Source organism: Amblyraja radiata, chromosome 4, assembly GCF_010909765.2.
Source record: "Amblyraja radiata isolate CabotCenter1 chromosome 4, sAmbRad1.1.pri, whole genome shotgun sequence".
Taxonomy (NCBI): domain Eukaryota; kingdom Metazoa; phylum Chordata; class Chondrichthyes; order Rajiformes; family Rajidae; genus Amblyraja; species Amblyraja radiata.
This window is the reverse complement of record NC_045959.1, coordinates 106,612,266-106,756,444: the sequence shown is the minus strand read 5'-3', so window position 1 is coordinate 106,756,444 and position 144,179 is coordinate 106,612,266. Positions and strand designations below refer to the sequence as shown.

General features: G+C 44.2%; 1 protein-coding gene across 1 annotated transcript; it reads left to right on the top strand.

Moving 5' to 3' along the window:
• Window positions 1-64,592: 64,592 nt before the first annotated feature.
• Window positions 64,593-122,111, top strand: pskh2 (protein serine kinase H2). The gene is made up of 3 exons (XM_033020190.1): window positions 64,593-64,934; window positions 73,929-74,595; window positions 121,545-122,111. The coding sequence occupies exons 1-3, from the start codon at window positions 64,705-64,707 to the stop codon at window positions 121,854-121,856; spliced, it is 1,209 nt and encodes a 402-aa protein (XP_032876081.1). The 5' UTR covers window positions 64,593-64,704; the 3' UTR covers window positions 121,857-122,111.
• Window positions 122,112-144,179: the final 22,068 nt, after the last annotated feature.

The following is a 144,179-nucleotide window of genomic DNA, read 5'->3' as shown; positions in this document are numbered from 1 at the left end:
GTGATGGCTGACGCCAGGAGCCTGAGGATCCGCTGCAGTTTTCTAAGGCCTTATTGACCACCTCTCCTGTAGGGGCCTGTTGGAGAGGTGGTTAATGCTGGCCGCTGGTTTGGCCTTTAACAACCTCCTGCACGTGGGGTAGCCACCTAGCGGTCCACCACACCTAGCAGCTCTTCCTGTTCCTGCACCCCTTGCATACTCCCGAGATCTTCAGCCATCATCCCCTCTTCTTGACCAGCCCAGTCCTGGTCACCAAAGCTACCCTCGGGTAAGGAGGAAGCAATGGACAGTGCACAAGGCACTGTGGGGGGAGTGCCTGAACTCCCCCTGCGAGAGCGCCCCTCACGAAGCGCGTCTCGCTGGAGCTCCTGCTCCAGGAGCCGCTCCATGCGGCTCAGGCGGCTGTCTCTCCCCCGGGCGGGTGGAGAGACGTCCCCGTCCGACAAGTCGGAAGCCACCGGCCGGACGCCTCTTCCGTGGCTTTACTTCCAGCCCGCTGCTCAGGCGCTAGCGGGCTGGGCTCGGCACGGTGTCGTGGAATAGCGGAGCGCCCGGTAAGCGGTCCTCCCGCCTTGTTGCTGCCCCCCCCCCAGATGGAACGCTTCTCCGTGGAGTCGAGCGGGGAACAGGTTTGTCCAAGAGCCTTTCTTCTCTGCCTGAAAGCAGAAGGCTCCCTGTGAAAGAAAACCCGACCTCAGAGCTTACCTGACGGCCCGTTCTTTCACCTGTAGCGGGAGCGCCTGGCTCCCGATGCGGCCGCTGTTGCACTGCTGAACGTAATGCCGCGCATGCGTGCTGAGCGGGCTCTTCACGTAGTCACTCACGTGACTCCGAAGTAAAACAGTAATTCTACTGCTGCGCCACCGTGCTGCCCGAGTTGTTGAGTACTAGTTGTAGAAGTACACTGCACCCGAGGCAAACATGGGCATCAAAATCCAATTTCAAGGTGCTATCTGTGCTTTCTATTACTATCCTAATGGTTATGCAGGACAATTTCAAAGATAGGACATTACAGTCAGGAACTAAAGCTGGAAATATTGTCTTTTTTGTCCAGAAATGAATGGCAATAATTAAAATGGTGCAGATGCCTGCAGGTCATAGATTAAGTTCATGTATTACCAGTTTACAATTTACCACTTAATTGGCTTTCTTTAAACTGCCAAAGATAAAGGAGTTAATACATGTTGCACGATTAGCCGCATATAACATCAGGTTTTCAAATCAACTTAGTGGAACAGTATTTTTTTTTTACATTATGCAGCATGTATCTTAGTTTGAGGAATGAACAATTATCCCAAGAAGTGACAAATGTTGCATTAATATTGCTTAATATCACAAGAAATATTGTGTACATTACATTGAAACTCATGAAAACATCATCCTAAACTGGTTATTACAAACCCAGCTTCTCTGTGTCAGTAAAGGTCTCTGCATAGCTGGAGTTTAAAGACAAATCAAATGTCTTAGAAAATTGCCTTGTAAACTAAGTGGATGCAATATGTAGCAATAACTGAGCAGAGTAAACACAAAATGAGCAGATGCCAGGAATACCCTTCGATCACTAGTGGTTGTAAATTCACAACTAAACTTTGGTAATCAGGTGGCATTGTATCTTTCCGTGGATGGAGACAAAATGCTGGAGTAACTCAGCAGGACAGGCAGCATCTCTGGAGAGAAGGAATGGGTAATGTTTTTGGGACGAGGCCCTTTAGTTTAGTTTAGAGATACAGCGCAGAAGCAGGCCCTTTGGCCCAGCGTATCTGCGCCGACCAGCAATCCCCGCACGCATCAACACTATTTTCTACACACATTAACGCTATTCTAGGGACAATTTACTGATACACCAAGCCAATTAACCTACGTACCTGTAAGTCTTTGGAGTGTTACGTTATTGCATCCACTTAGTTTACAAGGCAGTCTGAAGGGTCTCATCCGAAAACCCCCGAAGAAGGGTCTCGACCACCCCCCCCCCCAATTTGTGCAAAGTGTACGGAGACAGTCCACGTGCAAGATAGACCGCGTGCAAAAGTTGCAAGGTTTTGGCGCGATTTTCAAAGTGCAGTCCAGCCCTTGGGCCCCGTCTTCTGGAGCGGCGCCCGATCCAGGCGAGCCCCAGGCTGCTGTAGGGCCTCCAGACGACACCTCCACCTAGATCGTTCAGCGAACTGTCGTCCCTCTCATCGCCCGGCCACCTTCAGCCTTGGTGTCCCAGGAACGTCTCCCTTTGGGCGCGGAAGGTGAGACCCCGGCTCACTCTCTTACCGGCTCTTGCTCTTGCATCTGCCATCGCTGGCTCCTTCCTTCCTCCTCACCGTCACAGCTTGGCGGCACAATGGTGCAGTAGTAGTTTCTGACTTACAGTACCAGAGACATGGGTTCAATCCTGACTATGGAGTTTGAATTCTCTCTAGCCTGTAGGATAGAACTACTGCACAGGGGATCGATGGACAGCATGGACTTGGTGGGCCGAAGAGTCTGTTTTCACACAGAATCTCTTCACTAAACTAAAATAAACTAAGCAGATGGCTTGGAAAGGACATTGCAGTCACCTTCCATGGTATGAACATGGCATTCCAGTCTACTTCTAGTTCATCACAAGTTTCACACATTTTCCAATTGAATGTAAATCTGTGCAACAGTACACGTCAATCAATCCAACGAATTAGATGCTTCAAGTTTACCAAGGTGCAGCCACAGTGGTGCAGCGGTAGAGTTGCTGCCTTACAGCGCTTGCAGCGCCTGAGACCCAGGTTCGATCCTGACTATGGGTGCTGTCTGTACGGGGTTTGTACATTCTCCCAGTGACTGCATGGGTTTTCTCCAAGATCTTCGGTTTTCTGCCACATTCCGAAGACATACAAGTTTGTAGGTTAATTGGCTTGGTGTATGTGTAAAATTGTCCCTAGTGTGTGTAGGATAGTGCTAAGGGCCTGTCCCACTGTACGATGTAATTCAAGAGCTCTCCCGAGTTTAAAAAAAGATCAAACTCGTGGTAAGCACGTAGAATGTACGTAGCGGATACGTCAGAGCTCCAGATGTCTCTTAGCGGCTCATAACGCTAACGACAGGTACTCGGGAAACGCAGTAAGCTCGTGAAGACTCGTGAAGATTTTTCAACATGTTGAAAAATGTCCACAAGAACCCCGAGTGCCTACGAGTGGCTATTACCGTAATTCTCTGAGTTCGAATCAGGGGAAACTCGGGAGAAACTCTTGAATTAGCTCGTACAGTGGGACAGGCCCTTTAATGTGCGGGGATCGCTGGTCGGTGCGGACTCGGTGAGCCAAAAGGCCTGTTTCTGAGCTGTATCTCTAAACGAACGCCTCGTTGCACCATAACAACAGATTTATAAAATTAACATTATAAATAATCCTTTCAATAATTCGAACAAGAAGAAATAAATTTGCTGCCTGCTTTTGTACTTTGTCCATACGAGGTTGAACAAAAGACACAAGCAGATGTGCAGACACCTCATGGTTTATACGATACGATACAACAGAACTTTATTTATCCCAGGAGGGAAATTGGTCTGCTAACAGTCATACTGTAAAACACAACAAGATACATGATACATGAAAACAAGTGGAAAGTCCAGGATTGGGGATGTGGGGATTGGGGAGGGGCCGGAGAAGGGGGTGGGGGGTGGGGGAAGGGGGAGTCGGTCTACCCCACGACAGAAGGGGGAAGAGTTGTACAGTTTGATAGCCACGGGGAAGAAGGGCCTCCTGTGGTGTTCTGTGCTGCATCTTGGTGGAACCAGTCTGTTGCTGAAGGTGCTCCTCAGGTTGACCAGTGTGTCATGGAGGGAGTGAGCTGTATTGTCCAAGATGCTCCACAGTTTGAGGAGCATCCTCCCCTCCATGACCACCTCCCATGAAATTCAACTCCGCCAGGGGGGGATGCGAGGGTTACGTCATGAAAACCGGTACGCAATTCAAAAATGCGTAAAGTAAACATCTACCCGTCTACGCTGCCAGGTGTAAGTTCGAGCATGTTATTCCAAAAACATGGGTGCGTAAATTATGCTTTCGTATTAAATGAACAAGCGTTTTATTTTAAAAATGCATCAATCAAATATGCGTACAATGCAAGGTGCCTGTACTGTACCGTACGCTAACGTGCCGTATCCAATATATGAAGAAACTTTCATGGATCCACACGGAAACTTCTGATTGTATCTGATGATATTCGTCAAAAAAAATGTTGCAATTTGTAAAAGGGTTTTACTTTCACAAGTCAACCCAAATTATCGAAACGTCTTTTCATTCACTCTGTGGAAACAAAGAACTGCAGGTGCTGATTTATACCAAAGGTAGACACAAAGTGCTGGAGTAACTCTGTGGGTTAGCCAGCATCTCAGGAGAAAAAAGGATTGTTGACGTTTCTGGCTGAGGACCTTTTCTTCTTCAGGGATGCTGCCTGGCCCGCTGAGTTACTCCAGCACCTTTTGTCTATCTTTTCACTCTCTCTGTTGCACTCAAAATTTATAGGTGGGAAAGAACGTCTAAAATTAAATCTGTTTTTTGTTTGATTCAAGTCAATTGTGTTAAATATATAGACAAAATGAACTGCATGTGTAGGATGGGACTGCTGATGCTGATTTAAACCAAAGATAGACACAAAAAGCTTGAGTAACTCAGCATCTCTGGTGAGAAGGAATGGCTGACGTTTCTGGTCGAGACCCTTACAAGGAACTGCAAATGTTGAAATTTTGCACAGAACACAAAGTGCTGGAGTACCTCAATGAGCCAGGGAGCATCTCTGGAGGACATGGATAGGCAATGTTTCAACCCAAAATGTCACCTATGCATGTCCTCCAGAGATGCTGTCTTTTTATATCAGATATGTAGTTATAATAGACCTGGCGGTGATTGTATTTGAAAGGAAAATATCTGAAGAAAATTGTACTTCACAGAAATAAAGTTGCAGCTTAATGACTAGAAAGGTTCAAGTGTAAAAACACAATAAATAGTAATTACTAGTTAATTGACAAGTTCATCATCTGCACTCAAAATATCTTACTTTTACCTTTTTGCTCAATGCTGGCTAATTCAATTTAACCAATTGGATACAATATTCACGCTTCACTTCATTCTTTACAATATCCAAATTTCAAGGACATTTTGCAGGATTAATGTATTAATTTCTCATCCGTGCATTTTGTGAACTCAGCTTTTACGATATTATTAAGGAAATTTACAACCAAATCCAGCATGTGTTGAATGAAGCAGAATTTCATTGAAATCTGACTGAGGTGGTGTCAAGGGCAACTAAATATGTTCAGCATCGTTTTTTTGCACCCCAAAAACGTAGCTATTCCAGCTTTCTACAGAAGCTGAAGATGAATTTAGATAATAACTGAATAATATAATATATAATAATATTCTTATAATAATATTCTTCAGGGGCACCATGGTGGTGCAGCAGTAGAGCTACTGTCTTATAGCGCCAGAGACCCGGGTTCGATCCTGACCAGGGGTGCTTGTCTGTACGGAGTTTGTACGTTCTCCCCGTGACCTGCATAGGTTTTCTCAGAGATCTTCGGTTTCCTCCCACACTCCAAAGACGTACAGATTTGTAGGTGTAAATGTGAAAAAAATAGGTCCTAGTGTGTTTAGGGTAATGTTAATGTGCAGGGATCGCCGGTCAGTACGGACTCGATGGGCCGAAGGGCCTGTTTCCACGTTGCATCTCTAAACTAAACTAAATAATATAAGGTGAATTTCGCTTTTTGGTTTTAATTCCTCTTCCAGATGCCATAAATAACTCTACGAGCAAAGAACAATTTAGCAGATATTCCAAGTTAAATTAAAGAAAGAGCAAAATGCTAGGGCAACAGTGTCCCAGTTGTACAAAGTACCATTAAGCAAGGGCTTATGAATGAGCTTCAAGAAAGTGCAATAAAAACAAGGGCAGAGGTATAAATATCACAGAATATTTTTTTATAATAATTCACTTCCAAGTGAACAAACCCAGAGTTTAGACATGAACAAACAATGGTAACTCCCCGTTGGATAGCAACCTTGTCGTGGTCGGGGAGCTTGTGTGTCTCAGTGACCCCTAGAGCTATGCCAGCGGGAGATTCGTCTCCTGTTAGGGTCGCCCATGCTGGACAGGTCGAAGGGTAGAGGCCAGACGAAGAGCGATCCACTGGTCCTCCAGGTTGGAGGTTGAGCACAGGGCTAACAACCCTGTCTCGTAAAACAAATATGTCACGGAAACAGCAACCGAAGGAATCAACACTACTGTGCATGCCCAGAACAGACAGGAGTGGAGGACCTTCGTTGCTGCCCTACATGCCTGGAGGCCTAATAGGCAGTAAGTAAGTAAGTAAGTAAGTAAGTAAGTAAGTAAGTAAGTAAGTAAGTAAGTAAGTAAGTAAGTAAGTAAGTAAGTAAGTAAGTAAGTAAGTAAGTAAGTAAGTAAGTAAGTAAGTAAGTAAGTAAGTAAGTAAGTAAGTAAGTAAGTAAACAATGGTAAGAAAGATAGTGACAGAGGGCATAGCTTTAATGTGAAAGATGCAAAGTTTAAAGGAGATGTGTGGGCAAGTTTTGTGTGCAGAGGGTGGTGGGTGCCTGGTACATGCTGCCAGGGGTGGTTGTAGAGATTCATACGATAGAGGCATTAAAGGGGCTATCAGATAAGCACATGGATATGTTTAGTTTAGTTTAGAGAAACAGCATGGAAGCAGGCCCTTTGGCCTACTATAGTTGCATGCCATATCTCTAAAGCTAAATTAGAGAGAGGCAATTAAAGCCTGCAAATCCCACATCCCATGTTCAAGGCAAGGCAAGGCAAGGCAACTTTATTTATATAGCACATTTCATACACGAGGCAGACTCAAAGTGCTTCACATAAAAACATGTCATACAATAAAATGAAATAATAAAATGAAATAAAATAGAAGAATTAGAAGAAAAGAAAAGCAAAATTAAAAATGCATTATAAAAAGTGCAAAAGTTAAAAGTGCAATGTAGTTAAGATTTAGCTGAAAGCTAAAGTAAACATAAAAGTTTTCAGTCTTGTTTTAAAAGTGGTCAAAGTTGAGGCAAGGTCTTAAATCTTCAGGAAGTTTATTCCAGCTATTTGTTGCATAGTAACTAAATCCTGCTTTCCCATGTTTTGTATTTACTCTGGGAATCACTAACAGATTGGCTTCAGAAGATCTTAGCGGTCTAGAAGGCTTAAATAGTGGAAGCATGTCAGCGATATACTTTGGTCCTAAACCATGTAGTGATTTATAGGTGAGCAGCAGGATTTTGAAATCAATTCTCTGACATACAGGGAGCCAATGTAAGGATTTAAGAATTGGTGTAATGTGTTCAAATTTTTTGGTCTTTGTTAGAACTCTAGCAACAGCGTTCTGAACAAGCTGTAGCTGCCTGACAGTTTTTTTCGGAAGACCTGCAAGGAGACCGTTACAATAATCTAGCCTACTAGTAATAAAGGCATGTACAAATGTACATCAAATACACCTTGTAGATGGGACACACTCTAGCTGCAGTATACCGGTTTTGGAAGGTGTACAAATCAAGCAGGTTACTATCCTGAAATCTTTACATGTTAGTGGAACGGCTCCCATCCGGAAATTAAGAATATTTCAATCACGTTTCCAACCTGTACTTTAACATAGAACATAGGCCATAGAACTGCACAGTGCAGGAACAGGCCCTTCAGCCCACAATGTCCATGACAAACATGATGCCAAGTTAAACTACTCTCCTGATCCATATCCCACCATTCCCTACATGTCCATGTGCCTATTCAATCACTTCTTAAATGTCGCTATCCTATCTGCCTCCATCACCACCCCTATCAGTACATTCCTGGCACCCACCACTCCCTGTCTAAACTTGCCCCAAGAGTCTTCTTTCAACTTTACCCCCCATCATCTTAAAGGTATGCATTCTACTCTTTAACATTTGCACCTTGGGATAAAATTTGTCTACCCTATTTATAACCTCTCATCATTTTATATACATCTCAAAGATCTCTGACATTCCACTTGGTTGGGGGGTTTTTGGGAAGACAGGAGATTACACACTCGAGAGCAGAATATGTAACACCTGATGCCCTTGTAGGATGTTATTTGGACTTTAGACCTTAGAGATATAGCATGGAAAACAGGCCCTTGGGTCCACGTCGACCAATGATCACCCCATACACTAGCACTACCCGACACACCAGGGACAACTTAAACCCCTGTCCCACTTTCCCGAGTTACACACGAATTCTCCCGAGTTTTCCCCTTGATTCAAACTCGGAGAAGCCAGCCGTAGGTACTCGGGGCTATTTTCTTTACTCGTGGACATTTTTCAACATGCTGAAAAAACGTCCCGACTTACCTGATGCCCCGAGTACCTACAGCTGGCATTACGAGCCGCCACGAAATATCTACGGACTCCTACGGCCACCAACGGACTCGCTACGGACATTCTCCGAGTTTGAATCAAGGAGAAAACTCGGGAGAATTTGTGGGGGCTTTACAATTTTACCGAAGCCAATTAACCTACAAACCTGTATATCTTTGGAGTAAGGGGGGGGAACTGGAGCACCGGGAGAAAACCCACGTGGTCACAGGGAGAATGTATTAGCTCCATACAGATAGCACCGGTAGTCAAGATCAAAACACTCTTGACTCCTCATAATAAATATCAGTTCTTAGAAAACAAAAGGTTTTCTACTAACTTTCTAAAGAAATTCTAAACTGGAGGCTAACCACCTCTAACCATAATTAATTAGACTGCAAATAACCTCCAGATGTATCCAATTATGTACCTCACCAAAGTGAGAGAATGGACAGACAGATTTCCGGCATTAGCTCATATATCTTTTGATTCCCCTAAATTCCAAAAATCTATCTTGATTATTTTTATTGAATACCCTCCGCAACTGAGGCTCCACCACACAAAAATTTATTGTCATCTGTGACCTGAATGTCCAACCACTTATTTTGGATCTTGATCGGTTGGGCAGGTGGACTTAGGAATGGTTGATAGAATTTAATACAGAGAAATGTGAGGTTTGGGAAGACAAACATGGGCAGGACCTACACAGTGAACGGTGGAGGTCTAGGAAATGTTGTCGATCGAGGAGTACAAGTGCATGGTTCCTTGAATGTGGCGTTGCAGGTAGATAAGGTCAAAAAAGGTTTTGGTACATTGGCCTTCATCAGTCAGAGTCTGGAGTACAGAAGTTAGGAGGTCATGTTGCGGTTGTGTAAGAAATTGATGAGGCCAGATTTAGGTATTGTGTTCAGTTCTGATCACCATGTTATAGGAAAGCATTTACAAGGATGTTCTCAGGACTCGAGGGCATGTGGGTACGGGATTAGTGAACTATACAACAAGACCTAAACAAAAAAATATCAGATCAAAAAAGAATGTCAAAATGGAAATGAATCCTACTGTTCCTTCAATAATACAGATTCTTTTTATTTTAGTTTGTTGTCACATGTACTGAGGTACAGTGAAGAGCTTTTTTGTTGTGTGCTATCCAGTCAGCGGAAAGTCTATACATGATTACAACCAAGCTGTGCATGGTGTACAGATACAGGGATAAAGGGAATAACATTTAGTGCAAGGTAAATTCTGATAAAAGATAGTCCGTGAGTCTCCAATGAGGTAGATGGTAGGTCAGGACCACTCTCTAGTTGGTGATAGGATGCTTCAGTTGCCTGATAACAGCTGGGAACAAACTTTCCCTGAATCTGGAAGTGTGCTTTTTCACAGACAGATATACTGTAGATGATGGCAATAAAGACATATGTATTAGAATATTAACAATTGTATCAGGAGGTTCGGGATACAAATGTGATGAAGTTAGACCTCGGTAGTACATTTGAGATACATTGCGTGGTTTTAGGCACTGCCTCTGGGGAGGCTTGTATTGATTTGGTATCAGAGACAATGCAGATTTATGAACACAATACCTAGCGTTAAAGTGTAAAAAATAGATTTCTCGGGTTTTTTTGCCCTTTAGTTTGGAAAGTTAAAAAGGTGCTCAATTAGTTTTTCGAAATGATAAAGAGGCAAAGAAATAATGCCACAAGTGGGAGAATTCAATAAAAGCAATCATCTTAAATATATACTAAAATAGGATACACGAATTGAGGACGTTTTGTTCCAAAAAGTCTGAAGCTTTCTGAGATTTTCAGGGCCGAGTAATAATATTTTATTAAGTAATGCCATGGAAGATTAATAAGGAAAGGTGCATAGTTGGAGTTAATGTAGATAAAAGATGAATTAGCGGCACATTTGGATAGCAGTAACAGAATCAGTCCGAGTTAGCGTGGATTTACGAAGGGGAAATCATGCTTGACTAATCTTCTGGAATTTTTTGAGGATGTAACCAGGAAAATGGACAAGGGAGAGCCAGTTGATGTAGTGTACCTGGACTTACAGAAAGCATTTGATAAGGTCCCACATAGGAGATGAGTGGGCAAAATTAGGGCACATGGTATTGGGGGTAGAGTGCTGACATGGATAGAGAAGTGGTTGGCAGACAGGAAACAAAGAGTAGGGATTAACGGGCCCCTTTCAGAATGGCAGGCAGTGACTAGTGGGGTACCGCAAGGCTCGTTGCTGGGACAGCAGCTATTTACAATATATAGTAATGATTTAAATGAAGGGATTACAAGTAACATTAGCAAATTTGCAGATGACACAAAGCCGGGTGGCAGTGTGAACTGTGAGGAGGATGCTATGGGAATGCAGGGTGACTTGGACAGGTTGGGTGAGTGGGCAGATGCATGGCAGATGCAGTTTAATGTGGATACATGGGAGGTTATCCGCTTTGGTAGCAAAACCAGGAAGGCAGATTATTATCTAAATGGTGTCAAGTTGGGAAAAGGGGAAGTACAACAGGATCCAGGTCAGGGGTCCTTGTTCATCAGTAAGCATGCAGGTACGGCAGGCAGTGAAGAAATCGAATGGCATGTTGGACTTCATAACAAGAGGAGTTGAGTATGGAGCAAAGAGGTCCTTCTGCTGTTGTATAGGGCCCTAGTGAGACCACACCTGGAGTATTGTGCTATTGAGGGAGTGCAGCGTAGGTTTAAAAGGTTAATTCCCGGGATGGCGGGACTGTCATATGCTGAGAGAATGGAACGGCTGGGCTTGTATACTCTGGAATTTAGAAGGATAAGAGGGGATCTTATTGAAACATATAAGATTATTAAAGGTTTGGACATGCTGGAGGCAGGAAACATGTTCCCAATGTTGGGGGAGTCCAGAACCAGGGGCCACTGTTTAAGAATAAGGGGTAAGCCAATTAGAAGGGAGATGAGGAACCACTTTTTCACACAGAGAGTTGTGAATCTGTGGAATTCTCTGTCGGTGGAGGCCGGTTCTCCGGACACTTTCAAGAGAGAGCTAGATAGGGCTCTTAAAGATAGCGGAGTCAGGGGATATGGGGAGAAGGCAGGAACGGGGTACTGATTGCGGATGATCAGCCATGATCACATTGAATGGCAGTGCTGGCTCGAAGGGCCGAATGGCCTACTCCTGCACCTATTGTCTATTGAGTTGGGGAACTAATAGAATAGGAAAAAAGGCTGGAGAGATCATATATTTTAGCATTTTGAAATATACTAAGGACACTGAGAGTGACTAAACACTGTAATAGCAAATTTCCTCAATTAAAATAATTTAACAAAAGACGTTCCCATTTAACTGGAGCTGCTATTTTATCTGCATCAAAGTGAGTTATGATAATCAGAACAGTTAAACCAACCTTCAGCAATATAGTGTAAAGAAGGAAGGGCTTTATCGTAAAAGGAGTTTAATGGCACAATATAGTTTTACAACTTTTCTGTAGTAAAATCTTGATTGTTCCACAATAAATCACTCTTTTAGTAGTCAAGCACATTATAGTAAGCCCTAGAGGAATCGTAACCTATAAAATTAATCTCAGAGCGAACTAAACTCGTGGGCCTAACTCAAGGAAACACCAATGAGGGGAGGTGCCCACTTGATAACCCCAATGATACAGTTGCATCTACACAATCAGTTTCTATGTGCTTGTTAATATGTAGGTAGCTGATTCTTGCATATAGATTTAGTTATTGTCCTTAGCGTAGGTTGGTATAATAAGTTTAGATAGTACTTTGCCTTTGGGCTTGGTTTTTTTTCACGATAGAGCGCGGAAACAGGCCCTTCGGCCCACCGAGTCTGTACTGACCAGTAATCCCCCGCACATTAACACTATCCTACACACAGTGGGGACAATTTACACTCATACCAAGTCAATTAACCTGCAAACCTGTACATCTTTGGAGTGTGTGAGGAAGCCGAAGATTTCAGAGAATTTCAGAGATTACATACTCCATGCAGACAGCATCCGTACTCGGGATCGAACCCAGGTCTCTGGCGCTGCAAGCACTGTAAGGCAGAAACTCTACCGCTGTGCCACCGTGCGGCCCTTTTCTTGGTTGAGCCCTTATCCTGGCACAAGTACTTTTTGTTCTAATTGTAATTCAGCGTTGTGTTCCTTGAACATGCGGTGACTGGGTGAATGGGTGGGACGGTGGTGAATATACAGCTCACATTTAATCCCTCTATCTCCATCTGCTAGGAGCATTAAACAGGAACTGTACTATAAAATCCGCTGATGACTGGTTGTTGCCAGTGAAGGTGACATTTCCCCAAAGGCCTGCAAGGACAGATATAGGAATACCATCACATAAATACACTTTATGTCTTGCTGGTGATGCCTGGCGAAAATAATTTAATAGAGATAAGCATAAACCTGTCATTTATTAAATATAGGAGTCAACTTCACTTGATCATTATGCAAATCAAGTTATTCATTTTGTGACACAGGGGATGAACACTTAAAGCAGTTTAGTCCGTTACCCTGAAGATTACTTATAAACGTCAATTGTACTGTAAGAACTAAAAAGGATTTTGCATGCATATTTTGCGTTATTGTTCCTTTCTAAAAGAACATTGTATAGAAATTGAGAAAAGCAAAATAATACAGCAGTGGAGTTGCTGCCTTACAGCACTTGCAGCACCAGAGACCTGAGTTTGATCCTGGCTACGGGCGCTTGTCTGTACGGAGTTTGTACGTTCTCCCCGTGACCTGCGTGGGTTTTCTCTGAGAACTTCAGTTTCCTCCCACACTCCAAAGAGGTACAGGTCTTGTAAGTTAATTGGATTGGTATAAATGTAAAAGTTGATCCTACTGTAGGATAGTGTTAATGTGCAGGGATCGCTGGTCGGTGTGGACTCGGTGGGCCGATGGGCCTGTTTCCGCGCTGTATCTCTAAATTAATAAAACTAAACAAAGATGGTTAATGTCTTAATTTTACTTCAATTCACATGTTTTCACATAAGCAAACTGCCATATATTATTAGCAACCAGATGGAAATTTCACTCCAATATTCAGCCTGCTGTCAAACATTTGAAGCCCCAGGGAATATTGGGCAAGGAAGACGTTTTTCTCAGAAGACATCTGTTACATTTCATGTGTAGGAAGGAACTGCAGATGCTGGTTTAAAAGTTGGAATAACTCAGCGGGTCAGGCTGGATCTTTGGAGAAAAGGAATAGATAACGTTTCAAGTCGAGACCCTTCTTTAGACTGCAAGTCAGGGGAGAGGGAGTCTAGAGATATGGAAGGGTAAGGTGTGAAAACGCCAGATCAAAGCAGTTCAGACAAGATCCAGAAGAATCAAATGCTATCAGAAAAAGTATTCCATGCAAAATGTAGGTGGGCAGCGAAATCTTTTTTTAAGTACTTTAATCAGGTATCATCAGATCCTGACCTTTGCATTAATAGTGAACTCTCCATCTGGTAAACTTGTAAAAGATGTGGCCAATCAAAGAAATATTTATTTTCTGGGACACGGAAGAGATTGTTTACCCATTGTTTATATACTCAATACCCGAAACGTCGCCCATTCCTTCTCTCCAGAGATGCTGCTTATCTTGCTGAGTTACTCCAGCTTTTTGTGTCTATCTTTGGTTTAAACTAGCATCTGCAGTTCCTTCCTATGCACTTCTACTTAAATTAATTGAAGGCTTATATATCTTGTACAGAGTAGAAACAAAGAACTATGGATTCTGGTTAATGCAGAAAAGGACACAAAGTGCTGGCGATAATCAGTAGGTCAGGCAGCATCCCTGCAGAACCTGAATAGCTGACATTTCGGACCGGGTCGGAAGAAGGGTCTCGACCCAAAACTTCACCTACCCATGTCCTTCTGAGTTGCTCCAGCACTTTGTGGCCTTTTCTGCATTAACCAGAATCCACAGTTCTTGTATGAATTTTTGTTTTTAATGATTTTAAGTGATTAGAACTTTTAGCGGTGCTTTTTTGTGACAGTACAGGCAATCTAGTTAACAACTAGATTTTCAAATATTTCAAATATTAAAGAACGATTACTCAAGTTTAAAAAGTAAAATGTATTCATTCAATTAAGCGGTCATGCCCTTAAACAGATTAAGCAGATTATAGGAAGACAATCCAGCATAAACACCAAGAACAAGGAATGATAGGTGTAGCAGCACCTTTATGTCCACCAAAAGAAGCATTACCATTTTCGTATAATTCGGTATCACAAACATCATTAGGTTTCGTGAATTTTTTGAGATGTTTGCAGAGAGGACTTGGCTTTGGGAATTGCTGTGGATGAGTGGGAGCTGAATGCATTGTGTTTGGCTGAGTCAGCCTGCAGGTGGAGCAAGGTGCTATGAGCAGACTCAGTCACTTTGTGATGAGTAGAGTCAAGGAAGGATATAGTCTGACGTTCTGCTTCGCAGACCGCACAGGGTGGGGTTTACCTTCAACGTGGACGTGACTATCAATTGTGCATCAAACTTGACGGCCATCAAGGACGCAGCTGCATTGACACCGTTGCCCGTCACAGCAACATCTCTCATACACAGATAGGACAGGTTTAGAGGGATATGGGCCAGGTGCAGGGAGGTGGGACTACTGTAGATGGGACATGTTGGTCGGTGTAGGCAAGTTGGGCTGAAAGGCCTGTTCCCATGCTGTAAGACTCTATGACTCTATGACATAGATATACCACAAAGTCTTGAAAGATAAAATGTATAAATGTAAAAAGATAATGCAGTTATTTCTCATACAGATGAGAAAATTCAGGTGTTAATAAGGCTCAGTCACTAAAATCATAAGACCATAAGACATAGAAGTAGAATTAGGCCATTCGGCCCATCGAGTCTGCTCCGCTATTCAATCATGACTGATCTATCTTTACCTCTCAACCCCATTCTCCTGCCTTCTCCCTGTAACCTTTGACACCCTTACTAATCAAGAACCTATTAATCACTGCCTTGAAAATATCCATTGACTTGGCCTCCACAGCCTTATGTGGCAATGAATTCCACAGATTCACCACCCTCTGACTAAAGAAATTCCTCCTCATCTCCTTTCCAATGGTACATCCTTTTATTTTGAGGCAAAACAGAAAAAACGCTGACAGAATCAGTCGCTCAAGCAGCATTTGTGAAAGAGAAACAAGTTAATGTTTCAGGTCAAGGAAGAACAACAGACTTAAGCCCCAATTCCCTCCTTTTATAGAATCATACAGCATGGAGACAGGCCCTTTGGCCCAACTTGCCCACACGGGCCAACATGTCCCATCTACACTAGCCCCACCTAACTGCGTTTGGCCCATATCCCTCTAATCCTGTCCTATAAATGTACCTGTCTAAATGTTTCTTCAACATTGCGATAGTACCTGCCTCAACCTCTTCTGGCAGGTACGACTCTGGAAATGTTTATCATCAACATTCCCAAGCATCCTTGAATTCCCAAAAGGCATTCCCTCCAGAAGAAATTCCATCTGCCAACACTCCATGTGAATTTCAATTTGATCAATGTCCTGCCATTCTGCAATCTTCCTCACTTACCATTATACCACCATTTTCGTCTCATGCAAAGGATCAGACACATTTTCAATGGCTAAAAAGTTATAATAACAGGCAACAATGGCTCATGAAAAAGTGGGTCAAGGATGAAATGAGAAAAGAGGAACAAGTTTGCAATGACATTTTGAGTTTAATCTGCCATTAAACTGCAGATATAGTTGCATGCACAGATGACTAATGGCCGATTAACCCAATAATCTTCGCATTGTATTTGATCTGAGGTTTTATTGGGTGAATGTACAGCTAATTTGCAAATTCACAAGTAGGTTAAAGCAGTCTGAAATATTTTCAATGCACCATCATAGCATCACTGTCTATGTTCATACATTCATGTGATCGGAGCAGAATTAGGCCATTCACTCATAGATCAAACAGAAGTAGATCCGGTAGTTGTACAGAGTCCCTTGCCCAGAGTAGGTGAATCGAGCACCAGAAGGCATAGGTTTATGGTGAAGGGGAAAAGATTTAATAGGAATCTGAGGGGTAACTTTTTCATGCTAAGGGTGGTGGGTGTATGGAACAAGCTGCCAGAGGAGGCAGTTGTGGCAGGAATTATACCAATAAACAGTTACACAGGTACATGGATAGGACAGGTTTGGAGGGATACGGGCAAAATGCGGGCAGATGGGACTAGTGTAGCTGCGACATGTGGCCAGTGTGGGCAAGTTGGGCTGAAGAGCTGGTTCCTCGCTGTATCTCTAAACTATATTGAAACCTAATGTATATAGACCCTATATACATTCATATATATTGGAGGCCAATGTATAGTGGGATTGTCACTAAACTGTATGCAAAAGGTGAATTTTACTCTACTTAGGTATACCTGATAATAAAGTGCCATTGAACCATTGAGATATTAACTATCAAGTCTATTAAATATCACTACCATCTCTCATCCTTTCATCTGTACCCTGCAAGTTATTCACTGCAAGTTAACTCTGTGAACTCACTTTCCCACAGCAGTTATGAGCAGGGTCTACATATTATTTTATCCTCACCCTCCCACGCAACCAGATGCGGCAACACAGTGGTGCAGCATAGAGTTGCTGCCTTACAGCGCCAGAGAGTCGGGTTCGATCCTGACTACATGGAGTTTTAATGTTCACCCTGTGAACACGTGGGTTTTCTCTGCGTGCTCCAGTTTCGATCCACATTCCAAGGATGTGCTGGTTTGTAGGTTAATTGGCTTCTATAAATTATCCCTATTTTTTAGTTTAGTTTAGTTTAGAGATACAATGGGGAAACGGGCCCTTCAGGCCCACCGAGTCCGCATCGACCAGCGATCCACGCACATTAATACTATCCTACACACTCTAGGGACAATTTACACATGTGCCAACCCCATTAATCTACAAACTGTATGTCTTTGGAATGTGGGAGGAAACCGAAGACCTCGGAGAAAACCCACGTGGTCACAGGAACAACGTACAAACTCCGTACAGACAGCACCCATAGTCAGGATAGAACCCGGGTCTCAGGCACTGCAAGCACTCCAAGGCAGCAACTCTACAGCGATGCCACCGTGACGCCCATTTCGTGTAGAACTAGTGTCCAGGTGATCGATGAACGGCGCGGACTTGGTAGGCCATGTTTCCACGCTGTACCCCTGAACTAAACCAAAAATAGACACAAAATGCTGAAGTAAACTCAGCGAGTCAGGCAGCAACTCTGGAGAAAAAGGATGGGTGACGTTTCGGGTCGGGCCCTACTTCAGACTAAACCAGACTGATCAACCAGGAAACCTGCTCATGTAAGGGGTTTATGATTTATCCTTTTTGCTCAGACTTGATTCATGGTCCATAACTCATGTTATGGGCTAATGAAACTGTTTCTCAGAAGAGGTGTCAATTATGGGTTGCATAAGGATTGACATCACCATCACCCCACCCCACCCTGAGCATGATGTGAAAGTCACTGCATGATCAAAGGTCACATTATGCACCCTATAAGATTTTGCTCACATTTTAGCAAGCTACTTAATGCTGCAATTGAAAGCTGCAGTATGATGGATTATAAATGTCCTATTCCATTGTACATCTAGTCCAAATGTTTCCAATTAAATGATTGTAGCTCAGTTACATTTTTACCCCATTAGGTGCAGTAAATGTCAAACTCATTATCAGAACGATTTTTGTAAACTAGCTACTTCTCTCACCAAAAATACCCTTCCAGAACAACCGCTTTTCATGCTTCATTCCAGCTTTGATGACAATGAGACCTTTTATCAAACAGCATGAATTTCTCAGGATTTTACATAGTTTGGTGAATTTAACTTGTCAGCAGGTAACATGCAGTTCAGAATCTAAACGTGCAGAGACCCATTTGGTTAAGAAAACTGTAGTGACTACAGATATTCCAAATTTTGAAGGAAAAAAAAGAATGTAGACACAAAATGATTAGAACGGGTGTCAAGGGTTATGGGGAGAAGGCAGGAAAATGGGATTAGGAGGCAGGGATCAGCCATGATTGAATGACGGAGTACATTCGATGGACCGGATGGCCCAATTCTACTCCTCATAACTTGCACAAATGCTGGAGTAACTCAGCGGGACAAGCAGCATCTCTGGATAGACGGAATGAGTGACATTTCGGGTCGAGTCCCTTCTTCTGACCGAGAGTCAGGGGAGAGGGAGGCATGTAGATAAGGAAGTGCAAGGCATGAAAACGAGACATTAAAGGGGATGCGGATCCAGGAAAATGTAGAATAGATCAGGAGAAGCTAACAACGAAGCATACAGAGATAACATTTAATCAGGGGGACAGGCAGACTGGTCAGAAAACCAGGAAGGGGTGTTTACAGACAATGCATTAATAAAGTATTTATCTATCTATCTATCTATCTATCTATCTTATTAATGATGAATCAGGTTCTGAAAATTCTTTGACATTGCACTCTACCTAGCTTAGCAAAAGAGTAAACCACAAAGGAGTTCTCATTGTTGTGATTAATTAGTTGTACTGCAGCTAATGACTTAATATTTACAAATAGGTCTGAAAATACCCCTCGAGATCAACACTCACTAAGATAAATAAGATTGGATTAAAGTAGTGATAAACCCTTTGGAGGATCAGTGGGCCAATAAACCCATATAAACTCCATTGCACTTATACCTTTGATAGCATGTAGTTTTAAAATCATGTTGGAAAGTGTTAAAATGCAGATAATTTAAAAAAAAGAAGAAGATTAATCCCATTAATCTAACAGCCACAGAGGTTCCACAAGCAATAAAGAAACATGCAGAAAGAAAGGGCAAATGGTCCAAAGAAATAACAATGAGATGGAATTAACCATTCTAAGTGCAAACAGACAATGCATTAGGGATGAGACTCCAAACAGTAATGATGTCATCATTTTTCTGATACAGTGAATCCCTCCGTTCAGTGAATACTGGGCGGACAGAGTATTGAATATAAATTTGAGCTCTCTATGCTCATTCCCCAATTGTGTAACGTTTAACAATGATATAATCCCTTGGTTGCTCAGGCAACCTGGTGGCAGAAACCTACAAATCAGAGATCGGAACAGGAGTAGGTCACTCAGCCTTTCACGCCCACTCTGGAAAGCAATGCCATCTATACTCCAGTGCCAGTTTTCCCGAGCCAACCACATTTACTCATAGACTCATAGAGCAACATGCAGCAAATTGACCCAACTTGCCCACGACGACAAAGATGTCCCATCTACGCTAGTCCCACCTGCCCAAGTTTGGCCCATGTCCCTCTAAACTTTTTCTATCCATGCACCTGCTAAAATATGTTTTTTGAAATGTAGTCATAGCACCTGCATCATCTACCACCCCTGGCAGCTCTGTCCATATACTCACCACCCTCTGTGTGAAAAGGTTGCCCCATAGGTTTCTATTAAATCTTTCCCTTCTCATTTTAAACCTATGTCCCCCTATCCACCCTACTTATTCCCTTTGTGTTCTTATACATGTCTATAAGATCACCCCCTCATCCTCCTGCACTCCAAGGAATAACATCTTAGCCTGCCAACCTCTCCTTATATCTCACGCTCTCAAGTTCTGGCAACATCCTCATAAATCTTCTCTGCACATTTTCTTTCCTCACTATTCAAAAACCTATTGACTGCTCTTATAGACAATAGACAATAGGTGCAGGAGTAGGCCATTCGGCCCTTCGAGCCAGCACCGCCATTCAATGTGATCATTGTTGATCATCCCTAATCAGTACCCCGTTCCTGCCTTCTCCCCATATCCCCTGCCTCCACTATCTTTAAGAGCCCTATCTAGCTCTCTCTTGAAAATATCCAGAGAACCGGCCTCCACCACCCTCTGAGACAAAGAATTCCACTCTTGAATCTAACCTGCTACTGAGCCTCCAGAACTCTTTTAGATCGAGATCTCCAAAGATTCATCGCCCTCAGCATGAGGCAACATCTCATCTCAGCCCTAAATGGCCAAGCCTCTGTTTTTTTATATTTTTGTCAAATTGGCCTTCATCTTAGACCACTGGGATCTGTTTTGGCGTTAGGGGGAACTGTACAAAAGGGACGGATTGCACCTTAACAGGTGGGGGACCGGCATTCTGGCAGTTTTGCCACTGGGACACAGGTGGTTTTAAACTAAATAAGACGGGGGGGGGGGGGGGGGGTCAAAGAGATAGTCAAGAACGGAGTTAAAGGGAAAGGGATTAAAGGGATAGTTAATGACCCCAGAATTAACGGGAAAGGAAGCTCACAAAGAGATAAGAGAGTATGGCCAAGTGTAATAGGGATCGATGTGAAAGGTGAGATGCGTAAGGAATTAAAAATATTGTATATGAATGCACAAAGTATAAGAAGTAAAGTAGATGAGCTTGAGCCTCAGTTAGAGGTTGGTAGATATGACATTGTGGGGATTACTGAGACGTGGCTGCAGGAGGATCAGGTCTGGGAACTTAATATTCAGGGTTATACATCCTATAGAAAGGACAGGCAGGTGGGCAGAGGAGGGGGGGTAGCTCTGCTGGTGAGCGATGGAATTCAGTCCCTTGCGAGGGAAGACACAGGGACTGACGAGGTAGAGTCACTGTGGATTGAGTTGAGGAATTGCAAAGGCAAGAAGACACTAATTGGTGTTATCTACAGACCCCCAAATAGTAGCCCGGATGTAGGGTGTAAGTTGCAGCAGGAGTTAAAACTGGCATGTAACAAAGGTAATGCCACTATGGTGATGGGGGATTTCAATATGCAGGCAGACTGGGAAAATCAGGTTGGTTCAGGACCCCAAGAAAGAGAGTTTGTAGAATGCCTACGAGATGGATTCTTAGAGCAGCTTGTAATGGAGCCGACCAGAGAAAAGGCAATTCTGGATTTAGTGTTGTCCAATGAACCAGATATGATAAGAGAACTCAAGGTAAAGGAACCGCTTGGAGGTAGTGATCATAATATGGTTAGTTTTAATCTGCAATTTGAGAAGGAGAAGATTAAATCAGAAGTGTCAGTGATGCAGTTGAACAAAGGGGACTATGAAGGCATGAGAGGGGAGCTGGCCAAGGTAGACTGGAAAGGGATCCTAGCAGGAATGACGGTGGAACAGCAATGGCAGGAATTTCTGGGCATAATCCGGAAGACACAGGATCATTTCATTCCAAAAAGGAAGAAGGATTCTAAGGGGAGTAGGAGGCAACTGTGGCTGACAAGAGAAGTTAGGGATAGAATAAAACTAAAAGAAAAGAAATATAACACAGCAAAGAGTAGCCGGAAGCCAGAGGATTGGGAAACTTTCATAGGACAACAGAAGGAAACAAAACGGGCAATACGGGCTGAAAAGATGAAGTACGAGGGGAAGCTGGCCAGGAATATAAAGGACAGTAATAGCTTATTTAGATATGTTAAGGGAAAAAGAGTAGCAAAGTCAAATGTGGGTCCCTTGAAGGCAGACACAGGTGAAATTATTATGGGCAACAAGGAAATGGCAGGAGAGTTGAACATGTACTTTGGATCTGTCTTCACTAAGGACGACACAAACAATCTCCCAGGTGTACAGGAGGACAGAGGATCTAAAGGGGTAGAGGTACTGAAATAAATTTTCATTAGGCGAGAAATAGTATTGGTTAGGCTAATGGGACTGAAGGATGAAACATCCCCTGGACCTGATGGTCTGCATCCCAGGGTCCTCAGGGAGGTGGCTCGAGAAATAGTGGACGCATTGGTGATCATTTTCCAATGTTCAATAGATTCAGGATCAGCTCCTGTGGATTGGAGGATAGCTAATGTTATCCCACTTTTCAAGAAAGGAGCGAGAGAGAAAGTGGGGAATTACAGACCAGTTAGCCTGACTTCGGTGGTGGGAAAGATGCTTGAGTCAATTATTAAAGAGGTAATAATGGGGCATTTGGATAGCAGTAAAAGGATTAGTCCAAGTCAGCATGGATTTATGAAAGAGAAATTATGCTTGATAATCTGGAATTATTTGAGGATGTGACAAGTAAAATGGATGAAGGGGAGTCAGTGGATGTAGTGTATCTAGACTTTCAGAAAGCCTTTGATAAGGTCCCGTACGGGAGACTGATGACTAAAATTAGAGCACATTGTTTTGGGGATAGGGTGTTGACATGGATAGAAAATTGGTTGGCAGACAGGCAGCAAAGAGTAGGGGTGAACGGGTCCTTTTCAGAATGGCAGGCAGTGGCGAGTGGAGTGCCGCAAGGCTCGGTGTGGGGGCCGCAAATGTTTACCATACATATTAATGATTTGGAAGAGGGAATTAGGAGCAACACTCACAAGTTTGCGGATGACACAAAGCTGGGTGGCAGTGTGAACTGTGAAGAGGATGTTAGGAGGTTGCAGGGTGACCTGGACAGGTTGAGTGAGTGGGCAGATGCGTGGCAGATGCAGTATAATATAGATAAATGTGAGGTTATCCACTTTGGTGGCAAAAACAAGGGGGCAGATTATGAGAGGAATTGATCTGGTAGATGCACAGTGTCTCTTGCCCAGAGTGGGGGAATCAAAGACCGGAGGACAAAGGTTTGTGAAAGGGGAAAGAGTTTATAGGAATCTGAGGGGTAACTTGTTCACATAAAAGTTGGAGAGTGTATGGAACGAGCTGCCAGAGGAGGTAGTTGAAGCAGGGATTTTTGCAACCTTTCAGAAGCATTTAGACAAGTGCATGGATAGGACAGGTTTGGGAGGATATGGGCCAAATGCAAGCAAGTGGGACTAGTGTAGCTGGGACATGTTGGTCAGCGTGGACAAGTTGGGCCACAGGACCTGGTTCCACACTGTATCACTCTGTGACTCCAACAAGGGAATTCATCACCCCAACATTTTGCTGTCAACATCCATAAGATTTTTTATGTTTCAATGAGTTGATCTGTCATTTTTTTTAAACAAAGGCAATCTCCCCTTCCCAATGAAAAATCGGATGACCATTTGTTGCCCTCTCTTTATTACAAGAATAATATGCTTTGCTCAAGATTCCAGCATCTGCAGATCCATGTGGCTCCAATAATTATGTTCTAAGTTTCCTGACACCATTTCATTAATGATGAAGATAGACACAAAATGCTGGATAGGCAGCATCTCTGAAGAGAAGGAATGGGTGAAGTTTCAGGTCGAGACCCTTCTATAGACACATTTCCTCTCTCTAGAGATGCTGCCTGACCCGCTGAGTTACCCAAGCATTTTATGTCTATCTTTGGTGTAAAGCAGCATCTGCAGTCCCTTCCTACAATTTCATTATTAACAGGTTTTTAGCAACTTCTCCCTTATTGCTATCTATTGTTCCCATTTCCTTGTTCCCTTCATTCTTAGATAGTGTAGCTGGGACATGTTGGTCGGTGTGGACAAGTTGGGCCACAGGACCTGGTTCCCATCATTTGCTCCCATCCACATTTGCTCCCATCCATTCTATGGGAATCTTTCCAAAACTTATGGAAGTTTGAAAGATGATAACCTATGGATCCATTATTTCCAAAGTCGACTCGTTCATAATCTTGATGGAGGTTATAAGATTTAGCCATTTTAACTACTATTAATTTCTCCACCATATTTATTCCATCGTTGTCAATTTCTTTCACTTCCTACTCTCTCTGAAGCCTCGAGTCCTTTCTGACGTATCATTTAAATAGAACAAAAATGCAGTTTTAAGATCTTACTGGGTAACGGGGCTGCCATGAATACTGCACTCAGTTAAATGCAATGAAGACACAGCAGGAATCGGCAAGGTTATCCTGAAGTTTATTTTTAATGGGTGTCAGGGGAAACAGAAAAAATGAGTTGTATCTCACTGCCCATTTCTCTTATCGCGTATCCAATACCAGTCTTGTAACCTTCCAGCTGCATGAATCTTCACAAATCCTGAGTAGGCAGCTGTTTCCACCCATTCATATTTTGGCTGGACATTTAGCAATGAGGAAAATGTTTACTAAACTACTGAAATGGACGAAAGTGCCAACTGCAGGTCCCAGGATGGTTATTAGAATTACATTAGACAATAGACAATGGGTGCAGGAGTAGGCGATTCGGCCCTTCGAGCCAGCACCGCCATTCAACGTGATCATGGCCGATCATCCACAATAAGTACCCCGTTCCTGCCTTCTCTCCATATCCCTTAACTCCGCTATCAATAAGAGCTCTATCTAACTCTCTCTTGAAAGCATCCAGAGAACCAGCCTCCACCACCCACTGAGGCAGAGAATTACACACACTCACAACTCTCTGTGTGAAAAAGGTTCCCCTCATCTCTGTTCTAAATGGCTTACTACTCATTCTTAAACTATGGCCCCTGGTTCTGGACTCCCCCAACATTGGAAACATGTTTACTGCCTCAAGCGTATCCAAACCCTTCATAATCTTATATGTTTCAATAAGATACCCTCTCACCCTTCTAAATTCCAGAGTATACAAGCCCAGCCGCTCCATTCTCTCAGCATATGACAGTCCCGCCATCCCGGGAATTAACCTCGTGAACATACGCTGCACTCCCTCAATGCAGCACTCCCTCTGCCACTAGACATCCGGTGGGGCTGTTGCTAGCTGCCTCCGCCCACGGTCTGGCTGTCTTTTTTAATTTTGTTGTTTAGAGTGTGTCTTTTTAGTTTTTTTCGGTATTTTATGTGGGGGGAAGCGGGTAGGGTAAGGGGGAAACTGTCCTTCAGTTGCTTCCTGGTGAGGATGCGGCTATTATCCAAGTCGTGTCCTCGCACCCCTCCCCCCTCCCCCCTCGCGGCCCACCAACTGGGTTGGCGCGGCCTTTCCTGCCGGGACCGGACCAGAGCTTCAGCAGCAGCGGCAAGGCGCTGGAAACATCGTGGAGCGGGCATGGTCTTCCTGGGATCACCGCTTGGAGCTTTGGAGTGCTGGGCCGCTCTCCAACATCGTGGAGCTGTGGGTGCGGAGCTCCCAATACGGGCGGCGCTGACTTTAACATCGCGGAGTCCTGGGACCCTTTGCCGGGGGTCACCAGCGCGAAAGCCAACCTCATTACACAGGATCCCACCCACCCCCTGCACAAGTCCTTCCAACTTCTGCCATCAGGCCGCCGATATAAAGTCCCCCTATCCAAGAAAAACATCCACAAAAACTCATACATACTCATTGCCATAAACAGCTTAAATAAAAAATGAACAAGGGACAAATTAACCCTGACGCACTGTCACTTTACACGTATCCACAACTTTTATCTTGTCTATTTTTACAGTTTCTAATCTTTATACTTGCTTTTAAGATCTATACACACTGTGTGTGCTCGCAGAAATCGGTGTTGTATGACTGCTTATCAGTACATTGTCCTGGTTGTATGTTGAGCCACTCAAAGAAGATTTTCTGTTACGACAGACAATAAAGTTTTCTGAATCTGAATCTGAATCTGAATCTGAATCTGAATCTGAATCTCCGCCCAGCGTGGCTTGTGGATATCGGGAGCCGCGGACTCCGGCGGAAGGTGGCCGACGAGAGGTTCCCGGCGAGAGGGCCTGTACATTGGGCCGCCTGTAGCAGCGACTACGGGGTGCTCGGGAGGACCCGACCACAGGTGAACATTGGGGAACGTCAGCGAGGAGGTTGACTGGACTTTGGCTCCTTCCCTCACAGTGGGGAACTTTGGTGCCGCTGTGGGGATGTTTGTGTTGTGGACTTCTGTGTTTTGTGGGGTTTTTTATTTTATTTTTTTTATATGACTGTAGGGGAAATATAATGTGGTTGTCTCTTCATTGAAGACAATGACAATAAATTAAATCAAATCAAAACCAAAAAAATCAAATAGCAAGGATGTCCTTCCTCAAATTGGGAGACCAAAACTGAACACAATATTGAATGTGGTCTCACTAGGGCCCTGTATAACTGCAGGAGAACCTCTTCGCTCCTATACTCAATTCCTCTTGTTATGCAGGCCAACATGCCATTCGCTTTCTTCACTGCATGCTTACTTTCAGTGACTGATGAACAAGGACCCCCAGATCCCGTTGTACTTCCCCTTTTCCCAACTTGACACTATTACATTGCCCTTTTGTTACCTGGCAATGGAGGGACACTAGACATTGAAATAAATATAGGAAGGAGTTTAGTTTAGTTGAGATTAGTGATACAGGGTGGAAACAGGCCCTTTGTCCGACCGAGTCGTGCCAACCAGCAATCCCCGCACACTAACGGGATTTACACATACTGGGGACCATCTTACAATTATACCAAGTCATTATCCGACAAACCTTGGAGTGTGGGAGGAAACCAGAGATCCCAGAGAAACTCCACGCGGAGAATATACAAACTACGTACAGGCAGCATCCATAGTCCGGATCGAACCCGGGTCTCTGGCGCTGTAAGGCAGAAACTCTACCGCTGCGCCATTGTGCCGCAGAACAGGGCAGCATTATTAACCAAGAAATAATTACATTAGTAAAAGCAGATATTAGGAAAGGCAGTGCTCAGAATGAGTTACCCGCCATTGAATTTGGAGAAGAATGGAGAGCACGAATAACAAATGATTTGAACAGTCCTTTGTGTTGATCTTTTCACAGATGAACCAATAATTGTGGGTCTACATTACTCCATGCAGCCACTGCTCTCACTATTCACAAAAAGCACACAGCTCTGATTGTATTGATCCTAGTACAGTGAAACAAGCATATTCCCTATTAACATTGAATATCATAGAACTAAATGAGACTAAATAATAGAGTAAGTGCTTACGTATAGTAGCAACAGTGGAAAGACGAAAAAAGAGCAGTGACGAAGAATTTTTTTGCCCCTTTTATTTGTCTTTAATTAAAGGATACAACATGGGAACAGGGCCTTTGGCCCACTGAGTCCATGCCAACCATCGATTATGTTATTCCACTTTTGCATCCACTTTTTAATTTTACTGCAGATCACCACGTACATAAGCATAGTCCTACACACTAGGGACAGTTTACAATTTTACGGAAGCCTAGTAACTTACAAACCTGTATGTCTTTAAAGTGTGGGAGGAAACCAGAGCGTGGTCACAGGGAGAACGTACAAATTCCATACAGACAGCACCCGTAGTCAGGATCGAACGAGGGTCTCTGGTGTTGCGACACTTGAAAAAACATCGCGCGTCAATACGTCGTCACGCTGCGTCACGCCACGTCATGCCCCATCATGCCATAATCACGCCACGTCACGCCGTATCACACTGCAAATTTTCAGTGACCTGATACGTCAGTCAATAATGCCGGCAATCGAGCAGGCCCTTAAGTCAAACAGGAATGTCATTGATTATGCGTGTGCCCTATCATTGTAACAGAAATTTGGATCTACTGTTAACGAATTTAGACTTGTGGACAATCATCCCATTCTGTTTATGACCTAGCTAAGAGCTTCTGAGTTCCATTCTGTAAGTAAAACTGTGTTGTATTGTTAATCGAGTCTCTGCAAACTCTCGTTACTGTTAATTGAGTTTCTGAGTAACCTCGTCATCTGAGCATATAAAAAATGTACCAAAGTCATACTTGGCCGGTCAGCTTTGGCAGGCCTCCTTGTTTAATAAATCATCATAATCATACTCAACTAGCCAAGTATGTTTTGCAACAGATGAGGAATTTAATTTGTCATACCAATAAAAGGCAACAGAACACACAAATACATTTTAAGATAAACATCCTCCACAGTGACTCCTCCACACTCCTCACTGTGGTGGAAGATGAAAAAAAGTTCAATCTCTTCCCTTCTTTGTTCTCCCATGGTCGGGGGCCTCGAGCCTTCTTTCTGACAGGGCGATCTTGGCTCCCGTAGCCGTTGGCGTTTGGGCTTTCGCGCCGGGGCAATCAAGCTCCTGCATCAGGTGGGGGAATCTCAGCTCCCCCGCGCCGGGCGATCTGACCCTGGGTCGGGGCTGGTCTAAACTTTCTGCGTCGTTTGGAGCTTCCCGACATCGGTCTCCACCTGAGACTGCGAGCTCCTCCACGGTGAGATCCGCAGGCCGCGGTTGGAGCATCGATCCCAGGCAAGGGATCGGCTCCGATGGTAAGTCCACTTACCCCCGGTGGGGCTCAAAGTCAGTCCGAAGCAAGGCCGCCAGCTCCATGATGTTAGGCCGCAGAGCGACCGGAGATACGATCCGGACAACAATCGCATCTCCGGCAAGGTAAGAGATTGAAAAAAAGTTTCCCCCGACTCCCTACATAAAACAAACCAGAGATCATTAACACAAACTTTTAAAACACACTAAAAATAACAAAAAATGTCAAAAAGACAGAGAGACTATCGGCGAGCACCAGCACCAGTTTAATAAATCGCCTGTTATTTTGAACATTAACCCTGCATGACCTTTCCATTTTGCTCCTACACTCTCCTTGACTCCCCGGTTTGCTCATCCATCTCTACCCATCTCTTCCCCTCCCCAGGAGAGCTCCCCGACAAGCATCCACTATTGCAGGGTAGTATCCTGGGAATAGGGAGGATTGGGTGCGGATGGATGAGAAAGAGGTCATCTGGAGGGTCCACTTGGGTCAGATCTATTCCAACATCTGACCCAGGTGGCTCTTCAAGGTGAGGCATATTTGAGCCTCATGTATTGACCTCAATGTTGCCTCTGCTGCCTCACAGTGCCAGGGACCCAGGTTCAATCCTGAGCTTGGGCACTGCCTGTGTGGAGTTTGCCTGTTTTCCCTGTGACCACATGAGTTTCCACCAGTTTCAAGTGGAATGGAGATGGGAGGATGGGGGTCATTTTCCCACACAAGCCATAGGTGACTGGGCACTCTGAACCCAAGCACCAAGTTGTAAGCGGCCAAAGGAGCGCATCCCTCGGGACAGCCCCCACTCTCCCACAACCACGGCCTCCCAACGCCTCGACAATCCACATCCCTATTCACTATTCTGCCCTCACAATTATTTACACTGATTAATAATAGCAGTTCCAACAGATGAGTCCTTTGAAAATGTATTTCTTTATTTGTTAAATATTGATGTTGTTTCACTCAGTTTAGTTCAGTTTAGTTTAGTTTAGAGACACAGCACTGAAACAGGTCCACCGACTCCATGCCGTCCAGCGATCACCCATACACTAGTTCTATCCTACACTCTTGGGACAATTTACAGAAGCCAATTAACCTACAAACCTGCTCGTCTTTGGAGTGTAGGAAGAAACTGGAGCACCTGGAGAAAACTAGACATACGAACTCCTTCTAGGCAGCACCCATGGTCAGGATTGAACCCGGATCACTGGAGCTGTAAGGCAGCAAAACTACCACTGCGCCACTGTGCTGCTCCATTTATTGCAGTAGTATTTGATTTTATTGATCATTGTTCACTCAGCTGTAAGGATCAAACATTCATAAAACAATCTATTTCTAATTAGTAAGCATGCACTTTACATACTTACCTTTGAATGATCAACTCATGTTTAGTAGACAAAAATGCTGGAGAAACTCGGCGGGTGAGGCAGCTATTCCTTCGCCCCATAGATGCTGCCTCACCCACTGAGTTACTCCAGCATTTTTGTCTACCTTCGATTTCTCCAGCATCTGCAGTTCTTTCTTAAACAACTCAAACAACTTAGTTATCAGAGACAGATGAAAAATGATTTTCCTTGATGTTTCACATGCAGAAAATACTTTAACTCTTGTGTGCATGCCAATTAGAGCTTAATTGGCCTGATGTTTATATAATCGGCTTTATTGTGAGCCATATTGGATGATGATAACACTTTAATGGAAGCCCATACATCTATGTCCCTTTCATTGTCATATTTATCATGGGTCAAGAATAGCAATTGTGCTGGAGAATAGTTTTTACTGATTAGTTCCGTGATATAAAGCCCAAAGGAGGCTGGGACTATCCCAACATTTAAGAAACAGTTGGACAGGTACATGGATAGGACAGGTTTGGAGTGATCTGGACCAAACGCAGGCAAGTAGGACTAGTGTAGCTGGGACATGTTGGGTGGTGTGGGCAAGTTTGGCCGAAGGACCCGTATCCACACTGTATCACTCTATGACTCTATGACAGTTCAGTTTAGTTTAGAGACACAGCGCGGAACCAAGCACGCAACGACCAATGATCCCCTGTATACTAGTTCTATCCTACACACTAGGGATAATTTACAAAGGCCAATTAACCTACAAACCTGCACGCCTTTAGTATGTGAGATGAAACCGGAGCTCCCGGAGAACACCAACATACTCAAGGGGAGAACGTACAAACTCAGTATAGTCAGCACCCGAGGTCAGGATTGAACCCGGGTCTCTGGTGCAGTATGGCAGCAACTCTAACGCTGTGTCACTGTGACCATTATTTATCAATCTATGTAAGGTGGTCGATGTATTGCTATCCAAATCTAGGTTCAGGATCAGTTCTTGTGGATTGGAGGGTAACTAAAGTTATCGCACTCTTTAAGAAAGGAGTGAGAGAGAAAGCAGGGAAGTTTACTTCGGAGTCACGTGAGTGACTACGTGATGAACCCGCTCAGCGCGCATGCGCGGCATTGCATTCAGCAGTGCAACAGTGGCCGCATCGGGAGTCAGGCGCTCCCGCTACAGATTGAAAGACGGACCGTCAGGTAAGTACCCTGAGGTCGGGTTTCTTTCACAGGAGAGCCTTCTGCTTTGTTCTACAGGCAGAGAACAAAAAGGATCTTGAACAAACCTGTCCCCCGCTCGACTCCAACGGAGGAGCGTTCCATCTGGGGGGGCAGCAACAGGCGGTAGGACCACTTACCGGGTGCTCCAGCGAGACGCGCTGCGTGAGGGGCGCTCTCGCAGGGGGAGTTCAGGCACTCCCTCCACAGTGCCTTGTGCACTGCCCATCGCTTCCTCCTTACCCGAGGGTAGCTTTGGTGACCAGGACTGGGCTGGTCAGGAAGAGGGTTGAAGAAGTCAGGAGTATGGCAGGGGTGCAGGACCAGGAAGAGCTGCTGGGTGTGGTGGACCGCTACGTGGCAGCCCCACGTGCAAGAAGGCCATTAGAGCCTAAACTAGCGGCCAGCATCAACCACCTCTCCACCAGGCCCCTACAGGAGCAGGTGGTTAATGAGGCCTTAAAAATGTACACAGCTCCAGAAAATTGTGAGTCCCTCAAAGTGCCGGCTGTCAACAGCCAAATCTGGGGGCACGTCGGGACAAATATTCTGAACCAGGAGCTGATACTGCAGCGGATCCTCAGGCTCCTGACGTCAGCCATCACATCATTGCTCATTCTGTGGACAATACGGAGATGACCACAAACCAACAAAACACTCTCGCACTGTTGTACAAACACGCAGTTCGAGATAAATAACCTCCATAAAGAAATCATAAGACCTGCCCTAAATCCAAAATTCACGGGGTTGTGCAAAACCCCAGCCACTGAGCCAGACACACTGCTCTTTGGCAAAGACCTCACGAAAAAAGTAAAAGATATGGAAGAGGCCTCTAAAACTTTCTGTCTCATGAGGGCAGGCCCCGGGACGAGCAAACCTAAAACAACAATACCCAAGCGGCAGCACCCCATCGCGTCCACCAGTCGACGTCTACCATATGGGTGAAAGCTCGGGGTCCGCATTTTATCACCGGAAGACTTTTTTAGACCAAGGCCCAGAGCGGACCCCATGGAAAATGTGCCAACCCCCCAACATCACCGCCACGTCAGACAACGCGCAAGACTCGCTGGTCTGGGAAGAGACAGAAGAAACACCCATAACCATGGAGGTAGGTGGGTCTGGTTCCTACCAGCATATAGAAAGTAGGGGCTCAATACTAACAGGGGGGAGATTACACCTGTTTAAGGGAGCATGGGAGTCTATCACGAGTGACAAGTATATACTCAATAGCATTAGTGGATACAAAATACAATTTATACTAGAAAAATTGCCACCAGTTCAACGTTCACCCCAGATGGTCTTTTCCCTCTCAGTTAAATAAAAACGAGAGGGACAAGTTGAACTGGTGACACTAATCACAAAGGGTATCATCGAAAAAAACAAAACATGAACCCTTGGAATTTGTATCAAATATATTCACAAAAACCAAAAGAGATGGTGGATGTCGCATCATCATTGACTTAACTTCACTAAATATGTTTGTTAAGTATGTACATTTCAAAATGGAAACGTTTGTTACTGCCAAACAACTAATTTCCAAATGATACTTCATGGCAAGCATTGACCTCAAAGATGCTTACTATTCAGTACCCATTCACAAGGATCATCGCAGATACCTGAAATTTACCTGGATGGGGCAATTATGGCAGTTTAAAGTGTTACCCAATGGATTAACATCAGCCCAAGATTATTCACCAAGATACTAAAACCAGCCTTGGCAATTTTAAGAAGACAAAAACATATTGTCACAGCATATCTTGATGATATATTAATAGTAGACAAGACCATGGAATTGGCTATATCAGCTGTATCAGCTACCAAACAGTGTTCGAAACCCTGGGATTTGTCTTACATCCAGATAAATCTAAGTTGAAGCCATCCACAACCATGGACTACTTGGGCTTCACAATTAATTCAGTCCACATGTCTGTAACTTTGCCAAAAGACAAAACAACTGAATTGGCACAATCCTGCAACAATTTAATGGTCAACGAGCGACCAACTATTCGACAAGTAGCAAGAGTAATTGGGGAAATGGTAGCAGCATTTCCGGCTACACAATTTGGACCTTTGCACTATCAAAACTTACAAAGAGCAAAGGTACAGGCACTAAAACGACATGCAGGTCATTATGATCGTATCATGAAATTATCCACTGAAGCAATATCAGAACTACAGTGGTGGGCAGAAAACGTTTGGCATAGTTTCAGCCCTATCATCATCATTAACCCTACTTTAGTTATCCAAACATATGTCAGCGCTCAAGGCTGGGGAGCGACTAACTCCATATCCAGCACAGGTGGTAGATGGACTAACCTAGAGTCATCATTAATACTTACACTGGGCATTAACTATCTAGAGATGTTGGGTGCCTTTTATGGTTTAAAAGCATATGCATCCAATATGCATCACTTGCATGTACGGTTACAAATAGACAATACTACGGTGGTGGCCTACATTAATCATATGGGCGGCATTAAATCGATATCATGCAACAAATTGGTCAACACAATTTGGCAATGGTGTGTCGAAAGACATATTTGGCTATCAGCAACTTACCTGCCAGGTAAGCTAAATACAGTGGCAGACACCAGGTCACGCAAATTTAATGACAACACCCCAAAGTGTTTGCAAAGATTATTAAGCAATATGGCACGCCAGATATCGACTTATTTGCATCAAGGCTAAATCACCAGGTAACTATGTATGTCGCTTGGGAACCAGACCCTGAGGCAGCAGCGGTAGATGCGTTCGCGCTGGATTGGGGAAATTTCTTCTTCTATGCATTTCCTCCCTTCTGCCTCATCAGCCGTGTACTACACAAAATACAAATGTACTCTGCTTCAGGTATTTTGATAGTACCCGACTGGCCTACACAGCCATGGTTCCCATTACACTATGACATCCCTCCGAACATCCACAAGAAAACAGTACTTGTCCAGCATCAAAAAGTGGTAGAAGTACTGCTTGGATACAGGGACCACCTACTCAACCGCTACAGTTACCAACGTACTGGAATTCCTGGCGAACCTTCACCACGATGAAGGACTCAGCTACAGTGCCATCAACACAGCTAGAAGTGCCCTGTCTGTCTATTTAAAACAAGCTCCAGGACAACAGGCCATGGGGTCCCACCCGCTGGTGGTCAAACTAATGAAGGGTATTTACAACTCTAACCCCCCTAGACCAAGGTACACCCATATATGGGATGTCAGTGTGGTCCTGACATACCTCAGGGGATGGCCACCAGCCAGATCCCTCAACCTGGAACAATCTACGCTCAAAACACTCATGTTGATGGCACTTGTATCTGCACAGAGGGTCCAGTCACTACACCTATTGCGACTGGACAACATGATCACAGCTCCAGACCAATCTCTTTCATTATCCAGGGACTGATCAAACAGAGCAGACCAGGAACACCTAATCCAGTTGTGGAATTCCGGGCTTACCCGCCAGAACCACGGTTATGTGCCATGACCCACCTACTGTCCTACATAGACACAACCAAAAATATTCGAGGGAGTGAAAAAGCCTTATGGGTCAGTCATAAAAAACCTTATGGTCGGGTGACGAGCCAAACCATTTCGAGATTGCTCAAGCAGGTACTAAAAGCTGCCGGGATTGACACTAACATGTACAAATCTCACTCCACCAGGGCAGCATCCACATCAACGGCCGAAAGAATGGACGTGTCGATAGACCACATCCTGGCTACAGCAGGATGGTCGAGGGAAACAACGTTCAGAACTTTTTATAACAAGCCGTTGGCAAAACCTGTTTTATTTGCAGTAAAGATTTTACAGACTGCAAATATTTAATTTAAGCCCAGGGGAACAGTTTAATTCTTGTTGTTATTGTTAACAAATACCTTTGTTTTCTACAAACAGATTCATTGGTTGATTACGATAACACACTTCCTCCCTCAAGGACTTCGGCAGTGAGTGAAGTAATAACTGTTACACGGTTTGAAATCACAGAGCTTTAAAATCTTCACGTAGTCACTCACGTGACTCCGAAGTAAAATAGTAAGATTAAACGAGAACTTACCAGTTTGAAGTTTGATCTGTATTTTATGAGGAGTTACGATGAGGGATTACGTGCCCTCCGCTCCCACCCTCAATAATATGGGTCAAACTGATAACTGATGTCTCCTTTTCTTTACTATGTTTATTTCAATAACTGTGTCTATCTGTAATTCCACACCGCTGCTTTGAAGTATGCCGCGCATGCGCGCTGAGCGGGTTCTTCACGTAATCCCTCATCGTAAATCCTCATAAAATACAGATCAAACTTCAAAGTGGTAAGTTCTCGTTTATTCTTACTATTATAGACCAGTTAGCCTGACATCGGTGGTGGGGAAGATGCTGGAGTCAATTATTAAAGATGTAATAGCGGCGCATTTGAATTTTTGAATTGAATCCTTTATTTGTCATTCAGACCTTTCGGTCTGAACGAAATGTCGTTGCCTGCAGCCATACATGTAATAATAACAACACACAATAAACACAAATTAACATCCACCACAGTGAGTTCACCAAACACCTCCTCACTGTGATGGAGGCAAAAGTCTTAGAGTTACTGTCTCTTCCCTCCTCATCTCCCTCTGCGCCGAGGCGATACCCCACCGGGCGATGGTAAGTCAGTCCCGCGGTTCAAGCTCCGCGGCCCGGGGGTGGTCGAAGCTGCCGCCCTCCAGTCCAGCGGATGCAGCTGTTGCAACGGGTGCTCCGGAAAACAGGCACCAGCCTGTGCCCTGCGAGCTCCCGACATTGTCATCCACTGGCCCGCGGCCGAGCCCCGGATCCAGGTCGCCGCCGCCAGAACGCCGCCTCAGCCGCCGGAGCACCGTCTCCGCCCCGCACCGGGCCGCCCACACGGCAGCGTCTCAGCCCCGCACCGGGCTGCCCCCACGGGAGCACCTTCCAGCCGGGAGCCGGTCCGCCCTCACCGGAGCGCCTTCCAGCCGGGAGCTGGGCCACCCACACAGCAGCGTCTCAGCCCCGCACCGGGCTGCCCCCATGGGAGCGCCTTCCAGCCGGGACCCAGACCGCTCACACGGGAGCGCCTTCCAGCCGGTTGCCGTGCCGCCCGCATGGGAGTGTCTCAGCCCCGCGCCGTCCGCCCTCACCAGAGCGCCGAGTCGTGCCACTGCCCGGACATCGCCACAGCTCAAACACGGCCAGCCTCGCGTTGGTGAGTCCTGGCTGGCTCTACCTCCGGACCCTCGAGGTCGGTCGCAGGCCGCCAGCTCCGCCATTAGGCCTCAGCACAGACGGGGGAAGAGAAGGGGGATACGACAAAAGAGTCGCATTCCCCCGAAGGGAGACAGAAAGCCCTGTTTCACCCCCCCCCCCCACACACATAACACCACCTAATAACCAAAAAACTTACTAAACTAGACAAAAAAAACAACACAAAAAAGTAAAAACAGACAGACTGCAGGCGAGCCGCAGCCGTATCACAGCGGCACCACTATCCCTTTGGATAGCAGTAACAGGATCGGTCCAAGTCAGCATGGATTTACGAAGGGGAAATCATGCTTGACTAATCTTCTGGAATTTTTGAGGATGTAACAAGTAAAATGGATAAGGGCGAGCCAGTGGATGTAGTGTATCTGGACTTTCAGAAAGTCTTAGTTAAGTTCCCAAACAGGAGATTAGTGGGCAAAATTAGAGCATACGGTATTGTGGGTAGGTTATCGACATGGATAAAAATTGGTTGGCAGACAGGAAACAAATAGTAGGAATTAATGGATCCCTTTCAGAATGGCAGGCAGTGACTAGTGGAGTGCCACAAGGCTTGGTGCTTGGTCCGCAGTTATTTACAATATATATTAATGATTTTGATGAAGGAATTAAAAATAACATTAGCAAATTTGCAGATGACACAAAGCTGGGTGGCAGTGTGAACTGTGAGGAGGATGCTATGAGGATGCAGGGTGACTTGGATAGGTTGGGTGAGTGGGCAGATGCATGGCAGGTGCAGTTTAATGTGGATAAATGTGCGGTTATCCACTTTGGTGGCAAGAACAAAAGGCAGATTATTAGCTGAATGGTGTCAGATTAGGAAAGGGAAGTGCAACAAGACCTGGGTGTCCTTGTACATCAGTCACTGAAGGTAAACATGCAGGTACAGCAGGCAGTGCAGAAAGCTAATGGCATGTTGGCCTTCAAAACAAGAGGATTTGAGTATAGGAGCAAAGAGGTCCTTCTGCAGTTGTTCAGGGCCATGGTGAGACCACACCTGGAGTATTGTGTTCAGTTTTGATCTCCCAATTTGAGGAAGGACATTCTTGCTATTGAGGGAGTGCAGCGTAGGTTCACCAGGTTAATTCCTGGGATGGCGGAACTGTCGTATGATGAAAGAATGGAATGACTAGGCTTGTTTTCACTGGAATTTAGAAGGATGAGATGGTATCTTATAGAGAGATATAAAATTATTGAGTGATTGAGCTAGATGCAGGAAACATGTTCCTGATGTAGGGGGAGTCCAGAACCAGCGGCCACAGTTTAAGAATAAGGCGTAGGTCATTTGGAACTGAGATGAGGAAAAACGTTTTCACCTAGAGTTGTGAATTTGTGGAATTCTCTCTCAGATATCATATTTCTGTATTTTTCATGTTTTTCGTAGACTTGGGTTGAATAGCATGGAAACAGGCCAAGACTCTACGAAAACAGGATAAAGGAAATATTGTTCAGTGCAAGATGAAGTCCAGTAAAGTCCAATTAAAGATAGTTTGAGGGTTTCCAATGTGATAGATGGTAGCTCAGGACCACTCTCTGGTTGGTGATAGGATGGCAACCATTGAAATTCAGAGTTGTCTATTGTCTATTGTCAGTAATATGAATGAATGAATGAGTTATTGTCACATGAGACAAGACAGAGTAAAATTATTTGCTAACCTACCCAAGGTATGCAAATATTCACCACATAAAGGGCGCTGACAAAGTTCCAAAGTATCCCGCGCCAAGTCCTCCTCTGTTTGCCTGTATTTACAGTGGTCCCTCTTGGGGGTCTCCCTCCACCCTCAATAAATGTAGCACTTATCATTTGCAATTTCCACATTCAGTCCAGTTAACCAGGTGATCTCAGTTGTTATGTGATTATGTCCCTTCATGAAAGTGAACGTCACCCAGGATTGGCGTAGAGTGAGAGCCATGATATGTATGTTGAAGCAATGTTATCTCCAACTAGGATACTCTAACCTTCTGTTATAAATTCTTGCCCTATATCCGTTCCTCAAATTTAGCTCCCTCAAAGATTCATGCACAGAGTAAATAAATGAGCAATGCCCCACTGGATGCACGCGCGCGCGCGGCGTGAGTACCCAGGAAAGCTGTGGCCCGCAGACGGAGGAAACCGCATCGCAGACGGGAACCCACCCACAGTGCCCAGCTCATCTGCCGCGGATTGGGGACTCGTCCACCTGGAAGCCTGGCTCGCCCGCCCAGTGTAGAAGGAGTTGCACGGAGGGCCGGTAAGCAGACCGGCTGCGGGAGGGAGTGCGGTGCCTTGACAGTGGAGTGGGCCGCTGGAGGCCCAGCAGCAACCTGGGGCTCAGCCGGACTGGGCGCCGCTCCAAGAGGCCCTTCTTCAGACTTGAAGAAGCGGTCTTCAAGAGAGAGTTAGATTTAGCTCTTAGGGCTACTGGAATCAAGGGATATGGGGAGAAGGCAGGAACGGGGTACTGATTTTGGATGAACAGCCATGATCATATTGAAAGGCGGTGCTGGCTCGAAGGGCCGAATGGCCTACTCCTGCACCTATTTTCCATGTTTCTAAGAGGCAGAGTGTGTGGACCGAACGCGATCTATAACGGCGGAGTACACCACGGCTACGCTTGGCCAGGCCGAGACTGTGAACTTGGTGAAATGGAGCCAAACATTATATGTTAAATGAATTTCACTCCGCAATCTTTAATTGCATATGTGGCAATAAACATCCATAGAACCATTAGTCACAGGGTTGCCGGCATTTCTTCGTGGAAGCATGCTACATATGTAACAGAAACAAGCTAGAAAGGGTGCGGAGAAGATTTACAAGGATGTTGCCAGGACTCAAGGGCCTGAGCTATAGGGAGAGGTCTGGCCAACTATTCCTTGGAGCACAGGATGATGAGGGGTGATCTTATGGAGGTGTACACAATTGTGAGTGGTGAAATAATCCTGACCAAAGGTTGTGGTGCAGCCATTCACTTAACAGGGTATCAGCCATAAGGCACGAGGTGGGAGATTGCAACCTTCACGTGGTCCACCCTGTTGCAACAAATGCAATCAACCTGGCGTGCACAAACAGAAGATCAAACAGCACAAGTTGTCTTACAACTTTAGGCTGTGCACGCCATATGCAAGAAGAAGAGAAGCCATGAGACAACATCACTATACATGTGGACTCCTCTTAGAGCCCAACAAAGCTGCATGAACTGCAGAGGTGGAATAGACGAACTGCAATCATTATATTTGTCTGAAGAAGGGTCTCGACCCGAAACGTCACCCATTCCTTCTCTCCAGAGATGCTGCCTGTCCCGCTGAGTTACTGCAGCATTTTGTGTCTATCTTCGGTTTAAACCAGCATCTGCAGTTCCTTCCTGCACTGCAACCATCATGTAACATGTTTAGCATCACCAACTCTTCCTTGCCTTGTTTTAACATACATCCCTGTTGCGTAATGTTGCCTAAAAATGTCCTGTTTTGGTCTCATCCTTTTGTGCTATCAAGTCTTTATCCTTGTGTGCTTTAAACATGAACCATAAGCTTGGACAAAATGTTTTCCATCGCTTTTGACAATGTAAATGGTTGTCGATAATTGTAGCAGTTTAGCCACGAATAAAAATAATTTACAATCGGACTTTTATTACAGTGCAGCAAGTTCTCTTGCGTGTTGCCTGTTCCCAGAAGGTACATAAACGGTTTTATAGAGGGGTCTGGGTTATACAAGTAATATAGATTCTGCTTCAACAACCAAGTGCGTTACAATCTCTGTGAGATACTAAAGGATAATTTCGGCTGTACGCCTCCCCAGGTGCTTCGGATTTCAGCGCTCACTTTCTCTGACTGTCACTCTTCCCAATCCCCAGTGGAGAAATCACATGAAACAGTCAGTCCTCGGTGTTAAATTATTCCTCTTAGGACATGGCAGGGTTCATGGTCAAAATAAAAAATCAAATACAATTTCAGAATTGTAAATTATATAATACCCACCAAGACATTGATTGGCGAAGATAGGCGGAGGTAGGAGGCGGCCGCTCCAGACATTCCAGAAATTTAAAGCCGCTGAGAAATGTTCACCCGACGCCGGAGCGCCATCTTCCCGGCAAGATGGCCTGAAGCATCGAGCTGCCGTAGCGGCAACTGCCGAGGCCACAATGGGCCCGACTATGGGTGAACAGGGGACGGGACTGGACTTTGCTGCCTTCCCCCACAGTGGGAACTATTGTGGGGGGATGTTTTTATGTTTGTTGTTAAATTCTTTAATGTTGTGTCTTACCTTTATTCGTGTGCTGCAATGGCAAATCAAATTTCACTAAACCAATTGGTGTACGTGGTAATAAATGTCCTTTGTATCCTTTGTAGACACAAAATGCTGGAGTAACTCAGCGGGGCAGGCAGCATCTCTGGAGAGAAGGAATCGGTGACGCTTCAGGTCGAGACCCTTCTTCAGACCACTTCTTCAAGTCTGAAGAAGGGTCTTGACCCGAAATGTCATCCACTCCTTCTCTCCAGAGGTGCCGTCTGTCCCACTGAGTTACTCCAGCATATTGTGTTTATCTTCGGTGTAAACCAGCATCTGCAGTCCCTTCCAAGACATTGATTGTACTGGCAAAGCATCTGTGTATCTTTATTTAATTAAACGTTTTTCTTTTCAAAATCAAAAGAGGTCTACCGCATTGATAAACATGCTTCAATACATCTATTACAGGTGCTCCTCAACTTACGATGGGGTTACGTTCCGATAAACCCATCGTAAATCGAAAATATCGTAAGTCGAAAATGCATTTAATACACCTAACCTACCAAACATTCTCTCTCTTCTGTGTTCAAAAAGGAACTGCAGATGCTGGAAGATGGAAGGTACACAAAGCAATTTTGTGTACCATTCTCTCTCTTCTGATGAGGCTGGAGAATAGTGGGAGAAGGTGCTGGGGCATCAACTGGATCTGCCTGTCAGTTTTTGTGAATCTCTCATAATTGACGTCCATTTCGTAATTGACGCTATACGTAATTGACGTGGTCACGAGTGTAAATGGTTGTTTACACATGTGATCGCGTGGCTGACTGGGACCTGCGGCTCGCTGCCGTAGCCCAGCATCACGAGAGAGTATCGTAACGCATATCGCTAGCCCGGGAAAAGATCAAAATTCAAAATTCGAAGTATGGTTTCTGCTGAATGTGTATCGCTTTTGCACCATCGTAAAGTCAAAGTATCGTAAGTCGAGGGACATCTGTCCATCTTTGCATTAGACAACAACATCAATTTCCTCCCTTTTCTCGTCCTCCAATGCATTGATCTTGCTGCAGGTGGAGGACACCGTGTGACTTTACCTATATGATTTATTTGTTATTTATTCCGTCTGAAGAAGGGTCTCGACCCGAAACGTCACCCATTCCTTCTCTCCAGAGATGCTGCCTGTCCCGCTGAGTTACTCCAGCATTTTGCGTCTACCTTCGAATTAAACCAGCACCTGCAGTTCTTTCCTACACATGATTTATTTGTTATTTAAGTTTTATATGGCTGTTTTCTAATAGCTAACATTGTTTATAATCTATGTAATGCTGATGTTAATGATTCAACCATGGTGCAGCATTGGAGTTGCAGAGTTGTTGCCTAATTACAGCACCAGGGAGCCGGGTTCGATCCTGACTGCGATTGCTATCTGCTCGCCGTTCGTACGTTCTCCGCGTGACCGCATGGGTTTTCTCCAGGTGCTCCAGTTTCCTCACACAATCCAAAGACATGCAGGTTTGTAGGCTAATTGGCTTCGGTACAATTGTAATTTGTCCCTAATGTATAGGATAGTGCAAGTGTATGGGGATCGCGGGTTGGCACGGACCCGGTGGGCCGAAGGGCCTGTTTCCATGCTGTATCTCTAAACTAAACGAAGCATTTTCCCAGTGAAACATACTATCTGATGGCATACAAACTGGCTCAATATTTATTTTAATTGGCTTATTTTCAAGAAACCTCTCAAATTTGATCAGATTTTCAAGGCTTCTACAGACGTGACATTATTTTTATCTCTGGAGTTATGGTGGATATTCATGAGGATGAGACTGTCAGGAGGATTCAGCTAAAGAGGTCAGCACGTAACTGAGATAGCTCAGGATTGTTCCGTGAAACTCATTAAGAATCACCTCTCATTGGAAAATGTGTTTCTCTACAGCAGGTTCACTTAGCCTAGAACATGCACAGATGCTTTCTTACAACAGGTGGTTGAAGCACACTTTTCATCAAATGTGTCTTCAGGGAATATCTTCCTTCCATATCCTGAAGTCTACGAAACAATCAGTTTGATGTTTGTTTTTCCTGCATTTGTGAAGCTGGGCAAGGTAAGAAAAATAAGATGTCACCAAGTCAAAGAACAATTGGGAGTGGGTGATACACAAGCCCTCTTTTAAGTAAGTAAGTTTATTGGCCAAGTATTCACATACAAGGAATTTGCCTTGGTGCTCCGCCCACAAGTAACAACATGACATACCGTGACAGTTCCGAATGACTCAGAAAACACTAAACATTAATAATAATAAAACATTAATGATAAAACACCATTGACCAAGCATGTGAACCAACAAAATACCATTGATTTTTGGCTGTTGAGTAGAGCAGCTACTCGTGGATAAAAACTGTTTTCATGTCTGGCTGTGGCAGCTTTGACAGTCCGGAGTCGCCTTCCAGAGGGAAGTGATTCAAAGAGGATGTGGCCAGGGTGAGAGGGGTCAGAGATGATCATGCCCACTCACTTCCTGGCCCTTGCAGTGTACAGTTCATCAATGGAGGGACGTTTGCAGCCTTTTAGATTACGTTCTTCCCTGCTTCTTGGGTGGAATAAGGCCATAGCATGATGACAATTAGAACGAAGAATTACAACTTGAAGCAAGAGAGTGCCTATTATGGTCTTTGAATATTCATTTTTGGTAGATGTCACATTGGAATTATAATAATAATAATAAGAAGAAGAAGAAGAACAACAACAACAAAAACAACAAAAGTAATAATAATCATTTTGCTCCTATCACATGAATTATTATTATTATTATTATTATTAATTCTTAAGTCATAGGAGCAGAATTAGGCCATTTGGACCATCAGGCCATTCAATCATGGCTGATCTATCTCTCCCTCCTAACCCCATTATCCTACCTTCTCCCCATAACCCCGGACACCCGTAATAATCAATACATGATTATTGAAATTCTGAAATTGTATATTTTTTCTTTTGCTATGAAGCCTGGAACATGTTAAGAGAAATATTTTAATAAATGCAAAATTAATTTCACTGTGCAATTTGCATATGTGACAAATACCTGTATATCCTCTGGTCCTCGGTTCCTCTACCCTGGGCAAGAGACTCTGTGCATTTACCCAATCTATTCCTCCCACGATTTTTACACCTCTATAAGATCACCCCTCATCCTCCTGCACTCCAATGAATAGAGACCCGACCTACTCAACCTCTCCCTATAGCTCAGACCATCTAATCCTGGCTAACATCTCGTAAATCTTCTCTGAACCCTTTCAAGCTTGGCAATATTGTTCCTATATTTTAACACAATATTTTAAATGTGGTCTCACCAACATCTTATACTGTATTTATTTCAGATTTCCAGCATCTACCAAATATTTAATTATTATTGATTCTCTCTTGCGTTGTTTAGGACTATCACCTGAGCCCACCCAGAAATGCAGGATAATACTTGATCGGAAAGAAATAGTTCCAGCAATATAGAAAGGAGTGCTCACCTGGTCAAATTTAAATGACGCATGTAGTTAATGAGCAACATACAGGTAATTTTTGGGTGCATTACTTTGTTTTGGTTGCAACTGAACAATCTTCGAGGTCTGAAGAACGGTCTTGACTCGGAACGTCACCCATTCCTTCTCTCCACAGATGCAGCCTGTCCCGCTGAGTTACTCCAGCATGTTGTGTCTGTCTTCGGTTTAAACCAGCATCTGCAGTTCCTTCCTACAATCTTCGGGAAGCTTGGGGTTGATGAATATCTTCTGAAACTAGGAATTCTGAGGCTTGTTCAATCTAAGTTAAGAAGAGAAAGCCGCAAGACAAAAGCCAAATGGAGCTTTGGGAAAGTAAAAGTTTAATTGCCAGGATCAACGCCACTTGTCAAGAGTCAAGAATCAAAAGTGTTTTATTGTCATATGTCCCGAAATGGAACTATGAAATTCTTACTTGCAGCGGCACAACTCATGTGCAAACATAGTACTCATAGGCAACATAATAAATGACAAAAATAAGTTAAATATGTAAAAACAACAAACAATATAGTGCAAAGTCAATAGCCATGTGCCCCATGTCCCCAGTGCAGACAAGGCAGTTTGTAGGTCGGAGATGAGCTGTAGTTCGTATTGTTCACTAGCCTGATAGTTGTTGGGAAGAAGCTGTTCCTTAGCCTGGATGTTACAGTGTTCAGGCTCCGATACCTTCTTCCCGATGGCAGGAGTGCGTGGATAGGGTGGTGTGCACGTGGCCAGGCTCGTGATGCTTTCTTTTTGAGGCAGCGCCTTCTATAGATCCCTTCGATGGTGGGAAGGCCAGTACAGTGATGGATCGGGCAATGTTCACCACTCTTTGCAATCTTCTTCAGTCCTGGACGTTCGAGTTACTGACCCTGGCCGTAATGCAACCAGTCAATATGCTCTCTGCTGTAAATCTGTTGGAGTTCAAGAGAGTATTCGTTGAGATACCAAATCTCCCTAATCTTCTAAGGAAGTGGAGGCTTTCTTCATGATTGCATCAATGTGCTGAGTCCAAGACAGATCCTCAGAGATATGCACGGCCAGGAACATGAAGCTTTTGACACTTTCCAACACTAACACAGGTGTCAGGGGTTATGGGGAGAAGGCAGGAGAATGGGGTTGGGAGGGAGAGATAGATCTGCCATGATTGACCTTATGGCCCATCAATGAGGACAAGTTTGTGGATCCTTGGCCTTCTGCATGTGTTTGATGTAAATGTGGGGAAAGTTTGCAGATTCCCCAATGCTGGGAAGTGTGGTGGAAGGTGAGGGGGAGAGTGATAAGCTGCAAAAAGACTTAGCTAGACAGACAGGCAGCAGGTGAAAATTAATATAGATTAGGGTTGAAGTAATATATAAACCAAAGGGCAGCGAACAAACGTATGTACAGGATTCAAGGAGCCTGGGTGAGTATGTGCATGAACCTTTGAAAATGGCAGGGCAGGAGCGCTTAATAATGGATCCTGTGATTCATAAATATTAATACAGAACACAAGCACGGAAGTTATGTTGAAGCTGTACGTAAGACTGGCTAGGTCATGACTAGAGAGTTGTATTGAGTTCTGTTTACTGCATTTTCGTAAAGTGGGGATGCGAGCAGTTGTGGTTTACCAATGTGATCCCATGGATAGGGAGCTTCATCCACGATGTTACAAAACAAAAGGCTGGGGAAGTTGCCCTTGGAAAAAAAGAAAGCTGCGAAGAGACTCGATATAAAATTCTGACGGGTTCAGATGTAAAGTAAATATAAGAAAGAGGTGTGCAGGAAAGAACTGGTTTAAATCGAAGGTAGACACAAAATGCTGGATTAACTCAACGGGACGGGCAGCATCTCTGGAGGGACAGATGAAAGATGAGAGAGAGAGAGATATTAGAAAGATGTTCTGTTTGGTGGATAGCTCAAAGATCAGGGACATGTTTATAATCTGAAGCAAATACAAGGAGGATGGGAAGAAAGGTTTCATTTTTAAACCGCATTATTGATTCCATTCACTCTTGTTTGCTACTAGCTCATGTTATACAAATCCTGGCACAACCGTTAAAGTCATACTGAATGCTGGAGTGAGCTTCATATCCATTTTGTTCTCATTAGCGTTTCCGTTGTTCCCACCTTCCGTTGCTCAAACCTGTACCTTTTCTTCCCACCCCTGCAAAACCTGCTACTGTTGAACGTAGAACAGTACATCACAGGAACAGGCCCCACAGCCCACAAAGTCTACGCCAAACAGGATGCCTAGCCAAACTCCTTTGTTTTTCCTCAGCAGTGAAACAATCCATCCTGGGCAACACGACGCCTTCCAGAGGTGCCGCTGCGGCAGACGCTTTCTGAAGGTGCCGCTGAGAAGCTGGGGCTGGTGCCTCGCTGGCCAGCATTGGAGCCTCGCGGGTCGGAGGTAGAGCCTGGCTGGTGCCACGGAGGAGTCCGGGAGAGGACCCGGCAGCAATACTGGAGAGGTCGGTGCCACGGTCGATGATGGCGCCGACCGACGGACGAGGACGGGCCACGTGGGAGTGAGGACGCCGCTGCCGAGGGAAGGAACAAAGTAGGACCTGGCGTGGGGGGACCGCGTGAGGGAAGGGGAAGAGCAATGGACAATGGAGGACCCGGCGGGAGGAGGGGGGGGGAGGGGGAAGAAAAAGGGGAAACTGGCGCGGGAGGGTGGGAATTTGTAATTTTGTCAACGCCCTTTATGGGCCACTATTTGTATACCTTGGGTAGGCAAGCAATGAATTTCACTGTGCCGTCACATGTGACAATAAAGCATTCAATTCAATTCAATTCCTCTGCCTGGACATGATCCATATTCTTCCATTCCCTGCATGTTCATTCGCTAAAAGTCTCTTTAATGCTACGATTGGTTCTGCCTCCACTACCAACCCTAAAGGGCCTGTTCCACTTACGCAACTTTTCAGCAAAATGTCTATGACATTCATGCTCGGGGGCACTCGCCTGAAAAACTGCGAGCTGGATCAACCGTCAGCGTTGAACACACACACACAAACACATCGCAAAGGCGGGGGCAGGGAAAGCGGGGGAGCGCTGTCTGAAATTCACACGGTGCAGAGCCAAGGTGATACCTGCAATGAACAGGAAGGTTAAAGACGGCTGGCACAGTGTACGGTAAGTCCTTTAAAAGAGCGGGGAGGGTGGGGGGGGAGAAGGGGGGAGAAGGGGGGAGGGTGGGAGAAGGGGAGAGGCGTAGGATGTTGCTGTGTGAGCGGATTGGTGTGCTTGTTTGGGCATCGGGGGGTTCGTGTTGGGGCAAGTGTGTTTTGCTTTTTTTTTCTCTTCTTTTGTTTCTCTTTTGTTGTTACTTTTTTGAGCCTGATGTTGTTGATCCCCTTTAAAAGCCAGACAACTTTTAATAAGCCAGACAACTTTTAATAAGCCAGAGATAAACAGCTGTGAAGTTTAGCGGGCATTTAACATTACCGTTCGATTTTCCTTGGTTCTGAATACTCGTGCTTACGTTTTTTTTTCCCCAATGAGCCAATTAAAATGCCCGGTCAGCAAAGGACATTTCCAACAGCTACCTCGACTACCTGCAATGACATGGCGACCCCATTACCACTGCACTACAAGTTCAAAAGTATCGATTTTCTCCATGCCGTCCAATTTTTACTCGCAGAAAATGTTCCAGCTTGTTGAAAAATATTCCTCGACCAAATTGTGCGGGAACTCCTCTTGACCATGAAGGAGACTTACCAGTGACCACCTACCACCATGTGTCGACCATGCTGCGAGCTTGTGGCGAGCGCAAACTCTCCTAAACTCGCAAATAAGGTCGCCATAGTGGGACAGGCCCTTAACAGTGTGCAATCCAGGCACTACCACTCTCTATGTACAAAAATCTTGTCCCACACATCGCTGGTAGCATTTATCATATTTCGAACAGTAAAATCTTGCTTTGCCTGGTATTTAAGGCAGAGAGAGATAGATTCTTGATTAGTACGGGCGTCAGAGGTTATGGGGAGAAGGCAGGAGAATGGGGTTAGGAGGGAGTGATAGATCAGCCATGATTGAATGGCAGAGACTTGATGGATCGAATGGCCTAGTTCTGCTCCTATTACTTATGATCTTATGATTTGATTTGTTGCTGAATGGCTGCAGCTGCAGGAGCTTGAAACGTTTTACAATATTTCGTGACCTCACATTCAGTTTTAGAAAGTCAAATGTTTTGGTCAATTTCGAAATCTGTTTTCAACCTCTGAACCGAAGACCGAACTCTATGGAATGCACCAAATGATGGCAACCTGTAAGGAAATAAAACTAAAACAAAAAACACATTCCGTTCATTTTTATTTGTTGCCAACTCTTTCCCAAACTAATAACATGAGTTATGATCAACTGACCAAGAAGTTCTGCCCAGGTAAAAACTTGTCTAAATTTGTTGCATTGCTGAGTTTGTGAATCCATTGAGAAACTACAGCGTCCCAAAGTGCCACAAATGCAGCTTTTAAAGCTAAATACTGCCATCTACTGATTCATCTAACTCCTCTGCTGATCTGGGAAATTCTTTCTCTCGATAACTGGCAAGGAATCACACAGGAAATAGACAATAGACAACAGACAATAGGTGCAGGAGTAGGCCATTCGGCCCTTCGAGCCAGCACCGCCATTCAATGTGATCATGGCTGATCATCCCCAATCAGTACCCTGTTCTTGCCTGCTCCCCATATCCCCTGACGCCACTATTTTTAAGAGCCCTATCGAGCTCTCTCTTGAAAGTATCCAGAGAACCTGGCCTCCACCGCCCTCTGCGGCAGAGAATTCCACAGACTCACAACTCTCTGTGTGAAAATGTGTTTCCTCGTCTCCGTTCTAAATGGCTTACCCCTTATACTTATACTGTGGCCCCTGGTTGTGGATGCCCCCAACATCGGGAACATGTATCCTGCCTCTAGCGTGTCCAAATCCTTAATAATCTTATATGCTTCAATAAGATGCCCTCTCATCCTTCTAAACGCCAGAGTGTACACGCCCAGCCGCACCATTCTCTCAGCATATGACAGTCCCGCCATCCGCGGGAACTAACCTTGTTAATAGCTCAGACGCGCGTAAATTCTTCCACATTGCAAGTGATTCAGGGAGAAGAAAAAAATAGTTTTTGTTCAATCTTGTTATATAAACCGATTTCAAACTTGGCTAAGTCATTTCACTTCTTTATACTTTATCCATTAATGGAGTGAATCAAATCAAGTATCCACCAATGCATTCACTGTAAAGGAGCCACCTGTTAGTTTAGTTCAGGGATACAGTGCGGAATCAGGCTCTTCGGCCCACCAAGTCCATGGGACAATTTACAGAAGCCAGTTAACCTACAAATCTACATGTCTTTGTATATGTATAAAGTAACTTATTTGCAGATGTCCATGACAAGCTGTCTGATGGAAGGAAACCCAGTTAAACTGATCTTCATGCCTGTACATGATCCATATTCCTCTATTCCCTGTACTACCATGGGCCTATCTAAAAGCCTCTTAAACCCCACTAGTGTATGTGTCTCCACCACTGCCCTCTGGCAGTGTGTTCCATGGCCCCACCACCACTCTGTGTAAAAAACATGTCCCCAACGTGTCCATTAAACTTCCTCCTCTCACCTTATAGCTCTGCCCTCTACTGTTGGATATTTCCACCCTGGGAAAAAAGCCGGATGAATTTCAAAAACCCAAATTAATATATCTATGCTTATGAAATTCACACAGCATCTACCAGAAAATACGAATCTCGAAAGAAAATATAACTGGTTTGCTGGAACTTTAATACATTACTGGATTAAAGTTTGGACAGCTTGTGATGAGCATTTGCAATGAAGTTTAATTCGACACGGCTATATAAATTGGCATTTCATCCTCTTTTCATTTCCCCCTTCTGAGTCCTTCTCCCCCATCACTCCCAAACTGTGCACAGCTTCTCAGAGCTGCAGTGCTTTGAAGATGTTGGAAAAATAGATCCCTTCAGCAACGCCAACTCAAGAGAACCATAATGTTACTCTTGGTGGAGAAGGAGAAGGAGAGCTTGACGCAGAATCTCATCCGGTGTTTATTTGATCATCGCTGATGCCGAGTCTGGCTTCAAAGTTAAGAAACCATTGTTTTCACCAGCGCTCAGAGAAGGTTTGCAGGAAGAAATAATGAGTTGGAAATTCTGCAGGATTTGCAAAAACTGTACGTGTCCCTGTCCTTGGCTGTTCTCTTCCTGAGATATGCCTTGCTTCCTGTCCAACCGAGTGCATTCCTGTGTCCACTCCCTGTGAACTGCCATTTGGTAAAGGTCGTACAAAGGGAAGAATAACACGGATGGATGGTGAACAATACATTCGCAGAGCGAAAGCACAAAAGGATCGCTAAATTTGGAGTAAGGGCGGCGATTGATTTAAAAAAAACAAATACAGGTATCTTTGGCGTAATGTGCACAGATTTGAAACAATACTGGATATAATACAATAATGAGTCATCGTGAGAAAGCAGACATGCTGTGGATAGTGGAAGCACGGCTCAATGAGGATCTAGGCCGATGGTTAAATAATGTTGGATAGAAGAGGGGCTAAATTCGATAAATCATTAAAACAGGCGTGTGGATTGCAGTCTGCAAGGGCGGCAAGGTGACACAGCGGTAGAGTTGCTGCCTTGCAGCACCAGGCAGAGACATATATCCCGACTGTGGCTGCTGTCTGTACAGAGTTTGTACGTTCTCCACGTGACCACTTAGGTTTTCCCCAGGTGCTCCGGTTTCCTACCACACTCCAAAGACGTACAGGTTTGTAGGGTAATTGGCTTTGGCAAAAATTGTAAAATTGTCCCCAGTGTGTAGGATAGTGTTAGTGTACGGGGTGATCACAGGATAGCACAGACTCGGTGGGCCAAAGGGCCTGTTTCCGCACTGTATCTCTAAAGTCCAAAGTCTGGAATTAAGTTTGGAGTCAAGTCGAGAGTATTTACTTGTCCTATGGACATTGTCATATGTACCAACAATGGAACAATGACATTCTTATTTGTAGCAGCATAACAGGCTTGCAAACACAATACACACAGACCATAGATAAAAAACACAAATTCAATAAATTAATAACCCCAAAATTTGTGCTAAAAAACCCTCAAAGTCCTTTGTTCTACCAAAGGCAGACCCTAGTTAGGGAAGTTAATGATCCCCTTAGTAGTAAATACAACTGCAAGCAACAATGAACAGGAGAAGACACAAGTGCTGGAGTAACTCAGCGGGTCAGGCAAGATCAAAGCAATCTTTCATTCATTTGTTCTATATTTCTCTACATCACCGCCTCGTTTTCCATTCCCCGGACTCTCAGTCTGACGAAGGGTCTCGACCCGAAACGTCACCTATTCCTTTTCTCCAGAGATGTTGTCTGACCCGCTGAGTTACTCCAGCTTTTTGTGACTATCCCTGGAGAACATGGATAGGTGACTTTTCAGGTCAGGACCCTTGTTCAGACTCTTCGAAAAGCCGTGTCTACTTGTGATGCCAATTTCTAAAAAGACTGAAGGGAAAATGGTGTGTGATCTAATGAACCAAAGTAGTTTGGTGCAGCTAAATACTGCAGATTCACAGATTGACTCCCTCCATAGTTGAGTAATCTTCCGAGGGCCAAAACAAATATGTCTGAACAACCCAACATAATAAAGGCAAGGAGAATGATATTTTGAAAATTCCTGCACAAAGCCTAGTCAAACTGTGCCCCAATTTCACAAAGATTAGTTGATACAATCAACCTGCTCTGTTTCTTACCATACCTCTAGTTTCCCCCTCCCCCTCAGACTCTCAGTCTGACGAAGGGTCTCGACCCGAGACGTCTTCTGCTCCTGTTCTCCAGAGATGCTGCTACATCTGCTGAGTTACTCCAGCTTTTTACATCTATCACTGGTCGATACACAGACAGGCTCCAAAAAAATATTCATAAGCCATCGTGAAATATCTGGAAATTATTATAGCCGGGAGATTAAAAGATTTTCTATTAATTCTTTGAGCCCTCACTTGGCTCTGACTACTCCCTGCTTCCGGAAATAGAAAGATTTGGAACAGAAGTAAATCTGAGCCAGCGCTCTATGTAGGGTCACACGCTGTGGGAGAGAGCACCCAGAGTAAACAGCACGTGGTCACTGGGAGAATGTGCTGATTCGTCACAAACGTGACTGGAGGTCAGGAATGAGCTTTTGGTCACCAGAGCTGTGAAGCACCGACCCTTTCAGCTGTGTCAATATCCCACCCTTTACAGCCACGGCAAGTATGCCTTTAAAGGTTGACACCCTGATTAGGGCAGCATTGTGGCGCAGCGGTAGAGTTGCTGCCTTACTGCACCAGAGACCCAGGTTCGATCCTGACTACGGGTGCTGCCGGTACGGAGTTTGTATTAACCATATAACCATATAACAATTACAGCACGGAAACAGGCCATCTCGGCCCTACAAGTCCGTGCCGAACAACTTTTTTCCCTTAGTCCCACCTGCCTGCAATCATACCATAACCCTCCATTCCCTTCTCATCCATATGCCTATCCAATTTATTTTTAAATGATACCAACGAACCTGCCGCCACCACTTCCACTGGAAGCTCATTCCACACCGCTACCACTCTCTGAGTAAAGAAGTTCCCCCTCATGTTACCCCTAAACTTCTGTCCCTTAATTCTCAAGTCATGTCCTCTTGTTTGAATCTTCCCTATTCTCAAAGGGAAAAGCTTGATCACATCAACTCTGTCTATCCCTCTCATCATTTTAAAGACCTCTATCAAGTCCCCCCTTAACCTTCTGCGCTCCAGAGAATAAATACCTAACATTCAACCTTTCTCTGTAACTTAGTTGTTGAAACCCAGGCAACATTCTAGTAAATCTCCTCTGTACTCTCTCTATTTTGTTGGCATCCTTCCTATAATTGGGCGACCAAAATTGTACACCATACTCCAGATTTGGTCTCACCAATGCCTTATACAATTTTAACATTACATCCCAGCTTCTATACTCAGATTATACTCAGATATATTGTTCTCATAGAAACATAAAAACATAGGAAATAGGTGCAGGAGGAGGCCATTTGGCCCTTAGAGCCTGCAACGCCATTCATTGTGATCATCCACAACGCTGATCATCCGCAACGCATGCTTACCTTCTCCCCATACCCTTTGATTCCGCTAACGCCAAAAGCTCTATCTAACTCACTTCTAAATTCATCCAGTGGCAGAGAATTCCACAAATTCACAACTCTGCGTGAAAAGGTTTTTTCTCATCTCAGTTTTAAATGGCCTCCCCTTTATTCTTAGATTGTGGCCGTTGGTTCTGGACTCCCCGAACATTGGGAAATTTTTTCCTGCAGCTACCTTGTCCTGTCCTTTTATAGTTTTATATGTTTCCATAAGATTCTACATTCCAGTGAATACAAGCACAGTCTTTCCAATCTTTCCTCATATGACAGTCACGCCATCCCAAGGATCAACCTCGTGAACCTACGCGGCACTCGCTCGACAGCAAGGATGCCCTTCCTCAGCCGCTGAGTCAGCACGGATTTACGAAGGGGAAATCATGCTTGACTAATCTTCTGGAAATTTTTTGAGGATGTAACATAGAAACATAGAAATATAGAAATTAGGTGCAGGAGTAGGCCATTCGGCCCTTCGAGCCTGCACCGCCATTCAATATGATCATGGCTGATCATCTAACTCAGTATCCCGTACCTGCCTTCTCTCCATACCCTCTGATCCCCTTAGCCACAAGGGCCACATCTAACTCCCTCTTAAATATAGCCAATGAACTGGCCTCAACTACCCTCTGTGGCAGAGAGTTCCAGAGATTCACCACTCTCTGTGTGAAAAACGTTCTTCTCATCTCGGTTTTAAAGGATTTCCCCCTTATCCTTAAGCTGTGACCCCTTGTCCTGGACTTCCCCAACATCGGGAGCAATCTTCCTGCATCTAGCCTGTCCAACCCCTTAAGAATTTTGTAAGTTTCTATAAGATCCCCTCTCAATCTCCTAAATTCTAGAGAGTATAAACCAAGTCTATCCAGTCTTTCTTCATAAGACAGTCCTGACATCCCAGGAATCAGTCTGGTGAACCTTCTCTGCACTCCCTCTATGGCAATCATGTCCTTCCTCAGATTTGGAGACCAAAACTGTACGCAATACTCCAGGTGTGGTCTCACCAATACCCTGTACAACTGCAGTAGAACCTCCCTGCTCCTATACTCAAATCCTTTTGCTATGAAAGCTAACATACCATTCGCTTTCTTCACTGCCTGCTGCACCTGCATGCCTACTTTCAGTGACTGGTGTACCATGACACCCAGGTCGCGCTGCATCTCCCCTTTTCCTAGTCGGCTAGGAAAATGGACATGGGAGAGCCAGTGGATGTAGTGTACCTGGACTTTCAGAAAGCATTTAATAAGGTCTCACATAGGAGATTAATGGGCAAAATTAGAGCACATGGTATTGGGGGTAGGGTGCTGACATGGATAGAAAATTGGTTGGCAGACAGGAAACAAAGCGTAGGGATTAACGGGTCCCTTTCAGAATAGCAGGCAGTGACTAGTGGGGCACCACAAGGCTCGATGCTGGGACCCCAGCTATTAACAATATATATTAATGGTTTAGATGAAGGGATTAAAAGTAACATTAGCAAATTTGCAGAGTGAACTGTGAGGAGGATGCTATGAGGATGCAGGGTGAATTGGACAGGTTGGGTGAGTGGGCAGATGCATGGCAGATGCAGTTTAATGTGGATAAATGTGACGTTATCCACTTCGGTGGCAAAAACAGGAAGGCAGGCTAATATCTGAATGGTATCAAGTTGGGAAAGGGGAAGTACAACGAGATCTTGGGATCCTTGTTCATCAGTCACTGAAAGTAAGCATGCAGGTACAGCAGGCAGTGTAGAAAGCAAATGGCATGTTGGCCTTCACAACAAGAGGAGTTGAGTGTAGGGGCAAAGAGGTCCTTCTGCATTTGTACAGGTACAGGTACCTAGTGAGACCACACCTGGAGTATTTTGTGCAGTTTTGAGGAAGGACATTCTTGCTATTGAGGGCGTGCAGCGATGGTTGACAAGGTTAATTCCCGTGCTGACGGAACTATCATATGCTGAGAGAATGGAGCGGCTGGGCTTGTATACTCTGGAATTTAGAAGGATGAGAGGAGATCTTATTGAAACATACAAGATTATTAAGGGTTTGGACACGCTAGAGGCAGGAAGAATGTTCCCGATGTTGGGGAAGTCCAGAACCAGGGGCCACAGTTTAAGAATAAGGGTAAGCCATTTAGAACGGTGATGAGGAAAAACTTTTTCACACAGAGGGTTGTGAATCTGTGGAATTCTCTGCCTCAGAAGGCAGTGGAGGCCAATTCTCAGGATGCTTTCAAGAGAGAGTTAGATAGAGCTCTTAAAGATAGCAGAGTCAGGGGATATGGGAAGAAGGCGGGAATGGGCTATTGATAGTGGATGATCAGCCATGATCACAGTGAATGGCAGTGCTGGCTCGAAGGACGAATGGCCTACTCCTGCACCTATTGTCTATTGTCTATTGTCAAATTAGGAGAACAAAACTGCACACAATACTCCAAATGTGGTCTCACCATGGCCCTGTGCAACTGCAGAAAGACCTCTTTACTCCTATACACATATCCTGTCATTATGAAGGCCAACATGCCATTCGCTTTCTTCACTGCCTGCTGTACCTACATGTTTACTTTCAGTGACTGGTGTGCAAGAACATCCAGGTCTCGTTACACTTCCCTTTTTCCTAATCTGACACCATTCAGATAATAATGGTGTCTGCCTACTTGTTCTTGCCACCAAAGTGGAAAACCTTACATTTATATACATTATACTGCATCTGCCATGCATCTGCCCACTCACTCAACCTGCCCAAGTCAACCTGCAACCTCCTAGCATACTCTTTGCAGTTCACACTGCCATCCAGCTTTGTGTCAACGGCAAATTTGCCAGTGTTACTTTTAATTCCATCATCTAAATAATTAACATATATTGTAAATAGTTGTGGCCCCAGAACTGAGCCTTGCGGCACTCCATTCGTCACTGCCTGACATTCTGAAAGGGACCCGTTTATTCCTACTCTTTGTTTCAAGTCTGCCAAACAATTTTCTATCCATGTCAGCACTCTACCCCCAATAGCATCTGCTCTGATTTTGCCCACTAATCTCCTGTGTGGGACCTTATCAAAGGCTTTCTGAAAGTCCAGATACACTACATACAGTGGCTCTCCATCATCCATTTTACTTGTCACATCCTCAAAAAATTCCAGAAGATTAGTCAAGCAGGATTTCCCCTTCATAAATCCATGCTGACTTGGACCAATCCTTTTACTGCTATCCAAATGTGCCATTATTACTTCTTTAATAATTGACTCCAGCATCTTCCCCACCACCGATGTCAGGCTAACTGGTCTGTAATTCCCCACTTTCTCTCTCACTCCTTTCTTGAAAAGTGGGATAACATTAGCTACTCTCCAATCCACAGGAGCTGATCCTGAATCTATAGAACATTGCAGAATCACCAATGCGTCCACGATTTCTAAAGCTAACTCGTTGAGTACCCTGGGATGCAGACCATCAGGCCCTGGGGATTTATCAGCCTTCAGTCCCATCAGTTTACCCAATACTATTTCCCACCTAATGCAGCTTTCTTTCAGTTCCTCTGTCCCCCTAAGCCCTCTGTCCTCTAGTACATCTGGGAGATTGTTTATGTCTTCCTTAGTGAAGACAGAACCAAAGTACCTGTTCAACTCTTCTGCCATTTCCTTTTTCCCGATAATAATTTCACCTGTTTCTGCCTTCAAGGGACCCTGTGTCCTGTGTGGGTTTTCTCTGTGTGCTTCAGGTGTGTATAAAATCATGAGAGGAATAGATCGGGCAAATACACAGAGTCTATTGTCCAGAGTAGGAGAATCGAGGACCAGAGGACATAATTTTAAGATGATGGGGAGAAAGATTGAATTGGAATGTGAGGGGTAGTTTTTTTACAGAAAGGGTGGTGGGTGTATGGAACAAGCTGCCAGAGGAGGTAGTTGAGGCAGGGACTATCCCAATATTTAAGAAACAGTTAGGCAGGTACATGGATAGAACAGGTTTGGAGGTATAGGGACCAAACGTGGTCAGGTGGGACTAGTGTAGCTGTAACATGTTGGCCGTTGTGGGCAAGTTAGGCCGAAGCCTTTTTCCACACTGTATCACTCTATGACTCTGGTTTCCTCCCACACTCCAAAGAAATGCAGGTTTGTAAGTTAATTGGCTTTGGTAACGAAAAATTGTAAATTGTTCCAAGAAAATTTGTAAATTGTCCCTGGTGTGTATAGACTAAAAAATACATTTAACAACAGACTAAAAACAACAAAAGAAGAAAAGAACAAGACAGACTGTTGGCGAGGCTGCCATCGTACAGCACGACCTGGTGGTAATGCTCTAGAAGTGTACTTCAATCGAGGTAATTGATCTAAAAAGTCGAGACTGTATACCCACAAATATGTGAAAAGCTAGAAATGGAAGATGACCAATTAGTCTTCTGAGTCCACATAGGTAGATCATTAAAATGATAAATTCAGAAAATGATCGCAAATGTTCATGAATTCCTGAAATAAAACTCAATAATGCTGGAAACGATGAACTGTGAGGAAACATGTCGAGAAAGAGGAACAGAATTGACATATCAAGTCCGAGTTCCTTGGTCAGACCTGTAATAGCCAGATGATTAAAATACAAGGCAGTGGAATGTATGTTATAAATCATACCTAGCCTTGGTTAGGTCACATCTAGGCCACTAAATGAACCACATTTTATGAAGGTTATATTAGTTTTGGGAGGAGTGAAGAAGATTACAAAAAGTGGTGAACATTGCCCAGTCCATGTGTAGGAAAGACCCGGTCAAGGTGGCGCAGCGGTAGAGTTGCTGCCTTACAGCTAATGCAGCTCCGGACTACGGGTGCTGTCTGTACGGAGTTTGTACGTTCTGTCCGTGATCCGAGTGAGTTTTCTCCGATATCTTCGGTTTCTTCCCACACTCCAAAGACGTACAGATTTGTACGTTAATTGGCTTGGTGAATGTAAAAATTGTCCCCAGTGGGTGTAGGGTACTTCCAGTATAGTCCCTGGTGGACTCTTCAGGAGTGATGTCCACAAGACAAGACAAGAACTGCAGATGCTGGTTTAAAATCGAAGGTAGACACAAAATGCTGGAGTAACCCAACGGGACAGGCAGCATCTCTGGATGCAACGTGGCGCAATGGGCTAAGTGTTCGGCTGGCAACCGGAAGGTAGCTGGTTCGAATCCCGCTTGGAGTGCATACTGTCGTTGTGTCCTTGGGCAAGACACTTCACCCATCTTTGCCTGTGTGTGTCCTTGGGCAAGACACTTCACCCACCTTTGCCTGTGTGTGTGGATGTAATTATGTGAAGCACTTTGGGGTCAATGCAAGTTGACTAAAAATGTGCTATATAAATAAAGAAATTTAATTTATATTTAATTTAAGGAATGGGTGACTCTTCGGGTCGAGACCCTTCTTCAGACTGAGTTACCCCAGCATTTTGTGTCTACCATTGCCCAGTCCATCACAGGTTCCCCACTTTCGTGTTCGTCTTCTAGGTCTGCACAAACACTTGAGAGTCTTTATTTTACAACAGAAGTCTTTAATGTTTCACTCAATGCTGGCAGCAAGACTACCTGCATACTGTCTGCCGACAGGATAAACTATATACAATACATCTCCCTTTGTCCTGTGCAGCACCACCTGCTGCACGGGAGGAGCAACGGGTCCTCCCACCCCACACAGTCCACCAAACATCACACCCACCTCCCCACCATCGATGGGAGCTATAAGTTAGTCAAATGCTTCCTTTCCATGTACGTAACACTAACCAACATTCTCCTGTTCACTGTAGAAGCAAGGAGCTGCAGATGCTGGTTTACAAACAAAAAGGCACAAAGTGCTGGAGTAACTCGACGGGTCAGGCAGCATCCCTGGAAAACATGGAGCAGCAAACAGCGTAGCACGTCATTTTTGACTATGCTGTCCTCCGCCCCCTGGTGGAGGGGTAGGCCTAACAGCCCTCGACAACAGCACATTGAACTGGCTACAGCACCTGGAGGGGGTGACATAACTTCTGCTGCCTCATATGCAAGAAGAAGATGGATAGGTGACATTACAAAAAGGCAGCCAACGTCATCAAGAACCCACACCACCCTGGCCACGCTCTCGTCTCACTCCTGCCATCGGAAAATAGATAGAGGATTCTGAAAACTATCGTCCAGTTTCAGGAGCAGCTTCATCCCTGCAACCATCAAGCTATTGAACATGACGGACTCCAACTAAACTAAACTGCAAACTGCTTTGGCTGCACGAGGGACTTTGGGCTTTGTTTTGTTTTTGCTCCGTGTTGGGTTTTTTTAATTTATTGAGCTTCTTATTTTTACGTTTGTTTATTATATTACCTATTGAGGACTGTGTTTATAATCCTGTTGAGCAGCTGCAAGTAAGAATTTCATTATTCCGTTTCGGCCCATATGACATTAAACATCACCTATTCCTTTTCTCCAGAGATGCTGCCTGATCCAAATTTTACTCCAGCATTTTGTGTTTTCCTTCGTTGTAAACTAGCATCTGCAGCTCTTTCCCACACAATAAAACACTCACTTGACTCTCCCTCCCTCTCTCTCTCTCTCTTTCTCTTGAGGTTCACCTGCCTAACACATGGACTTCATGGGTTAAACAATGAGGAGAAATTGCATAAAATATGTTATTAAAAGTAACTGATAGAATGGTTAGGCAAGGCAAGGCAACTTTATTTATATAGCACATTTCATACACGAGGCAGACTCAAAGTGCTTCACATAAAAACATGTCATACAATAAATGAAATAATAAAATGAAATAAAATAGAAGAACTAAAAGAAAAGAAAAACAAAATTAAAAATGCATTATAAAAAGTGCAAAAGTTAAAAGTGCAATGTAGTTAAGATTTAGCTGAAAGCTAAAGTAAACATAAAAGTTTTCAGTCTTGTTTTAAAAGTGGTCAAAGTTGAGGCAAGTCTTAAATCTTCAGGAAGTTTATTCCAGCTATTTGTTGCATAGTAACTAAATCCTGCTTTCCCATGTTTTGTATTTACTCTGGGAATCACTAGCAGATTGGTTTCAGAAGATCTTAGCGGTCTAGAAGGCTTATATAGTGGAAGCATGTCAGTGATATACTTTGGCCCTAAACCATGTAGTGATTTATAGGTGAGCAGCAGGATTTTAAAATCAATTCTCTGACATACAGGGAGCCAATGTAAGGTTAGAGGAAAACTATTCCAGTTGGAGAGTTCAGGACCTGGAAATGCAGTCGCCCCATTTTTAAGTGAAGTTACGACAAAGTTCGACATGCAATGGATTGTATGAGAATGCTTTCCCATAAAAAGTAACTAGCAATTTTAAATCGAAAATTACTAAAGCTTTATTAACAAAACATATTAGATGAGGGGGGCCTCATTGAAACTTACCGAATAGTGAAAGGCCCGGATAGAGTGGATGTGGTGAGGATGTTTCCACCAGTGGGAGAGGTCACAACATCAGAATAAAAGGACGTTCCTTTAGGAAGGAGATAAGGAGAAATTTCTTTAGTCAGATGGTGGTGAATCTGTTCAATTCATTGCCACAGAAGGCTGTGGCCAAGTCAATGGATATTTTTAAGGCAGAGATAGATAGATTCCTGATTAATACGGGTGTCAAGGGTTATGGGGAGAAAGCAGGAGAATGGGGTTGAGAGGGAAAGATAGATCAGCTATGATTGAATGGCAGAGTAGACTTGATAGGCCGAATAGCCTAATTCTACTCCTGCAACTTATGAATTTATGAAAAGATATTAGATGACAAGGCAGATTTATGGAACTAGATCATATTTGCTCTGGTATTTTATTTAATTCACATGTTTAATCAATAATGTTTTATTATTAATGTTTAATGTTTTATGTGTCATTCCTATAACTGTCACTGTATGTCGTCACTTGTGAGCGGAGCACCAAGGCAAATTCCTTGTATGTGAATACTTGGCCAATAAACTTATTCATAAGCTAATTACGATCTCAACTTATGGCTGAACAAGGTGGTGGTGAATTGTCATTTCAAGTTTCTGTGGTCCTAGATTCCTATAAATTAATATTATTACATTTTCATCAGCTTTTTCCTGCAAACACTACCAAATCACACAAAATTTATTTGAAACAAATAGGCTTTTAAAATTTGAGTTTACCAGTTGCTTTAATTCTGCCTTTTATATAAGGTTGGCCACCAGATGGCGGCAGATTCCAACTTTAAGTTGACAAGCGCACAGTGATAAGTAGAGCTAGGATGTTTAGGCGTTAAAAAACTCTGAAATAGGCAGGCAAAAAGGCATAATCAAATTTGCAAAATTGGCACAAAAAAGGCATTTATTTACAACAACAAAAAAGGCATAAAAAGGCATGTATTTCCACCACCAAAATATGGTTAAAAATGATAATATATTCTACATTAAATGACCAAAGTTGCCTGGTTGCACATAATTACTAGCATTTTTTCAAATTATTTGATAGATAGATTTGATTTGATAGAATTTATTTGCCACACAACCAGGGTCGGTGGAATTTGGGTTGTCAGCAGCGGTACAATAATAAAGAACACACAACCACAATAAAAATGTAACACAAACATCCACCACAGCATTCATCACTGTGGTGGAAGGCACAGAACTTGGCCAGACCTCCTCCATTTCCCCCCGTGGTCGGGACCTCCACCCTCCGCAGCCGTTGCTGCGGGCGTCCAGATGGTAAGGGACAAAGTCAAAGTCAAGGTAAGTCCAGGATCGGCTCTTCCCCACCGGAGACCGCGGCTTCAGGCTGGTGTAGGCCGCAGGCCGGCGGTCGAAGATTTAAGGTTCCCGCCGCGCCGCAGCCAGAAGCACCGCAGACCGCAGGGCCGGTGGTCGAAGCTCCCCTCCAGGGGTGATGGTAAGTCCATGCCGGACCCGCGGTAGAAGTTGGCCGCAGGCCGGCAGTGATGGCTTCTTCTTCCCCCGGGTCCCCCACGAGGGATCCCGGGCTGTAGACGCCGCGCCAGCTGGAGCTGTGCAGACCACGGCTTCAGGCTGCCGGCTGCCGTGGGCCAGCGAAACGGAGCGCTTCCCTCCGGCGAGCCCCAGCGAGGGCTCACCCGCTCCACGCCGAGAGTCCACGCTGCGCCCGCCGCTGAATTCCCGGGCGCGTCTCCGGGAAAGGCCGCGCAGATCCTTGATGTTAGGCCACGGGGGAGGCGACCTGGAAAAAGTCGCCTCTCCGTGGAGGAGGCGGCCGAAACGGTTTCCCCCTTACCCCCCCCACACCACCCCCCACACAAAACACACCGAGAAACATCAAAAACATACTTTGAAACATACTAAAAAAATATTAAAAAGTTGAAAAAAACTAACGCGCGCTAATGCTAAATTATCTGTTCTGTCAGACAGAATATGCTTCAGTTATGAAAAACTTATTTCTACCTCTGCTGAGGTCACTGGTGCATACCCAAATCAAGCTACCGACGATATATTCATGTCGATATCTTGTGCATTACAACTACCTTTGAGAACTTTAGCTACGTTTTGTATTTCTTTCAGATCTTTGTTAGCTAAAATCATTCTCTCACATTTTCCTTGTATATCTTTACCTACATCGCCAGGAATTTTACGGGTACGTTAGTTACTTTGTTGAAAACCTGCAAGTTATTCACTAATGTTTCACCACGTTTCTCAAGGGAAATGATAGCTTGTCGGAAATTTGCAAAATTGGAAGCAATAGACACAAGTGGAGGGACTGTTTCTGCATGATTCCACTGACGATCCTGACTGTGGCAGATTCTGCTTCATCAAAACAGTTGACGATTTCTTTTATCTTTTCAAAATTTGCAGCATAGTAGAGTACAGCAGAGAGTCATGTACCCCACCTAGTCAAAATGGGCAGAGGAGGTAGCGGAATCTCGGGTGCCATTTCCTTGAACAACTGCACACGTGACAGTGCTTTGAGGAACATTTTCTTGACATTGGAAAGTAGGCGATCGACATTTGGAAACAAGCTACGTATGTGCTTGACAATTTCATGAAGTCCTTGAGCTAAGCATGTCAAATGCGACATTTTAGGGAATAGAACTGTCAGAGCACGAGCAGCTTTTTTCATGTACGGAGTTGCATCAGTCACAAACAGAAGAACATTCTCGTGTTTTATACCTTCTGGCCAAAGTACAGCAAGTGAAGATGTAAACAACTGGGCAATAGTTGTGTTCAAGAAGGAACTGCAGATGCTGGAAGATCGAAGGTACACAAAAATGCTGGAGAAACTCAGCGGGTGCAGCAGCATCTATGGAGCGAAGGAAATAGGCGACGTTTCAGGCCTGAACCCTTCTTCAGACTGATGGGGGGTGGGGGGGAGAAGGAAGGAAAAAGGGAGGAGGAGGATCCTGAGGGCGGGGGGATGGGAGGAGACAGCTCGAGGGTTAAGGAAGGGGAGGAGACAGCAAGGGCTAGCAAAATTGTGAGAATTCAACGTTCATGCCATCCGGACGCAAGCAACCCAGGCGGAATATGAGGTGCTGTTCCTCCAATTTCCGGTGTTGCTCACTCTGGCAATGGAGGAGACCATTGTGCAATAGTTGAGCTGTTTGACTTCTCCAATACTTCCGATGTCAACAAATACTCCTTTGATGGTTGACCTGCCTCCAGTGTACAATTTTTTTAATTGTATGACTGACCTGGCCAGTGAAATTTCACTACACCAATTGGTGTATGTGACAATAAATGAACATTATGAACCTTATGAACCTTATTCTTCCAAACTCTAACGAGTGCAGACGAGTAACAAAAAGCTTCCATTTCAAAAGTTTGAAAAAGGGAAGTTATATGGAACAAGCTGCCGGAGGAGGTAGTTAAGGCAAGTACTATCGAAACATTTAGACAGGTACATGAATAGGATGGGTTTAGAGGGATACGGAGGTTAGCATTACAAAATATCAATAAAGGTTCTTCATTTCAGTGCAGTGAATAAAGCTGAAAAGATCAGAGCAAAGGGACATTCAGGGTTGTAAACATTGTAAATTGGAGGTTGCTAAAGAGGGTGGAAAAGCACACAGATAGTCTAGTTTAGTTTAGTTTAGTTCAGAAATACAGCGCGGAAACAGGCCCTTCGGCCGCGCCGGCCACTGACGCTATCCTACACACACTATGGACAATTTACAATTATACCAAGCCATATAATCTACAAACCTGTAGGTCTTTGGATTGTGTGGGAGGGAACTGGAGCACCTGCCGTGTCATAATCATAATCATAAGCATAAGCATACTTTATGAGCCAAGTATGTTCTGCAACATATGAGGAATTTGAATTACCTTACAGTCCATGCACAAAGTCACACGCGTGTCCACACAAAAACAAAGCAACTATCTTTATAAGAAGCAAATATTCACCAGGAATCTTAAATATGAGAAAATCACACTCTTTTTGAAATTGAAATGTTGAGATTACAAAAGAGCCACTGACAATTCGGGAATAATTAATTCATGAGCAACACTCTGTTGGATGCCAGCAGCATCCGCACCGTTTCTGGTGTCTGTCTGTCTGCACCTGACTTATTCTTGGTTGCTCTTAGCTTCCCTGGCCGTGTGAGGGCGGCGGTGGGACGATGTGGAGAGCGGTGGTGCCTCCAGCCCGGCGTTCACACGGGAGGGCGAGGGAGGAGATCTCTCCCTCTCTCTCTCTGTCTGTGCCTGTCTGTGTGTGTGTAGCGGGCAGGTCCAGGAGTGAGAGAGGCTGGGTGGCTGGGTGGGTGGGTGAGTGGGTGAGTAGCACAATGCCCGAGTGATGGGCTGTGGGACGAGTAAAGTGCTGCCAGAGCCACCGAGGAGCTGCTACGTGGATTTTGTCAAGTCGGTGGTGGGCTGCAAGACTAAAGTGTGTGATGGGGGCCCGCAGAAAGCGGAGTCCATGGGACCGGCCGGTGGTGGGCAAAGCGACGCCAGCTGCCCCGATGGAGCAAGGAGAACCAAGGTGGCCAAGTATCGAGCCAAGTTTGATCCCAAAGTCACAGCCAGGTAACCGAGGCGGCGGCCAAACGATTCTCAAATTGATGGGTGATGGGGGAGGGGGGAGAGAACCAACCTTGTAACTTGGAGACACCAGCAAACTGCAGATGCTGCAATCCTGAGCAAAACGCAAAGAGCCGGAGTGTGAGAGATCTCTGAAAGTCTGAAGCTGTTAAGTCTGAAAGGAATAGGAACCCCGAGGGGAAGACCTTTTCACGAATATGATGGTAGGTGTATGGAAGATAGACACAGAATGCTGGAGTAACTCAGGGGGACACTCAGGGGGACAGGCAACATCTCTGGAGGGAAGGAATGGGTGATGTTTCGGGGTCGAGACCCTTCTTCAGACTGTATGCATTCAGGGTGTATGGAACGAGCTGCCAGAGGAGGTAGTTGAGGCAGGTATATTCAATAACCACATTCAAAAGGACACAGAGTGCTGGAGTAACTCAGCTGGTCAGACAGCATCTATGGAGAACATGGACAGGCAACATTTTGGGTTGGGACTTTAGAATGACAGCGTGGAAATAGGTCCTTCATCCCACCGAGTTCGTGCCGAGCCAGTACATTAGCACTAACCTACACACTCGGGACAATTTTTACAATCTTATCAAAGCCGACTAACCCGAAACAAAACCTGTATATCTTTGGGATGTGGGAGGAATCTGGAGCACCCGGGGAAAACCCACGCGGTCACGGGGAGAACGTACAAATTCCGTACAGACAGCGCCCATAGTCAGGGTCGAACTCGGGTCTCTGGCGCTGCAAGGCAGCAACTCTACTGCTGCGCCACTGTTCTTCAGACTGATTGTAGGTATGAGGGAGGAAAGAAAGCTAGAAGAGAGAGGGGTCACGACCCAAAACATCGCCTGCCCATCCCCTGCACAGATGCTAACTGACCTGCTCTGTTCCTCCAGCACTTAGTGTTTTGCCGAAGATTCCAGCAACTGCAGTTCCTTGTGTCACCTTAACTTACCCATTTAATGAGCGTCAACCGTTATTGTTTCTGATTATTCAGGCTTTTCTTTTAGCAATTGTTCAATGCTTTAGTCAATGTGGTGAAACCAGAAGGCATCTCTCAATTATTTGCAACATTGCAAAGGTTAATCGAAACCCAAACAACAAAAAATATACAGGATACTAGAAATCTGGCACAAAAATGCAGAAAATGCAAGAAAAACTCAGATGGGTTGGATCTGTGGAGAAGGAAACTGTGTTATAACCTCAAGTAAAATTCAAAGTGCTGGAAGAATTCAGAGGGTCAGGCAACATCAATGGAGAGACAAGTTGACAAAAAATGCTGGAGCAACTCAGCGGGTGAGGCAGCATCTATGGAGAGAAGGAATAGGTGACGTTTCGGGTCGAGACCCTCTTCAGACTGATGTCGTGGGGGGGCGGGAAAAGGAAAGGAAGTCGGAGGAGACAGTAGGACTGTGGGAGAACTGTGAAGGGAAGGGGAAGGAGGGAGAAAGCACGGGCTGTCCAAAATTAGAGAAGTCAATGTTCATACCGCTGGGGGTGCAGACTACCCAAGCGAAATATCAGGTGCTGTTCCTCCAATTTGCGCTGGGCCTCACCCTGACAATGGAGGAGGCCCAAGACAGAAAGGTCAGACTGGGAATGGGAGGAGGAGTTGAGATGCTGGGCCACCGGGAGATCAGGTTGGTTAATACGGACTGAACGGAGGTGTTTAGCGAAACAATTGCTGAGCCTGCGCTTGGTCTCGCCGATATAGAGGAGTTGACACCTGGAACAGCGGAGGCAGTAGATGAGGTTGGAGGAGGTGCAGGTGAACCTCTGCCTCACCTGGAAAGACTGATTAGCTCCTTGGATAGAGTCGAGGGGGGAGGTAAAGGGACAGGTGTTGCATCTCCTGCGGTTGCAAGGGAAAGTACCTGGGGAGGGGGTGGTTTGGGTGGGAAGGGACGAATTGATCAGGGAGCTGCAGAGGGAACGGTCTCTGCAGAAAGCAGAAAGGGGAGGAGATGGGAAGATGTGGCCAGTAGTGGGATCTCATTGTAGGTGGCTAAAATGTTGAAGGATTATATGTTGTATGCAACAGCTGATGGGGTGGAAGGTGAGGACAAGGGGGACTCTGTCCTTTTACAAATAGGGGGAGGGGCAGTAAGAGCGGAGCTGTGGGATATATAGGAGACCCTGGTGAGAGTCTCATCTATAATAGAAGAGGGGAACCCCCGTTCCCTGAAGAATGAGGCCATCTCCGATGCCCTGGTTTGGAACACCTCATCCTGAGTGCAGATGCGGCGTAGACGGAGGAATTGGGAGTAGGGGGTAGAGTCCTTACAGGAAGCAGGGTGGGAAGAAGTGTGGTCAAGATAGCCATGGGAGTCAGTGGGTTTATAGTGGATGTCGGTCAGTAGTCTGCTACCTGCGATGGAGATAGTGAGGTCTAGAAACGGTAGGGAAGATGTCGGAAATGGTCCAGGTGAATTTGAGTGCCGGATGGAAGTTAGTGGTGAAGTGGATGAAGTCAGTGAGTTCTGCATGGGTGCTTGAGGTGGCACCAATGCAGTCGTCAATGTAGCGGAGGTAGAGTTTGGGGATAGCGCGAGTGTACGCTGGAACAGGGATTGTTCGACGGACCTTACAAAGAGGCAGGCATAGCGAGGGCCCATGCACGTGCCCATTTCTACGCCTTAGATTTGGAGGAAATGAGAGGAGTCAAAGGAAAGGTTGTTGGGGGTAAGGACCAGCTCTGCTAAGCGGAGGAGAGAATCTGATCCTTCTTCTAACTGAAAAGTCCTGACCCTTAACGTTGTCTGTCCATTCCCTCTACGGATGATGCCTAATCCGCTGAGTTCTCCAGTACTTTATGCTTTGCTCAAGATTCCAACGTGAGTGGCACAGTGACACAGCAGTAGAGTTGCTGCCTAAAGGGCCTGTCCCACTGTACGAGGTAATTCAAGAGTTCTCCCGAGTTTTCCCCCGATTCGAACTCGGAGAATGTCCGTAGCGGGTCCGTAGGAGTTCGTGGATGTCTCGTAGCGGCTCGTACGAGTAAAAAGTAACAATTTTTTTCATCACGAGTATTTTTTTACTCGTGGACATTTTTCACAGTGTTGAAAAAATGTCACGAGTTTACCGGATTTCCCGAGTACCTACCGTTACTCGTACAAGCCGCTACGGGACATTCACGAACTCCTACGGACCCGCTATGGACATTCGCCAAGTTCGAATCAGGGGAAAACTCGGGAGAACTCTTGATTTACCTCGTACAGTGGGACAGGCCCTTTACAGCGCCGGAGACCCGGGTTCAATCCTGACCATGGATGCTTGTCTATACGGAGTTTGTACGTTCTCCCCCGTGACCTGCAAGGTTTATATTCGGGTGCTCCAGTATCCTCCCGCACTCCGAAGACGTACAGGCTTCTGGGCTAATTGGCTTGGTATAATTGTAAATTCTGCCTAGTGTGTAGGATAGTGTAAATGTGCGGGGATCGCAGGTCGGCGCAGACTCGATGGGCTGGTTTACGAGCCTTATCTCTAAACTAAACTATACAGTTCCTTATGACTCCAGAGCTGTAACCTGGCTGAGCTGGTTCTGATGGAAGGCTAGAGAAGGGTAGCCTCTAATCCTCTTTCCACGGTTGCAGCTGAGCTAGTCCAGCAATTTGCTGTTTCTATTTGTTTAAACGGTTAATCATTGTGCCGAAAGTTTGGTGGAGGTTGACTTAATCAGCTCACCTTGTTCCCTACCATGTACTCCTGCCTTTACAATGGTCAATAAAGGTGCGAAACATGTTCTGTGACAGTTCAGAATGAACTCCCATGAACATGGAGCGTTGCGAGGATGTGACATTGGAAGGCAATCTTAACGCACTATAACATTATTCAGAACAGGCTAGATGCGGGAAAACATGTTCCCGATGTTGGGGGAGTCCAGAACCAGGGTTCACAGTTTAAGAATAAGGGGTAGGCCATATAGGACTGAGATGAGAAAAACGTTTTCACCCAGAGAGTTGTGAATCTGTCAAATTATCTGCCACCAAAGGCAGTGGAGGCCAATTCATTGGATGTTTTTAAGAGAGAGATAGATATAGCTCTTAGGGCTAATGGAATCAAGGGATATGGGGAAAAAGCAGGAACGGGGTACTGATTTTGGATGATCAGCCATGATCATATTGAATGACGGTGCTGGCTCGAAGGGCCGAATGGCCTAATCCTGCACCTATTTACTATGCTTCTATGTAAGGAGGCACAAAGTGCTGGAGTAGCTCAGTGGGTCAGGCAGCATCTCTGGAGAACGTGGATAGGTGACGTTTCAGATTGGGAAGGGTTCTGACCCTAAACATCAGCTATTCACGGGGAAGCAAGAAACTGCAGATGCTGGTTTATACAAAAGGACACAAGGTTGATCTCAATGTCAAGCTTTTATCTTCACAATTAATCTTTAAACACATGTTATCTAACATAGGATAGTAGAATACAATCTACAGTGCATTATTCTAAACCGACAAGTATTTTACTGGGGAAGCACAAAGCAAATATACACAAAAAACTGTATGAATGATTCAAAGTTCTTATTTAGCAGAAGTTAACAATCAAAGTAGTTGGTTTTTCTATGCACAACTTGGCTAAAGTGTAGACGCAATGAATTGCAGATGCTAATTTACCACAAAAGATACAGAGTACTGGAGTATCTCAGCGTCTCTAGAGAACATTGACAGGCAACGTTTTAGTCTGAAGAAAGGTCCTGACTCAAAACATCGCCTATCCACATTCTCCACAGATGCTGCCTGACCCGCTGAGTTACTCCAACACTTTGTGTCTAGGAAGTCAGGGACATTTATGTTGTTTTATGATTTCTTTAGTCAGAGGGTGGTGAATCTGTGGAATTCATTGCCACAGAATGCTATTGAGGCCAAATCAGTGGATGTTTTTAAGACAGAGATGGATAGATTCTTGATTAGAACAGGTCAGAGGTTATGGGGAGAAGGCAGGAGAATGGGGTTGGGAGGGAGAGATCGATCAGCCATGATTGAATGGCGGAGTGGACTTGATGGACTGAATGGCCTAATTCTACTCCTATTCCTTATGACCTTATGTTCCATTCGTTCATTTAGTTGTCTGAGCCTTAAGCACAGTACTGCCCCACATAAATATAGCAGTGACAGTGAGATTAATCTATTTAATGTTGCGTTATATGAACTAAGTTGTCAAGGGTTGTACGCCATGGACCTTGGATGGTGAAACGATAGATTGACGCTTTCAAGGGTAGGAAGGAAGGATGGAGAGAAATTATTTCCAGATGATGATTTAAAATTAAATTAGGGTGGCACGGTGGCACAGCAGTAGAGTTGCTACCTTACAGAGACCCGGGTTTGACCCTGATCACAGGTGCTTGTCTGTACGGAGTTTGTACGTTCTCTCTGAGAGCTTCGGTTTCCTCCCGCACTCCAAAGACGCACAGGTTTGTAGGTTAATTGGCTTGGCATAAATGTAAAACAATTGTCCCTAGAGTGTGTAGGATAGTGTTAGTGTGCAGGTATCGCTGGTCTGTGCGGACACGGTGGGCCGAAGGGCCAGTTTCCACGCTGTATCTCGACACTAAACTAAACTAAACTAATGATACACTGACAGAAATTTAGAATATTTCTACAAATACCAAAATTCAAGACATTATTTGTTTCAAATTTAAGCTTGATGGATATTTTATTAAATAAAAATGTAAGAATATACGGAATAGACAAAAATATTTAGAGTCCGGTCACAGATCATCCTTGATCTCTCTGAATGATGAAACTGGCTAGTGAAGATAAACAGCCTATTCTTACATTTCTTACAAAGTTGATTTATCATCTTAGCAACTGACCTTTGTCGGCCTAGTGAACGTATATCAACAGCACACTTAAAATCCTTAGGTCCGCACTTCAATGAGATAGTAGAAATTTCCCATAATTAAGATTTATTATAGCAGGGACAAATATTTGCTTTACTTGAATATAATGTCTAAAAAATACAATAACGAGGTATCCAATGCCACCAGGGCTCTGTATAAGTACAGGAAGGAGTTAGTCATCGAGTTATACAGCGTGGAAACAGGCCCTTCGGACCAACTTGCCAACTCCGACCAACATGTCCCATCTACACTAGTCCTGCCTGCCTGCGTTTGGCCCATATCCCTCTAAACCTATCCATGCACCTACCTAATTGCTTCTGAAACGTCGAAGACACAATTGAAGTTCAGTGAAAACACAAGGAACTGCAGATGCTGGTTTACAAAAAAAGATACAGAGTGCTGGAGTAACTCAGCAGGTCAGGCAGCAGCTCTGGAGGACATGGATAGGCGACGATGCAGGTTGGGACACTTCAGTGAATTTGCATTGGGTTATTAGATTTACCACGATTCACAACAGGCATTTAAAAAAAGCCAAGGATGAAGCCTATGTCTCATCCTGAAAAATACATTTAACAACGAAGCACGATGGCGCAGCGGTAGAGTTGCTCCCTTACAGCTCTTGCAGCGGCAGAGACCCGGGTTTGATCTCGACTACGGGTGCTGTCTGTACTGAGTTTGTACGTTCTCCCCATGACCGCGTGGGTTTTCTCCGAGATCTACAGTTTCCTCCCACACTACAAAGACATACAGGTATGTAGGTTAATTGGCTTGGTGTATGTGTAAATTGTCCCTAGTGTGTGTAGGATCGCTGGTCGGCGTGGAATCGGTGGGCCGATGGGCCTGTTTCCGTGCTGTATCTCTAAACTAAACTAAAGCAGAACATTGCTTTCATTTTCCACAATTTGAAGGAGCAGGAGACATGGTCAACTGATCTTACTGATTCTGGTAAGTTACTTTAAAATGTTTATAGAAAGGATCAATAATCTATGTGTTATTTCTTTTGAACATATGTTCTGATGCCTAAGCAATTTATTTTGACAATTTAGACACAAAATGCTGAAGTAGCTCAGTCTGACGAAGGGTTTTCACCCAAAACGTCGGCCGTTCCTTCTATCCAGAGATGCTGCCTGTCCCGCTGAGTTACTCCTGCATTCTGTGTCTATCTTCGGTGTAAACCAGCATCTGCAGTTCCTTCCTACACTCTTTTGACAATTTGCTTAATGCTCCAGAAACTCCATGAAGGAAGATATTTCCCTGAACCTCTCAGCTACAATTTTAACTCATCACATTTTTATTGTTCATGTCTTTGGCAGTGGCATTGTATTCATTTGATTAAAATCCCACATAACTTTAAAAACTTCATAAAAGATCAATTTTCACCTTCACCAGTCTAATTAATTAAGTTTAGTTTAGAGATGCAGCACGGAGACAGGCCTGTGATCCCCGTACACAAGCAATATCCGACACACTCGAGGGCCAATATTTCCAATTTTACCGAAGCCAATTAACCTACAAAAACCTGCACATCTTTGGAGTGAGGAGGGCAACTGGAGCACCTGGAAATAACCCACGGGGAGAACGTACAAACTCTGCACAAACAGTACCCATAGTCAGGATTGAACCTGGGTCTGTGGCGCTGTAAGGCAGCAACTCTACCGCTGAGCCATTGTGCCGCCCCTAAATAGTTGCCCCTGTCAAATAGAAGTAGGTCCAAGTGGGTCTCCAAATTGGTCATGCTGTACTTAAAGCTTCACAAGGATGAAAAGTGAAATAACCTAGTGTTATGGGGAGAAAGCATGAGAATGGGGTTAGGAAGGAGAGATAGATCAGCCATGATTGAATGGCAGAGTAGTTTTGATGGGCCGAATGGCCTAATTCTACTTCTATTCCTTATGAACTTATGAAATGAAATGTTAGCATTTATTTTGAGGTGACTAGAATGGTCGATAGGATGGTCAAATAGGTTTTCGGCACATTGGCCTTCATCAGTCAGAGTATTGAGTATGGAATGTGCAGGAAGGGACTGTAGTTGCTGGAAAACACTGAAGTGACTATAGAAGTTGGAAGGTCATGTTGCTGTTATGTAAGACTTTTGGGAGACCACGTTGAGAGTATTGTGTTCAGTTTTGGGCACTATGTTATAGGAAAGAGGTAAATTAATTTCCCTCCTGAGATAAATAAAGTTATTTTGTATTGTATCATATGGTCAAGCTGGAGAGGGTGCAAGGAAAGATTTACAAGGGTGTTGCCTGGACTCTAGGGCCTGAGCTATAGGGAGAGTCAAATCAAGTCAAGTCACTTTTATTTCTATAGCACATCTAAAAAACAACTCTCGTTGACCAAAGTGCTTTTTACATTGGAGAGGTTGAGCAGACTCTATTCCTTGAAGCACAAGAGGATGAGATGAGGATGAGGAGGTGATCTTATAGAGGTGTACAACATTATGAGAGGTATAGATTGGGTAGATGCACATTGTCTCTTGCCCAGATTAGGGGAATCGAGAGCCAGAGGACATAGGTTTCAGGTGAGGGGGGAACATTTAATAGGAACCTGAATCCCTCTAAACCTCTCCTATCCACAAACCTGTCTAAATGTTTCTTAATTGTTGCAATAGTACCTGCCTCAACTACCTCCTCTGGCAGCTCGTTCCATACATCCACCACCCTTTGTGTGACAAAGTTACTCCTCCGGTTCCTATTAAATCTTTCCCCCCTCACCTGAAACCTATGTCCTCTCGTTCTCAATTCCCCAACTCTGGGCAAGACACTCTGTGCATCTACCTGATCTGTTCTTCTCATGATTTTGTACACTAAGGTCATAAGGTCATAGGTATTAGGTATTAGGAGCAGAACCCCTGACACCCGTACTAATCATGAAACTATCTATCTCTACCTTAAAAATATCCATGGACTTGGCCTCTACAGTCTTCTGTGGCAAAGAATTCCACAGATTCACCACCCTCTGACTAAAGAAATTCCTCCTCATCCTTTAATTCTGTGGCTTTGTCCTCTGGTCCTAGACTCTCCCACTAGTGGGTACATCCTGTCTACATCCACTCTATCCAAGCCTCTCACTAGTCGGTAAGTAACTGTGCTCTTGGTGGCCTTCCAAATTTGACCAATTTTATTGTCCACTTTAATCAGGTATGAAATCAAGGCCCTTATCGGAAGAGGAAGCTTCAGCAGGGTGGTCAGAGTTGAACATCGAGCCACCAAGCAGCCCTTTGCCATCAAGATGATTGAAACCAAGGCTAAAGAAGGAAAGGAGGTTTGCGAGTCGGAGCTCAACGTGCTTCGAAGGGTGAGCCACCATAACATTATCCAGCTGATGGAGGTGTTTGAGACCCAGGATCGCATTTACATGGTGATGGAGCTGGCCACCGGGGGAGAGCTTTTTGATCGCGTCATCGCCAAAGGTTCATTTACGGAAAGGGATGCCACTCGGGTGCTGCAGATGGTTTTGGACGGGATCAGATACTTGCACACTTTGGGGATTACACATCGAGACTTGAAGCCAGAAAATCTGCTTTACTATCACCCGGGATCGGACTCCAAGATCCTCATCACTGACTTTGGGCTCGCCAATTCTGGGAACAAAGGTGGAGACTGGTCGATGAGGACCACCTGCGGCACGCCAGAGTACATTGCACCCGAGATCCTGCTGAGAAAACCATACACCAACGCGGTCGATATGTGGGCTTTGGGTGTGATCTCTTATATTCTGCTGAGCGGAACTATGCCATTTGAAGATGAAAACAGGACAAGGCTTTACAGGATGATCCTCAAGTGCAACTACAGTTATGTAGGTGAGGTAGGTGAAACTTTTGCAATTGTTTCGATAAAGCTTTGAAGTTTTCAAACTTTTAGGTAACCGTCCTGGGATTTCTGTTTGAGATATATATATAACAAATGTATATAAAGGTACAGGTCCACCCCCGCTTGGCAACTGGTGGTCCGGTACCTCCTTTAATCTCGACGAATTCACGAGAGGGCACTTGAAATCCCCTCCCCCCCCCCCCCCTCCCGAGATATCCCCTGGAAAATGTGTTACCTAGGCCGGGTGAGGCAGTCGATCTCGATGTCATCGCGACTTCCACGGACAGCTTCTGATCGGCGGGCCAGATTTGCCCCCTGCAGCCGAGTCTCTGGAACTCCAGCCTGGCTGGAGCCAGCAGATCTGATCCCATAGCACTTCCACGGCCGTCTTTGCGGGCTGATATCTCAGCCCCCCAGCGGCCTCGGCAGATCGTTCCAGTACCGTTCCACACCTCTCGGTGGCCGTGACCTCTGTTGGTCCGGCAAAACAGAGAATCCAGCAAGGTTCTGGAACCAATGTGATGGACCTGTATATAGGGTTGCCACATGTCCCCTATTAGCCGGGACATCCCGTATATTGGGCTAAATTGGTCAAGTCATGGCAAGTGAGTTTATTGTCATGTGTCCCTGTATAGGACAATGAAATTCTTGCTTTGCTTAAGCACACAGAAAATAGTAGGCATCTACTACAAAACAGATAAATGTGTCCATATACCATGATATAAATATATACACACATGAATAAATAAACTGATAAAGTGCAAATAGCAGAAAGTGGTTATGTACTGGTGAGTAAAATGAATATTCTCGACCCGATGGGTTTTCAATTCTCCAAACATCCTTAATGTTGGTAGTATTAATATATGAGTTTAGAAATTCACTTGATTGGGATTTTAGTTTTCTTTGAGTTGATGATCTATCCAAATAAGCATCCAATGTACAATTTAAGTCTCCACCGATTATTAAGTTTTGTTGTGTACATTCCGGGATATTATTAAGTATTCTCTTAAAAAACAGGGGGCTATCAAAATTTGGTCCATACACATTAAGGAGAGTCACCTTAGGACAATGAAATTCTTGCTTTGCTTAGCACACAGAACATAGTAGGCATTTACTACAAAACAGATCAGTGTGTCCATATTCTGATAAACTGATAAAGTGCAAATAGCAGATAATGGGCCACCAATAATCAGAGTTTTTTCCGAGCCAGGTTTAATAGCCTGATGGCTGTGGGGAAGTAGCTATTCCTGAACCTGGTTGTTGCAGTCTTCAGGCTCCTGTACCTTCTACCTGAAGGTAGCAGGGAGATGAGTGTGTGGCCAGGATGGTGTGGGTCTTTGATGATACTGCCAGCCTTTTTGAGGCAGCGACTGCGATAAATCCCCTCGATGGAAGGAAGGTCAGAGCCGATGATGGACTGGGCAGTGTTTACTACTTTTTGTAGTCTTTTCCTCTCCAGGGCGCTCAAATTGCCGAACCAAGCCACGATGCAACCGGTCAGCATGCTCTCTACTGTGCACCTGTAGAAGTTAGAGAGAGTCTTCCTTGACAAACCGACTCTCCGTAATCTTCTCAGGAAGTACAGGCGCTGATGAGCTTTTTTGATAATTGCGTTAGTGTTCTCGGACCAGGAAAGATCTTCAGAGATGTGTACGCCCAGGAATTTGAAGTTCTTGACCCTTTCAACCATCGACCCGTTGATATAAATGAGGCTGTGGGTCCCCCTCCTACTCCTTCCAAAGTCCACAATCAGTTCCTTGGTTTTGCTGGTGTTGAGGGCCAGGTTATTGCGCTGGCACCATATGGACAGTTTGTCCCGTACGGACCGCCCTTGCCACGTATTTGATTATTACTCGGGTCGAGGGGACTGTCGGGTCAGAACGCCACGTCCGACCCCGCCTCACCCGTCCCGGCGTCGTGCAGCCCATGGAATGCAGCAGCAGCGCCTCGCCCGTGGCCCCGTCGGTCGGTAGCTCGGCCAGCTGTCCGACCTTCGAACCTTCGCTTACAGCCGATACCTCCACCCCTCCTTCTCATGGCCGATCATCGGTTCATGAGTTGGATGGAGTGCCACACTTCGCTCGCGACATCGCGCGGCCCGGGCCAAAACTCCTCAGCTGGCCCGACAGCAGGGTATTGTGTGCAGTCCAGCACCCGGGCCAACTCATCATTCACCCAGCCACGGCCGAGTCAGTCAATGAATTGCCGTCGGGAATTTGTCCCGTATTTTGACCTTTTGTCCTTTATTTGGGAGTGAGAGAGTCGTCAACCCTACCCGTATATGTATAAATGACTTGGACGTAACGGTAAGGTAGAAAAAAATGCTGGAGAAACTCAGCGGGTGAAGCAGTCGGGTCGGTTAGTAGACGAAATGTGTAGGAAGGAACTGCAGATACTGGTTTAAACCGAAGACAGACACAAAAAGCCGGAGTAACTCAGTGGGACTGGCAGCGTCCCTGGAGAAAAAAGGAATGGGTGACGATTCGGGTCGAGTGGGGGAGGGATAGAGAGGAAATGCCGGGGCTACCTGAGTTGAGATATATCAATATTCATACCACTGGACTGTAAGCTGCCCAAGCGAAATATGAGGTGCTGTTCCTCCAATTTACGTTTAGCCTCACTCTGACAATGGAGGAGACCTAGGACAGAAAGGTCCAGTGACTCCCCTGACAGTGTGTTCCAGACACTCACCAATCTCTTGCAAAGGTTCTGCCAGGCACATCTGATAATGTCACAATGGTAGCTTAAGGAATGGGAACCTGATAAGGCCACTGCTACACCTGAGGGCATGGGCTCATTATTTCTACTCATCGGCTGGGCAGCAGGACACAGAATGTTTTAATGCCCAGTTAGTTCAATATTTCAGGTCTGGTCCATTGTTGGCCTGGAGAGGTGATCATTTTAATTATACCTTTCAGAGGAGCTTCCAAATTCACACTGACTAATAATCTGAGTTATTGCACAATGGGCAACACAGTTAACATCACCCAGTTTTACACCAATATCCAAATTCAAAACTATATCCAAAATATTTGTTAAAACATATGAATATAGGTTGTAGGATGGGATTGCACATGGTGGTTAACATCGAAGATAGACACAGAGTACAGGAGTAACTCAATATGTGCTGGAGTAACTCAACAGGACAGGCAGCATCTCTGGGGGAAAGAATGGATGACGTTTCGGATCGAGAACCGTCTTCAGATCTCGACCCGAAACGTCACCCATTCCTTCTATCCAGAGATGTTACCTGTCCCGCTGAGTTACACCAGCATTTTGTGTCTATCTTTTGAATATAGGCTGCAAGGCTTCAGTATGAAGCATGCCTTAAAAAACAAATCAAGTTGAATCTTGACCATATTAATACCAGATGAGAATAGGTTAACAAAGCTATTTGCAAGGGGGGAGTTCAACTTATATATAAAGCAGTGTGAAGTCCTACTGAATTGTTCTGCAATGTTAACATTTCTGACTTTAACAAAAAGAAAACCCCATCTGTACCTCGATGATACTCTCCTGGGTTTTCAGTACAAAAGACGAAAACTTTGCAATAAAGTGCCAGCCACTTTCACAAGCCGTGCACTGAGGATGCGTGTAGAGAGGTTGGCGTGATCAATCAAAATAACAATGGGCACCAATAATAGGATTAGAAAAAGCCATCTGCAATGGATTGTCATCAGTTTCCCACGGTACAACTCTGAAATTATTAATCAGAAAGAGTGAGAGAGAGAGAGCGTGATTTCCCAAGGAAATGATTGACCTTTTATGTTCTGAAGAAAGGAAACTCTGCATATGGGCAGCACGGTGACGCAGTGGTAGAGTTGCTGCCTTACAGCGTCAGAGACCCGGGTTCAATCCTGACTACGGGTGCTGTCTGTACGGAGTTTGTACGTTCTCCCCATGACCTGCGTGGGTTTTCTCCGGTTTCCTCCCACACTCCAAAGACGTACAGGTTTGTAGGTTAATTGGCTTAGTATAATTGTGAATTTTACTTCGGAGTCACGTGAGTGACTACGTGTAGAACCCCGCCAGGACGCATGCGTGTCATATCGCTACACGCATTGCAACGAGTCACAGCGGGAGGAACGACGTTCCCCTTAGCGGCAGAATTTGAAAGCCGGGAACAGGAGGTAAGGAGACTCTGCGTTCCTTCCACTTACCTTACAGGTGGAGACATGGACAGATCCACGAAGGCTGCGAAAAAGCTGGCGGGGGAGAACCGCGGAGTTGCGGGCAGCCAGCAGCAGCAGCCAACGGCACGCCAATCTCCCGAAATGGGAACAGCTGTGCCCGACTTCGCTCCCGCACCGGCCACGGCCGGGCGGTAGAGCGAAGCAAAAAACTAACAGAGTCGTTGACTCCGATGAGTCTGACTCTGAATAGCCGCGAGCGGCCAGTGCCCGTGAGCATTGGGGCCGGTTGGAGCGGCTTCAGGAGCTGCTGCGAGCGGCCAGTGCCCGTGAGCATTGGAGCCGGTTGGAGCGGCTGCAGGAACTGGAGCAGCCGCGAGTGGCCAGTGCCCGAGAGCATTGGAGCCAGTTGGAGCGGCTGTTGGAGCAAGTACTCCAAAGTGACAGGCTCCGGGAGATGGACACTAGTCACAGTGGGCAGCTAGTAAGTCCTACAGCAGTACCTCTTGTAGGGCTGCACAGTGTTTCTCCCTCATCAGAGGGGAGTACAGGGGGTCAATTCTGGGCTGACCCTGAAGAGGGGTGCAGAACATACCCCTAGTGCAAATGGGGTGCAAGAAAACCTATTGGATATGGTGTCCCAGTTTATTCAACCCGACCAAACTGGCCAAAACCTGGAACCTAAAATAGCTGCAAGTATCGACTACTTGTCATTCAACCAGCTATAAGGAAAGGCATTATTGGACACCACAGCAAGACACTTACCACCAGGGAACTGCAAAACACTGAATGTTCCCAGTGTCAACCAGTGTATTTGAAAACATGTCGGAGCCTCAATCAGAGCCAGGGACTTGAAACTACAGAAAGTTCTGAAAGTCCTAACAGCGGGAATTACGGTTTTCGCCCACACAATAAATGAAAAAGACATGACACAAGATCACCAGGATGCACTGGCTTTATTTTGCAACTACCAATAAGAGTAAACAGCATTAGGAAGAAGTGCCATCCAACCGGCTTTAGACCCTAATTTACAGGCCTATGCAAACCTGGAACCTCCAAACCACCAATATTACTATTTGGAGGCAACTTATCAAAACAGGTAAAAGAACTTGACGAAGAGGGTAAAACCCTGGGGCTCATTAAAGCAACGTCTAAAAACTACTTCGGCCAGGAAAAAGCACCCCTACGCACCACCAGTCGGCCAAGACAAACTGGTGAAAGCTCAAAGGCCAGGAACACTCAACATCGGTCTTTTTAGGCCATGACCCAGACCGGCCTTCCTGGGAAATGCGCTAACCCTCAACACCGACCCAACTACAGATCCAGACACCGGTGCCTCAACGTCCACGGAGGATGCCGAAAAAGTAACAAACCTACCAATAGTAACCATGGAGGTAGGTGGGTCTGGTTCCTTACGAGGTTGGTGGGAGATTACAATTCTATCTGGATGCATGGAATAAATTAACTACCGACACTTATATTTTCAGAAGTATAGGGTTATACCATAGAATTTATACAAAAACATAATCCTCCAGATCAGCATGTACCGAACCGAATGTTCATGCTTACAGGCAAAGAAAAATCAAAAGCGCATGCTGAACTACAGTGGCCATATAAAAAAGGAGTAATGGAGGAAACCCAACACGAATCACAGGAATTCGGGTCCAAAATCTTTATCATAAACAAGATGGTGGTTGCCGCATCATCATAGATTTGACTAATTTGAATACTTTCGTACTATATATTCATTACTAGATGGAAACCTTTGTTACTGCTAAGCAATTGATTTCCTAGGTTACTACATGGCAAGCATCGTTTAAAAGATGCTTACTATACAGTACCCATTAGAGGTGACCACAGATGTTATTTAACACAATGGATCATCTGAGGTTCACCCTTAACACAGTTCACATGTCAGTGACTTTGCCGAACGAAAAGGTTACAGCCTTCATGGAGGCTTGCAGCAAAATCATTGACATCACAAAACCATCCATCAGACTGGTAGCAAGAATAATTGGCATTATAGTGGCTGCGTTTCCAGCCACACAAATCGGACCTTTACATTATCAAAAATTACAGAGGGCTAAAATACGAGCACTCAAAAATTATGGTGGTCATTTTGACAGACCTTTGAAGCTACCAACAGAGGCCATAATGGAACTAAAATGGTGGAAAGATAACATTAGGCATTGTTCCAATCCAAACATTATCAGCTACCCGTCTATGGAACTACAAACTGATGCCAGTGCACTTGGATGGGGTGCTACCAATTCCATCTCCAGCTGTGGGGGAGATGGAATGCACAGGAGGCATCATTATTACAAACACTGGGCATAAACTACCTGGGAATGTTAAGTGCATTCCATGGCCTTAAGTCATATCGTTCTGGGTTATATCACCAGCATGTTAGACTACAAATTGACAACACCACCGTGGTAGCATATATCACCCATACGGGTGGAAACAATTCGACATTATGTGACAATCTGGCCAACACAATTTGGCAATAGTGTATCCAGAGAGAGATATTTGGATATCAGCTACCTACTTACCAGGTAAACTACATTTAGTGGCAGACAACAGGTCACGCAAATTCAATGAAAACACTGAATGGATGTTGGATAAAAATGTATTTGCTGAAATTACAGCACGGTATGGAACACCAGATATCGACCTATTCGCATCCAGGCTCACACCAGCTATCGAATTATGTTCATGGGAACCAGAACCTGGGGCAGTGGCAACAGATGCATTTTCGCTGCATTGGGGGATTGTTTATTTATGCATTCCCTCCTTTCTGCCTCATCAGTCGGGTATTTAGGAATATACAGCAAGACTCCGCGTCTGGTATTTTGATAGTACCCGATTGGCCTACTCAACCATGGGTCCCGGTGATATTCGACATGGTATTAGAACCATGCATCACCATCCATCATAGACCTAATTTACTGGTTCATCCCGCAACAAGGGGAAGTTACCCATGTCATAATTATATAAACCTATTAATTTGTAGAGTTTGAAAGCACCTCTACTACACCTGGGACTGACGGACCGAACAGTGGATATTATTTCAGCGGCCCACAGACAGTCCACCAAAAAACAGTACTTGGTGTCATCAAGAAATGGGAAGTACTGTCACAACAATAAACATCACCCACAGATCTATGAACATCCCGTCTGTTCTGGAATTCCTGGCAAGCCTCCATTACCATGAGAGGCTCAGTCATAGTGCCATCAACTGCGCCAGAAGTGCTCTGTCAACATACCTGTGGCAAGGAACAGAGCGGCATTCTGTTGGGACACACCCTGGTAACCAAACTCATGAGGGGCATTTTTAATGTTAATCCCCCAAGAACCAGGTACTCCCAAATATGGGATGTGAGCATTGTACTGACCATGTTAAGAAACTGGTCTCCAGCTACAGCTCTGTCCCTACAGAAACTGACTATGAAAACAGTCATGCTGATGGCCTTGGTCACGGCTCAAAGGGTCCAGTCACTACAGAAACTAAGGCTGGACAACATGACTATTTCATCTGGAAATTTAACTTTTCACATCAATGAATTAGTCAAACAGAACAGACAGGGGTCAGCAGGCCTAAAAACAGAATTCAGGGCCTACCTGACAGATGATCGTCTCTGTATTGTAACACACTTACTATTATATATGGAGTATACTAAGATCATCAGAGGGAAAGAATTGTCACTTTTAATCAGCTATAAACAGCCCCTCAAAACAGTGACGGTCCAGACCATCTCTAGATGGCTAAAACAGGTCCTAATAAAGGCTGGAGTAGACACTAGCATTTTTAAATCTCACTCCACCAGGGCTGCAGCTACATCGGCAGCTATGAAGTTGGATGTTCCTATTAACCAAATCCTCAAGACAGCAGGATGGTCAACGGAGAAAACTTTCCAACGATTTTATAACAAACCAGTCATTGAACCTGGAACATTTGCAGAAACAATTTTAAGTTCTGTAATATAATTTACCCCATAAATAGGGGCTATAATTTGGTGTTAATATATTTATCATTGGGTTTTCAATATCATATTGATGTCTAATGATGTTAACACTATTCTCCCCATAATCAAGGCAGATGTGATGCATGGACTCGTTTCCACAGCATGAAATCACAGAGCTTTAAAATCTTCACGTAGTCACTCACGTGACTCCGAAGTAAAATAGTAAGATTAAACGAGAACTTACCAGTTTGAAGTTTGATCGTTATTTTATGAGGAGTAACGTTGAGGGATTACGTGCCCTCCGCTCCCACCCTTGATCATATACTCAACTGGTATCTCTTCTCTAATCTTACTATGTTTAGTCATTACAGTTATCTGTGATTTCACACCGCTGCTTTGAAGAATGACACGCATGCGTCCTGGCGGGGTTCTTCACGTAATCCCTCAACGTTACTCCTCATAAAATAACGATCAAACTTCAAACTGGTAAGTTCTCGTTTAATCTTACTATTGTCCCTAGTGTGTGTAGGATTGTGCTAGTGTGCGGGGATCGCTGGTTGGTGCACATTTAGGTGGCCGAAGGGCCTGTATCTCTTAACTAAAAATAAATGTAACTAAAATTATGTTAAAAACCTGTGATCCTTTTCTTGAAATAAATGCCCAACAACCCAAATACATCTCGATAAATCCAATAATTGATCAGGATTTCTGATTTCAAAGCTATTAATATCATCCTGGAACCTGAGGGGTAACTTTTTCCACACAAAGGGTGGTGGGTGTGTGGAACGAACTGCAGGAGGAGGTAGTTGAGGCTCTCAACGTTTAGGAAACATTTAGACAGCTACATGGATAGGACAGGTTTGGAGGGATATGGGCGAAATGCAGGCAGGTGGGACTATAGTGTAGATGGGACATGTTGGTCAGTATCGACAAGTTGGGCCAAAGGGCCTATCTCCACGCTGTATGACTCTATGACTCTAAGCAGACAGTCAAATGCTGGAATATTTGTACCCTCATTGATTTTACATTAACAAAGGACATTGAACAGGAGGGGACAGGAACTTCATCCCACTAGACCTAAGACTTGTTGGAAGAAGAGTCAAGAGTCAAGAGTTTTATTGTCATATGTCCCAGATAGAACAATGAAATTCTTACTTGCTGCAGCACAACAGGATATGTAAACATAGTACACTGTAAATAATATGATAAACGAGAGAGAGAAAAAAAAAGTTCAGTGTGTGTATATATACACATACTTACATATATATATTATATATATATATATTCATATACACACATACTCAAAGAACAAACAAACAATAAAAGTGCAACAATAATAATAATAGTCTATTGTAGTGCAGAGCTTATATGAGGTTGTAGTGTTTAGTAGCCTGATGGCTGCAGGGAAGAAGCTGTTCCTGAACCTGGACGTTACAGTTTTCAGGCTCCTGTACCTTCTTCCCGATGGCAGTGGTGAGATGAGTGCGTGGCCAGGATGGTGGGGGTCTCTGATGATGCTGGCTGCCTTTTTGAGGCAGCGACTGCGACAAATCCCTTTGATGGTGGGGAGGTCAGAGCCGGTGATGGACTGGGCAGTGTTCACAACTTTTTGCACTTTTCCGCTCAAGTTATCGAACCAGGCCACGATGCAACCAGTCAGTATGCTCTCTGCTGAGCACCGATCCGAAACATTGCCTATCCATGTTCACCGGAGAGGATGCCTGACCCGTGGATTTGCTCTAGCACGTTGTGTCTTGGCATAAGTATCTATTCAACATTTATCCTTCAACCAGCATTTTGGCAAAGATAGGGTAGACAGTCAGAATCTTTTTTCCCAGGATGGAAAAAACAAATACTAGGGGGCTTAGCTTTAAGGGGAGAGGGGGAAAGTTTAAAGGAAGTATGCAGAGCAGATTTGTTTACACAGAGTGTGGTTAGTGCCTGGAACGCGCTGCCCAGGTTGGTGTTTGAAGCAGATACATACGTTAGTGGCATTTTAAAAGACTGTTGGATATGCATACGGATATGCAGGGCATGGAAGGGATATGGATTATGTGCAGGTAGATAAGTGATGGCCTTGGCATCATTTTCAGCACAGACATTGTGGGCCGAAGGGCCTGTTCAGAACAAGAACAGATCCGTCAGCCCACAATGTTTGTGCCAAACATGATGCCAAGACCATCACTTATCTACCTGCCCATTCCCCCTCCGTATCCCTGCATATCCATATACTTATCCAAAAGTCTTTTAAATACTGTTCTGTGTTGATTGGTAAAAATAAAGGTGATCTTTCTGTTTTCTTCTGTGTTGTGGGTATTAGCCCTGTCCCACGGTGCGAGTTCATTCCAAGAGCTCTCCCGAGTTTAAAAAAAATCTAACTCGTGGTAAGCACGGAGAATGAACGTAGCAGGTACGTCGGAGCTCGGGGACGTCTCTTAGCGCTAACGGCAGATACTCGGGAAGACTCGCTAACGGCAGGTAAGCACGGGAAGACTCGTGAAGATTTTTCAACATGATGAAAAATGTCCACGAGAGCCCCGATTACCGACGAGTCGCCCTTACCATAAATCTCCGAGTTCGAATCAGGGCAAACTCGGGAGAACTCTTGGAATGAACTCGTACCATGGGACAAGGGTTTAAGATGTTGGTTATTAAAATGCTCCAAGCACATTTCATATGCTCGCTCACAACTGTTTTTGACACCTTACAAACAGTCTTAAAGGAAGGCAAATTACTTTGACTTTTATGAATGCTCCTGAACTCTCCTTTGCGTGAAGGGTGTAGTGGAGCAATCGACGCCTCTGGCTGGACCAGTTGCGTGCCACCTTTCATTGAGAAACAGGTGCCTAAAACAGTCGGCAATGGCGTGCAACTTCCCAACTTGCAATTACAATGTTTGGACAATGGAAAGCTGTTTTACTCGTGGAATTCACCGCTCTGCATTTGTTGTCCTGTTCAATTGTATTAAAGTTGCATGGGCACAGAGGATTGCTGAAAGATGATTTGTTGTTCTCGTGTGTTAAATGCTCCCGCCCATAACCGTGCTCGCGTGCAGTGTATCTTTGTAGTTTTCAGTCGACAAACACATACGATACATCTTTAATCTGTGCCAGCAGAGCTGTTTGCACTACTTCAACAAAAGCCTTCTTTGTCTATGACCTATAATTTCCCACTGATTTAAAGGCTTTATATTTATATAATTCATACGTCTTGTGGACCTGCTTCCAACCTGTGACTCATCGATGCCACATTGACTCTTAATAATCACATCTGATATTGCTCGGGCGGCACGGTGGCGCAGCGGTAGAGCTGCTGCCTTACAGCGCCGGAGACCTGGGTTCGATCCTGACTATGGGTGCATGCCTGTACGAAGTTTGTCCCTTCTCCTTGTGACCTCCTGCCTGTGGCTTTCTCGGAGACCTTTGGTTTCCTCCCACACTCCAAAGACGTACAGCTTTGTAGGTGAATTGGTTTGGTATAAATGTAAAATTGTCCCTAGTGTGTAGGGTAGTGTCAAGTGTCAATATTGAGAATCGCTGGTCGATGTGGACTTGGTGGACCAAAGCTGTATTTCTAAGCTGACTAAACTAAGTACTGAGGTAGGCTTAGAATGGTGCACTGTGCTAATTGTGCTAATATCTCCATATGTTGTCCATTGTGCAGGGGAATTACCAACCATGTCAATAATTCTGACATTCTGGTGATGTATTAGACTCTCCACAGTAACTGAAGGATTCTCAGTACAGCTACATTCGTTAGTTTAGTACAGTTTATTGTCACGTGTAACGAGGTATAGTGAAAAGCTTTTTGTTGTTGCATGCTATACAGTCAGCGGAAGACAATACATGACCACAATCAAATCATCCACAGCGTACAGATACAGGATAAAGGGAATAACATTGAGTGAAAGATACAGTCCAGTAAAGTCAAATTAACCGTTGTCCTAGGATCTCCAATGAAGTAAATGGTAGGTTAGAACCACTCTCTAGTTGTTGGTAGGATGGTTCAGTTGCCTGAGAACAGCTAGGAAGAAGCGATCTTTGAATCTGGAGGTGTGCGTTTTCACACTTCTTTTGCCCGATGGGAGAGGGCAGACCAGGGAGTGGCCAGGGTGCGACTCGTCCGTGATTATGGTGCTGGCCTTGCCGAGGCAGCGTGGAGTGTAGATGGAGTCAATGGAAGGGAGGTTGGTTTGCCTGATGGTCTGGGCTGCGTCCACAATTCCCTGCGATTTCTCTGATTGATTCTTTATTCCTCTAATGAAAGCTCTCTCGCATTCATTTCTGAGTGGTTCACAAATTAAAACGTAAAACATTTGTCCGTATTTTTGGAAAATAGATTCCATTTGGAGACAGCACACCTTACCTACATGTAATACCTTTAACCTGTGAAAACATTTCAAAGCACTGTATATGAGCATTATCAAAGATCATAAGACATAGGACCAGAATTAGGCCATTTGACCCGACGGAGAGTCGGTTTGTCAAGGAGGACTCTCTCTAACTTCTGCAGGTGCACAGTAGAGAGCATGCTGACCGGTTGCATTGTGGCTTGGTTCGGCAACTTGAGCGCCCTGGAGAGGATAAGACTACAAAAAGTAGTAAACACTGCCCAGTCCATCATCGGCTCTGACCTTCCTTCCATCGAGAGGATTTATCGCAGTCGCTGCCTCAAAAAGGCTGGCAGTATCATCAGAGACCCACACCCTCCTGGCCACACACTCATCTCCCTGCTACCTTCAGGTAGAAGGTACAGGAGCCTGAAGACTGCAACAACCAGGTTCAGGAATAGCTACTTCCCCACAGCCATCAGGCTATTAAACCTGGCTCAGACAAAACTCTGATTATTGGTGGCCCATTATCTGCTATTTGCACTTTATCAGTTTATCAGAATATGGGCACACTGATTTGTTTTGTAGTAAATGCCTACTATGTTCTGTGTGCTAAGCAAAGCAAGAATGTCATTGTCCTAAGGTGACTCTCCTTAATGTGTATGGACCAAATTTTGATAGCCCCCTGTTTTTTAAGAGAATACTTAACAATATTTGATGTACACAACAAAACTTAATAATCGGTGGAGACTTAAATTGTACATTGGATGCTTATTTGGATAGATCATCAACTCAAAGAAAACTAAAATCCCAATCAAGTGAATTTCTAAACTCATATATTAATACTACCAACATTAAGGATGTTTGGAGAATTGAAAACCCATCGGGTCGAGAATATTCATTTTACTCACCAGTACATAAAACCTACTCAAGGATAGATTATTTTTTAGTAGACTCAAAACTTATCCCATTTACCTATAACTCGCAATATCATAATATCATAATCTCAGACCATGCTCCACTAACATTTATGATTAAACTAAACGGAATGGTAGAGACACAGCCACAATGGAGACTTAATCCCCAAATCTTAAAAGAAAAGGTATGTAATGAATACCTTGTAAAACAGATTAATATGTTTTTTGAGGCTAATGATAGCCCTGAAATCTCTGCTTCCCTTCCTTGGGAAACATTTAAAGCATTTGTGCGAGGAGCATTAATCTCTTCTCAATCATTTCTTAACAAAGAGAATAGGGCCAAACAACAGAAATTGGAAATGGAAATAAGGCAATTAGACATAGAAAATGCAGCAGCACCATCCATGATAAAACACAATAAAATTGCAGTACTGAAATATAAATTGAACAAGATATACTCAGACCAAGTTATAAAACTTTATCAACATACAAAACAATTACATTTTGAATTTGGTGATAAACCACAAAAACTATTAGCGCGACAACTTCGTAAACTGGACGGGGAAAAAACAATTTACAAAATTAGAACAGACAAGGGAGAAACACTAACACTGCCTAAAGATATTAATGATAGATTTTTACAATACTATCAAAAATTGTACTCATCTAAAATGACAGAACAATCAGCAGGAATGGAAACATTTCTACAGAAATGTAAGCTTGTGGGTTTAGATCAGAAAGAGAGAGAATCACTGGGTGTTGAAATTACGATAAAAGACATCGAAGAGTCAATTAAATCTTTAAAAAAATGGAAAGGCTGCAGTTCCTGATGGTCTAAGTTCTGAATTTTATTAAAAAAATTATGACCTGGTTTCTCCATGCCTACAGACACTGTACAAATATGCTTACACTCAACAGAAACTCCCAGAAACTCTAAATGAATCTACAATCATACTCATACCAAAAACAGATAAGGATCTTGAAGACCCAGGTTCATATAGAGCAATGGCCCTTTTAAATACTGATCAGAAAATACTAACTAAAATTCTATCTCATAGATTGAGCTTAGTGATTAACAAATTAATACATCCCGACCAAACAGGTTTTATTCCAAAACGTTATTCATTTTATAATCTGAGAAGACTATTCAATATTATATACTCCAATAGAATTCCTAATGCAGATCTAGCAATTATTTCATTAGATGCTGAAAAAGCATTTGACCAGGTTGAATGGCCATATTTATTTTCGGTGATGGAATAATTTCAATTGGGAGAGAAGTACTGTACATGGATTAAATTGTTATACTCTAATCCAACAGCTAGAATATTAACAAACCAAATGTTATCAACTAAATTTAACCTCTCTAGAGGTTGTAAACAAGGATGTTCACTATCCCCACTATTATTTGCTCTTGCAATCGAACCCTTAGCAGAAAGCGTTAGAACCCATACAGGAATATACGGATATAACACTAGAGAAACAAGGAATAAAATGTCCTTATATGCAGATGATGTACTAATATATATTACAAAGTTAGAAACTAGTATTCCAAATCTATTAAATTTAATAACTCAATTTGGTCAGTTCTCAGGATATAGAATTAATTGGAATAAAAGTGAAATCATGCCAATAACAAAACTCAATCTACATACATTACAACAATCCCCTTTTAAAATAGTTAAAGATAAATTTAAATACTTAGGAATCTATGTAACTAAAACATATACCTCTTTATTTAAACTAAATTTCCACCCTTACTGAATAAACTACACAAGAATATTCAATACTGGAAAACACTTCCCATTTCAATGCTTGGTAGAATTAATGCTATAAAAATGATATTCTTGCCGCAACTACTGTACCTATTTCAATTAATCCCGATATATATCCCAAAAACTTTTTTCAAAAAAGTCGACTCCATTGTTACAAGTTTTATCTGGGATTATAAGAATCATAGAATAAGTAAAAAACATTTATGTAAGTCAAAGATAAATGGAGGTTTGGCTTTGCCAAATTTCTTGTTTTATTTTTGGACAGTCCATATTAAAAACATGAATTTCTGGCTGGAAGAACTGGATCAACACCTCCAATTTCCGCTGTTGCTCACTCTGGCAATGGAGGAGACCCAGGACAGAGAGGTCGTAACCAGGTCGTAACTGGATCAACAACCAGATTGGTTAAGGATGGAAAAGGAAGACTGTTTACCTTTTGAAATTGGACCGATCATATTTGCTACCACAAAACTGCACAAAAAAACCTATAAGGAGAACCCCATAATACATAGTGGAATACGAATTTGGAAACAATTTAAAAAAGTTTTAAAATTGAATAATATACCACTATGCCTTCCCATTGTAAATAATCCCTTATTCAAACCATCCTTTTTGGATAAGGGTTTCACACAATGGAAAAATTATGGAATTAAAAAGATTGGACATCTTTATGGGAAAGGCACTTTTCTTTCATTTCAGGAGTTACAACAGAATCATGGATTGCACTCAAATAATTTCTTCAGATATCTACAAATTAGAGATTATGTTAAATCTAACACACAAGTCTACAGGATATATTTGAAATAATTTCAGAAGTTATTAATACAAAACTGGATCCAAACTCAAAATTAATAATACTTGGAATATCAGAGCAAAGTTTAACACTCACAACAAGCCAAAGAAATTTCCTCGACTACAGTATAATAACCGGGAAAAAAGTAATATTCAAATTTTGGAAAGGCCCTACGACCCCCACAATTAAAATGTGGATTGTGGAAATGTCGGAGACCCTATATCTAGAAAGAATTAGACTTGTCTTAATGGACAAACAAGAACTTTTTGATAAAATATGGGCTCCATTCATTAATTATCTGACGGGATAGATTGGCCCGGCACGAAAACCCAACTGAAACTTGAACTCAGGATTAGATGAAAAGTCATACTTTATAATCTACGAACCTATCTCCAATGACGTATTATAAGTAATCCATTCCACCTTTTTTGTTTTTTTTGATATTCGTAACTTTTCTCTCTCTTTCTCTCTTTTTCTATATAAAAAAACCCCACTAGAAGTAGAAGTAATCGACAATTGAAAATTTTAATAATGTATGACTGATGTATATGAAAAGTTTTTTTACTATAATATGCAACTATACTTTATAATATGTCTACTTCTAATAAAAATATTATTAAAAAAAAAAAAAAAAAATTTCATTTTCCTATCAGGGACACATGACAATAAACTCACTTGAACTTGAATATTCGGCCCATTCAGTCCTTAGTGCGGCACAGTGGTGCAGGGGTAGTGTTTTGTGCCTTACAGCGCCAGGGACTCTGGTTTGATCCTGACTTCGGGTGCTGTCTGTGCGGAGTTTGTTTGTTCTCCCTATGACCACCTGGGTTTTCTCCGGGTGCTCCGGTTTCTTCCCCGAACTCCAAAGACATACAGGTTTGTAGGTTATTTGGCTTCAGTAAGAATTGTAAATTGCCTCTAGTGTGTAGGATAGTGCTAGTATGCGGGGATCGCTGATCGGCGCGGACTCAATGGGTCGAAGGGCCTGTTTACGCGCTGTATCTCTAAAGCCTAATGTCTTCCAAGAAGATTCAGCTCTAAGCTACATAGGGGGAAAATGAGGGCAAGTGCAAAGCTACTTATTTTTCTACCCTAAGTGCGTGCCATTTGTAAATGAAACATTTTCAGTATAGTGACTTTAAGCATTCTGGACTCCATGGATAAGATCCAGTCATTGGAAGTTGTGACATAAATGGAATATGGTATAAGTTTTTTAATGTTTTCCCCTAGCTTTGGACAACATAAAATGACACTGAAGCAATTCGAAGGGGCGGCATGGTGGCGCAGTGGTAGAGTTGCTTCCTTGCATCGCCAGAGACCCGGGTTCGATCTTGACCAGGGGCGCTGTCTGTACATTCTCTCCGTGACCTGCGTGGGTTTTCTCCGCGTGCTACGGTTTCTTCGCACATTCCAACGACATATAAGTAGGTTAATTGGCTTCGGTATAATTGTAAATTGTCCTTGGTGTGTGTAGAATAGTGGGGGTCGCTAGTCGGCGCAGACTCGATGGGCCAAAGGGCCTGTTTCCACACTGTATCTCTAAACTAAATAAACTAAACAATTAGGTTTATCCTAATGCAAATCTTGATATAGACTGTATCTATGATATATCCCATGTTATACAGTGGAGTCTTCATCATGTTTTAGTCAGTCTTTTTCCATAACCAGATTGACAACCAGTGAAGTCATTTTCTAAACCCGCGATCTGAAAGCCACAATAAACAATCTGTTAACTTGAGGAAACCTGAGGGACAACCCATCAAGAGGTGCATTGTTTCTCATGTTGGCCTTGTGGTTCGCAAGTCTTTCTCAATGACACATTTGTTTTTGGCACATAGTTTGACATCCTGTAACAAATTGGGTATGTTGATTTTCTGGTTTTCCACATGTGTTATCTTTTGTTCCACCGAAAAAAAACAAAACCACCTTTTTCCCAGGCTTACTCACTTACTAATAGCAAAGAATACAGGCACAAGAAACTGCAGACGCTGGTTTACAATTTTAAAAAAGGACACAAAGTGCTGGAGTAACTCAGCAAGTCAGGCAGCATCTCAATACAGGGAAAGTGTCCGTTGAAGGGTCTCGATCCGAAACGTCACCTCTTCATTGTCTCCAGAGATGTTGCCCACCCCAGCATTTTGTGTCTATCTACAGGGAAAGAGTGGCGGAATGTAACAGTCGGGATGCTGCATGGAATTGGTACAAACCTGATGGGCTAAATAGTCTTTGTTTGTGCTGTAACAATTCATCATTCTATGATCAACAAGATATGTGAAAAGAGACCTTAAACTGCACACAGATCCACAATAACCAAGATTCAAATGTGTACCTGTTTGAATTTTGCAGGTGGTTTACATTGAAGATTGAACTTAAAATATCTTGGTGGTAAAAATTCTGATAACGCAGCTTCCGAGGGTTGAAACAGAAGCCTCGTATTTACCGAAGGATTTGTTTACATTGGATCGATGGATATCAGTGGATATTTTTAAGGCAGAGATAGATAGATTCTTGATTGGTACGGGTGTCAGGGGTTATGAGGAGAAGGCAGGAGATGAGGTTAGGAAGGAGAGATAGATCAGCCATGATTGAATGACGGAGTAGACTTGATGGGCCGAATATCCTAATTCTGCTCCTATCACTTATCAACTTACAGGGAAAGTGCACTAGGTTGGTTACTGGGATGAAGGAACTGATAGAGGAAAATGGGTTGACTAGGATCGAGAGGGGTTTTATTGAAAATGTAGATGAGGAGGAATTTCTAAATGGACAAGTATTTAGTTTAGTTTTAGTTTAGAGATTCAACGTGGAAACAGGCCCTCTGGCCCCACCGAGTCCACACCAACCATCGACCCCCATACACTAGCACTATCCTACACACACTAGGGACAATTTATGATCTTTACCGAAGCCAATCAGCCTACAAACCTGTACGTCTTTGGAGTGTGGAAGGAAACCAGAACATCCAAGTAAAACCCACGAGGTCACGGGGAGAACGTACAAACGTATTAAAAGAATAGCTATTGTGTCAGATGTTGGTAGATACTTTACCGAGAGGAGCCCACAGAGATTCCCCATGATCCGGCACTATCTTATATGTGCTATATATTCTAAGTAAAGTTTTACATACTTCTAAGCTATAACTGAGACAAGGGAAATGGAGAAATAGTTAGAAACTGATGTTACGATGGGCGTAATGATCTAACTGATGCAGGCTTGGTGGGGGGGGGGGGGGTTGCAATTAGCCTACTCCAACTCCTGTTCCTTACATCCTTATTAATAGATTAAGTTAATGGGTAAAAGTGTGCCAAATGGATTCAATTAATGGGCAAGTATGAGGTAATCCATTTTGAACCTGAAAAAAGAACAGAGCATGTTATAAGCAGTAAATAGCTGAAAGCAATGGGAATCTAAAAGAAATTCAGTGATCCATGCACACAGATAATTCAAACATTAAGGGCGGATACAGCCATTTTATGAGTAGTAAAAAGCTGGAAGCAATGGGAATCTAAAGGAATTCAATGATCCATGGATGCATATCACTAAAACACGAAGGGCAAAAATATTCATATAATCATTCAGAAAGACAGCCAGAGTGAGGAGAAATTATAAGTGTTGGAAATGCAGCCCAAAATGTTTTAGGTTTAGGCTTATTATTCTCACGTGTATCAAAGTACAGTGGAAAGTTTTATTCGGCATGCTCTCTAAACCAATCAGATATACCATACATAAATACAATCAAGTCAAACTCAAGTACAATAGACAGAGCACAAAGGGAGATACAGAGTGCAGAATGTATTTCTCAGCATTGTAACACGTCAGTTCCACAGACAAAGTCCAATGTCCACAATGGGATCGAGGTGAATCGAACAGGATCCCAGCCTGGGTGAGCACTGTTCAGAAGCCTGATAACAGAGGGGAAGATGGTGTTCCCCTCTGTTCTGGTAGTGCATGCCTTCCAGCTTCTGTACATTCAGGCAAACGGGATGATAGAGGAAAGGTAATTTAACAGCATAGCTTACAAGCAAAATATCATAACATTTCGTTTTAAAAAACTGATAAGCAAAAAAGAAGGTTAACGGCAGCTAATGAAATTTGGTATCTTGGTAGCTTTGAGAAACTATATTTATATTTTGGTGTGGCTATCAAGTGTAGTGATCATGATCATCTATAGGAATGTAGAAATGCATGCCCTGAAAATCTTTGGAATTTACTGAACAAGTTGTGTTTCCAACAACATAACTGTGCAGACAACCATTTTAAACAGTAATATTTTATATGGAATTACGATTTTCAATTATTTTAATTCACCTCCCGTTTGGAATAATATTTGCCATTATGGGTCACTTGGCCAGCTAGAGACCCAACTCTCCCCTCTCAACATCTACTGATGGTTTCTGCAAAACACAAAATGCTACAGAGCAGCACGGTGATGCAGCAGTAGAGTTGCTGTTTTACAGCGCTGGAGACCCAGGTTCTATCTTGACTACCGGTGCTGTCTCTACGGAGTTTGTACTTCACCCTGTGATTGAGTGGGTTTTCTCTGGGTGCTCCGGTTTCCTCCCACACTCCAAAGGGTATGTAGCTTCATTGGCTTCGGTAAAAAAATTGTAAATTGTCCCTAGTGTGTGGGATAGTGTTAGTGTAGGGGGGTGGGGATCGCTGGTTGGCATGGACTCGGTGGGCCGAAGGGCCTGTTTCCGCACTGTATCTCTAAAGTCGAAAGTAAAGTCTAAAGTCTAGCTCAGCAGGTCGGGCATCAACAGTTGAGCAAATCGACAGACAACATTTCTGTCTGTAGTAGGGTCCTGATCCGAAACATTGTCTGTCCCTTCACGTCACAGATGTTGTTTGACCCGCGGAGTTTCTTCAACACTTTGTGTCTTGTTCAAGATGTCAGCACCTACAGTTTCTTGTATCTCCATTTTATTGATGCTCTCTTGTCATTGCTTGTCTGATTCTGTATGTGTCATGTGCAATCTTTCCCGAGTCATACATTTCTTCTAATCTGCATGCTGTCTTGTCCACTAAGCTGCAGAACATGACCAACCTTAAAAGGACACCTTACTTTCAAAAGAAAATAACACAAAAAGCTGAAGTAACTCAGGAGGGTCAAGACAGCATCTGTGGAGAACGTGTACAGGCAACAAAGTCTGAAGAAGGGTCTCAACCCGAAACGTCACCCATTCCTTCACTCCAGAGATGCTGCCTGTTCCACTGATTTACTCCAGTATTTTGTGTCTATCTTCAGTTTAAACCCACATCTGCAGTTCCTTCCGACACACGTATAGGCAGGCTAAGACCCTTCTTTTGGACTTTAGAGATACAGCGCAGAAACGGGCCCTCTGGCCTACTGAGTCCCCGCCGACCAGCGATCACCCCGTACACTAACACGATCCTACAGACGAGGGACAATTTTTTTTTACAACTTACCAAAGCCAATTAACCTACAGACCTGTACCTCTTTGAAGTGTGGGAGGAAACCAGACCACCCGGAGAAAATCCACGCGGTCACGAGGTGAACGTACAAACTCCATACAGACAGCACCCGTAGTCAGGATCGAACCTGGGTCTCTGGCGCTGTAAGGCAGCAGTGCGAATGTGCCACCCTAGTCTGACATTTCGGGACACCCTCCTCTTTTTGCCAACAAACCATGGCTAGTTCTCATTATATCTTAATAATACTTAGACCGTTTCCCCCCCCCTCTATTACTAGCAAGCAATTCCTTTGAAAGTAAATTTTCTGAAGGAATTGGATTACTTTACCCGGCCTTCAAGAACCTACTGTACTTTGTCTTTAAGCATTTTGTTTAATGGTTCACTGGATAAACAGTCAACGGCTGCTAATGTCTGCCATAAATAGTGTATTATTTCAACCAGCATTCCCATAGCCATACTTTGATCAAAGGGAAGATCGACACAAAAAGCTGGAGTAATAGGTGATGTTTCGGGTCAAGACCCTTCTTCAGACTGAGCGTCGGGGGGAAAGGTGATATGGAGAGATATAGAACTAACAAATGAAAGATATGCAGATAAGTAATGATGATCAAAGAAAGGTGGAGTCCACAATTGTCCATTGTTGGCTGTGGGTTAGGTGATAACGATTTATACAGACAGTGAAACCTCAACAGGACAATGGTGAAACTAGTATAAAAACTAGGGTGGGGGACGGATGGAGAGATGGGTACAGGTTAGTACTTGATTGGTACAGGTGTCAGAGGTTATGGGAAGAAGGCAGGAGAATGCGGTTAGGAAGGAGAGTTAGATAGCCTTGATTGAAGTGGAGTTGACCTGATGGGCCGAATGGCCTAATTGTATACCTATTCCTTATAACATGATCTTATGAGAAGGGATGCAAGGGTTACTTGAAATTAGAGACATCAATATTCATACTGCTGGGTTGTAAGCTGCCCATGGGAAGTATTTTATGTGCACAATACCCTTAAGATATATGTAACCTTGCAGGGAATCTGTACAAGTTTCAAAATTAGACTTGCTGTTTGGGAAGGGGTTTTATAATGCAAAGTGTCTTATTGCTTTATAATAATTCATAGAATATGATCAGGTGATTTATTTTTAATTGCTTTTTTACAAAGTAATAGGAACAGAATACTTTATTGTCACATGTGACATGGCACAGTGAAATGTTCAAGAAGGAACTGCAGATGCTGGAAAATCGAAGGTACACAAAAAGCTAGAGAAACTCAGCGGGTGCAGCAGCATCTATGGAGCGAAGGAAATAGGCAACGTTTCGGTCCGAAACCCTTCTTTAGACTGATGCACAGTGAAATGTTTTGCTTCTATTCCCAATGCATACAAACAGCGGCCACCTACGGCGCTGACAAAGTTACTAAGCCGCCGGCTCCTCCGTTTGTTCACTCTATGCCCAAATCAGTTGTATCTATCTCCATCACCACCCCTGGCAGAATATATTAAACTGAACATTGATTGCCCATCCACATGAAACTCACAGGCAACCATTGGCAATCTCTCAGCTCCGCCACCTAACCACAGCCAGATCACCCACTTGACCTCGACCACACTCCTTTCCCAATTACCTCCAATTCCCAAGATCAAATAGAGTCGTAGAGTGATACAGTGTGGAAACAGGCCCTTCAGCCCAACTTGCCCACACCGGCCAACATGTCCCAGCTACACTAGTCCCACCTGCCTGCGCTTGGTCCATATCCCTCCAGACCTGTCCGATCCATGCACCTGTCTAAGTGTTTCTTAAACATTGGGATAGTCCCAATTTCAATTACACCCTTTGTGTGAAAGAGTTATCATTTGGATTTCTCTTAAATCTTTTTCCCTTCACCTTGAACCTATGTCTTCTGGTCCTCGATTCCCTGAATATGGGCAAAAGACTTTGTGCATCTACCCAATCTATTCCTCTCATCATTTTATACACCTCTATAAGATCACCCCTCATCCTCCTGCACTCCAAGGAATAGAGACCCAGCCTACTCAATCTCTCCCGAAAGCTCACACCCTTTAGTCCTGGCAACATCCTTGTAAATCTTTCCTGAACCTTTTCAAGCTTGACAATATCTTTCCTATAACATGGTGCCCAGAACGGAACATGATATTCTAAATGCGGTCTCACCAACGTCTTATACAATTGCAACATAACCTCCCAACGTCTATACTCAATACTGACTGATGAAGGCTAAAGTGCCAAAAATCTTTTTGACCACCTTATCTACCTGCGACTCGACCAGAGGCCTACCTTTCACTGTGTAGGTCCTGCCCTTGTTAGACGTCCCAAATTGCAACACTTCTCTCTATTAAATTCCATCAACCCACCTAGCCAATCGATCCAGATCCTGCTGCAATCTTTCACAACCATCTTCACTACCTGCAAAACCACCCACTTTTGTATCATCAGCAAACTCGCTAATCTTGCCCTGTATGTTCTCACCCAAATCATTGATGTAGATGTCAAACAGTAATGGGCGCAGCACCAAACCCTGAGGCATAGGCCTCCAGTTCGAGAAGCAGCCTTCCACCATCACCCTCTGCTTCCTTCCATGGAGCCAATTTGCTATCCATTCAGCTATCTCTCCTTGGATCCCATGCGATCTAACCTTCCAGAGCAGCCTACCATGTGGAACCTTGTCGAATGCTTTACTGAAATTCATGCATACAACATCTACAGCTCTGCCCTCATCGACCTTTTTGGTCACATCTTCAAAATACTCAATCAGATTTGTGAGACATGACCTCCCACGTACAAAACCATGCTGACTATCTCTAATCAGCCCTTGCCCATCCAAATGTCTGTATAACCTATCCCTCAGGATACTCTCTGGTAACTTTCCAACTACAGATGTTAAGCTCACCAGCCTATTTTTCCCTGCAGCCCTTCTTGAAAAGAGGCACAACATTTGCCCCCCTCCAGTCTTCTGGCACCTCTCCAGTATTTAAGGACGACTCTTAAATGGCTCAATTTACAATGGCCCACATTCAAATTTTCACTCTCTGCTTCATAGGAACCCCTGGGGCAATTTTTTTCCAGAGAGGGTTATGAGTATATGGAACAAGCTGCCAGAGGAGGTAGTTGAGACAGGTACTAGTCATAGAGTCTTGCAGCGTGGAAACAGGCCCTTCGGCCCAACTTGCCCACACCGGCCAACATGTCTCATCTACACTTGTCCCACCTGCCAACATTTGGCCAATATCTTTAAACATGTCCTATCCATATACTTGTCTAAATGTTTCTTAAACATAGCGATAGTACTTGCCTTAACTACCTCCTCTGGAAGCTTGTTCCATGCACCCACCACCCTTTGTGTAAATACATTTGGACAGGTACATGGACAGGAAAGGTTTAGAGGGATATCGGCCAAACGCGGGCAGGTGGGACTAGTGTAGATAGAAACATAGAAAATAGGTGCTGGAGGAGGCTATTTGGCCTTTCGAGCCTGCACCGCCATTCATTGTGATCATAGCTGATAATCCACAATCAGTAACCGTACCTGCCTTCTCCCCTTCTCCCCGTATCGCTTGATTCCGCTAGCCCCTGGAGCTCTATCTAACTCTCTTTTAAATTCATCCAGTGAATTGGCCTCTACTTATGTGGCAGAGAATTCCACAAATTCACAATACTCTGGGTGAAATTTTTTGTTCTCATCTCAGTTTTAAATGGCCTCTCCTTATTCATAGACTGTGCCCCCTGGTTCCCCAACATGGGGAACATTTTTCCTGCATCTAGCTTGTCCAGTCCTTTTATAATTTTACACGTTTCTATAAGATCTCCTCTCATCCTTCTAAATTCCAGTGAATTACTGGAATTGGGGCATTACTGGATGGGGCATGTTGGTCAGTTTGGGCGAGTTGGGCTGAAAGCCCTGTTTCCATGATGTATGAATATGAATCTATCAAAGATAAGTCCCTGTATTAAGCTTTGCCCCAGTAAGTCGAAGCTATCCAGTTACTTAACCTTTGTGTCTCCACTAATCTCTTTGCTGTCTCATTTGAATTGTTTGAATGCATCACATAATTCTTCAAATTATTTTACAATTACACAATTGTCCTGTTGTAATGCTAGACAAAGCTGTGTGCTTCTGTTTGTTCCTGTCTGCCTGGTCATGACATCACTCTGCAGAAATGAGAACATTCAATGCTGCAATTTCCCTTATCGTGTGAAGCACTTTTTCCAACACAATTCCTGCAATTTCTGCTTTTCACACAATTCAGTGTTGTTTCCACAGTAATCCAGTCAATCGGTGTCAGCACCAGGGATGCCATAGAGTCATATAGTGATACAGTGCGGAAGCAGGCCCACACCGACCAACATGTCCCATCTACACTAGTGCCACCTGTCTGCGTTTGACCCATATCCCACTAAATCTGCCCTATCCATATGCCTGTACAAATGTTTTTTAAATGTTGTGGTGTGTAGCATGAACCATGCAATGTGTAGGAAGGAACTGTAGATGCTGGTTTATGCCAAAGATTGACATAAAGCGCTGGAGTAACTCAGCAGGTCAGGCAGCATCTCTGGAGAAATGGAATAGGTGACGTTTCAGTTCAGAACCCTTCAACAACAGAAAAACTAGCAAAACTAGCATTTCTTGCACGGGTTGCCCAGGCACCGGTTAACGAGTTGCCCGCAGAAGTCACGGTGAAGTTCGGATCAGCGGCAGTCCGCGGGACTGAGGCGCAGCTTTTCCGGCAGGCTCACAGCCCAGGGAGGGCAGAAACGTGAGCCCAGGTCAAGATCGGCAAACGCTCATACCGGCAAGTTGGCGCCGTCGTTGTATTTAGTACGAATTGTACTTAGTTCAGTCACAGAAGTCCCGATGAGGTCGAGATCGGCGGCCCCACCCAGCCTAGGTGCCTTCCGAACCCCCATGCCGCCGAGTTGCCAGCACCCTTGACGAATTGTACGTAGATCGGCAATTGAAGTCCCGATGAGGTCAAGATCATACTGTCTTAATTAATGACCCTATAAGTGATAGGAGCAGAATTTGGCCATTCACCTCATCGTCAACTCCGCCATTCAATCATGGCTGATAATAATAATAATAATAATAATAATTTGTTTATAGGGACAGTGCATATTAATGAACATTTGCATGTAAATATGCGAGATTGTAGCCAATCAGTAGCTAATTTCCGTCTATCTCTCCCTCCATCTATCTCTCCCTCCTAACCCCATTCTCCTGCCTTCTCCCCATAACCTCTGACACCCGTGCTAATCAAGAATCTATCTATCCCTGCCTTAAAAATATCCATTGATGGCCTCCACAGCCTTCTGTGGCAAGTGGCAAAGCATTCCAACATCGGCTGCCTCAACGGGCCTAGGCGCCTCATTTTCAGTTTTCCCAATTTTAACGCATCAATTTCTTTCGAAGATGGTAGTCGGAGGAATTCTCACCCATTGTGCCAAATACACTTGCCAACGTTCATTTAATACGCGTGTTACAGTGTGTGGTGAAAGTAAGGCTATTGAATATCCTGGTAGCTTATTCTACCATCAGGCAAGATATACAATGTGCTGAAGAATTAGGATTGGAATGGAATAAAAAGTTTATGTTACTATTATCCTCTGTAGGCAAAAATAATTTATTAAGGGCATCTGAGAACTCTGTTGGATTATTTGACAGCTTAGCTATGTTGGGTATTTTTTTTAAAACTCCTTAATGAACATTTAAACAAGAGAACACCAGAGTTTTTGTTACCCAATGCATTTAGACAGTGCCCGAGTTCAGCTGGCTGATTTTAATTCCAGCCCCCTCAAAGAGAGTTTTTTATGCTGCCTGTCTTCATAGTTGCTCAAGTTTCTTCAACTTTTAAGTCAACAAAGCCCCATTTATTTTTGGGTCCATTAAACAAAAAATCTAGCTGTGAAATCTCTCAGAGACTGTATCCTTTTGTGCTGCAGCACAGTTGATGGAGAGATAAGGGCTGCATTATCCAGATCGGCATTGTTTGACCCACTTGTTACGGATATCTTTTAGTTTTGGTTTATGTCCCTGTTGTATGTCCCCTTTGTTCTGCATTCGTGCAGAAAGAATGTAACCTGTATCTACCAGACGTTGAAAACAATCCGCTTCTATTTGTCAATTTCGTGCCCTGATGGATTTTAATTATAAAATGTATGACAAAGAAGAAATGTGATCCAAGCAGATCCAGCGGTGGAAATAAATGGCTGAATTCACAAGCGAAAAGAATCATTGATGAAATTGTGTGCAGAAACGAGCAGGTGACATAGTGTGTAGATGCTGGTTTACACCGAAGATAGACACAAAATGGGCACTCAGCGGGGTGGGCAGCATCTCTGGAGAGATGTAATGGGTGAAGTTTTGGATCGATGCCTTTCTTCAGACTCATCAGACCCAGTTTGAAGAAGGATCTCGACAACAAAACATCACCTATTCCTACACCCTTCTTCAGACATAGTAACGGTTCTCAGGAGTTATGAGGAGAAAGCAGGAAAACGGGGTTGAGAGGGAAAGATCGATCAGCTGTGACTGAATACGCGGAGTAGACTTGATGGGCCGAATGGCCTAATTCTGCTCCTATAACGTATGAACTTATAGCCAATGAAATACAAAAATAGTGGCTGTACTTTTGAGTCATCATAATAACTGATGTTCAAGGCATCATCAATTTTCATGGGAAATATTGGTTGAAATTTTGCATATTATTCATCAGTATCATTTTCAGATTAAAATATTTGAAGAATGTCATTATGTTTGATGTTGGGATGGATATGAAGTGTAAATAGAGTCATAGTAAACAGGGAAAGCTTTATAGTTGGCGGTGCTGGCTCGAAGGGCCGAATGGCCTACTCCTGCACCTATTGTCTAGACCACAAATCTGTATCCAGTATTAAAAATATTGGGATTTATTTTTCTAGCGTGCACAGGGAATGTAAAATATATGATGTAAATCAGATTGAGGATTAGTTGCATCAATATTGAAATAGCATCCTCAATTATAGCAGATTTGGATTCTCTAAAAGCAGAACTGTTCTTTCAGTCTGCTGAAGGGTCCCGACCGGAAACGTCACTCATCCTTTTTCCTCCAGAGATGCTGCCTGACCCGCTGAGTTACTCCAGCACTTTGTGTCTATCTTTGGTGTAAAGCAGCATCTGCAGTTCTTTGTTTGTTCATTTTGGATTCTCACCAGGACTGGAAGCGAGAACTGCCGTCAATGAAATGCTGCTATTTATTGCCAGGGTTGCATCTGAATTAAAGCTAACCTGGCGAATGCTGGGAGATAAAGTACCTGCACGACTTGTTAAACCAGGAAGTGGTTGGGTTCACAGGTTTGGACCGTCCGCAAATCTTGTCAGCAGCATCAGGTTTGAAGGAGGAAAACTCCCTCGCAGCTGTGCTGCCCTGTAAGTGTTCGGCCAAGTGCTATCAACTTGGACCAAGCAGCGAAATCTTTATTTTCCCACCCTTTTATCTTGATGTTTTTGGCATAGGATTCACCCTGGACTGATCACGTACCCGACGATAGTGGCAGAAAGACGAGAAGGAAAAAGAATGCGAGGATAGGGGACATAAATTATTTAGCCAGAGGGTGGTGAATTGCCACAGATGGCTGTGGAGGCCAAGTCAGTGGATATTTCTAAGGCAGCGATAGATAGATTTGCCTTAGCAAATGTACAGAAATAGTCCACAGATCCTGCAGATGGAGGTGTCAGGGGTTATGGGGAGAAGGCAGGAGAATGGGGTTGAGAGGAAGAGATAGATCCGTCCTGATTGAATGGCGGATTAGACTTGATGACCTGAATGGCATAATTCTGCTCCAGGGACTTATGAACGTAGAAGGAAAAGCTTCACTTAAGCTTCACTAAGGAAAAGCTTCACCAAACGGAATTACCTTCCACTGGGGACAACAGACCAGATTGCCTTCACGAGCAAAGTCTGAAGAGGTCCTTTCGCAAGAGGTTCTTGTGGAGATAAGCTTTTCCTGAGTAAATTGACCTGCATATAGCTCAAACACAAACCCAAGACTTCATGTCACAGTTACCGAGGCAGTCTTTTGTGGTAGATGATGACTAACAATGTAATATTACTTTGCACATGTTAACTAACAGTTGTCCTTCAGAACATTGAACATAGAGATATTAATGATCTGGATGAGGGAATTGAAGGCAATATCTCCAAGTTTGCGGATGACACTAAGCTGGGGGGCAGTGTTAGCTGTGAGGAGGATGCTAGGAGACTGCAAGGTGACTTGGATAGGCTGGGTGAGTGGGCAAATGTTTGGCAGATGCAGTATAATGTGGATAAATGTGAGGTTATCCATTTTGGTGGCAAAAACAGGAAAGCAGACTATTATCCAAATGGTGGCCGACTAGGAAAAGGGGAGATGCAGCGAGACCTGGGTGTCATGGTACACCAGTCATTGAAAGTGGGCATGCAGGTGCAGCAGGCAGTGAAGAAAGCGAATGGTATGTTAGCTTTCATAGCAAAAGGATTTGAGTATAGGAGCAGGGAGGTTCTACTGCAGTTGTACAGGGTCTTGGTGAGACCACACCTGGAGTATTGCGTACAGTTTTGGTCTCCAAATCTGAGGAAGGACATTATTGCCATAGAGGGAGTGCAGAGAAGGTTCACCAGACTGATTCCTGGGATGTCAGGACTGTCTTATGAAGAAAGACTGGATAGACTTGGTTTATACTCTCTAGAATTTAGGAGATTGAGAGGGGATCTTATAGAAACTTACAACATTCTTAAGGGGTTGGACAGGCTAGATGCAGGAAGATTGCTCCCGATGTTGGGGAAGTCCAGGACAAGGGGTCACAGCTTAAGGATAAGGGGGAAATCCTTTAAAACCGAGATGAGAAGAACTTTTTTCACACAGAGAGTGGTGAATCTCTGGAACTCCCTGCCACAGAGGGTAGTCGAGGCCAGTTCATTGGCTATATTTAAGAGGGAGTTAGATGTGGCCCTTGTGGCTAAGGGGATCAGAGGGTATGGAGAGAAGGCAGGTACGGGATACTGAGTTGGATGATCAGCCATGATCATATTGAATGGCGGTGCAGGCTCGAAGGGCCGAATGGCCTACTCCTGCACCTAATTTCTATGTTTCTATGTTTCTATGAAATGCCGCACAGGAACAGACCCTTCCGTCTGCAATGTCTGTGCCAAACATGATGCCAGGATAATCGAATCAAGTTCCTTCTTATCATCTTCACACCCACCTCTGGGATCCCACAACATGACCTTCAATCTTTTCTGACATTATTCATAGATAACATAGGTAGGGCTGCAGTGTGATTATAACCATATAACCAGAAGCCCCAGAGCACCAGGGGGTAGCCGCCGAGCTGGTTCACCGTGGCCGAACGCAAGAGCTGGCAAAGCCCCCAGGGCGGAAACGCCCTGCCACCCCCTGCTCAGAGAACCCGGTAGATCTCCTGGATGGAAGAGCTGGCCGAGACGACCTAAGCTCATCTCCTGAAGACCAAAGACCGGGAGGATGGGGACGGTGGCGGTGACGACGCTGGACGTGACCGGCGAGAGGTGAAGACGGTAGGAGAGGAGAGGTAACCGGGGGCCAGGCCTAGTGCTCCCTCGAGGTCGGCTGCAGGAGGCAGCCCCGGGGAGCAAAGTTGGACGGGCGAGGAGAGGGACATCGGTTCACTGGTCGACCCGCACGTCCAAGGGAAGGCGACGGCTGGAGGCCCGCAACAGGGGGCTCGCCTGGAACAGGAACCGATCATAATACCTAGAGCGTGGACTGGACTCTGAAAATGGTGCCAAAACATGGCGCCTCTTGCATGCAGGATCGGTGGACTATTTCTGTACACTTGGTTATCGGGAATGCGCTTGGGTGTGGCGATACTCTACTGGACTGTTTGTAAGAAAATAATTTCACTGTACGTTTCCACTTCTCACGTGTGACAATAAAAGCATCATTGAAAACGAAAATGGGCCCAATCTCACAACCCCCATGTCTCAAGAAGACACTTAGATTGATTCATTGATACTGTAGGTGCATAATCAGCGTTTATGCAAGCAGCCATATTGGAGATTTAAGTGATTAAGGTGTCTCTGGGGGGGAAGAAGACTTCATAAAAGGTAAACTCCAGCCATGGCATTGGTCATACAGTCGTACAGCACAGAAGCAGGCCCTTCGGTCCCAACTTGCCCACACCAGCCAAGTTGTCCCCTCACTAGACCTACCTGCCTGTGTTTGGTCCATATCCTTCTAAACCTTTCCTACCCAAGTACCTGTCCAAATGTCTTTTAAATCCTGTCATAGTACCTGCATAAAACTACCTCCGTTTTTGTTTAGTTTAGTTTAGTTCAGTTTAGAGATACAGATGGAAACAGGTCCTTGAGGCCACCGATCCCACACCGATTGGTGATCCCTGCACAGCAACACTATCCCCCACACACTAGGGATGATTTACAATTTTACCAAGCCAATTAGCCTACAAACCTTTACGTCTTTGGAGTGTGGGAGGAAACCGGAGCTCCCCGGAGAAAACCCAGGAGAGTCACAGGGAGAACGTACAAACTCTGTACAGACAGCACCCGTAGTCAGGATCAAATCCGGGTCTCTGGCGCTGAGGGGCAGCAACTCTACAGCTGCACCACCATGCCGCCCTCAGGCAGCTCGATCCATATACCCACATATGTGAAAATGTTGCCCCTCAGGTTCCTATTAAATTTCCCCCCTCTCACTCTGGCCCCCTCTCACACCCATAGACCATCAGCAAAGTGGTGCAGTGATGGAATTGATGCCTTACAGCACCAGAGACCCGGGTTCGATCCTGACTATGGGTGTTATCTGTTCGGAGTTTGTACGTTCTCCCTGTGACCTGCGTGGGTTTTCTCCGGGAGCTCCAGTTTCCTCCCACACTCCAAAAATGTGCAAGTTTGTTGGTTCATTGGCTTTGGTAAAATTATAAATTGTCCCTAGTGTCTCGGGTAGTGCTAGTGTACGGGGTGATCCCTGACTCTCAGTCTGATGAAGAGTCTCGAGCCGAAAGGTCACCAATCTCCAAAGATGCTGTTGAGTTACCCCAGCATATTGTGTTTATCTACAGGGTGAGCACTGGTCGGTGCGGACTCGGTGTGGCAAAGGGCCTGTTTCTGCGCTGTATCTCTAAAGAGGATTAAATTCTCTACAGAACGCTTCCATGGTCTTCTCAAATGTACAGTGTCGTCAGTATCTTTTCCGCCATTTTGACTGCAATGCTGACCCAATATCCCTGGAAAATTCAGAGGAAGTTTTAAGGGAAATTATCGGTGCGTTAACCCTTAGAATCAGGGCTATGTACTGTACATGATAGGTACACAAAAATGCTGGAGAAACTCAGCGGGTGCAGCAGCATCTATGGAGCGAAGGAAATAGGCAACGTTTCGGCCCAAAACGTTGCCTATTTCCTTCGCTCCATAGATGCTGCTGCACCCGCTGAGTTTCTCCAGCATTTTTGTGTACCTTCGATTTTCCAGCATCTGCAGTTCCTTCTTAAATACTGTACATGATAATTGGATTGTTTGTACACGGTGACTTAATAGCCAATTCCTCTTAGAAACTCGAATGTAATATCATTGTCAGGTACAAAAAATTGTTATTGCTTGTGCTTGAAATATTTGAAGAATTTCATTATGTTTGATGTTGGGATGGATATGAAGTGTAAATGGAGTCACAGTAAACAGGGAAAGCATTATAGTTAGTCAGTCAAAGGAAGAAGAGTGAGGCACTAATTCAGGAACCCAACAATGCTTTGTGTTGTACGTTGGTTTTCATAGCAGACCCCATTGAAAGAGCAGTACACTGTGTTATTTACACTGCGGCAAAAAAGCAATGAAGTGAAAATTTGACCAGACGAAATAAAAATTAAAATACGTCAGACGCTGGTAGCGTTAAACTAGGCAAAAGCAATGGGAAACATGGCAGGTCGTCAACATCTCTGGAGAGACGAGATCTGTTAATATTTTTGTGTATCGACTGGTGTATCAAATGGATCGACTGGGCTTGTATTCACTGGAATTTAGAAGGATGAGAGGGTATCTTATAGAAACATATAAAATTCTTGATTGCAGGAAAAATATGCCCGATGTTGGGGGAGTTCAGAACCAGGGGTCACACTGTAAAATAAGGGGTAGGGCATTTAGAAACATAGAAACGTAGAAAATAGGTGCAGGAGGAGGCCATTCGGCCCTTCGAGCCGGCACCACCATTCATTGTGATCATGGCTGATCGTCCCCAATCAATAACCCGTGCCTGCCTTCTCCCCATATCCCTTGACTCCACTAGCCCCTAGAGCTCTATCTAACTCTCTCTTAAATCCATCCAGTGACTTGGCCTCCACTGCCTTATGTGGCAGGGAATTCCATAAATTCACAACTCTCTGGGTGAAAATGTTTGTTCTCACCTCAGTCTTAAATGACCTCCCCTTTATTCTAAGACTGTGGCCCCTGGTTCTGGATTCGCCCAACATTGGGAACATTTTTCCTGCATCTAACTTGTCCAGTCCTTTTATAATTTTATATGTTTCTTTAAGATCCCTCCTGACCCTTCTAAACTCCAGTGAATACAAGCCTAGTCTTTTCAATCTTTCCTCATATGACAGGGATCAATCTCGTGAACCTACGCTGCACTGCCTCAATCACAAGGATGTCCTTCCTCAAATTAGGAGACCAAAACTGTACACAATACTCCAGATGTGGTCTCACCAGAGCCCTATACAACTGCGGAAGAACCTCTTTACTCCTATACTGAAATCCTCTTGTTATGAAGGCCAACATTCCATTAGCTTTCTTCACTGCCTGCTGTACCTGTAAGCCAACCTTCAGTGGCCAGTGTACAAGGACGCCCAGGTCTCGCTGCACCTCCCCCTTACCTAACCTAACCCCATTGACATAATAATCTGCCCCTTGTTTTTGCAGCCAAAGTGGATAACCTCACATTTATCTATAACCATATAACCATATAACAATTACAGCACGGAAACAGGCCATCTCGACCCTTCTAGTCCGTGCTGAACACATAATCTCCCCTAGTCCCATATACCTGCGCTCAGACCATAACCCTCCATTCCTTTCCCATCCATATAACTATCCAATTTATTTTTAAATGATAAAAACGAACCTGCCTCCACCACCTTCACTGGAAGCTCATTCCACACAGCTACCACTCTCTGAGTAAAGAAGTTCCCCCTCATGTTACCCCTAAACTTCAGTCCCTTAATTCTCAAGTCATGTCCCCTTGTTTGAATCTTCCCTACTCTCAGTGGGAAAAGCTTTTCCACGTCAACTCTGTCTATCCCTCTCATCATTTTAAAAACCTCTATCAAGTCCCCCCTTAACCTTCTGCGCTCCAAAGAATAAAGCCCTAACTTGTTCAACCTTTCTCTGTAACTTAGTTGCTGAAACCCAGGCAACATTCTAGTAAATCTCCTCTGTACTCTCTCTATTTTGTTGACATCCTTCCTATTATTAGGCGACCAAAATTGTACACCATACTCCAGAATTGGCCTCACCAATGCCTTGTACAATTTTAACATTACATCCCAACTTCTATACTCAATGCTCTGATTTATAAAGGCCAGCACACCAAAAGCTTTCTTTACCACCCTATCTACATGAGATTCCACTTTCAGGGAACTGTGCACAGTTATTCCCAGATCCCTCTGTTCACCTACATTCTTCAATTCCCTACCATTTACCATGTACGTCCTATTTTGATTTGTCCTGCCAAGATGTAGCACCTCACACTTATCAGCATTAAACTCCATCTGCCATCTTTCAGCCCACTCTTCCAACTGGCATAAATCTCTCTGTAGACTTTGAAACTCTACTTCATTACCCGCAACCCCACCTATCTTAGTATCATCTGCATACTTACTAATCCAATTTACCACACCATCGTCCAGATCATTGATGTACATGACAAACAACAGTGGACCCAACACAGATCCCTGTGGCACCCCACTCGTCACTGGCCTCCAACCTGACAAACAACCATCCACCATTACTCTCTGGCATCTCCCATTCAGCCACTGTTGAATCCATCTTGCTACTCCACCATTAATGCCCAACCATTGAACCTTCTTAACCAACCTTCCATGAGGAACCCTGTCAAAGGCCTTACTGAAGTCCATATACACAACATCCACTGCTTTACCCTCATCAATTTCCCGAGTAACATCTTCAAAAAATTCAAGAAGATTAGTTAAACATGACCTTCCAGGCACAAATCCATGTTGACTGTTCCTAATCAGACCCTGTTTATCCAGATGCTTATATATATTATCTCTAAGTATTCTTACCATTAATTTGCCCACCACTGACGTCAAACTAACAGGTCTATAATTGCTAGGTTTACTCTTAGACCCCTTTTTAAACAATGGAACAACATGCGCAGTACGCCAATCCTCCGGCACTATTCCCGTTTCTAATGACATTTGAAATATTTCTGCCATAGCCCCTGCTATTTCTACACTAACTTCCCTCAATGTCCTAGGGAATATCCTGTCCGGACCTGGAGACTTATCCACTTTTATCTATATTCTACTGCATCTGCCACGCATCTGCCCACTCACTCAACCTGTCCAGGTCACCCTGCAACCTCCTAACATCCTCTTCACAGTTCACACTGCCACCCAGCTTTGTGTCATCCGCAAACTTGCTAGTGTTGCTCCTAATTCCCTCTTCCAAATCATTAATATATATGATAAACAGTTGCGGCCCCAACACCGAGCCTTGCGGCACTCCACTCGCCACTGTCTGCCATTCTGAAAAGGACCCGTTCACTCCTACTCTTTGCTTCCGATCTGCCAACCAATTTTCTATCCATGTCAACACCCTACCCCCAATACCATGTGCCCTAATTTTAGTCACCAGTCTCCCTCTTATCAAAGGCTTTCTGAAATTCTAGATACACTATATCCACTGGCACCCCTTCATCCATTTTACTTGTCACATCCTCAAAAAATTCCAGAAGATTAGTCAAGCAGTTTAGGACTGAGATGAGGAAAAACCTTTTCGCCCAGAGAGTTGTGAAGCTGTGGAATTCTCTGCCACAGAAGGCAGTGGAGGCCAATTCATTGTTTGTGTTCAAGAGAGAGTTAGATATTAGAGGGGCGTAGGGCGTACGGAATCAAGGGATATGGGAAGCAAGCAGGAACAGGGTACAGATTTTGGATGATTAGCCATGATCATATTGAATAGCGGTACTGGATCGAAGGGCCGAAAGGCTTATTCCTGCGCCTATTTTCTATGTTTCAAAACTAGAAAATATGGGCGTAAGAGGTATATTAAATCAGTTGGGAAAGGGGTAGGAGTTTAAAGAACAAACAAACTCCGAGAGGAATCGTGATTGGGATCATTGTAAGCTTAGTTAATGATGGAGACAGAGGAAGGGTCCTGACCCAAAATGATACCCATCCTTTTTCTCCAGAGATGCTGCCTGACCCGCTGAGTTACTCCAGCACTTTGTGTCTGTCGATGGACAGAAATATATTTTTCTCCACTAAAACTTGTAATAAGATTACTCGTGATGGCTTTAACTTAGTTGAGTTTACTAACTGCTAACTTCTGAGCTTTTTGTGGTTATCTCTTCTGAAAGCTGTCACATGGTACAGCGAGCATTTACCTCGAGACCAATGTTTCTCAACAGCATTTAAGAGACTTTTAGATAGGCTGAGTGTTTTATTGCTGTTTTATATGTCCCAAAATGGATCAACAAAATAAAGTCAATGGCAAGAACCTTAATAGCATTGATGAACAAAGGGATTTTAGGGTCCAAGTTCACAGATCCCTGAAAGTGGCAACATAAGTAGACAGAGTGGTAAAGAAGGCATAAGGTATGTTTACATTCACAGGTCCGGACTTTTGGAGGATATAACTTTAAGGCGAGAGGGGCAACGTTTACATTAGATGTGTTGGGCAAGTTTTTTACAGAACGGTGGATGCGTGGACCACGCTGCCAGTGAGTGGTGGTGGAGGCGGATACAACAGTGGCACTTAAGAGGCTTTTGGATATGTGCCTGGATATAATCATTCCTGCCATCGGGAAGAAATATAGGAGCCTGAAAACTGTAACGTCCAGGTTCAGGAATAGCTACTTCCCTATAAACAATCAGGCTATTAAACACTAAAACCTCCGAATAAGCTCTGAACTGGATAAACTTGGGGCATTGGTTTTGTCTTTTTGCACTATTATGCTCTGTTTTATGTGTGTGTATGTATATGTATATGCATGTGTATGGGTGTGTGAGTATATATATATATTGATACACACACACGTGTATGCATATATATGTGTGTGTATATTTATACATACATGTTTGTATATGTATGTATGTTAATGCATATGTATATATTTACACACACACAAATATATATATATTACCTAGACCAAATGGGACCTGTTGGGGCCCGTTCCGCCAACGCAATATTCCACCACTCAGCCAATCAATCGTCCCCACTTGGGGGGGGGGGGGGGCGGCGTCGTCGATCACCACCCCCTCCACAATGGATTTTGTTTTGTAAATGAAACCTCTCCCCTATTACACACAATCCCCCCCCCCCCCACACACAATGAAAACCGTTTTTTTTTGTAAATGAAAACTCTCCTCACGAATTTGATTAAAACGGATTTTTTAATTAAATCTCACTCCCTCCCTCCCTTCATAACCCCTCTCCCCTCCTTACCCCCCTTGAGGTGGAAGCTGCTGATCCCATTGTGATGCCATTGTGTGCTGGAACACTGCTCATGGGCAGTTTATGTAAATGAGATCTCATTGTGATGTCATTGTTGAGTGGAGCACTGCTCACGGGCAGTTTATGTGAATGAGATCCCATTTTAACATCATAGCTGTAACTGCCACAGCAGTGTTCAGGTAATTCTTTCTCAAACTGGATATTGTAAAGTTAAAAATATGAATAACCTGTAAAATATAACATCAATGTGAACTAAACTTGATTAAAAAAAAGACACCACAAGTCAATTGTAAGTAAGGTGGTTCAAAAATTGTAGTGCTATCGTGTACCGTTTGGCGTAGTTCCGGGATCACATACACACATATCCACAGATGGATGAAAAAAGGCGTTTTTGTAAAGTTAAAAATGTGAATAACGTATAAAATATAACATAAATCTGAACGAAACTTGATACACCACACCACAGGACAATGGTGAATAAGGTGGGTGCTATCGTGCACCATTTTGGTGTAATTTCAGGATCACATGGGCAGACATACACACACACGCACATACAAACAGAGAAACAAACAGAATCACTAGAAACAAACAAGATGAGTTTTATTAATATTCTAGACTAAGTGGGACCCGTTGGGTCCCAGCATCACACGGGAGGGCTGGTCACCAATGCAATATTCCACCTCTCCACCAATTCCAATATTGCTCGCAAGTGTGGTTGGTGGGCTTTCTGTTGCGCTAGTATGGGTGTTGCGGGCCGAAGGTACTGGTTTCCAGAGGGCTAGTATAGACATTGTGGGCCAAATGGATTCTTGGGCTGGCAGCCATCTGTTGCAATGATTTTAAAAGCCAAGCCAAGGCAAACAATTGGGCAGCAGCCACCCGACAACCAAAATTCATTTTGTGAATAAAAACTCGTTAAAAAGACGAGGCAAACAATAGGGCAGCAGCCACCCGACAACCAAAATTCATTTTGTGAACACAAACTTGATAAAAAGGTGAGGCAAACAATTGGGCAGCAGCTACCCGACAACCAAAATTCATTTTGTTACACAAACTTTTTTAAAAGGCGAGGCAAACAATTGGGCAGCAGCCACCCGACAACCAAAATTCATTTTGTGAACACAAACTTGTTAAAAAGGCGAGGCAAACAATTGGGCAGCAGCCACCTTACAGCCGCATCAGGCGGACTCACCGGGGAGTAGACGTACGTTCAGTGCTATTCATAACTCAGAGAGCCATGACCCTCTCGCTTCCTGGGTCTGACAGAGACTGAGTGAGGGTCTACACTTCCGGGTTTTATAGTCCCGCCCCCCTGTCGCCAGCGGGGGCAGCAGAGAGAATGGGGATTTTTTTTTAAACATTAATATCTTTCTGATTTTTCATCGATGGGAAAAATCCTCTGGTCCCGGAAGGCGGAGGGGGGCTCTGAGTGAGCTGGCCAAAGATGACGGCCATAGGTGGCGGCGTTCTCTCGGAAATCACACCACAGCGAGCCAAAAGCGGTCAAGATCAGACTTTTAGTAATATAGATAGATGCTGGAAAAATCGAAGGAAGACAAAAAATGCTAGAGGCAGCATCTATGGAGAGAAGGAATAGGTGACGTTTCGGGTCGAGACCCTTCTTTAGACTGATGGGGGGGAAGGAAGTGGCGACAGTAGGACCAGAAGGAGAGCTGGGAAAGGTGAGGGGGAGAAGGGTGAAGACAAGGCTATCTAAAATTAGAGAAGTCAATGTTGATACCACAGTGGTGTAGACTACCCAAGCGAAATACCCAAGCTTGTCTCCTCACTTCATTTGCTGCTGGCTTCAGTCGCAAATCTGAGTTTTCGAGTGATCTGTGCAAGGCATTTATTGATGCTGGAATTCCACTGTGGAAATTGGAAAACAAATCTCTCAGAGGTTTTTTAGAGAAATACACAGAGGAACATATAACAAGCGACTCATCATTACGGAAAAATTATGTTGACAGCAACTTCAACATTGTTATGCAATAAATTTGAGATGAAGTTGCATGCAACAAAACATCGATCTCAATAGACGAGACAACCGATGCTGTGGGGAGATATGTTGCCAATGTGGTCATCGGTACACTGGAGGCAGGTCAACCATCAAAGGAGTATTTGTTGACATCGGAAATATTGGAGAAGTCAAACAACTCAACTATTGCTCAGTTGTTTACACCTTCACTTGATGTACTTTGGCCAGAAGGTATAAAACACGAGAATGTTCTTCTGTTTGTGACTGATGCAACTCCGTACATGAAAAAAGCTGCTTGTGCTCTTAAAGTTTTATTCCCCAAAATGTCGCATTTGACATGCTAAGCTCAAGGACTTCATAAAATTGTCAAGCATATACGTAGCTTGTTTCCAAATGTCGATCGCCTACTTTCCAATGTCAAGAAAATCTTCCTCAAAGCACCGTCACGTGTGCAGTTGTTCAAGGGAATGGCACCCGAAATTCCACTACATCCTCAGCCTGTTTTGACTAGGTGGGGTACATGGCTCTCTGCTGTACTCTACTATGCTGCAAAAGATAAAATAAATCGTCAACTGTTTTGAGAAAGAAGAATCTGCCGCAGTCAGGATCGTCAGTGAAATCATGCAGAAAGTCCCTCCACCGTGTTATTGCTTCCAATTTTGCAAACTCCCCACAAGCTATCACTTCCCTTGAGAAACGTGGTGAAACATTAGTGAATAACTTGCAGGTTTTCATCAAAGTACCTGACAATATTCGTAAAGTTGTTGGTGATGTAGGTAAAGACATACAAGGAAAATGTGAGAGAGTGATTTTAGCTAACAAAGATCTTGAAGAAATACAAAACATAGCTAAGGTTCTCAAAGGTAGTTGTATTGCACAAGATATCGACATGAATATAGAGTCGCTAGTTTGTTTCGGGTACGTACCAGTGACCTCAGCAGAGGTAGAAATAACTTTTTCACAACTGAAGCATATTTTGTCTGACAGACGGAATAGTTTAACACCAGATAATTTGAAAAAAATGCTAGTAATTATGTGCAACCAGGCAACTTTGGTCATTTAATGTAGAATATATTATCATTTTAGCCATATTTTGGTGGCGGAAATATATGCCTTGTATGCCTTATTTTTGTTAATAAATGCCTTTTTCGTGCCTTTTTGCAATTTTATTTTGCCTTTTTGCCTGCCTATTTCACAGTTTTTTAATAATGTGTATATATATTGAACTTTTCTTCGTTTATTATATTGTTTACAGAGTACTATGTTTCCATGTTCTTTTGTGCTGCTGCAAGTTAGAATGTCATTGTTATGCTTGGGACATACATCAATAAAACACTCTTGAACACTCTTACAGATTTGTAGTAAACTTGGGCAGCAGCTGGCCTAAACTTTCCAAATTATTTAAACTGTGCTGTTCCTTTTACAAAATCCAAAATTAAGCAAAAACCAACAGTGATGTTCAGTAAAGTAATTAACCAATCCTTGCCATGGTAAGGAAGGCCACATCCAGAGAGTTGTGAATCTGTGGAATTCTCTGCCACAGAAGGCAGTGGAGGCCAATTTACTGGATGTTTTCAAGAGAGAGTTAGATGATAGCTCTTAGGGCTAACGGAATCAAGGGATATGGGGAGAAACCATGAACGGGGTACTGATTTTGGATGATCACCCATGATCATATTGCATGGCGGTGCTGGCTCGAAGGGCTGAATGGCCTGCTCCTGCACCAATTTACCATGTTTCTATCCTAAAGGACGTCTCTTTGGGAAGGAGATGAGGAATTTCTTTAGTCAGAGGGTGGTGAATCTGTGGAATTCATTGCCACAGAAGGCAAGTTATTGGAGATTTTTAAGGCAGAGATAGATAGATTCTTGATTAGTACGGGTGTCAGGGGTTCTGGGGAGAAGGCAGGGAATGGGGTTGAGAGGGAGAGATAGATCAGCCAAGTTTGATTAGCAGAGTAGACTTGATGAGCCGAATGTCCTAATTCTGCTCCTATCACCTATGAACTTATGAACTTATCCTGAGTAGTACAACTCGCCAAGTGGGGAAAAAAATGCAACACTCTTGTAGCAGAGTTAAAAGATTGTTGATTTGTACCCAACCCTCAACATCCGTGCACATATCCTAGCTTCAATCCTGAGCTCGGATGCCGTCCGTGTTGTTTGCAGATTCTTCCCGTGGCCGCATGAGTTTCCGATGGGTGCCCTGGTTTCCTCCCACATCCCAAACATGTGCGGGCTAGTAGGTCAGTGGGCAATGTAAACAGCCCTGTGTGTAGAGGGAATAGCATGGTCTGTGGGGCTAGCGTGGGAATTGATGGGAATGCAGGAAGAATAAAACGGGATTTGTGTCGGTTTGGTGTAAATTAATTATTCATGGTCAATGCAGACTTGGTGACCCAAGGACTTGTTTCCATGCTGTATAACTCGATGAATGCAGCCTACTACACACATGATCGTAAGTCCGTCAGAATTCAGTAAGAAGATATTTGGACAGGTACATGGATAGGAAAGTTTTAGAGGGATAATGGCAAATGCTGGCAAATAGTAGTAGTGTAGTGGACGACAACGTCGGGAGCTCACAGGTCGCCTCGGAGCAGAGGGAGAACAAGGAGGGAAGAGACAAGGACTTTAAGATTTTTGCCTTCCATCACAGTGAGGAGGTGCCTGGTGAACTCACTGTGGTGGATGTTAAATTTGTGTTTATTATGTGTTTTTGTCATTTTTACTATATGTATGACTGCAAGGCAACGAAATTTCGTTCAGACCGAAAGGTCTGAATGACAATAAAGGCTACTTTGACTTTGACTTTGATGGGGCATATGGTTGGCATGGACAAGTTGGGCCAAAGGGCCTGTTTGTGTGTTGTGTGACTCGAAAATTCTGCTGCATCTCATTTGAAATAAATATAATCACTTTAATGCGGACAATATTTTCAGGGGCACCTTTATGATTTGAGTGGACGTGTTCTATTTATGCCCCTGGCAGAAATAACCATAGTATTTTTCTGCCAAGGATATTCATACTTGTTTACAAGAAATGAGTCCAATGTCATTGATACTTCCTTCACAAAGTGTCAATAGCTGTATTTATCCTTTCAAAGAAATTATGTAGCAAGTAGGAGTGACTTCCCAGGATTACAGGGTGTCAAGGAGAGAGAGGGAGAGGGAGAGGGAGAGGGAGAGGGAGAGGGAGAGGGATAGGAGAGGGAGGTAAGGGAAGGGCGCTTTCTCTTTCGCTGGCTTCTCTTTCTCTTTCTCTTCTCTTTCTCTTTCTCTCTTCTCTTTCTCTCTTCTCTTCTCTTCTCTTCTCTCTCTCTCTCTCTCGCTCTCTCTCTCTCTCTCTCTCTCTCGCTCTCTCTCTCTCTCTCTCTCTCTCTCTCTCTCTCTCTCTCTCTCTCTCTCTCTCTCTCTCCCTCCCTCCTTGAAAATTTGAGGGGAGGAGGTTTAAATGGGAAGGAAGAACAATAACGCATTACAGGGATTAGCAAACCAATACTCTGTCAGGTATATGAATCTTAATTGATGGCTATAACGCAAACACCATGCACTGAGAATGCACGCAAATGAAATCTACAGAGGAAGCTTTGTCATGGACATTGAATTAGCTCATTCTGTCAGGGCCTGGATTGACTTTGAGTTCATTGCGAACTTTTGTTGGCCGAAATGAAATACAGATTGCTGGTGGTATCATCAGCCTATTGAATTACTATTCATTAAGATCCAACAACAACTTGTCGCTTTCTCTTCTTCATCCATTGGACAATTGTTTGTGCTGAAAATCACAAGGTGCTGGAGGAACCTTGGGACTGAAGAAGGGTCTTGACCCAAAATATTGTCCGTCCATTCCTTCCACATGTGTTGCCTGTAGAAGGATCCCAACCTGACACATTGTCTATTCCCTCAACAGATGCTGCCTGTCCCCTGTGATCCTCCAGCACTTTGTGTTTCGCACAAGTTTCCAACATCTGTACTTTCTTGTATCTTACTTTTCATGTTCTTTGTGTTCTTCACCGCCCAGATTTCACATCTATCTTTGCTGTTGTAGCGAAGCCTCGAGGAGGGCTGAAGCAAGAAATGTTTTGTTGGGCCACTCCATTGATACTCTTATCTCAACCACTTCTAGTTTCCATCCATTAGTATCAATTGATGCTCAGAATAGAGACATCTAACAGATCATCTATTGCAAACCTAGCAGGAGAATAGGCTGACTAAGTGTGTGACACGGAGAACAGGAGCACATGAAACGACTACTTTCAACAAACCAGCATTATTCCCAACAGCGCAAAATCTACAGACATAGAAACATAGAAAATAGGAGCAGGAGGAGGCCATTCGGCCCTTCGAGCCAGCACCGCCATTCATTGTGATCATGGCTGATCGTCCCCAATCAATAACCCATGCCTGCCTTCTCCCCATATCCCTTGACTCCACTAGCCCCTGGAGCTCTATCTAACTCTCTCTTAAATCCTTCCAGTGATTTGGCCTCCACTGCCCTCTGTGGCAGGGAATTCCACAAATTCACAACTCTCTGGGTGAAAAAGTTTTTTCTCACCTCAGTCTTAAATGGCCTCCCCTTTATTCTCAGACTGTGGCCCCGGGTTCTGGACTCGCCCAACATTGGGAACATTTTTCCTGCATCTAGCTTGTCCAGTCCTTTTATAATTTTATATGTTTCTATAAGATCCCCCCTCATCCTCCTAAACTCCAGTGAATACAAGCCTAGTCTTTTCAATCTTTCCTCATATGACAGTCCCGCCATCCCAGGGATCAATCTTGTGAACCTACGCTGCACTGCCTCAATCACAAGGATGTCCTTCCTCAAATTAGGAGACCAAAACTGTACGCAATACTCCAGATGTGGTCTCACCAGAGCCCTATACAACTGCAGACGTTTTAAGCAATAAGTTCATTTGTTCTAGGAGCAGAATAGGGCCATTCGGTCCATCAAGTCTACATGGCCATTTGATCATGGCTGATCTATCTCTCCCTCTCAAACCCATTCTCCTGCCTTCTCCCCATAACCCCTGACACTATTCAAGAATCTGATATGTGGAGTGGCAAATATATCTTGCGTTCTCAGAGATTCAATCAGAACTATTAAGGCTGAAGTGATATTACATCTGAAGAGTCTGAAGAGGGGTCCCCTTCACTTATATGTCGGACTATGTGTTACTGGCAAGACAGTCATTATTTTGCTCATCCCTCATTGTCTTTAAGAAAAGTAGTGGTGATCCAGTATCATGACACACACAGATCTCAGTCCTTCTGTTCAGTATTCTCCTCCTGCCCCATCTTCACACACACACACTTGGGGAACGTAACTGAGGGTGTAAACAAAAATGAGGAACTGGCCTTATGGTAAGGTCGGCACGGTGGCACAACGGTAGAGTCACTGCCATACTGCACCAGAGACTCGGGTTCGATCCTGACTACGGGTGCTGTCTGTACCGAGTTTGTACCTTCTCCCCGTGACCACGTGGGTTTCCTCCAGGTGCTCCGGTTTCCTCCCACATTCCAAAGCCAATCAGGTTTGTAAAAACATAGAAACATAGAAAAATAGGTACAGGAGCAGGTCATTCAGCCCTTCGAGCCAGCACCCCAATTCAATATGATCACGGCTGATAATCTAAAAACAGGACCCTGTTCCTGCTTTTCCCCCATATCCCTTGATTCCTTTAGCCCTAGGAGCTAAATCTAACTCTCTCTTGGGAACATCCAGTGAATTGGCCTCCACTGCCTTCTGTGGCAGAGAATTCCACAGATTCACAACTCTCTGGGTGAAAATGTTTTTCCTCATCTCAGTCCTAAATGGTCTACCTCTTATTCTTAAACTGTGACCCCTGGTTCCGGACTCCCCCAACATCAGGACAATTTTTCCTGCTTCTATCCTGTCCAATCCTTTAAGAATGTTATATGTTTCTAGAAGATCATCCTTCTAAATCCCAGTGAATACAAGCCCAGTTGACTCATTCTTTCATCATATGTCAGTCCCACCATCCCTGGAATTAACCTGGTGAACCTGCGCTGCACTCCCTCAATAGCGAGAATGTTAATTGGCTTCTGTAAATTGTCCCTAGTGTGCAGGATAGAACTAGTGAATGGGTGATTGGTAGTCGGCACGGACACGGTGGGCCGAAGGGCCTGTTTACACGCTGTATCTCTGAACGAAACTAAACTGGATTTCTCCCTGAACTTCTCCTATATAACCTGAGAACATTTACACACATATTCCTCTTTGTCTTTGTTTCTCTTGAACAATCTCGTGACTTTACATTATAACCTGATGCAGCAAAAAGATGCCTTTGCGGATGCAACATTACACCACTGGTACGGCATCAGTTTACCGAGCTTTTATATTAAAATGAAAGGGAAGATCGCCTTTGTGTGTCATGTCTAATTTATTAAGCTGCTACTCGTGAAAATTATTCTCAGTTCTTTCCCACCTCTATGCCTATGATAGATTACCCAATTATTCTACTTTTTTGTCTAAATTTATAATATTTCCCATTTTTCTGGTTTATTATCAGCATCTGCCGTACCTTGTTTGGTTTATTTTCCTTCCTTACTTGAGTTTAGTTGAGAGATACAGCGTGGAAACAGGCCCTTTGGCCTACCGAGCCTGCGCCAACTAGTTATCACCCCGTACACGAACACTATCCGACACACACGGGAGTGTTATGAGGTCCGTGGTTCGACACGTCCGTGATTATGTTGGTGGCCTAGCCGGGGCAGCGTGAAGTGTAGATGGAGTCAATGGTAGGAATGCATGATGGTCTGGGCTGCGTCCACAATTTCGCACGAGTGTCAATTAGCGGAGAATCCATTTATTTACCATTAACGGCTTCCTTATTATCGTGCTTCACGTTTGCATTGATATTAATTGTCCTTGGCGTTGTGCTTTGGTTGCAGCCTTGGCCGAACGTGTCCAATCTCGCCAAGGACTTCATTGACCGGCTGATCACGATTGACCCCAACGAGCGGATGGCAGCAGCTCAAGCCTTGAAGCATCCCTGGGTGGTGACTATGGCCGCATCTTCCTCCATGAAAAACCTCCATCGCTCCATCTCCCAGAACTTGATGAGGAGGACCTCTTCCCGCTGTCAAAGCTCGAAGTCTGCAGAGACCGTCAAGTCCAGCCGCTCCAGCAAGTCACGCCGTTTACGTGAGAAGGAGATTCGGGAGTTTAACCTTTGGTACCAGCACCACATGGAGCAGGACTAATTAGATGACGTCCATTTTCGTTTTAAGTTAACGCAAATGTTCTCCCGGTAAATAAATCGAAATGAAAAGTCTAGACTTTCATTAGTTGGTTACCACTTAAAATGATTTAAGTGATGATATTATATATAGCCTCAAGACTGCAACTGTGATTTTCTATTGGACTTTTTTAATATCAAAGTAAATTGACTCATCAGTGTTTAACATTTCCATCTAATCAGCATTTAATCAGCAATAAAGACTATTGTATATATTTATGCAATGCGATGTAAAATTCAAAATTTGTTAATGTTTGCTGACTTGAAAAAAAGTCCCTTTGTGTTATTAGTTTACTGAGCCAGCCTTTACATGGAAGGAGCTAGAGTAGATATTCAGACTATAAAAACATCAGGGCAGCATGGTGTCGCAGCGGTAGAGTTGCTGTCTTACAGCGCCAGAAACCCGGGTTCGATCATGACAACGGGTGCTGTCTGCGCGGAGTTTGTACGTTCTCCCCATGACCGCATGGGTTTTCTCCGGGCGCTCCGGTTTCCTCCCACATTCCAAAGAAATACAAGTTTGCAGGTTAATTGGCTTCGGTAAAAATTGTAAATTGGCCCCAGTATGTAGGATAGTGCTTGTGTATGGGGATCGCTGGTTGGCACGGACTTGGTGGGCCGAACTGGACTAATCTAATGGCCGACTCAAGGTTCCATGATTACCAGAGCGTTTGATAGAAAATTTACGAAGCTGTTAATTTAATTCAAGTAAGTTATTTGGGTTAATTTTTATAGGACCAGGAGGAATATGAATGCCCTTAGACTTATTTGCTCCTTTTATTGAAGCATTGGTTTGCAGTCCTTTTATTTTCTATTTGTCAGCCGGCTTCAGTTGATGTGCTGAAAAGAATACTGATGAAGGCCAGAATCCAATAATTGATGATTAAAAGTTGTCATATCTCGAGTGGGTGTCATAGGGCATTTTTAGTTCAATGGTACAGGTACACCACTGAATAGAATAGAATAGAATAGTTTCTTTATTGTCATTGTAACAGAACCATGTATTTTAAGGTCATAAGGTCAGAAGTGATAGGAGCAGAATTAGGCTATTCGGCCCTTCTTGTCTACTCCGCCATTCAATCATGGCTGAACTATCCCTCCCTCCAAACCCCATTCTCCTGCCTTCTCCCCATAACCTCTGACACCTGCACTGTTCAAGAATACATCTATCTCTTCCTTATAAATATCCATTGACAGCCTCCACAGCCTTCCGTGGCAAATAATTCAACAGATTCACCACCCTCAGACTAAAAAAAATCCTTATAGAAACATAGAAAATAGGTGCAGGAGTAGGCCATTCGGCCCTTCGAGCCTGCACCGCCATTCAATATGATCATGGCTGATCATCCAACTCAGTATCCTGTACCTGCCTTCTCTCCATACCCCCTGATACCTTTAGCCACAAGGGCCACATCTAACTCCCTCTTAAATATAGCCAATGAACTGTGGCCTCAACCACCCTCTATGGAAGAGAATTCCACAGATCCACCACTCTCTGTGTGAAAAATATTTTTCTCATCTTGGTCCTAAAAGATTTCCCCCCCTATCCTAAAATTGTGAACCCTTGTTCTGGACTTCCCCAACATCGGGAACAATCTTCCTGCATCTAGCCTGTCCAACCCCTTAAGAATTTACAGTTTCTATAAGATCCCCCCTCAATCTTCTAAATTCTAGCGAGTACATGCCGAGTCTATCCAGTCTTTCTTCATATGAAAGTCCTGCCATCCCAGGAATCAGTCTGGTGAACCTTCTCTCATCATCTCCTTCCTAAAGGAATGTCCTTTAATTATCCGACACCCTTGCTGGAATATCCGTTGAACAACAGAGGTCACGTTGTCCGAGCAATGTCGAATGATACCAGAATAGACCGCCCAGGGGCTGAGATATCAACCCGCAAACATGGCTTCGGAAATCGGCTGTGGGAACGGCTGGGCTTGTATACTCTGGAATTTAGAAGGATGAGAGGAGATCTTATTGAAACATATAAGATTATTAAGGATTTGGACATGCTAGAGGCAGGAAACATGTTCCCGATGTTGGAGGAGTCCAGAACCAGGGGCCACAGTTTAATAATAAGGGGTAAGCCATTTAGAACGGAGATGAGGAAAAACCTTTTCACACAGAGGGTTGCGAATCTGTGGAATTCTCTGCCTCAAAAGGCAGTGGAGGCCAATTCTCTGGATGCTTTCAAGAGAGAGTTAGATAGAGCTCTTAAAGATAGCGGATGCAGGGGATATGGGGAGAAGGCAGGAACGGGGTACTGATTGTGGATGATCAGCCATGATCACAATGAATGGCGGTGCTGGCTCGAAGGGCCAAATGGCCTACTCCTGCACCTATTGTCTATTGTCTATTGGAACGGATCTGCCGGGTCCTGCCTGCTTTGACTTCCCAAGACGCATCAACTCTGCCTTATCTGTCTTATCCCCTCTCGCCTTATAGCTGTTAGCAATGTCCTCTAGTGTTGGACATTTCCACCCTGGGCACAAGATTCTGACTGTCTAGCCCATTCCTTCTCTCCTGAGATGCTGCCTCGCCCGCTGAGTTACTCCAGCATTTTGTGTCTGACTGTCTAGCCAATCTATGCCTCTCATAACTTTATATACTTTAAATCTGCATATATTTTAAATTGTTGAGATACTAGTTCAGATTATTCCAACTCAGACTTGAGGTTTCCTGCTGAACTAATAAAAGCTATACAGATATGCTTTGTTCCATAGCTTCCAGACTAAACCAAGTATAGAAACATAGACAATAGGTGCAGGAGTAGGCCATTCGGCCCTTCGAGCCTGCACCGCCACTCAATATGATCATGGCTGATCATCCAACTCAGTATCCTGTACCTGCCTTCTCTCCATACCCCCCGATCCCTTTAGCCACAAGGGCCACATCTAACTCCTAGTATCATCAAGTCATCTTGATCTCTCAGAGAAATCTTATCTTGAGCACTGCCATTACTTTTCTAATCTGCATGTTCATAAATTCTAGGAGCAGAATTAGGCCATTCGGCCCATCAAGCCCACTCTGCCATTCAATCATGGTTGATCTATCTTTCCCTCTCAACCCCATTCTCCTGCCTTCTCCCCATAACCCCTGACACCCTTACTAATCAAGAATCAGTTAATTTCCTCCTTAAATATATCCATTGACTTGGCCTCCACAGCCGTGGCAATGCACACGGGAAGGTGTAAAATTATTCTTGTGAACTTTAGTGCATTTCATAACAAAAAGTGAAGCCTGAAGTATCTGCTTCTAAAAGGAGATCGCAGATAGCTGCAGGAATAATAGGGTAGTATTAGTGAAATATTTTAACTTGCCGAATATTGACTGGATCACAACTGGTGCAAAGGGCGTGGACGGGGTTGGAGTTTGTTAAATGTTTCCAAGAAAGCTTCCTTAACCCTTCATTAGTCAGAGCATTGGGTATAGAAGTTGGGAGGTCATGTTGCAGTTGCATAAGACATTGGTGAGGCCACATTGAGAGTGTTGTGTTCAGTTTTGGGTGCCATGTTAAAGGAAAGATGTTGTCAAGCTGGAAAGGGTGCAGGAAAGATTTACGAGGCTGTTGCCAGGACTTGAGGGCCTGAGCTATAGAAATAGGTTGAGCATGCTAGGACTATTCTTTGGAGCACAGAAGGATGAGGGGAGATCTTATAGAGGTGTATAAAATCATGAGAGGAATAGATTGGGTAGATACACAGAGTCTCTTGCCCAGAGTAGTGGAATCGACAACCAGAGGTCTTAGGTTTAAGGTGAGGGGGGAAAGATTTAATAGGAACTTGAGGGGTAACCTTTTCATGCAAAGGGTGGGATGTGTAGGGAACGAGCTGATGTAGTTGAGGCAGGTACTATCGCAATGTTTAAGAAACATTTAGACAGGTACATGGATAGGACAGGTTTAGAGGGATATGGGCCAAATGCATGCAGGTGGGACTAGTGTAGATGGGACATGTTGGCCGGTGTGGGCAAGTTGGGCTGAGGTGCATGTTTCCCTACTGTAAGGCTCTATAATCAATACATAAAGGGCCCTACCAGAGGCGGCAACAATGGATCCCTTCCTGAGGAATGAAATAGGGCAATTGACTGCTGTGTCAATGGGAAAGCACTTTAGACCCAGTGGCCATAATTCTCTTAGTTTTTAAATAATTATGAAGAGGATAGGATCGGTCCCATCTTTACCTTGAGGAAGATCCTAAATTGGAGCAAGATACTAAATTGGAGCAATTAGGCCAATTTTGGAAACATTAGATGGATACTTACAGAGATCAATTAGGAGATGGACACAAAAAGCTGGAGTAACTCAGCGGGACAGGCAGCATTTCGGGAGAGACGGAATGGGTGACGTTTCGGGTCGGGACTCTTCTTCAGACTGCTTGCAAATAAGTGGACATCTTACATGTGGGCGCCTTTTAAAAGTGCAATAGAAGTGTTCAGGGACATTGCATTCCTGTTACGCAAAGGGTAAGTCAGGCAAGGTAAGGGAACCCTGGTCGTCAAGAGATATTGAGGTTCTGTTCAGGAAAAAGAAGGAACATACTGATGAACATAGATCAGGTTTGGTAATCGGAATTCAGCAAATTCCTCAACATGTATAAGGAGTACACTGAAAAGAGAAATCAGGAGGACATGAGATGAATCTGCTAGGCAAGGTATAGAAAAGCCCCCAAGAGATTCTACAGGTATATTAAGAGCGAAAGTCTGGCTAGGAAGTGAATAAGACCCACTTACAGATCATTATGGTCATCTATGTGTGGAGTCACAGGAAGTATTGGACAGCAGATTGATTTTCAGAGGTCAATTAACCAATTGTCTTTATCCACATGTCTTTGAGATGGAGGAACCCCAGACAGTCACAGGAAGAGCGTGCAAACATCCCACAGACAGCACCCAAAGTCGGGTTCGAACTCGGGTCCCTGGCGTATGCAGACCTTTTTCCCCAGGGAAGGGGAATCAAACACTGGAGAGCATAGTTTTAAGGTGAGAGGGGAAAGATTTAAAAGGGACCTGAGAGGCAACATCTTTACAACACAATACGATACGATAGAACTTTATGTATCCCAGGTTGAAAATTGATCTGCCAACAGTCATACAAACACAAAATACATGAAACATGAAAATAAAATGACGAGTGGATAGGCTTGGGGGATGTGCAAAGATTGGGGAGGGGGGAGGAGGGGAGGGGAGTCAGTCTCTGTCTACCCCATGACAGAAGGGGGAGATAGCCACAGGGAAGAAGGATCTCCTGTGGTATTCTGCCCTGCATCTTGGTGGAACCAGTCTGTCGCTGAAGGTACTCCACTCCACAGCAAACTCCACACGACACAAAGGGTGCATATGCGGAACAAGTTGCCAGAGAAAGTAGTTGAGGCAGGTACAATAGCAACATTTAAAAGACACTTGGACAGATAGATGGGTAGGAAAGGATTAGACTGAAATGAGCCAAACTCGGCAAATGGAACTAGTTTGGATGGCATGGATGAGTTGGGCCGAAGGGCCTGTTTCTGTGCCATATTACTCCATGACTCTCTGAATGAGTGAAGCAATTATGACAAAACAAAAAATTAAACAAATAATATTCATTGAACCATTCGAGTCCAAAGTTCAGTGAGATTGAAAGATTTCGTAGATCTGTATCTAATGTAATATAAACTACCTCTCGGAACTAGTTAGACCCAGTAAACTTTCATGGCTCCAAGTGTAACATTAAAATACATTTTCATTGCAATGTTGTCTTTAATACAGATTTGCTTGTGATACAGCTGACTTGATGCGTGAAGATGTAAGCCCCAATGTTTAAACAATACAAAGGGCTTGTTATAATTGCAGTGGTGGGTCGTGCTGCATTCTTCATGTGTACCCAACCTATCTGCCACTTTAATCAGGCAAAAATAAGCCAGGCTTGGCCAGATTGCCATACAATTGATGCTCTGTGGAGACCTAAGGAACTGCCCAAGAAAGACACAAAGTGCTAGAGTAACTCAGCGGGTCAGGCAACATCTCTGGAGAACAGGAATAGGTGACGTTTCGATATTGAGACCCTTCTTCAGACTGAAGTCAAATTGATCTCTTATTAGGCTATGGTAGTTGATATCAGCCAAACCACTACGAGATAAGACTATATTTGGCATATTTTAAAATGTTTATCATTCACCAGCATGTTTTGCTAGGAGGAACTGTACAATCTACACTTAGATAGTTGGCTATTTAAGGCTATTTTACACGTTAAGCGATCACAGTTGTAAAACGCTATAGAATACTGTCAGACAAAAATGCTGGAGACACAAAGCGGGTGAGGCAGCATCTTGGGAGCGAAGGAAATAGGCAACGTTTCGGGTCGAGACCCATCTTCAGACCCTTCTTCGGGTCTCGACCCGAAACGTCGCCTATTTCCTTCGCTCCATAGATGCTGCCTCGCCCGCTGAGTTTCTCCAGCATTTTTGTCTACCTTCGATTTTCCAGCATCTGCAGTTCCTTCTTGAACATAGAATACTCTCAAGTCAACAACTGGCTCTTTAATTGAACCTCAGGATCTTCATGAAAGTGGGCAACACATTTGGATAGACAAAATATTTATTTTGATGCAGTAAGTTTACATGACCAGTGCTGGTCTCAATTAGCTGTCTGGATTGAGATTTTACTTCGGAGTCACGTGAGTGACTACGTGAAGAAGCCCGCCAGGGCGCATGCATGTCATATCGCTTTCACGCTTGCGAAACGACAGGCGGGGTGGAACGTTCCCCCGCAGCGGTAACTTTGAAACCGCGACCTGCAGGTAAGTGATTTACTCTGCGGTAGTTTTTGTCCCCGCGCTGTTTTTACACAGGGGGGGAAGCTGGACAAAATAGTGTCCACAAGTGCTGCGAGTAAAGCTGGCTGGGGAGGACCGCGAAGTTGCGGGAGCCAGCAGCAGCTGAAGGCACAAGCCCCGTAAGGGATCAGCTGTGCCGACATTTTGTCCCGCGCTGGCCAGAACACCACGGCCGGGCGGGAGACTATTCAGAATGGGGCCGTCGACTTTTGACAAGTCGAAAACGGAGGAGGCGGGGTGGAACGACGTTCCCCCGTAGCGACAATTTAAACCAGGACCTGCAGGTAAGAGCTGCGGTCTTTTTGTGTTTTCCCATGCTGATTACAGGTGGAGAAACCAACGGGCTGCGACAAAGCTGGTGAGGGAGGACCGCGGAGCAGCGGGCAGCCGGCAGCAGCCAGCGGCACTCGGATCACCGATAGTGGGATCAGCTGTGCACGATGTCGCCTCTGCACCGGCCAGATCCACGCGGCCGGGCGGTAAGGCTAGACACAAAACAAACAAGGTCGTGGACTCAGAGGAGTCCGACTTTGAACAACCGCGGGCGGCCAGCGACCGAGAGCACTGGAGACGGATAGACCAATGGACCAAATCCTCAAGGCAGCAGGATGGTCTGGGGAATAAACATTCCAATTATTTTACAACAAACCAGTAATGAAACCTGGAACGTTTGCAGAAACAATTTTAATTTCTATAAATTAATTTAAACCCATAAAAAGGGGTTATAATTTTGTGTTAACAAATTTTATGATTTCAATGTCGAATTCATGTCCAAATTATGTTAACACAATTCCTCCTACAGTCATCAAGGCAGACGTGATGCATGGACTCGTTTCCACGGCATGAAATCACAGAGCCTTAAAATCTTCACGTAGTCACTGACGTGACTCCGAAGTAAAATAGTAAGATTAAACGAGAACTTACCAGTTTGAAGTTTGATCTGTATTTTATGAGGAGTTACGATGAGGGATTACGTGCCCTCCGCTCCCACCCTTGATCATATACTTAACTGGTATCTCTTCTCTAATCTTACTATGTTTAGTCATTACAGTTATCTGTGATTTCACACCGCTGCTTTGAAGAATGACACGCATGCGTCCTGGTGGGCTTCTTCACGTAATCCCTCATCGTAACTCCTCATAAAATACAGATCAAACTTCAAACTGGTAAGTTCTCGTTTAATCTTACTATTTTTTTTGCTTTTGTACAGTGGCGTGGCACAAACAAAATAGAGAGATTTTGACTAGTGACCAATTAAATTAACATCACTCGCAAAATTGTTGAAGGTTCTTCAATATGCAACAATGTAATTATGCAGGCATTACTTTGTTTTGCTTTTGATACAATCAAGGCAGATTTTCAATTTGGGAGAATCTATTTCTTAAGTGGCAATACTGACCTTAAAATCACCATGGGGGCGGCATGATGGCGTAGCAGTAGAGTTGCTGATTTACAGCGCCAGAGACCAAGGTTCGATCTTGACTACAGGTGCTGTTTGTACGTTCTCCCTATGACCTGCGTGGGTTTTCTCCGGGATCTCCGGTTTCCTTCTACACTTCAAAGACGTACAGTTTTGTAGGTTAATTGGCTTGGTATAATTGTAAAATGGCCCTTGTGTGTGTAGGATAGCGGTAATGTGCTGGTCGGCGCGGATATGTTGGGTCGTACGGCCTGTTTCCGTGCTGTATCTCTAAACTAAACTAAACTAAAGCTCACTGCCACTGTGTGCAGTTTTGTGTACTGTGTGGGGTTTTCTCCGGTTTCCTCCCACATTGTAGGATTCCGTGACTGCGACTATTAACGAACAAGTAGTCCACTGAATCAAAGAGATGGTTACGATAGAGTCCCTACCATACGATTTCAATGACGGCACAGCGCTGGTACCACAAGTAAATGCCGTGGAATAGGATCTGGCCACTGCCATCAAGCAAGGGCTGAAGGAGAGTCTCGACCCGAAACGTCACCCATTCCTTCTCTCCGGAGATGCTGCCTGTCCCGCTGAGTTACTACACCTTTTTGCGTCTATCTTCGGTTTAAACCCGCATTGCAGTTCCTTCCTACACACTTCTCCAGAGAAGCCGATCTGCTGAGTTACTCCAGCACTTTGTGTCCTATTTTGTATTAATCAGCATCTGCAGTTCGACACTAGGGCATATAATCGGATGTATTACAAAAGCTGAGACACTCTCCATTCACAATAGAAAAAAAAAACTACTGGCTGTAAGAAGGGTCTCGACCTGAAACATCGCCCATTCCTCCTCTCCAGAGATGCTGCCTGTCCCGCTGAGTTACTCCAGCATTGTGTGTCTGTCTTCGATTTAAACCAGCATCTGCAGTTCTTTCCTACACATACTGGCTATAACATTTGGGCATGGAAGGTTCTGTCTGCATAAATGGGGGATCTATGCATGAGCAGATTGTGCACAAACCCCTTCAAGTGATTGAGATGAAGTCTCTCCTACATTCCCATTGCAGCAACACTGATTCATGTATTATCTGAATGGTGGCCGATTAGGAAAAGGGGAGATGCAACGAGAGCTGGGTGTCATGGTACACCAGTCATTAAAGGTAGGCATGCAGGTGCAGCGGACAGTGAAGAAAGCGAATGGTATGTTAGCATTCATAGCAAAAGGATTTGAGTATAGGAGCAGGGAGGTTCTACTGCAGTTGTACAGGGTCTTGGTGAGACCACACCTGGAGTATTGCGTACAGTTTTGGTCTCCTAATCTGAGGAAAGACATTCTTGCCATAGAGGGAGTACAGAGAAGGTTCACCAGACTGATTCCTGGGATGTCAGAAATTTCATATGAAGAAAGACTGAATAGACTCGGCTTGTACTCGCTAGAATTTAGAAGATTGAGGGGGGATCTTATAGAAACTTACAAAATTTAGAACAAAATTCAAAAGTCCAGAACAAGTGGTCACAGTTTAAGGATAAGGGGGAAGTCTTTTAGGACCGAGATGAGAAAAACATTTTTCACACAGAGAGTGGTGAATCTGTGGAATTCTCTGCCACAGAAGGTAGTTGAGGCCAGTTCATTGGCTATATTTAAGAGGGAGTTAGATGTGGCCCTTGTGGCTAAAGGGATCAGGGAGTATGGAGAGAAGGCAGGTACAGGATACTGAGTTGGATGATCAGCCATGATCATATTGAATGGCGGTGCAGGCTCGAAGGGCCGAATGGCCTACTCCTGCACCTATTTTCTATGTTTCTATGTATATCTTCCTACAGTAGGGATGGATCGCAGGCACACAGAAACAGAGCAAGTGAAAGATCTGCCTGTAGCAAAGTCACTGATGATGGTTTAATCCATGACTGTTGTTACCCCCTCCCCCCCCCCCCCACCTCCCTAACACATCTATCTTTCAGTGTAGATAAGGGGTTCCAACCCGAAATGTCACCTATTTCTCTTCTCCAGAGATGCTGCCTTATCCGCTGAATTACTCCAGCATTTTGCATCTAACTGCAGTTCCTTATTTCTCTTTTGCTTGAATGGACATTTATTTCTTGCAATAACACATGCAGAATGCCGTGCCATTGAGGATGCCATGTCAGGCAAAGAGATGACCTATATGTTGCACGGTGTCATTTCTACACCCATTTTTCATAAGATAGCACTCATGTTAATGTAATAAATAAGGCAACATAGTGATGCTGACGTTCACAAATCTGCTACACAACTCCATGGGCTCGGAGATTAAAAGCGGCCCAGTGGTGCAGCAGCAGAGTTGCTGCCTTACAGCGCCAGATATCCAGGTTCCAACTGGTGCTGTCTGTACGGAGTTTACACATCCTGCCTGTCACCGTGTGGGTTTTCTCCGGGTGCTCCGGTTTCCTCCCACCCTCCAAAGACGTGCAGGTCTGTATAGTGTATATAGTGTAAATTGCCCCTATTGTGTAGGCTCATGCTAGTGTATGGATGATCACTGGTCAGTGTGGGCTCGATGGGCCGAAGGGCCTGCTTCGACACTGTATCAAAGAGATTTCGTTCAGACTGAAAGGTCTGAATGACAATAAAGTATACTTGACTTGACTTGGTCTCTAAAGTCTAAAGATACAATCCTGACCTCAGGTGCTGCCTGTGTGGAGTTAGCACACCTTCCCTGTGGCAATGTTGGCGTCCACTGAGTGTTCTAGTCAGTTTCCACCCACATAACAAAGGTGTACTGGTTATTATTAACAGAAATTAACAGGCTACATTACTCCATATTGGAGGAAGATGACAAAGGATTTTTGATCGGCATGATGCAAGGGGTAATAACAGAGTCACAGACATAGATAAAGAGAGGTGGAGTGGGAGAGCAGGGAGTTCAATTCTGGGCTCCAGCATGGACCTGATGGGCTGAAGGCAAAGCAGCAATAGATAGATTCGTGTTTAGCAATGGCCCTCAGGGGTTATGGGGAGAAGGCAGGAGAATGGGGTTAGGAGGGAGAGATAGATCACCCATGTTATAGGAAGAAACTGTAGATGTTGGTTTAAATGAAAGATAGACACAAAATGCTGGAGTAACTCAGCGGGACAACCAGCATCTCTGGAGAGAAGGAATGGGTGACGTTTCGGGTCGAGACCCTTCCTCAGACTGATTGATTCTGAGGAAGGGTCTCAACCCGAGACGTCACCCATTCATTCTCTCCAGAGATGCTGCCTGGCCCGCTGAGTTACTCCAGTATATTTGTGTCTATCTTCAATAGATCAGCCACGATTGAATGGCGGAATAGACTGGATGGGCCAAATGACCTAATTCTGCTCCTATTACATATGACTTTATGATCTTATGAATTCCATGTCGTGAGTATGTATAACTTGATTGTGCCTTATTTTTAAATGGGTAAGTGTTTGGGTTAGTGTTTTGAAAATAAATGTTTAATTTTTACATTTGGGGAGGAATAAAATAAATAATTAGCTTCATCATACTGACACAGGTACATGGTTTACAATAGCAAATATTTATAAAAAGAACACTTCCATTAAACAATTTAACCTTTGCAGTCACTGTTTGCAAAGGCCATCACTTCAACATTTCAAAGACATGACAAATGGGGAGGGGAAGGAATCTCATTGAAACCTACCGAATAATGAAAGGTTTAGAAGGAGTGGATGCGGAGAGGATGTTTCCAGTAATGGGAGTGCCCAGGACCAGAGGGCACAGCTTCAGAATAAAATAAACGTACTTTTAGAATGGGGATTAGGAGTAATTTCTTTAGCCAGAGAATGGCGCATCTGTAGAATTCATTGACACAGACGGCAATGGAGGGCAAGTCATTGGGTGTTTTTAAAGTGGAGATTGACTAATTTATCAAGCGGCAATCATTTCTTATTTCTTTATTTCTTTATTTCATGATTAATAAGGGTGTCAAAGGTTATGGGGGAAAAAGCAGAAGAATAGGGTTGAGAGGGAAAAATAGATTAGCCATGATCAAATGATGGAGCCGTCTCGGTGGACTGAATGACTTAATTATCCTCTGATGTCTTATGATCTTATGAAATTAATTAACATTCCATTGAAGACAAAGAGAAATGTAATACTAATCCAGGCTGAAAAACATTTGCTTCGGTATTTTTTTCATAATTATTTTTGTTATTCTCTTTAACATATCTTTTTTTTCTTTTCTTTAGCCTGAGTCTTTTTTTTTTTGTCCATTTTAATGAGTAGGTATGTCCATGACTGTGTTTTTTACAGTGAAGTCAATAATTTATTATTACAAGCTAAAATAAAAAATCATTGTGTTTGAATGTGGTACTTTGTGTTACTCACTAATAAGTTTCAACTTGGCGTTAGATGACAGGTCTTTGAAGCATACTTGAGTTTGAATATAAATGGAACTTTTTGTTTCAATAAATTAATCTCCAGTGGGTGTGTGCGTAATGAATCAATTTTCATTCCCTGTGCAAACCGACCCACACCCCACACCCCACATTCCAACAGCAGTTGATGTTATTACTAATGAGCATTATATTTCAATTGAGAATAGAATGTACTAATATCTTTGTTTATTTCAAAATAATGAAATGCATAGATGTTTTTTTTTTTCTCCTGTTATATTTGTTAATAAAAGCAAAATAAAGATATGTAAGTCCAATATATTGGTCAGAGCACGATTCTTGTGCACCCCTTTTAAACCGTTTCTACAACTATCGCATAGAAACAAAGCAAATAATGCACACAAATGTTCAGACCATCTAATTCCTGCCTCTGCACGGTTGCTGGCACAGTTATACGTGATAGGAGCAAGTTGTAATGTTCTAAAGGTACATCCTTTTATTGTGAGGCTGTGTCCTCTGGTCCTAGACACTCCCATTACTAGAAACACCCTCTCCACATCCATTCTATCTGAGACTTTCATTATTAGGTAGGCTTCAATGAAATTCCTATCCCTCCCCATTTGTCATTGCTGGCAAATTCATTTCACTTGCATTTTATATGCAAGTGACGAATAAAACTGATATTGATTGACTGATATTGATTGAAATGTTGAAGTCATGGCATTTGGAAAGAGTGATTATAAAGTTGTAAAGTTGACAACAACTGCGGCTCAGTTGGACCATGTCTTTCAAGGCATCTCTTATGAAACCAAATCTGTGTGTGTTGCTCTAATGAGGCCTTTAGCAAAATTCCCTTGTTATTACACATCTCTACTTAACCCTCCCCCACACATTTTCTGCCTCTCTGCCCTTGGAAGAGTAAAGATCACTTTTCATGTTAGTTTAATTTTTCATTGGCACATACAACTGTGGTACTTACTATTCTCTTTCCTTCTTGGGAGAGAGAGAGGACAATATTCGGGTGTGACTGAGGTATTCTAGATTGGGAAACAATGTTAAAAGGTGTGACAGTGAACCAGCAATAGATATGTTTTGATTAATTAATCAACGGTTCACAGGCAATCTATAGCCTTTAAAGAAAAAAAAAATTGTTTTTTCAAACATGAAACCTATCACTATCAGAGTAATCTATCAACAATATTGATCAAAGAGAAAGATATATTATTGCAAAATCAGCGAATCTAAGCATTATAGAACATAGACATAAAACACTACAGCACAGAAACCAGCCATTCGGCCCAGTATGTTTGTGCCAAACATGATGCCTAATGAACTAAACGGATTTAATCTGTTTGTACACAATCCTTATCGATATGATACAATAGAACGATACGATAGAACTTTATTCATCCCAGGAGGGAAATTGATCCCTGGGTGTGTTCGAACCACCAACCTTTTGGTTAACAGCCGTTTGCGCTAACCAATTGCTCCACAGAGACCAACTATCCCTCTATTCCCTGCACATCCATGTGCCTATCTAATAGCTTCTTAAACACCACTATTGTTTCTTAAATTTCAGGAAATTTTCAGAATTCATCAAAGGAGAACCAGATCATTGATATACAAAGGGAAAGTTAAATGCAGGAGTGGTCTTGCGAGAAAAGCTTAAGAGCTTCAGATATGTAAAATAAAAAGATTACCTAAGACCCAACATGGGTCTTTTACAGAATAAGCCAGGAGAAATTATATTGGGAAGTACAGACATGTCAGAAAAGCAAATATTTTGTGCATTTCTTCACAGATGACGCAGGAAACCTTGCAGAAATAATGAAGAACAACGGGGCCTTACGGTGAACAATACGTTCAAAGAAATTGCCATTGGAGAATAGGGATTGGAGAATTGAAATGGACAGAAAGGCAAAATAATCCATATTACTTGGTGACTGTGTTCAGGGTTTTAAAGAAAGTGGCTACGGAAATAGTTGATGCATTGAATCCAATTGTCCAATATTCCAATATTCCATAGATTCTAGAACGGTTCCCACAAGTTGGAAAGGACCAAAACTAATCCCTATATTTAAAAAAGGAGAAAGAGAGAAAACAAGGATATGTTGACCAGTTTGGCTAAAAGGCCTGTCCCACTGTACGAGGGAATTCAAGAGTTCTCCCGCGTTTCCCCTGATTCGAACTCGGAGAATTACGGTAATAGCCGCTCGTAGGTACTCGGGGCTCTCGTGGACATTTTTCAACATGTTGAAAAATCTTCACGAGCTTACCGCGTTTCCCGAGTACCTGCCGTTAGCGTTACGAGCCGCTAAGAGACGTCCCGGGCTCCGACGTACCCGCTACGTACATTCTACGTACTTACCACGAGTTTGATTTTTTTTTAAACTCGGGAGAGCTCTTGAATTACATCGCACAGTGGGACGGGCCCTTAATATTGGGTGTGGGTCTGTTATTAAAAAGATGAAAACAGGGCATCTAGAAAATAATTCTAGCATTAGGGAACGTCAACATAAACTTAATGGAAAAGACATTTGATAAATCTGTTAGAGATTTCTGAAGGACAGCAGAATGAATGACATGGTTAATGAACAGGAATTGGATAGAGAGTAGTATGAATAGGGGAAATCTGGATAGGGAGGTGGACTCCTGGAGAGCCACAGAGGTTTATGCTGGTGTCCATGATCATATTGAATGGCGGTGCAGGCTCGAAGGGCCGAATGGCCTACTCCTGCACCTAATTTCTATGTATTTCTATGTTTCTATGTCCATACACTTAACAACCTATCTCAATGAATGGGCCAAGTGTAATATGTCCACATTTGCCAATGATACAAGTTAGGTGGCAGTGTGGGATATTAGAGGGCACAGAGAGGACTTTTGAAGATATAAGAAATCGGAATGAATGGGTAAAGTATGCCAGATGGAATGGAATGTATAAAAATGTAAGGTCATCTACCTTGATGGAAAAATAGTAAGGCAGGGTAATTTTTAAATGCTGAGATATTGAAAGGTTTCCAAGTTCACAAAATTGTTTCATGTACCTTGTGTTTTATGACTGTGGCAGATCAATTTCCCTCCTGGGATAAATAAAGTTCTATCGTACCGTATTGTATCGCATCACTGAAAGACAACTAGTTGATCTTTATTGCAAGAGTGCAAGACCAGAGTTTGCTTCAATTATCGAGGTCCTCACGGGAACACATCCGGAGTATGATGTACCAATTTGGTTCTCGTACACAAAGGAGGATATACGTGAAGAACGGAATCAAGAAGGGTTCACCAGATTAATTCCTGGAATGGTGGACAGATCACGTGAAAAGGGAAGGCACAGCCAAGGCCTATACCCTCGTGCATTTAGAAGAATGAAAGGTGATCTCATTGAAAGATACGAAATGCTCTTAAGTACTTGATTGGGTTGATGCTAGAGTCACCCATTCCTTCTCTCCAGAGATGCTGCCTGCCCCACTTAGTTACTCCAGCACGTTGTCTCTGCCTCCAGATTAAGGGACAGTTTCTCCCCAGCTGTTATCAGACAATCGAACCATCCTACCACAACTGGAGTGCAGTCCTGAACTACTATCCATCTTATTTGTAAACCATCAGACGATCTTTGATCGGACTTTACTGGCTTTTTCTTTCACTATACGCTAGTCCCTTATCATAGAAACATAGAAAATAGGTGCAGGAGTAGGTCAATCAGTCCTTCGAGCCAGCACCACCATTCAATATGATCATGGCTGATCATCCAGAATCTGTACCCCGTTCCTGCTTTCTCCCCATATCCCTTGATTCCATCGGCCTTATAGTCAACTCTCGCTTGTAGTATTGAATGCACAGAACACCACAGGAGATCCTTTTTTGCTGTGGCTATCAAACAGTACAACTCCTTCCCCTTCTGTCATGGGGTAGACTGACTACCCCCCCCCCCCCCTCCACCCACTCCCCCCCCCCCCCCCCCCCCCCCCATCCCCCCACTCTCCAATTTTTGCACATCCCCAATCCTGGATTTTCCACTTGTCACTTTAATTACATGTTTCATGTCTCTTGTGTTTTATGTTGGCAGACCAATTTCCCACCTGGGACAAATAAAGTTCTATCATACCAAGATACAAGATACATTTATTTGTCACATGTGCCAGTTGGCACAGTGAAATGTCATCACCATACAGCCATACAACAAAATAAAGAACACAACACGATAGAGTTCAACATAAAACATCCCCACACAGCAGAATCAAAGGTTTCCCACTGTGAGGGAAGGCACCAAAGTCAGTCATCTTCCTCTGATGTTCACCCGTGGTCGGGGCCTCCGGAGCCGCTACGGGCAGCCCGCCGCTCAGGCCCGCTCGCCGGGATGTTGAAACTCCGCCGTCGGAACGGGAGGCCAACCTCCGCGGCTTGGATCTCCGAATAGGCCGCTTCCTACCAGAGTCCGCGGCTCCCAACGTCCCCAGGCCGCGCCGGGCGGAGATTCACGCTACGGCCCTCGGCAAAGGGCCCCAGGGACTCCGCAATGTTGTAGTCAGCGCCGCCCGCGTTGGGAGCTCCGTGAACTACAGCTCCTCGATGCTGGAGCAGCAGCCCAACGCTCCGGAGCTCCAAACGGCGATCCAGGAAGGCATCGCCCGCTCCGCGGTGAATCCAGCGCAGCGCCGCCGCTGCGGAAGCTCTGGTCCGGTCCCCGGTCTCAGGTAGGAAAGGCCGATCCGATCTAGTGGTAGGCCGCGAAGAGGGGGGGGCGAGGACGCGGCTCAGAGAAATAGTCGCATCCTCGCCAGGAAGCGACTGGGAAACGGTTTCCCACTTACCCTGCCCCCCTCCCCCACATAGAAAAACGAAAGTTTCTCCAAAACAAACAGTTTAGACAAACTAAAAAAAGAGGGGGGGAAATGGGCAGGCTGTAGGCATCATATCATATCGTATTGTATGTATCTGAACACTGTGAATGGCTCAATTTAGATCGTGTATTGTCTTTCCACTGACTGGTTAGCATGCAACAAAAACTTTTCACTGTACCTTGGTACATGTGACAATAAATTAAGCTAAATTAAACTAAACTAAACAAGGATAGATGTTTGAGCTTGTTGGACATCGGCCAACCCAGATCCTGGGCATTATTGCAGGAGTTTATTTGGGCAGAGACCAAGGTCTGAGCATCTTCAGCTGCTTCATCATTGACTTTCCTTCCACCACTGATGACAATCCCATTGCAAATAATCAACAACGAAGTAGCTTCTAACTGTATACAGCAAGGCGTAAACAACATTAAGGCATGGGCTGGTAAGTGGCGAGTAACATTTGCATCACTAAAATGGCCAGGCAATGACCATCTCCAAAAATAGTGAACATGCCCTTGTCATTCAATAGCACTATTTCATCGTCAACATCCTGAAGATCCTGACTGATCAGACATGCGCTTGGACCTGTAACATATATATGCCATAATGATAGAGTCACAGGAATCCTGTGGCAAGTGATTCATCTCCAAAGGACTTTCAGTATCTACAAAGGTCAACATATAAGAGTGATGGAATACTCCCTCGATGGGTGCAGCTCCAACAACTCTCAAGAGGCCCAACACCATGTGGTACAAAGAAGTCCACGTGTGGCACCACATCAACCACCCTCAACATTCATTCCATTCACCGTTAGCTCCGCACCGGCACGGTGGCGCAGCGGTAGAGTTCTTGCCTTACAGCGCCAGAGACCCGGTTTCAATCCTGACTACGGGTGCTTGTCTGTACGGAGTTTATCCCCGTGATCTGCGTAGGTTTTCTCCGGGATCCCGTTTCCTTCCACACTCCAAAGACGTACAGGTTTGTAGGTTAATTGGCTTGGCATAATTGTAATTTGTCCCTTGTGTGTGTAGGATAGTGTTAATGTGCTGGTCGGCGCGGACTTGATGGGCCGTAGGGCCTGTTTCCGTGCTGTATCTCTAAACTAAACTAAAGCTCACTGCTACTGTCTGTACTGTCTCCAAATGCACTGCAGGTAGATGGCTGCTCGGATAACCTGTCCTGAACCCATGACCTGGATCCCTGACCCAAAACGTCACCTTTCTAAGTTCTCCAGCAATTTGTGGTCTATTAATGGAACTAGTGTGAACGGGTGATTGATGGTCGGTGTGGACTTGGTCGGCCAAAGGGCCTGTTTCCATGCTGCATCTTTCACACAATTCGATGATATAGCACATTATCAAACAGGTTACGAAGAGGTAGGTGAGGCAGAAACTATGACAACATTTAAAAGACATTTGGACAGGTATCATGGATAGGAATGGTTTAGAGGGATATGGACCATACGCAAGCAGGTAAGACGAGCGTACAGGGCCGGATTTAGATGAAGAGAGGCCCTAAGCTGTTCCACTTGTGAGGCCCCCTCCGCGTTGGTTTTCAGCGCTGGCGGCGAGGCAGTGATCGGACAGCCATGGCGGCCAAATCTCCCACAATTCAAAGCGAGGGAGAAAGTGCCCAGCGCCGACCAGTTGCCGTTGCAGTGCTCATGCGCAGGGCGGCCGGTGATGTGCTGACCGTGGTTGTGCGCATGTGCAGGGGGGAAGGACGTGCAGGCCGCAGCAATGCACATGTGCAAGGCGGCATGCCGTGCCGGCGGATGAGGAGCTAGCGGAGCCTGGCGGTCCGGACATGGATAGCGGGGGGAGATGGAGAGAGAGAGATAAAGAGGGGGGCCCACCCAGAGTTGAACGGTAGGTGTCCTGCCTTGGCCGGAGGCCCCCCTAGACTTCGAGGCCCTAAGCTTAAACTTGTCTAGCTTATAGGTAAATCCGGCCCTGCGAGCGTAGATGGGGCAGCTTGGTTAGCATGGGTAAACTGGGCCGATGGTACTGTTTCCATGTTGAAGATAGACACGAAAAGCTGAGTAACTCAGCGGGTCAGGCAACATCTCAGGAGAAAAGGACTAGATGATGTTTCAGGTCGAGACCCTTCTTCGGACTGAGAGTCAGGGGAAAGGAAAATTAGAGATATAGAACAAATGAATGACAGATATGGAAAAAGCAACCACAATCAAGGAAATGGTCCATTGTTGGCTGTGGAGTAAGTGATAACGAGATATACAGACAGTGAAATTCAACAGGACGACAGTGAAACTAGTAGGATGACTAATGAGGTGGAGAGACAGAAAGAGAGAGAGAGGGGATGCAAGGGTGACTTGAAGTTGGAGATATCAATGTTCATACCGCCGGGTTTTAAGCTGCCCAAGCAAAATATGAGGCGCTGTTCCTCCAATTTGTGCTGGGCCTCACTCTGACAATGGAGGAGGCCCAGGACAGAAAGGCCAGTTTGGGAATGGGAAGAGGAGCGAAAGTGGCCTTTCTGTCCTGGGCCTCCTCCATTGTCAGAGTGAGGCCCAGCACAAATTGGGCCAAATTGGGCACAAAGATCGCGTAGTCCAAGGAAGACTGAGCGAAAGTGTTCAGCGAAGTGATCAGCCAGTCTGTGCTGCACTTTTTCCATGCCATCTCCAACAATGCCGACAACACTTCCGTTCACAACTAGTACTAACAGATGACATCATGGGAACAGAGAACTATGAAAGACCGAGGTCCGTGACTACATTGATAAAGTGAAATAAAACTGCATATTTAACAACATTTCAAGACAGTCTTGAATCTCTGGAGTGGTGAACAAAATTCACTCTGGTGATGCATGACGAACACCCCCAGTCTTTGGAAATATCTTTGATTGCCTGTTTAAGTGGGCAGGGATTTCACGGAATTAATAACAATGTTTTTGTCTTCCCTGTCACTGAAATCTTGGAAGTTGAAATGGAAGACTGCGCCACCTGGTGGAGAGACTGATGGATAACACAACCCAGACAGTAACTTTCATCCAATTGCAAGATTTCAGTCGTCAGAACTATGACTGTGCAGCATCAATAGTCAAGAGTCAAGAGTGTTATATTGTCATATGTCCCAAATATAATAATGAAATTCTTACTCGGAGCAGCAAGTACAATGTACTTGTACAGTACACTGTAAACAATATAATAAACGAGAACAAAAAGTTCAGAGTGTACAGTATATACTGCGCATATATACCCATAAACAATGAGTCGGCTGGGCTTATATTCACTGGAATATAGAAGGGTGAGATGGGATCTTATAGAAACATATAAAATTCTTCAGGGATTGGACAGGCCGGATGCAGGAAAAATGGTCCCGATGTTGGTGGAGTGCAGAACCAGAGGTCACAGTTTAAGAATAAGGAGTAGGCCATTTAGGACTGAGATGTGAAAAAAAGTTTTCACCCAGAGAGTTGTGAATCTGTAGAATTATCTGCCACTGAAGGCAATGGAGGCCAATTCACTGGATGTATTCAAGAGAGAGTTGGGCTGATGGAATCAAGGGATATGGGGAGAAAGCAGGAACGGGGTACTGAGTTTGGATGATCAGCCATGATCATATTGAATGGCGGTGCTACCTCGAAGTGACGAATGGCCTACTTCTGCACCTATTTTCTATGTTTCTATGTTTCTATATATACATGTACACACATACGTATACATACATATTCACACCCACACACATACACATATATATATATAGACTAAGTGGGACCCGTTGGGTGTCATGTGTACATGGGAGCGCTGGTCCCCCAACGCAATATTCCACCTCTCCACCAATTCCAATATTCCCAAGGGGGGGGGGGGGCTTTCTGGAACACTAGTATGGATGTTGTGGGCTGAAGGGAGGGCTAGTATGGACATGGTTTCCAGAGGGCTAGTATGGACATTGTGGCCCAATGGATTCTTGGGCTGGCGGCTCAGTCACTCAAGCCTGTTGTGCTGGTAGCTCACTCACTCACGGCTGGTGGGCTGGCATTTGACTCACGGCTATTCCTTGAAATTCCATTTCAAGCAGGGTGCAAGGCCACCAAATTCAAGTGCAGTTTCATACCACTTCAAGCAGGGTGCAATGGCACCAAATTCAAGTGCAGGTTCTTGCCACTTCAAGCAGGGAGCAAGCCACCAAATTCAAGTGCAGTGTCATGCCACTTCAAGCAGGGTGCAAGGCCACCAAATTCAAGTGCAGTTTCATGTAACTTCAAGCAGGGTACAAGGCCACCAAATTCAAATGTGGTTTCATGCCATATCAAGCAGGGTGCAAGGCCACCAAACTCAAGTGTAGTTTCATGCCACTTCAAGCAGGGTGCAAGACCACTAAATTCAGAGAGTCTTGACTTCTCTCTCCCCCATCTTGCAGAGACTGAGCCACGCCCACACTTCTAGGTTTTATAGTCCCTCCCCCTCCCACCGGAAGGGGCATGGTCTTCATGGCGTGATTTCAGGAGAGAGAATCTCAACATTTTTGAAACACTAATAACTCTTTTATTTTTCATCAATGGGTCCTCGGCACCTGATGAGCGGAGGGGGACTCTGAGTAAGATGGCCAAAAATCACAGCCGTACGTGGTAGTGTTTTTTCTAAAATCAATATAAAGCGCAAACAGGAAGCGGTCAAGATTAGACTTTTAATTATATAGAAGGCAACACCAACCACTTTCCAATGAGGCATTTTCAAAGCAAGGCAACACCAACCACTTTCCAATGAGGCATTTTCAAAGCAAAGGCAACACTGAGGCATTTTCAAAGCAAAAAACACTGAGGCATTTTCAAACTACATTTTCAAACTACATTCTCAAACCACATTAAGGGCACTCACAGTTAAGTAGACATGTGTTCAGTGGTAT

Coding starts and splice junctions, on each gene's coding strand:
- pskh2 (XM_033020190.1), top strand. CDS start 64,705: ATGGGCTGTGGGACGAGTAAAGTGCTGCCAGAGCCACCGAGGAGCTGC. Junction 64,935..73,928: donor GATCCCAAAGTCACAGCCAG/GTAACCGAGGCG, acceptor CACTTTAATCAG/GTATGAAATCAAGGCCCTTA. Junction 74,596..121,544: donor ACTACAGTTATGTAGGTGAG/GTAGGTGAAACT, acceptor CTTTGGTTGCAG/CCTTGGCCGAACGTGTCCAA.